This window comes from Homo sapiens, chromosome Y (genome assembly GCF_000001405.40).
Source record: "Homo sapiens chromosome Y, GRCh38.p14 Primary Assembly".
Classification (NCBI taxonomy): Eukaryota; Metazoa; Chordata; class Mammalia; order Primates; family Hominidae; genus Homo; species Homo sapiens.
The window spans coordinates 11,090,377-11,234,555 of NC_000024.10; the positions used below are offsets into that span (position 1 = coordinate 11,090,377).

The window sequence follows — 144,179 nt, forward strand, 5'->3', positions numbered from 1 at the left end:
GCCTGCAGGAGGACATCAGGCCCCAGGTGGACCCCAGGCCCAACGTGCATGCCTAGTCTCTTGGAATACATCATTTTCAAGGTGGACACCCAGATTCCTTGTAGACATCTGGTGCCAGGTGGATATCTGGCTGCAGGAAGACTTCAGGCCCCAGGTGGAGACTCAGTACACAAGTGTAAATCGGGCTCCAGTATTTCATCAGGCCCCAGTTAAACACTTGACTAAAGGTGTGCATCAAGACCCAGGTTGACACCCAGGCTTCAGTGCACACTAGGCCCAAAGTGTACACCTGTGCCAAGGTGGGCATCAGGCCCAAGGTGTACACCAGACTCCAAGTGGACATCAGGTTGCAGGTTGACACCAGTCTCTAAGTAGATCCTTAAGCCCCAATTGGTCATCAGGCCCAAGGTGGATAGCTTGACCCCAGGAGGTCTCCAGGTCCCAGGCAGGCCTCAGGTGGACACTAAGCCCTAGATTAACACAAGGTCTGAGATGGTTTCAGCCCCTGTGTGGACTTTAGTCATAAGGAGCTTACTTAAGCCCTAAGTGGACATCAGGCCCCAGGTTGACACAATGAACCATGTAGAAGTCAGGCTCTAAGTAGACACCCAGGCCCTAGGTAAATACTTTGGTCCCAAGCCAATATCAGGCCCTATGTGGGCACCCAGACTCCAGGCAGATGTCAGGCCCCAGGTGAACACTGAACTCAGGGTGGTCATCAGGCCCTAGGTTGACACATAGGCCACAGGTAGACAACAGGCGTAGGTGAACTTCAGGCTAAATATGAACGTCGGGCTCCAGGAAGAAGTCTGTGCCCCAGTTAAACACCGGGTCTTAGGTAGACATCAGACCTCAAATGGATGCCCAGGCCCCAGGTGGATATAAGGCCTCAGGCAAACACCAGATCCCAGGTAGACATTAGACACAAGATGGACACTCAGGCCACAAGTGAACATCTGTTCCCAGATGGACATCCATCCCAAGGTGGACATCAGGCCAGAGATGTACACCCAGGCCCCAGGAGAACCCCAGGCCCCAGGAGGACACTCAAGCGCCAGAAGGACACCCAGTCCCTAGGTAACTAAAAGGCCCCAAGTGGACATGATGTTCCAGATGGATATGAGGCCCTAAGTGGATACTAGGCCCAGGTGGACCCCAGGTCTCAGGGGCACACCAGGACCCAGGGGAACACCAGGCCCTGGGTAAGCCTGCAGTCCCAGGTGGACATCAGGTGCCAGGAGGACACCAGGACCTAGTTGGTCATCAAGCCACAGCTGAACACCAGTTCCCCATGAACACCAGTCCTCAGGTGGGCACCTAGTCCTCCCGTGTGCATCAGGTGCCAGGCTGACATAGGCACCAGCTGAACTCTGGGCCTCAGGTGAACATCAGATCCCAGGTTGTCACCCAGGCCCCAGGTGAACACCAGGTTTCAGGTGGACACGAGGTCCTAGGTGGATGTCTATGCTCCTAGTGAACCTCAGGCCCTAGTGGACACTCAGGCCCTTTATAGACATCTGGCTCCTTGTGCACTCCCAGCGCCCAGGTGGACATGAGACCCCAGAGGAAAACCAGTCCTTAGTCATCTAAGACTGAATTCCCCTAGGGCTGGAGACTGAGTATTCACCTTGGGCCTAGGAATCTACCTGGGGCCAGATGTTGATCTGGGGCCTGATGTCTACTCAGGTTCAGCTGTCCACTTAGGGTGGGGTGTTTTTCTGGGACCCAGAGTCTACCTGAAATCTTGGTATCAACCTGGGGCCCATGTGTCCACTTGGAGTCTGATGTGCACTTGAAACCTGAATTTTCACCTAGGATCTGATGAGCACTTGGGGCGCAAGTTTCCATCTGAAAATCAGGCTCTAGTTATACGTCTGGGCCCCAGGTATACCCTGGACACCGAAAGAACTCCAGCCCCTATCTTAACATGAGGTCCTAGGTGGATGCCCAGGTGTCATGTCTACATTAGGACTCAGGTAGACACAACTCCAGGCGGGCATCAGGCCTGATATTGGCTCTATGTCTCCACCCAAATCTCATGTTGAATCGTAATCCCCATGGGTTGAAGAAGGGGTGTGGTGAGAGGTGATTGAATCATGGGGGCAGTCTTCCCACTTGCTGTTCTCGTGATAGACTTCTTATGAGATCTGGTTATTTGAAAGTGTGTAGCACATCCCCCTTCTCTCTCCCTCCTCCTCCCCCATGGTAAAAAGGGCTTGCTTGCTCTTGGCTTTATATCATGATTGTAAGTGTCCCGGGCCCACCCAGTCATGCTCCCTATTAAGCCTGAAGAACTGTGGGTCAGTTAAACCTCTTTTCATCATAAGTTGCCCAATATCAGGTAGTTTTTTATAACAGTGTGAAAATGGACTAATACAAGACCTTAGGATAACAACCATGCTTCAGGCCATAGGTGGACATCTGGCTGCAACTGGACACTATTCCCCAGGTGGATACCTAGGCTCAAGGTTGACATTAGTCCCCAGCTGAATACCTATGCCCTAAGTAGACATCAGGCCTCAGGCTGACACTCAGTCTAAGCTCAACATTAGGCTCAGGTGGACACCCAGACTCCAGGTGGATACTAGACCCCAGGGGTACACCAGACTCCTGGTAAGCATAAGTCCCCAGGAGGACACTAGAATCCAGTTGTACATAAAGCCACTGGTTGACTCCAAGCCCTCAGATGAACACCAGGCCAACTAGTGGACATTAGGCACATGAGAATACTTGGGCACCAGGCAGGTATCAGGCCCCGGGTAAACATCAAACTTCAGGTGGACATCGTTCTCCATGTAAACTCTAGCCCCAGCTAAACATCAGGCTCCAGGTGGAAGCCCAGACCCCAGGTGCACTTCTGGCCACAGTTGGACATCTGTCCCCAGGTGAATATCAGACCATAGATGGATAGCAAGTCCCCAAGTGGACATCAGGTCAAAAGAGAATATAAGTCTCTAGGAAGACATCTGGCCCCAGGTGGATACTGAACTAGAGGCTTACATCAGACCCCAGATTGACATTCAATCCCCAGGTGGTCATGACACCTCAATTGGACACCAAGTCCTCAGGTTGATAACCAAGTCCCAGGTGGACACCACGTCAAATATGAACACAAGACCTAAGGTTGTCATTCAAGCCCCAAGTGGACACCAGGCCCTAGGTGAATAATATGACCCAGGGGATCATTGGGACCCAGCTGCATACCAGTCCCCAGGTTTACACGAGGCCCCCAGTAGGTTCCTAAGCTCTAGTTGGACATGAAGTCTCCAGTAGACACCCAGGACTAAGGTGGACATCAAGCATCAGATGGACGTCTGGCTGCGGATGAACATCAAGCCTCACATGGATACCTAGTCCGCAGGTAGGCATCAGGCCCCAGTTTGACATCAGTTTCTGGGTGGATCCTTAAGCCCCAGGTGGATATCCAGTCTCCAGCTGAACATCAGCCCCTCATGGACGCCCAGTCCCCAGGTGAATATCATCAGGTCTCAGGTGAACACAAGTCCCCAGGCAGACATCAGACACCAGGTGTACACTCAGACCCCAAGAGGACATCTGTCCCCAGGTTGACATCACTCTCAAGGTGTACATTAGGCCACAGATGTACACCCAGGTCCAAGGCAGACATGAGTCCCCAGTAAAACTCAAGGCCCCAGGAGGATACTCAAGCCCTAGGTGGATGCCCACACCCCAGGTAATTACAAGGCCCCAGGTGGATACCAGATTCCAGATGAACATTAGGCCCCAAGTGGATACCTAGGCACCAGGTAGACACCAGGCTCCAGGTACATCCCCTGGTCTCAGGTGCACACTAGGTCCCCAGTGAACACTGGCTCCAGGTAAGCACCCAGTCCAAGGTAGACACCATGACCCAGGTGGTCATTAGGCCACAGCTGAACACCAATCTTGAGTGAACACCATATCCCAGGTGGTACCTAGTCTCCAGGTGGATATTGGGCCCCACGTGGACACCCAGCCCCCAGGTGAACATCAACCTTCAGGTGGACATCATGCCTCAGGTGAACTCCGGGTCCCAGCCCAGCTGAACATCAGGCTGCAGGTGGATGCCTAGGTTCCAGGTGCACAACAGGTCACAGCTGGACATTCAGCCCCAGGTGAACAACAGACCATGGGTGGATAAACAGTCCACAGGTGGACATCAGGTCAAAGGTGAACATCAGTACTCAGGTGGACATCAGGCTCCAGGTTGACATTAAGCCCAAGGTGGACACTGAACTAGAGGTTTACACCAGGCCCCAGGTTGACACCCAGGCTCAGGTGGACATTGGGCCCCAGGTGGTTACCTAGGCCCCTAGTAAACCTCAGATTCTAGGTTGTCATTCAGGCCCCCAGTAGTCATTTGGCCCCATGTGGACACTCAGGCGCCAGGTTCACATGATGTCTTAACTGGACACCAAGGGGCCAGTTTGATACCCAAGTCCTGTGTGGGTGCCAGGTCCAGGGTTACACTCAAGCCCCAAGTGGACACCAGGCCCTAGGTGAATAACACAACCCATGTGGTCATTAGGCCCCAGAATGACACCAGTCCCCAGGTTAACAGGAAGCCCCCAGTGGGCACCTATGCCCCAGCTGGACATCAGGCCTAAAGTGGACACCCAGGATCAAGATGGACATCAGGACTCAGGTGGACATCTGGTGACAGGTGGACATCAAGCCTGATGTGTACCTTGTCCCCGGGTGGTCATCAGGCCCCAGTTCAACACCAGTCCCTGGGTGGATTCCTCGGCTCCAAGTGGACATCCGGTCTTCAGCTGAACATCAGACCCCAGGTGAACACCAGGACTTAGGTGGACATTAGGCCCCTGGTGGACATAAAGTACCAGTGGACATCCATGCTGCAGGTGGACAACAAGGGCCCAGATGGGCATCAGGCCCCATTTGGACATTGAGTCCCCAGGTGGATATCAGGCCTCAGGGTGAACCCAAGGTCCAACATAGACATCAGGCCTTAGGTTGACACTCAAGCACCAGATGGACTGCTGCACCTAAGCAGAAAATAAACCCCTATCTGGATATCTAAGATACATGTATACAACAAGCTCCAGACTGACATCCAGACCCCAGGTGGACACCATACCCCAGGTGAACAGCAGGCAACAGTTTGGCACCAAGTACCTAAGTGAAACAAAGCCTTAGGTGATTACCAGGCCATAGGTAGTCATTAGTCTCCAGCTGGACAATAGTCCCTAGGTGGATACCTAGGCCCCAGGTGGACACTAGACCCCAAATTAACACAAAAACCAAGTAAAAAATCAAGCCCCAAGTGGACAACCAGTCCCTAGGAAAATACACAAATCTCAAGCTGACACCAGGCCCTATTTGGACACCCAAGCCCTAGGTGGACTTCAGGCCACAGGTGAACACTGAACTCTAGAAGGTCTTCAGGCCCTGTGTTGACTACCTGGCCCCAGGGGGACACCAGGCATAGATGAACTTCAGCCACCAGCTGTACATCAGGTTCCAGGCAAATGTCCAGGCCCCAGGTGGATATCAAACCTCAGATGAACACCAGGCCCCAGGTAGACATCACAAACTAAGTGGACACTCAGGCCCCTATTGAATATCCATCCCCAGGTGGACATCCATCCCAAGGTGGACATGAGGCCACAGATGTACACTTAAGCCTAAGGCAGACCCCAGGCCCCAGGAAAACTCCAGGCTCCATGAGAGCACTCAGACCTCAGGTGGATGCATTGGTCCTAGGTAAATACAAGGCCCCAGATAGACATCAGGCCCCAGTGAACACCAGAGCCCAGGTGGGTACCTAGTCCCCAGGTGTGCAACAAGCAGAAGGTTGACCCAGTCCTCAGCTGAACTCTGGGACCCAGCTGAACATCATAACCCAGATGGTCACTCAGGCTCCAGGTGAACACACGGTCTTAGGTAGACATCAGGTCCCACATGAACACCCAAGCCCCAGGTAGATATCAGGCCTTAGGTGTACACCAGACCTCAGGTGGGCATCTGGCTCCAGATGGCCGTAGGTGGATAACTAAACCTCTCATGGATATCAGGCCCCAGGTAGACACCAGGCTCCAGGCGAACATCTAGCCCCAGGGGGACATCCAGCCCCTGGTGAACATCAGGGCTCACATGGATAAACAGTTTACAGATGGACACCTGCCACAGGTGCCTCACCTCTACTCCCTGAAACCTCACTTCCCCTCATGGGCCTTCTGTCCGACTTGGGGTACCCCTAGCCACCCTAGGCACACAGTGGACTCGAACCAGGGGTGCCAGCGTCCCTGGGGCTCAGCACAAGGGTTCATGGGAATACACTTTCGTCCGTGGGGGACCCAGTCCTCACTTCTCGGCGGCGCATTTTTTTTTTTCTCTGCCCCAGGTGCCTCACCTTCCCCTCATGGGCCTTCTGTCCACCTTGGGGTACCCCTAGCGGCCCGAGGCATACCCTGGGCTCGAACCAGGGATGCCAGGGTCCCCGGGGCGCAGCGCAAGGGCTGATGGGGAGACACTTTCTTCCGTGGGGGACCCAGGCCCCTCTTCTCTGAGGCGCTTTTTTTTTTTTCTCTGCCCCAGGTGCCTCACCTTCACCTCATGGGCCTTCTGCCCGCTTTGGGGTACCCCTAGCGGCTCGAGGCACAAGCTGGGCTCGAATAAGGGTCGCCAGGGTCCCCGGGGCCCAGCGCAAGGGTTGATGGGACGACACTTTCACCCATGGGGGACCCAGGCCCCGCTTCTCCGCAGCGCAGTTTTTTTTTTTATTTGCCCCAGGTGACTCACCTTCCCCTCATGGGCCTTCTGTCTGCTATGGGTTACCCCTAGCAGGCCAGAGGCGCACCCTGGATTCCAGCCAGGGATGCCAGGGTCCCCGGGGCCCAGTGCAGGGGCTGATGAGAAGGCACTTTCGTCCGTGGGGTACCCAGGCCCTGCTTCTCTGTGGCGCGGTTTTATTTTTTTCTTTTCTGCCTCAGGTGCCTTACCTCTCCTCCCTCAAACCTCAGCTTCCCCTCATAGGCTTTCTGCCCGCCATGGGGTACCCCAAGAGGCCCGAAGCGCACCCTTGTCTTGAACCAGGGGTGCCAGGGTCCCCTGGGCCCAGCTCAGGGGCTGATGGGAAGACACTTTCGTCCGTGGGGGAACCAGGCCCCGCTTCTCCGCGGCACAGTTTTTTTTTTTTTTCTGCCTCAGGTGCCTCACCTTCCCCTCATGGGCCTTCTGCCCGCTTTTGGGTAACCCTAGTGAGCCCAAGGCGCACCCTGGGCTCGAACGAGGGTCGCCAGGGTCGACGGGGCCCAGCGCAGGGGCTGATGGGAAGGCACTTTCATCCGTGGGGGACCCAGGCCCCGCTACTCCGTGGTTCGGTTTTTTTTTTTTCCTCTGCCCCAGGTGCCTCACCTTTCCTCCCTCAAACCTCACCTTCCACTCCTGGGCTTTCTGCCTGCGTTGGAGTACCCCTAGCGACCCGAGCGCACCCTGGGCTCGAACCAGGGATGCCAGGGTCCCTGGGGCCCAGTGCAGGGGCTGATGGGAAGACACTTTCGTCTGTGGGGGACCCAGGGCCCGCTTCTCGGCGGCGCGGTTTTTTTTCTCTGCCCCAGGTGCCTTACCTTCCCCTCAGGGGCCTTCTGCCTACGTTGGGATACCCTAGCAGTCCCGAGGTGCACCCTGGGTTCAAACCAGGGACGCCAGTGTCCCCAGGGCCCAGCGCAGGGGCTCATCGGAAGGCACTTTCTTCCGTGGGGTACCCAGGCCCCGCTTCTAGGCGGAGCGGTTTTTAATTTTTTTCTGTGCTCCAGGTGTCTCACCTTCCCCTCATGGGCCTTCTGCCCGCCTTGGGGTACCCCTAGCAGGCCGAGGCGCACCCTGGGCTCTAACCAGGGACACCAGGTTCCACAGGCCCAGCTCAGGGGCTTATGCGAAGACACTTTCGTCTGTGGGGGACCCAAGCTCTGCTCCTCTGCAGGGTTGTTTTTTTTTTTTTTTTTCTCTTCCCCAGGTGCCTCACCTTCCCTTCATGGGCTTTCTGCCCGCCTTTGGGTACCCCTAGCGGGCCCGAGGCTCACCCTGGTTTCGAGCCAGGGATGCTAGTGTCCCCGGGGCCCAGCGCAGTGCTGATGGGAAGGGACTTTTGTCCGTGGGGAACCCAGGGCCCACTTCTCCGAGGTGAGCTTTTTTTTTTTCTGCCGCAGGTGCCTCACCTCTCCTCCCTCAAACCTCACCTTCCCCTCATGAGCCCTCTGCCCGCCTAGAGGTACCGCTAGCGGCCCGAGGCACACCCTGTGGCTGAACCAGGGACGCCAGGGTCCCTGCGGCCCAGCACAGGCGCTGATGGGAAGACACTTTCGTTCGTGGAAGACCCAGGCCCCGTTTCTCAGTGGCGCGGTTTTTTTTCTCTGCCCGGGTGCCTCACCTTCCTCTAATGGGCCTTTTGCCCGCTTTGGGGTACCCCTAGCGGGCCCTATTCGCACCCTGCGCTCGAACCAGGGTCGCACCACGAGGTCCAGCGCAAGGCCTGATGGGAAGGCACTTTCGTCAGTGGGGGACCCAGGCCCCGCTTCACTGCGGCGCGTTTTTTTTTTTCTGCCACAGGTGCCTCACCTTCCCCTCATGGGCTTTCTGTCCACCTTGGGGTACCCCCAGAGGTCCGAGGCGCACCCTGGGCTCAAACCAGGGAAGCCAGGGTCCCTGGGGCCCAGCACAGCATCTGATGGGAAGGCACTTTCTTCCATGGGAAACCCAGGCCTCCCTTCTCCGTCGAGAGGTTTTTTTTTTTTCCTCCGCTCCAGGTGCCTCACCTTCCCTTCATGGGCTTCTGCCCACTTTGGGGTACTGCTAGCGGCCCGAGGCGCACACTGCGTTCGAACCAGGGTCACCAGGGTCCACGGGGCCAAGCGCAGGGGCTAATGGTAAGGCGCTTTTGTCTGTGGGGGTCCCAGGACCCCCCTCTCCGTGGCGCATTTTTTTTTTTTCTTTTTTCTGCCACAGGTGCCTCACCTCTCCTCCCTCAAACCTCACCTTCGCCTCATGGGCCTTCTGCCTGCCTTGGGGTACCCCTAGCGGCCCGAGGCGAACCCTGGGGTCGAACCAGGGACGCCAGGGTCCCTGGGGCCCAGTGCAAGGGCTGATGGGAAGATACTTTCTTCCATGGGAGCCCAGGCACCGCTTCTCCGCGGCGCATATTCTTTTTCTTTCGGCTGCCCCAGGTACCTCACCTTCCCCTCATGGGCCATCTGCCTGCTTTGGGGTACTCCTAGTGGAGCGAGGCGCACCCTGGGCTCGAACCAGAGTCATCAGGTTCCCTGACGCCCAGCGCAAGGGCTGATGGGAAGACACTTTCGTCTGTGGCGGACCCAGGCCGCGCTTCTCAGCGGCGCGGTTTTTTTTTTTCTTGCCACAGGTACCTCACCGCTCCTCCCTCAAACCTCAACCTCCCCTCATGGGCTTTCTACCTGCCTTGGGGTACCCCTAGCGGCCCAAGGCACACCCTGGGTTTGAGCCAAGGTCGCCAGGGTCCACGGGGCTCAGCACAGGGCCTGATGGGAAGGCACTTTCGTCTGTGGGGGCCCATGCCCTGCTTCTCCGTGGCTCGGTTTTTTTTTTCCTTCCTGCCACAGGTGCCTCACCTCTCCTCCCTCAAACCTCACCTTCCCCTCATGGCCCTTCTGTCTGCCTTGGGGTACACCTAGCAGCCCGAGGTGCACTGTGGGCTCGAACCAGGGACTCCAGGGTCCCTGGGGCCTAGCGCAAGGGCTGATGGGAAGACACTTTCGTCCGTGGGGGGGGGGGGTACCCAGTCCCCGCTTCTCCGTGGCGAGGTTTTTTTTCTTTTTCTCTGCCCCAGGTGCCTCACCTTCCCCTCATGTGCCTTCTGCACGCTTTGGGGTAACCCTAGCGGCCCAAGGCGCACCCTGGGATCGAACAATGGAAGCCAGGTTCCACGAGGCCAAGCGCAGTGGTTGATGGGAAGACACGTTCTTCCTCGGGGACCCAGGCTCTGCTTCTCTGCGGCGTTTTTTTTTTTTCTTTTCCCCAGGTGCCTCACTTTCCCGTCATGGGCTTTCTGCCCGCCTTGAGGTACCCCTAGCGGGCCCGAGGCGCACCCTGCTTTCGAGCCAGAGATGCTAGGGTCTCCGGGGCCCAGTGCAGGGCTGATGGGTAGGGACGTTCGTCCGTGGGGGACCCAGGCCCCACTTCTGGGCGGCGCAGTATTTTATTTTTTTCTCTGCCCCAGGTGTCTCACCTTTCCCTCATGGGCCTTCTGTCTTGGGGTACCCCTAGCAGGCCGAGGCGCACGCTGGGCTCCAGCCAGGGATACCAGGGTCCCCAGGGCGCAGTGCAAGCGCTGATGGGAAGACAGCTTCTTCTGTGGGGGACCCAGGCCCCACTTATCCGCGGCGCGGTTGTTTTTTGTTTTTTTCTCTGCCCCACGTGCATCACCTTCCCCTCATGGGCCTTCTGCCCGCTTTTGGGTACACCTAGCGGCCTGAAGCACACCCTGGTCTCGAACCAGCTACGCCAGGGTCCCCTGGGCCCAGCGCAAGGGCTGATGGGAAGACACTTTCGTCCGTTGGGGACCCAGGCTCCGCTTCTCCGTGGTGCAGTTTTTTTTTTTTTTTTCCTGCCACAGGTGCATCACCTCTCCTTCCTCAAACCTCAACTGCCCCTCAGGGATTTCTGCCCGCCTTGGGGTACCCCTAGCAGGCCCGAGGCGCACCCGGGGCTCGAACAGGGTCTCCAGTGTCCACAGGGCCCAGCGAAGGGACTGATGGGAAGGCATTTTCATCCGTGGGGGACCCAGGCCCAGCTTCTCCTAGGCGCGGCTTGTTTTTTTTTTTTTTTTTTCTGCCACAGGTTCCTCATCTCTCCTCCCTCAAACGTCAACTTCCCATCATGGGCTTTCTGCCCGACTTGGGGTACCCCTAGCAGCCAAAGGCGCTCCCTGGACTCGAACCATGGATGCCAGGGTCGCCTGGGCCCAGTGCAGGGGCTGATGGGAAGGTACCTTCATCCGTGGGTACCCAGGCCCCGCTTCTCAAAGCTGCGGTTTTTTTTCTCCACCCCAGGTGCCTCACCTTCCCCTCATTGGCCTTCTGCCTGCTTTGGGGTAACACGAGCGGGCCCGAGGCACTCCTGGGTCTCGAACCAGGGTCGCCAGGTTCTCGGGGCTAGCGCAGGAGCTGATAGGAAGGCACTTTCATCAGTGGGGACCCAGGCCCGGCTTCTCCAAGGCGCTGATATATATATATATATATATATTTTTTTTTTTTTTTTTTCTGCCACAGGTGACTCACCTCTCCTCCCTCAAATCTCACCTTCCCCTCATGGGCTTTCTGGCTTCCTTAGGGTACCCTAGCGTGCCGGAGTCTCTTCTGGTCCTTGAACTAGGGTCGCCAGGGTCCAGGAGGCCCAGCGCAGGGGCTGATGAGAAGGCACTTTCGTCTGTGGGAGACCCAGGCCCCACTTCTCCTCGGCACGTTTTTATTTTTCTGCCGCAGGTGCATCACCTCTCCTCCCTCAAACCTCACCTTCCCCTCATGGGCCTTCTGCCTGCTTTGGGGTACACCTAGCGGGCCCGAGGTGCACCCAGGCCTAGAACCAGGGTCGCCTGGGTCCACGGGGCCCAGCGCAGGGACGGATGGGAAGGCACTTTTTTTCCATGGGAGACCCAGGCCCCGCTTCTCCGTGGCGTGGTTTCTTTTTCTTTTCTGCCACAAGTGCCTCACCTCTCCTCCCTCACAGCTCACCTTCCTCTCATGGGCTTTCCACCGCTTTGGGGTACCCCAAGTGGCCCAAGGCTCTCCCTGAGCTCAAACCAGGGACCCCAGGTTCCCCGGTGCCCAGCGCAGGGGCTGATGGGAAGACACTTTCATCCGTGGGGGACCCAGGCCCCAGCTCTCCACTGCGCGGGTTTTTTTTTCTTTGTCTGTGACAGGTGCCTCACCTCTCCTGCCTCAAAACTCACCTTCCCCTCATGGGCTTTGTGCGCCCAAAGCCCCACTTGGGGTGCACTTAGCGGCTGAGGCACACCCTGAGCTCGAACCAGGGACACCAGGGTCCTCGGTCCCAGTGCAGGGACTGATGGGAAGACACTTTGTCCGTGGGGCGCCCAGGCCATGCTTCTCCGCAGCAAAGTTTTTTTTTTCTCTGCCCCAGGTGCCTCACCATCCCCTTAGGGGCTTTCTGCCCACCTTGGGGTACCCCTACTGGCCCGAGGTGGACCCTGGGGTCAAACCAGGGATGCCAGCGTCCCCAGGGCCCAGCGAAGGGGCTGATGGGATGGCACTTTCATCCGTGGGGGACCCAGGCACTGCTTCTTGGTGGCGCATTTTTTTTTCTCTGCCTCAGGTGCCTCACCTTCCCCTCATGGACCTTTTGTTCGCTTTGTGGTACCCCAAGCGGTCCCGAGGCGCACCCTGGGCTCGAACCAGGGTCGCCAGGGTACACCAGGCCCAGCATAGGGCCTGATGGGGAGGCACTTTCATCCGTGGTGGACCCAGGCCCCACTTCTCTGAGGTGCGGTCCTCTTTTTTTTTTTTTTTTTTTTCTGCCCCTGGTGCCTCACCTCTCCTCCCACAAACTTCAACTTCCACTCATGGGGCTTCTGTCCGAGTTGGGGTACCCCTAGTCGCCCGAGGCGCACCCTGGGCGCTAACCAGGGATGTCAGAGTCCCTGGGGCCCAGCGCAAGGGCTGATGGGAAAAAACTTTCGTCGGTGGATGACTCAGACACCGCTTCGCGGCGCATTTTTTTTTTTCTTTGCCCCAGGTGTCTCACCTTCCCCTCATGGACCTTCTGACTTTCTGCACCTGCTCCGGCGCTGTGGGCCCCCCTGCGCCTGCGCCGGCGCTGTGCACCTTTGCGAGGGCGGAGCTGCATTCTTCCCAGCACCCACACGGAGAGCATCGCCAGGGCGGAGCTGAGTTCTCCTCTGCACACACTTCGGAGATACAGCAAAGGCGGAGCAGTGTTCTCCTCAGCACAGACCTGGGCAGGCTGGGGTCTCCGTGAGGGCGGAGCTGCGTTCTGCTCAGCATAGACCCGGGGGACGCCGCGAAGGCAGAGTAGCGTTCTCCTCAGCACAGACCTTGGGGGCACTGACTCGCTTTGGGACAACTCGGGGCCGCATAGACGGTGAATAAAATCCTTCCTGTTTGCAGCCCTGAGTAATCAGGGTCGGCGACCAGTTAGAAGGGTTCAGTGTGGAAAACGGGAAACCAAAAGCCCCTCTGAATCCTGCCCACCGAGGTTCTCCCCAGCCAAGGCGAGGCAGCCGCAGTGCGAGATCCACACCGCAGCCTCAGAAGACAAATGCAGCATTCCTAATGCAGACATGACACCCAAAATATGACACCCCCATTGCTCATGTAACAAGCACCTGTAATGCTAATGCACTGCCTCAATACAAAAATATTAATATAAGATCCGCAATCCCCTTGCTGCCATGCAGTCCTAAGACAGAGATCATAATAATCAACATTGACATAGTCAATACAAACGTAGTAACGAACCTAGGGTTAAGGCTGGTGTTAGGGTTAAGGGTTAGGGGTTAAGTTTAGGGTTAGGAGTTGGAGATAGGGGTTGGGGTCAGAGTTAGGAGTTAAGAGTCAATGTTTAGAGTTAGGGGTTAAGAGAGGTTAGGGGTTAGGGATAAGGGGTTAGGGTTGGATTAGTGTGAGGGTGAGAGTTGTGGTTAGGGGTTAGGCTTAGGGGTTACAGTTAAGGGTTAAGGGTTAGGGTTAGGGGTTAGGGTTAGGGTCAGGGGTTAGGGGTCAGGGGTTAGGGGTCAGGGTCAGGGGTCAGGGTCTGGTTCAGGGGTTCCACTCTGTGAGTTGTCTATTTACTCTGCTGACTGTTCCCTTTGCCATGCAAAAGCTGTTTAGTTTAATTAAGTCCCAGCTATTTATCTTTGTTTTTATTGTATTTACATTTGGGTTCTTGGTCATGAAATCCTTGCGTATGTCAATGTCTAGAAGGTTTTATCGATTGTTACCTTCTAGAATTTTTATAGTTCAGGAATTAGATTTAAGTTCTTAATCCATCTTGAGTAGATTTTTGTATAAGATGAGAGATGAGAATCCAGTTTTATTCCCCTACATGTGGCTCACCAATTATCCCAACATCATGTATTGTAAAGGGGGTCCTTTCCCCACTTTATGTTTTTGTTTACTTTGTCGAAGATCAGTTGGCTGTAAGTATTTGGGTTAATTTCTGGGTTCTCTCTTCTGTTTCATTGGTCTATGTTCCTATTTTTAAACCAGTACTTTGGTGTTTTGGTAACTGTGGCCTTATTGTACAGTTTGAAATCAAGTAGTGTGATACCTCCAAGTTCTTTTTGCTTAGGCTTGGTTTGGCTACATGGCTCTCTTTTGGTTCCATATTAATTTTAGAATTGTTTTTGTAATTCTGTGAAGAATGATGGTGGCATTCAGATGGGGATTGCATTGAATTTGTAGATTGCCTTTAACATAATGGTAATTTTCACAGTATTGGTTCTACCCATCCATGAGCATGGGGATGCGTTTCCATTTGTTTTTGTCATCTATGACTTCTTTTCTTTCTTTTTTTTTTTTTTCCCCAGAGGGAGTTTCACTCTTGTGGCTGAAGTGGGAGTGCGATGGTGTGATCTCAGCTCACTACAACTTCTGCCTCCCGGGTTCAAGCGATTCTCGTGCCTCAGCTTCCCGAGTAGCTCAGATTATACGCATGTGCCACCGTTCTTGGCTCCATCTATGATTTCTTTCAGTAGTGTTTTGTAATTTTCATTGTAGAGGTCTTTTGATTCCTTTGCTAGGTATATTCCTAAGTTTTGTTTTTTTGTTGTTGTTGTTTTTTGCAGCTATTGTAAAAGGGGTTGAGTTCTTGATGTGATTCTCTGCTTGGTAGCTGTTGATGTATAGAAGAGCTACTGATTTGTGTCCATTAATCTTGTATCTGGAAACTTTGCTGAATTCTTTTATCAGTTCTAGGAGCTTTCTAGAGGAGTCCATAGGGTTTTCTAGGCAAAAGATCATATCATCAGCAACAAGTGACAGTTTGACTTCCTCTTTACCGATTTGGGTTTCCTCTATTTCCTTCTTTTGTCTGATTGCTCTGGCTAGGACTTCCAGTACTATGTTGAAGAGGAGTGGTGAGAGTAGGCTCCTCGTCTTGTTCCAGTTCTCAAAGGGAATGCTTTCACTGTTTCCCCATTCAGTATTATGTTGGCTGTGGGTTTGTCATAGATGGCTTTTATTACATTAAGTTATGTCCCTTGTTTGCCTATTTTGCTGAGAGCTTTAATCATAAAGCAATGCTAGATTTTGTCAAATGTTTTTTCTGCACCTGTTGATATAATCATGTTAGATTTTTTTAATTCTGTTTATTTGGTGTATCACATTTATTGACTTGCATATGTGAAACCACTCGTATATCATTGGTATGAAACCCACTTGATCATGGTGGATTATTTTTTGATATGTTGTCGGATTCAGTTAGATAGTATTTTGTTAAGGATTTTGGCATCTGCGTTCATCAAGGATATTGGTCTGTAGTTTTCTTTTTTGGTTATGTCCTTTCATGGTTTTGGTATTAGGGTGATGCTGGCTTCATAGAATGAATAAGGGAGGGTTTCTTCTTTCTCTGTCTTGTGGAATAGTATGAAAAGTTGGGTATCATTTCTTCTTTGAATGAAAGAAGACATTCTTTGAATGTCTGGTAGAATTCTGCTGTGAATCTGTCTGGCCCTCGGCTTTTTTTTGCTGGTAATTTTAAAATTAAAATTTCAGTCTTGCTGCTTGCTTTATTGGTCTGCTTGGGGTATCTAATTATTCCTGATTTAAGCTAGGAGAGTTGTATTTTTCCAGGAATTTATCCAACTCTTCTAGGTTTTGTAGTTTATGTGCCAAAAGGTGTTCATAGTACCCTTGAATAATCTTTATTATTTCAGTGGTGTCAGTTGTAATATCCCCTGTTTCATTTCTTAGTGAGGTTATTTGGATTTTCTCTCTTCTTTTCTTGGTTAATCTTGCTAATGGTCTATCAATTTTATTTATCTTTTCAAATAACCAACTTTTTGTTTTATTTATGTTTTGTATTTTTTGTTGTTGTGTCAATTTCATTTAGTTCTGCTCTGATCTTGGTTATTTCCTGTGTTTGCTGGGATTGGGTTTGGCTTGTTCCTGCTTCTCTAGTTCCCTGAGATGTGAACTTAGATTGTCTGTTTGTGCTCTTTCAGACTTTTTGACGTAGGTTTTTAGGACTACAAAGTTTGCTCTTAGCAGTGCCTATGCTGTATCCCAGAGGTCTTGATAGGTTGTGTCATCCAGTTCGAAGAAATTTTTTACATTTCCATCTTGATTTCATTTTTCACCCAATGCTCATTCTGTGAGGAACAACCAAATTGTTTTCTGCAGCAAGGGCATCATTTTCTATTCCTAGCAGCCAGTTCATGAGGGCTCCAACTTCTCCACCTCCTTAGCAACATTTATTTTCTGTGTCATTGTTATGAAAGCCTTACTTGTGGGTGCAGAGTGGCATGAATGAAGTCAATTAACATGTTTATTACCTCACAGAATAGTTACCTTTTTGTGTGCATGTGTGGGATAAGAAAACTTAACCCTATCCCCTGTGACTGAATAGTGGCCATTCCAGCTGCTCCAGGCTCCGGCAGAGGAAGACCAGGGTAGGTGGCTCCACCAGGGTGACCCTCAGGTCTGGCGCTCACGCATTCCAGAAGCCACCCAGACCATGCTCCCCTGCCTGGGCGCCCAAGCTGCAGTCGCCCTCTGTGTGCAGGCAGCAGCTGCCTGGCAACCCCCGAGCCCACTCGCGCTCCCACCATCGCAGAACCAGGGCCAGGTGTCCCAGTGGCTGCGGCCAAGCCAGGCATTCTGCCCTGCGGCAGCAGCTGCACAGGAGCGAGAACTGAGAACCCACCGCTCAACCCCACATGGGGTGACTGCCGAGTGCCCATACAAACGGCTCTGATCTCCCTCAGGTGGAGGAGTGGGCGGGAGGCACGGCCTGGGGGGCCCTCAGCCTGGGCGCGCTGGGTAGATCCCAAGGCCAACCAGGCCACGCACCTCCAGCTCGCCTGGGCACCCGAGCTGCAGCCGCCTTCTGCGTGCAGGCAGCAGCCTCCAGGCAACTCCCGAGCCAGCCCACACTCCCCACATCTCGGATGCAGGGCCAAATGTCCCTGTGGCTGTGGCCAAGCCAGGCGGTCTGTCCTGCAGCAGCTGCACAGGGGCGGTAACCGGCCCTCAGCCCCATCCCCGGTGGCTGCAGAGGGCCCCTGGATAGAGATCTGGAGCTATGGCAGAGGAGGAGACGGGTGGGGGCAGGGTCTGGCAGGCTCTCAGCCCAGGGGTACCCGCGATCCAGAGGCCGCCCAGGGTATGCTCCACCAACTGGGTGCCCAGCTACAGGCGCCGGGCAACTCTCAAGCTGGCTGGCGGTCCCAGCCTCGCAGAACCGGGGCTAGATGTCGCCGTGGCTGCGACCAAGCCAGGCGGTCTGCCCGGGGGCGGCTGCACCGGGGCAGGAACCGACCCTCAGCCCCATCCCCGGTGGCTGCAGACGGCCCCTGGGGTGGCCCCGATCTCTCTTCGGAGGAGAAGAGGGGCGGGAGTCACGGCCAGGCGGGCCCTCAGGCAGGAAGGGATGCGCGCCTGCGATTCCGGGACGTCCCGCGCCAGCCCAGGAGAACCCGCAAGCCAGCGGCGCCTGTTTCTCTGTGTGATTCTTTGAGGAACCACTAAACTGATTTCCACAGCAAGTGCATCATTTTCTATTCCTAGCAGCCAGTTCATGAGGGCTCCAGTTTCTCCACCTCCTTAGCAACATTGATTTTCTGTGTCGTTGTTACGAAAGCCTTACTAGTGGATGCAAAGTGGCATCTCATTTGGGTTTTGTCTTGCATTTTATTAATGAATAACGGTGTTTAGCATCTTTTCTTGTCCTTCTTAGACATTTGTGTATCTTCTTTGGTGAAATGTCTATTCAAGTCCTTTGCCTATTTTTTAATTGGGATCTTAGAAATTCTGTTGTTGAGTTGTGGGATATTAAGCTTTTATCAGATTCACACTTTGATTTTATCAGATACATATATTCTCACATATTATGGGTTGTCTTTTCACTCCCTTGATAGTATCCTTTGATGCATAAAGGGTTTTTATTTTGATTAAATCTAATTTTCGTGTATTTTCTTTTGTTATCTGTGCTTTTCTGTCATATTTCAAAATACACTTAAAACTGAAAGGTCATAAAGGTTTACCGTGTGCTTTCTTCTAAGAGTTACATATTTTTAGTCCTTACATTTAAGTCTTTTATTAATTTAGAATTAATTTTTGTATATACTGCAAGGTAGGGGTCTAACTTCTCTCTTGTGCACTGACATCCAGCTGTTGAAGAGACTGTTCTTTCCTCCCTTGACTAGATTTGGCCACCTTGTTGAACAGTCACCTTGTTGAACAGACTAACTTGTAGGATCTCAAATCTATTCTATTGTATTTGTCTGAAAGTCTATTGGTCTTATTCCAGTACCATACTCTCTTGATTACTGTAGATTTGTAGTAGGCTGTGAAACTGAAAAAATGTGAGTTTTCCAATGTTCTTTTTCAAGACTGTTTTGTCTGTGAGATCCTTTGAATTTTTGTATGATTTTAGAATGAGTTTCTTTGTTTCTGCAAAAATGCCTTTGGGAGTTTGATGGTATTGCATTGAATCTGTAGATTACTTTAGATGGTATTGTCATCTTAACAATATTGTCTTACAACCCGTGAACACAGAATGTCTTTCCACTTATTTCCACTCTCTTTAGTTTTTTTCAGCAAAGTTTTTGTATACCACCACGGTTAGATTTATGCCTGAATAACGTATTCTTTGATGTCATTATAAATGGAATTTTTAAAATGTTTTCATAGTTCTTTACAACTATATAGGAATATAGCTCATTTGCCTATGTTTGTTTGCATCCTGCCTCTTTTATTAGTTATAATCCATTTTGTGTTTTGTTTGGAGCTTTGTACCCATAAGATCATGTGTAGATATAATTTTACACCTATTTTTTATTTCCAATTTAGATGCCTTTTATTTCTTTGTCTTGCCTAATTGCTCTGGCTAGAACTGCCAGTGCTACGTTGAATACAAGTGGCAAATGCACTATCCTTTTCTTCTAGATGTTAGAAAAACAGCTTTCAGTGTTTCATCATTGATCATGATATTAACTGTTGGGTTTTTGTACATCCCATTGTCATGTTGCAGAAGATCCCTTCTATGCTTAGTTTATTGAGTATTTTTATTATAGAAGGGTGTTGTATTTCATCAATGTTTTCTCTGCATCAATTGAAATCATCACGTGCTTATTCATTTTACTTTTACAGCATATTACACTGATTGATTTTTTATATGTTGAACCACCCTTGCATTTTGGGGATAAATCTCAAAGGGTGATAGTTTACAATCCTTTGATTATACGGTATTGCTGCTAGTATTTTGCTAGTATTGCTAGTATTTTGCTGAGATTTTTGCTTATATATTCATAAGGGATATAGTGCTGTATTTCTCTTGTGCTCTCTTTGTCTTTGGTATGAGGATAATGCTGTTATCAAAAAATGAATTAACAAGTATTCCTTCTTCATATATTTTGTCAGAAGAGTTTGAGAAGAAATGGTATTAATTATTCTTTAAATGTTAGGTTGACTCACCACTTAATGCAGCTATTTGGTCACAAATGTTTCTTTGTTAATCGCTTTCGATTACTAATTCAATCTCCTAGGTTATAGGTCTGTTCAGATTTTCTCTTTCTTCTTGAGCCACTTTGGTAGTTTGTGTCTTTCTAGCGATTCATCCATTTCATCCAGGGCACTTAATTTGTTGCTAGACAGTTGTTCACAGTATACTCCTGTAATCCTTTTGTATTTCTGTAAAGTTGGTTGTAATGGCTCTGCTTTCATTTATTATTTTAATAATTAGTCTTCCATCTTTTGCTCAGTCAATATAGTGAAAGGCTTGATCTTTCAAAGAATCCACATTTTTTCATTCTACTGCTCTCCAATCTTCTATTTTATTGATTTATGCTCTAATTATGTTCTTTATTATTTCTTTCCTTCTGCTAGCTTTGGATTTAGTCTTCCACCTGAATTTATTTTGGGAGTGATATTGTTGTAACTTCATGGAAATAATACTAGATAGAAAGTTAGCAGATGGATTCTCTATCTGATGAGAGTTTTGGGCAAATCGAATACCAAGTTGCCAAGTTTTTTTTCTCTGACGCAAAAAACAATTTAGCAGCCGGTGAGAAACTCTCACAGCTCTGGATGTGAGTTTAGGACACTGCATTTCTACCATTCAATTTCTTACTAGTTTTTTGCACAGGGATCATGGCACAAGTTGCAGTTTCCACCCTGCCCATGGAAGATGAGGAGTCCATGGAAGATGAGGAGTCCATTGAAGATGAGGAGTCTGTTGAAGATGATTCCGTGGAAAGCAGGATGGTGGTGACATTGCTCATATCAGCTATCGAGTCCACGGTGAGACCTTCTGTTCTAACATGATATAATTGGGTAGAACTGCGTGGTAGATAAGGTTGATTTGTTTTTGTAGAACTTATAATTTTATGATTTGTAGTTCTAATGAGTAGATCTTTTTCTGGAATGGTAGTTATGGTCAAACACTTCTAACAAAATGTGCCATGTTGTCCAGCCTGGTCTCAAAATATGGGGCTCAAGAGACCTGCTCACCTTGGCCTCCCAAAATACTGGGATTACAGGTGTAAGACCCTGAATCTGGCCAGATATTTTTCTTTTTATGGCTGAATAATACTCTGTGTATGTATATGTTACATTTTCTTTATCTATTCACCTACTGATGGGCATTAGGTTTGGGCGACCTTTTGGCCACTGTGAATAATGCTGCTGTTAATCGGGTGTACAAACACCTGTTTGAGTCCCTGCTCTCAGTTCCTTTGGGTATATATGCTTAAAGGGTGTTGATGGATCATATAATTCTGTGCTTCATATTTTTAAGGAGCTGCTAAACCATTTTCCACAGTGGGCTGTACCATTTTACGTTCCAAAAAGCAATGCATACAGCTTCCAATTTCTCTATAGCATTGCTGACAGTTAATATTTTCTGTTTATGTATTGTATTTTTAGAGTGTTTGAAATTAATCTGAGGCTTTTTGCTGATACCAAAATATTAGGAAAGGTTATCCAAAAATAATACTGCTTATTATAAGGGATTTTACGTGTTACTTGATGCTCTGTGATCTGTTTTCTAAGTAAGAAGAGGAACTTCTTGGCTGGGCACAGCGGCTCATGCCTGTAATCCTAGCACTTTGGGAGGCTGAGGCAGGTCGATCACAAGGTCAGGAGTTCAAGACCAGCCTGGCCAACATAATGAAACCCAGTCTCCACTCAAAAAAAAAAAAAAAATTAGCTGGGTGTGGTGGTGGGGGGGTGCCTCTAATCCCAGTATTCGGAAGGCTGAGGCAGAGAATTGATTAAACCCATAAGGTAGAGGTTACAGTGACTGAGATTGCACCACTGCACCCCAGTCTGTGTGACAGAGCGAGAGTCCATCTCAAAAAAAAAAAGGAAAGAAAGAAAGAAGAGGAACTTCTCTCCACCCAGCCTCATTCCACTGCACCAACTCTTCTCTGTCGGGTTGTGCAGGGGAGAAAGGGAGCTTGGCACCTCTTTGCTGTGTTGAATTGTGGTAGCCCATCACTGGGTTGTAAAGTTCCTTGCCTCCTTTCCTCCCCCCCTTTTTTTGAGACAGAGTCTCACTGTGTCGTCCAGGCTCAGGTGAAGTGCTGTGATGTCTGCTCCCTGCAAGCTCAGCCTCCTGGTTTCAAGTGATTCTCCTGCCTCAGCCTCCCAAGAAGCTGGGACTACAGGCACATGCCACCACACCTGGCTAACATTTTTTTATTTTTAGTAGAGATAGGGTATCACCATGTTGGGAGGCTGGTCTTGAGCTCCTGACTTCAGGTGATCCACCCACCTTGGCCTCCCAAAGTGCTGGGGTTAAAGGCATGAGACACTGAGTTCATCCACCTCCTCTTTTACTTGGGAGAAATGCACAGATTCTGGGTGCATGTGCATTTGTTTTGGGAGTGATAATTGATCTAACTTATGGAAATAATACTAGATAGTTAGCGGATGGATTCTGTATCTGATGAGAGTTTTGGGCAAAACGAATTCCTAGTTTCTGAGTCTTATTTTTCCCCTGATTCAAGAAAACTGTGAATTATCCAGCTGGTAAAAAACTCTCACAGCTCTGGATGTGAGTTTAGGACACTGGATTTCTACCACTCATTTTCTTACTACTTTTCTTGTGCAAGGATCATGGCAGAAGTTGCAGTTTCCACCCTGCCCATTGAAGATGAGGAGTCTGTTGAAGATGAGGAGTCCTTGGAGAGCAGGATGGTGGTGACATTCCTGTCAGCTCTCGACTCCATGGTCAGACCTTCTGTTCTAACATTCTGTAGTTCGGTAGGACTGGGCGGTAGATAAGGTTGATTTGTTTTTGTAGAACTTACAATTTTGTGATTTTTAGTTCGAAAGAATAGACCTTTGTCATGAACACCTCTGACCAAATGTGTGTGTGGAATTTCTACACTGATTTTTGGACAATCTGGATCCCAACTGGGTATCCCACAATTCCATCCTGACACTCCCTGCAGTTAGTGCAGACCCCGCAGGATGGGGACTCAGTCCCAGGAATCTACCCTCACTCCACATGCCAATTGAAAGTCTTGGGTTGTTACATGTAGTTTTGACCAACCAGTTAGAAAACACGGTTTCTTGACCCCCATTGGTGGGTGGAATCATTTGCTCGGACAGCTTGCAGAAATTAGAAAAACAGATTGTTTTCTTTTTTTTTTTCTGAGATACAGAGTCTCAGTCTGTTGCCAGGCTGGAATGCAGTGGTGTGATCAAAGCATACTGTAGCATGGGACTCCTGGGCTCAAGTGATCCTCCCACCTCAGCCTCCCAAAGAGCTGAGATTATAGGCCTGTACCAGTGTATCTGGCTATGTTCTTTTACTTTTTGTAGAGATGGGGTCTTGTTATGTTGCCCAGGCTGGTCTCAAATTTCTGGGCTCACATGATCCTCCCACCTCAACTTCACAATATGCTGGGATTATAGGCATGAACCACTGCATCTCACCAATTTACTTTATTTTACTGGTTCATTTTAAAGGCTAAATCTCAGAAACAGCCAGTGAAAGAGATGTACATGCTGGGCACAATGGCTCATGCCTGTAATTTCAGCACATTGGGAGACTGAGGTGGGAGCATCGCTTAAGTGCTCAGGAGATTAAGACCAGCCTGGGTAACATGGTGAAAATCCATCTCTACAAAAAGATTTTTCTAAAAATTAGCCAGGCACAGTTATCTATAGTTCTAGCTACTCAGTGCCTATAATTCTGGCTACTCAGGAGGCTGAGGTGAGAGGATGAGAGGATGGGGCTTGAGCTAGGGAGGCATAGGTCACAGTGAGCCACGATTGTGCCATGGCACTCTAGGCTGGGAGACAGAGCCAGACACTGTCTCAAAAAAAACAAAAACAAAAACAAAAAACACACAGGGCAAGGTATGTTGAGAGGGGTACAGAACTTCCATGTCCTCTATTGTGCATGTTACCTTCCTGGTATCTCCCTTGTGTTCAGCAACCCAGACATTCTCCAACTCCAGTTGTTGAGGGCGCTTATGAACGCTTCATTATGCAGGCATGATTGATGAAGTCATTGACCATTGGTGATTAAGTCAGTCTTCGGCCACTATTTCTTCCTGGAGCCCAGTGGGTGAGGCTGACAGTTCCAAGCCTCTAATCACATGGTTTGTTCTTCTGACAACTACCAGCCCTTTTTCTGAAGCTGTCTAGGAGCTTTCAGTCACCCAGTCATCTCAGTAACATCACCAAATCCATTCTTACTATGGTGATCCCAAAGGTATTAAAGGCTCCTGTGTTAGAAACCTGCGACTAAGACCAAATATTGAAACAGAAGATGCCCCATCACCTTCATCACCAAGGCCTTTATAAGAACTTGAGAAGCTCTGTGCCAGGATGAGGGGCAGAAACCAAATGTGTATTTCTTTTCTTTTTCTTTTGAACACAGAGTCTCTGTTTCACCCAATCTGGAGTGCAATGATGGAGTTGTAGCTAACTGCAGCTTCAACCACCTGGGCTCAAGCAATTCTCCCACCTCAGCCTTCCAAGCATCTGGGACTACAGGTGCACACCATCCATGCCCAGCTAATTTTTGTATTTTTTTTTTGTAGAGATGGGAGCTTGTTATATTGCCGAGGCTGGTCTTGAACTCTGGGGCTAAAGCGATCCTTTCACCACAACCTCTCAAGTAGCTGAAACTACAGATGCATACTACCATGCCCAGCTAATTTTTTCTTATTTCTTTTTGTTGTTTAATTGAGGGGGTCTCACTGTGTTTCCCAGGCTGGTCCCGAAGTTTTGGCCTCAAGCATTTCTCCTGCTTTGACCTCCTAAACTGTTGGGATTATGGTTGTGAGCCACGGCCTCTGTGTCCAGCAATCACAAGAGGTCTTTATAAGTGAAAGAGGGAGGTAAGAGAGTCGGAATTGAAGGAGATTTGATGATGGAAGCACAGGTCACAGAGGGAGATTCGAATATGCTTTGCTTCTGGCTTTGAAGATGCAGTTAGGGGCCATGAGCCAAAGAATAGGGGTGGCTTTAGCAACTGGGAAAAGCAAGGGAACACATTCTCTCCAGAACCTCCAGAAGGGATGCAGTCCTGCTGACACCTTGACTTTAGCCTTAATAGACCTATTTTGGACTTCTGGCCCCCAGACCTGTTAGGTAGTAGATTTGTGGTGTATTAAGCCACTAAATGTAGGGTACTTTGCAACAGCAGCAAGAAGAAATGAACATGAAGCCAGGGGTGGTGGCCCACACCTATAATTCCAGCTATTTAGGAGGCTGAAGCAGGATGGTTGATTTGGCCCAGGGGTTCAAGATAAGCCTGGGCAACAAAGTGATACCCTGTCTACATGGAAAAGAATTAGTGGCTGTGGTGGTATGCACTTGTAGTCTTAGCTACTAGAGGCACTGAGGCAGGACGATTTCTTGACCTAGGAGCTCCAGGTCTCAGTGCATTGTGATCATGCCATTGCACCCCAGTCTGAGTGACACAGCGAGATTGTATCTTAAAAAAAAAAAAGAAAAAAGAAATGAGTGAGCATGGCAGGAATAGGAACAGATAGCAATATTAAATAGAGTGGTCAGGGTTGGCCTCCTAAGTGAAAATTGAGCAAAGACTTGAAGGAGGGGAAGGAGCTGGCCAAGGTACTGAGGGAAGGGCATTGTAGGCAGAAACAACAGAATAAAGATGCGAAGAGGGAACTCCGTGGTGTGTCTGAAGCTCAGGAAAGAGGCCTGTGGAGCAGAGAGAGGGAGAGAAGTAGGGAAGGAGGCCAGGGAGTTGTTGGGTGCAGATCAGTACAGATTGTGTAAGCCCTGGGAGGCTATTGCTGGGGCTTTGGCTTTTATTCTGTCTGAGATGGGAGATGCGGAAGGGTTCTGAGCAGAGAGGTGACACAAATTGTCTACTGATTTAAAACCATCCCATGGTGGCTGAGTTGAGAAAGATTGTGGGAAGATTTGGGTAGAAGCAGGGAGGCCAAGCTATGGCAACCTCCAGGTGGGAGATGATAGTGGTTTTGACCAGGGTCCTGGCAATGGTGAGAGATGGTTGATTCTTGCTGAAATACTAAGTAATTAAAAAAAAAAAACAACACTACGGCTTTTCCCAGTTATATGAATATGGGATGCTGATTAAAGAAATCTTAAGTCGGGCCAGGTGCAGTGGTTTATGCCTGTAGCATCAGCTCTTTGGGAGGCAGAGATGAGAGAATTGTTTGAGTCGAGGAGTTTGAGTCCACCCTGTGCAACATAGCAAGACCTCCTCTCTATGCAAATAAAAATTAATAAAATGTAATTATCCAAGCATAGTGGTATTTTCCTGTACAACCAGTTACTCAGGTTGTTGAAGTGGGCAGATCTCTTGAGAGAGGGAGTTTGAGGCCAGCTTGGGCAACATAGCAAGGCTCCTCTTTCTACAAAAAAATAAATAAATAAATAAATAAATAAATATTAGCTGGGTGTTTTGGTGATCATCTGTGGTCATAGCTATGGTGAGGCTGAGGCAGGAGGATCTCCGGAGCCCAGGAGGTCAAGGCTGCAGTTAGGTATGAGTGCACCCCTGCATTGCAGCCAGAGTGACAGAGTGAGACCCGGTCTCAGAATACAGATACAAGTAAAGAAATCTCAACTCAGAGCAGTCTGTTTGTCACTATGCAGCCTTTGCAACCCCATAGCTGCGCGATTGGATTTGTGTTGCTGGAGGTGAGGAGACCTGTGCCCAGGTGTTGTTGCCTGTCTAATCAGTTTATTTTAAAATATATTAATGAAATTTATTTCATCATACTTTATGGTCTCATACCTGAGTGGTTTTTTGAATTCTCCTTTGAATAGCTTGTAACTATTCAAACCTCTTATTGGTTCTATAATTAATTCTTTTTCTAATTAGCTTTTTAAAAATCAGAATTGATATTAGACTAATCAGTTGTTAATGAGGAGATGAAATTGAGTTGTTTGTACACTTTATCTAAGATAGTGTCATATTGGCTAACTCAAATCAATAGTTGAGTAAATGCAGAATTAGAGCTTCTTCAGCGTGGAATTCTCTTGTGGTTCTTGAAGATGCCATTTCTTTTTTCTTTTTTTTTTTTTGAGACGGCATCTTCCTCTGTCACCAGGCTCGAGTGCAGTGGCACAATCTCAATTCACAGCAACTTCTGCCTCCCGGGTTCAAGCATTTCTCTTGCCTCAGCCTCTGAAGTAGCTGGGACTACAGGCACATGTCACCATGCCCGGCTAAGCTTTGTATTTTCTGTAGATGTGGGGTTTCAGCATGTTGGCCAGGCTGGTCTTGAACTCCTGACCTTGTGATCCACTGGCCTTGGACTCCTAAAGTGCTGGGATTACAGGCGTGAGCCACCACGCCTGGACTCTTTTTTCAGTCTTTAATAAACTGCTGCCATCATTTCAGACCACTTGCTATTTTAGGCAGTTAGAAATTTTTCACTGGAATTCATGTAAAGAAAGACCATGGGTGTTTGTACTGGATTTAGGATTCATCATTCGACTGCATGACTCTCCCCTAGCCCCACAATTTTACTAATGAATTTTTCAGATACTACTCAGCTGGCCACTGAACCTAACCAGCAACCCACCCTCAAGCATTCAGTGGTCTTTTGTTCTCTGTTCCTCCTGAATGTTGATTACTCTCAGAAGGTGATAAAAACTTGGATTTCTTTTTTTTTTCTTTCTAGAGACAGGGTCTTATTCTGTCACCCAGGCTGCAGTACGGTGGCGTGATCATGGTTCACTGCAGCCTGAAACCCTGGACTCAAACAGTCCTCCCACCTCAGCCTCCCAAGTAGCAGGGACTACATACATTTGCCCCTATGCCCAGCTAACTTCTTTACTTTTTATTGTACAGACAGAAACTTGCTGTGTTGTTCAGGATGTTGTCAGACTCCTGGCCTCAAGTGATCATTCTGCCTCAGCTTTCCAAAGTGCTTGGATTATACGTAGGTGGGAGCCACCTGTGTTCAATGCCCATTTTCTTTTTCTTTCTTTCTTTTGGAGATGGACTCTCTCTCTGTCACGCAGGCTGGAATGCAGTGGCGTGATCTCGGCTGACTGCAACCTCCACCTCCCTGGTTCAAGCAACTCCCCTGCCTCAGCCTCCCAACTAACTGGAATTACAGGCACATGTCACCAGTCTCAGCTAATATTTTTGTATTTTTAGTAGAGACAGGGTTTCATTATGTTGGCCAGACTGATCTCGAACTCCTGAAATCAGGCAATCCACCCACCTTGGCCTCCCAGTGTGCTGAGATCAGAGGCGTGAGTCACCACGCCATGCCCAGCCATTTTTAAAATAATAACGTTATTGAAATATGATTAACGTATCATGCAATTCATTTATCAAAGTACACAATTCAGGCCAGGTGCAGTGGCTAGTTCCTATAACGCTAAGACTTTGGGCAGCTGAGGCAGGTGGATCGCTTGTGTTCAGGAGTTTGCGACTAGCCTGGGCAACATGGCAAAACAACATCTCTAGCAAAAATACAAAAATTAGCTGGGTGTGGTGGCTCATGCCTGTAGTCCCAGCTACTTGGGGACATGAGACTGGAAGATCACTTGAGACCAGAAGCCATAGGTTGCAGTGAGACCAGATGGCACCACTGCACTACAGCATGGGTGACAAAAGGATACCCTGTCTTTAAATAACTAAAGAAAAAAAGAAAGTATACAATTGAGTGGTTTTTAGAATATTCAAGGAGCTGTGCATCCATCACCACAGTCTTTCTTAGAAGTGATTACCCACTTATGAGTTACCCATTTATGAGTGAGAAACCCTCACCTCTTAGCCACTACCTCCTACATCCCCCATGTTCATAGGCAACCACTGATTTATTTTCTGTCATTGTAGTTTTGCCTAATCTGGACCTTTTATAGAAATAGAATTGTATAATGTGTGATCTTTTGTAGTTTCCTTTTTTTTTCTCTTAGCAGAATGTTTTCAAATTTCTTTCATGTTATAGTGTTATCAGGATTTCTTTCCTTTTACAGCTGAGTAATAGTTTATGTTTATCCATTCATTAGTTGATGGACATTTGTGTTGTTTTTGCGTATTCACCATCATGAGTCAGGCTGCTATGAACATTCGTATGTAAGTTTTAGTGGGAACATATATTTTTATTTCTCTTGGATTTACACTCAGGAGTGAAATTGTTGCATTATGTGATTATTATACATTTAGTCTTTGAGAAACTGCCACGTTGTTTTTCAAAGTGGTTACACTGGTCAGGCACAGTGGCTCACACCTTTAATCTCAGGTATTTGAGACGCTGAGTTTGGAGGATTTTCTTAGCTCGGGAGTTAAGGACAAGCCTGGGAAACATAGGGAAACAATGTCTTGATTTTTTAAAAAAATCAAATGCCAGGAGAACACCCAAATTGATTACACCATTTTATGTTCCCACCAGTAATATATGTGAGTTCCAATTATTCCAATTGTCACCAACTTTTTTTTTTTGAGACAAAATCTTGCTCTGTTGCCCAGGCTGGAGTGCAGTGACATGAACATGGCCAGTGCAGCTGTGACCTTCCAGGCACAAGTGATCCTCTCACCTCAGCCTCCTAAGTAGCTGGGACTTACAGGTGCATGCTATCATGTGCAGCTGATTTTTACAGTTTTTGGTAGAAATGGGGTTCTGTCATGTAGCCCAGGTTTGTGTCAAACCCCTGAGCTCAAGTGATCTGCCTGCTTCAGCTTCCAGAAGTGCTGAGATTACAGTTGTGTGCCACCACACACGACTCGTGTAACCACTTTGGAAAGGAGCCACTGAGCTTGGCCTTCACCAGTATGTCAATATTTGTTAATATCGTTTTATTGTTTACAATTTTTCCATTTTTAAAAACTTATTCTTTTACCTGTATTATTGATTATAATAAACAATGAATAATTTTGTAGTAGAGTTGAGTCCCCCCAAAAAGTATTTATTGTTTAACTGAAGTAGTTTTTTTTAAACCTGGATATATATTTTTTCATTTTCACTCTATTTTTAGTGTTTATTTTTAAAAATTATTTATATGTATTTTTATTTTAATAGGTGTTTGAGAAACAGGTGGTGTTTGCTTCCATGAATAAGTTCTTCAGTGTTGATTTCTGAAATGTAGTACCCCTCATTACTCATTAAATTATATATTAAGTCATTATAAAATCATTAATAAACCAAGGACTTTAGTAAAATGGGAATTTTATTTTAACTTGCAACCTGGGACGTAACTGTCAAAAAAATTAGAGAAATTACCACATTAAGGTTTTAAAATCTTGAACTGAAAAATGAAAACCTTGGTGCACCTAAGAACCACCAGCCCACTGGTTAAGGTGAACAAAACTAAATGAAAAAATAAAACCAAGAAAACCAAACTCAGGATTATTAGGTATTCTGTAATGCTATTTTATCTTTGGACTCACAGAAAATAGTTATTATTAATATTACTATTATTATTATTATTATTTTGATATGGAGCCTCACTCTGTCACCCAGGCTGGAGTGCAGTGGCACAATCTTGGCTCACTGCAACCTCTGCCTCTTGGGTTCAAGTGATTCTCCTGCCTCAGCCTTCAGAGTAGTTGGGATTACAGGCAGGTTCCACCATGCCTGGCTAACTTGTATTTTTGGTAGAGACAGGGTTTCACCATCTTGGCCAGGCTGGTCTGAAACTCCTGATCTCAAGCAATCTGCCGACCTCAGCCTCCCAAAGTGCTGGAATTACAGGCCTGAGCCACTGTGCTCAGCTGAAAATAGTTAATTTTATGTATATTCCATGTCAGAATACATCTTATTTTTGAATATTTGATGACTTTAGGATACTATATTAACTCTTAATTGAATTAATACAAGTTTAGGTGTAAAGATGATGTTTATGTTGACAAAAATTATTAATGTTTTACATATATGAAAGTAACAATATCATATATTTTTCATACTTGTAGAATACTTTGAAATCTATTATTAGCTAATATTTTATATTCATTTTGGGTTTTCACATTATTGTTAGATCCAGAGAAAAGTAACATTTTGTGAATACTCAAATCATAAACATTTTGCTGGATTCATTCATAGAGACTTTATTTAAAAAGTGCACTAATTGAAGTTTTACATCATTTTATGGTTCATCAAACACAGCAACTGAATACTGTCATATAGCAACATTACAGATGTTAGTCTAACATAAAACTCATAATACATTTTAAAAAGGGTAAAAGGAAGGGAAGGAAAAAGGATACAAGGCTGTAGAAAGATTTTAAAAACAAACGTCATATGAGCCTTTGCCTGGAGTTTCATATTTTGTGAAAAGCAGTTTGTAAGTAGAGGATTCGTAAGTGCACCTGGTACATGGCAGTGGCACAGACACAGCAGATAGTCAATAAAATGATCTTTAACTTCTGATCTAGGTTATTTTTGTTGTTGTTCATGTATTAACCTGTGAAACTCAGCCAATAGATGGAGTGGCATTGACCTGTACGACTTCCAAGATCCCATCCAAACTTAGTGTGCTCTGAAGTTCTCCATAATTTATTGTCTGTTCCAACCAACATTCAGCATAAGCTACAGCTTATATTGTTAATAATCCTTCTATGTTTATGTGCTGATTTGCAAATAAGTGGGCCTATATAGTCTTTATCTAGTGTTGGATTGGGGTCAAAAGTTTTATGAAATCATTGTTTTTAGTATACGTACAGATGGATAATTGTATAAATAAGTACAGATGTGTATAAATGTGTGAGTATACATACATACATTTTCTAGCTCCTCTAACAAAAGGGCCTAGAAACAACATCATCCCAGTAACAATGAGAGCACCATTCTCCAATTAAAGGAACCAAGGCTCCTTGGGGACATATTTGATATCAGGATTGGGCAGGGAAAATACAAGATTAGTTTGAAATATTTTGTCATGTTAGAAAGAAAGGAAACGCTCACAAAATGGGGAAAATGTGAAAAGGAAACAGAATCCACTTTGAATAAACTTCCATGGCCAAATTTGAGAAAATTGGGGCAATAAAATAAATAACAATAATAATATATTACAATCTACAGAAGAAAATTTTCAATTAATCCAGGCCGGGTGCGGTGGCTCATGCCTGTATTCCCAGCACTTTGGGAGGCCGAGGCGGGCAGATCACTTGAAGTCAGGAGTTCAAGACCAGCCTGACCAATGTGGTGAATCCCTGTCTCTACTAAAAATACAAAAATTAGCCAGGCATGGTGGCACATGCCTGTAGTCCCAGCTACTCGGGAGGCTGAGGCAGGAGAATGGCTTGAATCCTGGAAGGTGGAAGTGCAGTGAGCGGAAATCGCACCATTGCACACCAGCCTGGATGACAAAGCAAGACTCCATCTCAAAAAAAAAGTAATAATCCATATTGACATAAATAATAAACCAAAGGTTGAGAATGGGCAGTATTTTATTACAGTAAGATTTCATTAAATGTAGGAGACATAAAATACAAGAATCATCACTTTGCAAATATCATAGTAATAATTGTTGCAAGAAAGAACCTTGGAGTGATGCTAAGATTAGTGGTGAATATATGTTGGGAAAGAACATTTTTGCATAATATGAAAGTATCTTCCCACAAGATAATTATAGAATAGTAACTTCAAAGTGGAGATGTCAACTTAGCCAAGTGATCAAAGTTAACATTACTAATAATAAGATAAATGAACTTCATGCAACTTCTTATATGATGCACTGAGTAGGACAAAACATCAATTCTATGGTATTCTTAGACAAAATGTATAACTTTAGTCCTAATCGTGAGAAAACATCAGACTAACTGAAATTGAGGAGGGACAATTTACAAAATAACTGCCAGTATTCTTCAAAAGCATTTTAGAAAGACTGAGGAATTCGCCAGAGACATGGAGACATGTCAACTAAGTGCAATGGAGAACATGCGTTGTATCATGAACCAGAGATGGACAACAGTAGGATATATACAATAACACCCCAACATTTGAACATTAAACAAAATGCTTCAGAAAAACCCATTGGTCAAGAAAAGTTTCACACACAAAAAAAAGTTTAAACTGAAAGAAAATTTTTTAAAAACTTAATAAAATGTGGGATGCAGATAAATCCTTTCTTAAAGGTACATTTATAGATGTAATATATTGAAAATAAAAGGCTTCAATCAATGACCTTTAGGTTCTTTTTTAAGAGGCTAAAAAAATGAGCAAAGTATATCCAAATTAAGAAGAAGGAAGATGATAAAGATAAAAATGTAAACCAACAACATAGCAAATAACAAAAGGTGGAGCTAATTAATATACCCACAAATTGGTTCTTTGAAAAAAATTTTTTAATAAACAATGGCTAGCAAGATTTATCTTGAAAAAAATTAGAGAAGCTACATAATGTAGATAATGGGAATTAAATAGAGGATGTAACTACAGAACCTACAGACATCAATATAATTATGAAAACTTTAGGCCAATACATTTGACAATTAAAATAACTGGGAAATTATTTGTAAAACTAATTCTTAAAACTGATGCAAAATGAAATAGAAAAAGTAATAGCTTCTCTATGTATTGAAGAATTTTTTTAATTTAAAAAGATTTCTATAATTACAGTCTACATGGTTTCTTAGGTGAATTCTATCAAACATTTAAGAAAGTACAGAGAGTCCTCAACTTACGGTGGTTTGACTTGTGCTCTTCTGACTTGATAATGGTGCTTTCATCTGTGTACATTAATGATGAGCATCAATATGACCAGTTTTTCACTATCAGTATAGTTTTCAATAAATTTCATGAGATACTCAATATTTTAAAATGGGCCTTGTGGTACATGATTTTGCCCAATTGTAGGATAATGTAAATGTTCTGAGCAAGTTTAAGGTAGGCGAGGTTAAGTCATGATATTCAGTAGGTTAAATATATTAAATGCATTTTAGACTTACAATATTTTCAATTTAGGATGAGTTCATTAAGACATAAGACCATTGTAAGTTGAGGAGTATCTATAATATCAATCTTGAACAGACTCTTTTTAAGAAATAGAATTTAAGGGCTGGGCACAGTGGCTCACACCTGTAATCCCAGCACTTTGGGAGGCCAAGACGGGCAGATCACCTGGGGTCAGGAGTTTGAGACCAACCTGGCCAGCATGGAGAAACCCCCGTCTCTACTAAAAGTACAAAATTAGCAGGGCATGGTGGCGCTTGCCTGTAATCCCAGCTCCTCGGAAGCCAGAGGCAGGAGAATAGCTTGAATCTGGGAGGCAGAGGTTGTGGAGAGCCGAAATTGTGCCATTGCACTCCAGCCTGGGCAACAAGAGTGAATCTCCGTCTCAAAAAAAAAAAAAAAAAAAAAAAAAAGAATCTAAAGGGACACTTCCTATCTTATTTTATGAACCCAGTATTGCCCTGATTCCAAATCGAGACAAAGGCTTTATTCAACTTTGATGTTTATCCCTCATAAACATAGACTCAAAAGTCCTTAAAACATAATAACCAATTGAATGTAGCAGTACATAGAATGGATAATAAACTGAACAAATTAAATTTCTAGCAAGATTGCAAGTTTAATTTATTATTTGAAAGATCAGTTTAATCAATTTTATTCACCTGGATGGTTACATCTGGCAAAACTCAGCAAACTGTGCACTTTAAAATAGGAATATTTATTTTATGTAAATTATGTTTGAATACAATTGATTTTTTTAAAAAAATGTTTCCCAGAGTGATCAAAGTGGACGGCAGGGAACAGTAAACATCAGTGCTTATGTTATAGCTACTAGAAGCCTCCCAATTCCAACGACATGTTTTCAAGCAGGTCTGATCCTTCCCCTGGAGGATACCTCTGACCCAGGTGTGCTACAAATGCATTGCCCATAGTTGCTTCTGTCACCTTAGTGATGGAAGTGACAAGAGGGTACTGGAGAAAGAAAAGGTGTACAGGGTTCCAAATGTACTTTCTCTTTCCAAAGGACCTTTGTGAAGCCAGAGGAAAGAGAACAAACAAGCTGCTAAATAAGTCACAAGTGTGTACTCCTACAGTTTTGCGATTAACTAAATAGGACATTCAACAGATAAAGTTTGTTTTACATAGTTACTCCTCTGATAGGATGAACTTGTGGATTGTGAGATAGGGCTGATATAACCTGTTTTCTCTCTGCCTCTTTTTTTTCCCCCAAGTTTTGTGTGCAATACATTAGGAAAAATATAATTGGGCTATAAAGCTACAAAAATGTCTTCCTGGCAGTTCCATGCTTGTTTCCATGTGGTGCCTATGTTTGGCATTGTGTTCTCATTTGCACTTTCCTACTTGATTAGTTAATGTATGAAGGACAAGCCTGATCTCTACTGTGAATTTCTACCAAGATATTCTGGTAGAAAAATGAGTATGTAATGGTGCTGTGGAATGCTAAAGTGTGCAAAACATTAAGAATCTAAAAATATGCTCATTTCCAAGTTTTGTCCCAGAGCAACTGTGCACTCTATATCGCTACTGCTATTTAAAGTTATCCATTTGCATGTCTAAAAAATAGATTCATACTGATTGTCCCATTTGATCTCAAAAAACTCCTGAATGTGAGAGTCGTGATCAAGGGACGCTTCATGAAATGTTCCAAAGTTAAAGTGTGCAATGAAACCAGATTTATCATAGCTTTATTTAAAATAATTATTTCTAAAATTGTTGTTGTTTAATTATAAACTGTATCCTTTCAGGATACTTGGAAGATCCATAGCAGTGTTTTTATTTTCACAGAACAAGCATAAATTATTTATGAAATAATAACTCAGATACAGAGATTACTTCCTATTGGCCTTACATATGAATATAAATAAATACATATTATGAACATGCACATACTTATTTTATAATTATGTAAATGTGTGTGTAATGTTATATATAAGTTCAATAAAGTCATGCTTATACATGGTTTCAATTCATGCTTCTAAAAACCACTCAATGTAGTCATTATCATATGTTAATAAATAATCTCTGAAAATGTGCTTCTAGTAGTTGCACAATATCCCATCATAAAGATTGTCATGCTGTTTTTAAGTCATACTTTTGGGTATATAAGTTATATCTGATATTTTTCTGCTACATATATGCTATTATAAATCTATTAGTAGTTGATTTTCTGTGAACACATATGATTGTTTCCTCACAACAGTACAAGAGTTGGTTGTAACTTTATTTCCTTCCAACATTTATTTTAGGTTCAGCGGGTACATGTGCAGGTTTATTATATGGATAAAATGTGTGTCAATGGGATTTGGTGTACAGATTATGTAGTCATCCAGGTAGTGAGCGTAGTATCTAATAGGGAGTTTTTTTATCCTCACTCTCCCCCCACCCTCCACCCACAGTAGACCTTGTGTCTATTGTTCCCTTCTTTGTGTCCATGTGGACTCAATGTTTAGCCCCCACTTATAAGTGAGAACATGCAGTGTTTGTTTGGTTTTCTGTTCCTGCATTAATTCACTTAGAATAATGGTATCCAGCTCCATTCATGTTGCTGCAAAATACATTATTTCATCCTATTTTATAGGTGTGTAGTATTCCATGGTGTATGTACACTGCATTTTTTTAATCCAGTCTTCTGTTAACAGGCATCTAAGTTGATTCCGTGTCTTTGCTATCGTGAATAGTGTTATAATGAAAATATGCGTGCATATGTCTATGACAGAATGATTTATATTCCTTTGGGTATATACCCAGTGATGGGATTGCTGGGTTGAATGGTAGTTCTGTTTTAAGTTATTTCAGAAATCTCCAAACTGCTTTCCACAATGGCTGAACAAATTTACATTCCTGATGAAACTGGAGAGTTCCCTGACTCCCCTTGGCAGGATGTGCAACAGGGGTGTGGCTTGTCTGCCCACTATGTGTGCTGTCAAACCCCTTATTGGGCAGGGGAACATGCAAACAGGCAGGTGCAATAGGCAGGGCAAGTGGCCATGGTACTGTCTAGGGGTGGGTGCCTGCGACTCCCACAGCCCAAGTGGGCATGTGTTACAGTGCACTCTTTTAGCTTTGCCATCCACAGGCGGCTTAAATGTTAACCTGTTCAGTGCCCTCTTGGTACCCAGTTCCTTGTCCAGCATCCAGAAGGAATTAAGTTGCACACAGACTTGAGGATGGTGAATGTGGGGGTTTTATTGAGTGGTGGAGGTGGCACTCAATGGGATGGATGGGGAGCTGGAAAGGGGATGGAATAGAAGATGATCTTCCCTGGGAGCTTTGCCATCCGGAGGCTGATCTCTCCAACCACTGCCAGCCAAACTCCTCTTGGCATTCAGATGCTCCTTCTCTTCTTTCTGCCACATCATTCTGCAATTCTGCTCTTCTGTTCATCTCCTCATCTGCTTGTCTGCTTCTGGAGCCTGGGGTCTGGGACATATATGGGTACAGGACAGGGGGTGCATGCTGAGCTGAAAGACAACTTTTGGGTGCAAAAGCAGGAATGCCTGTTCCCATTTAGGGTGATGGGTTTCCAAGCTTGTGGGCAGGGCTTTGCCAGGGAACCACTCTCTTCTACCCAGTATTTCCCTGTCTCCTTTCTATATCACCACCAGCAGTGTATAAGCATTCCCTTTTTTTCCACAAACTCGGCACCGTCTGTTTTGTTTTGATTTTTTAATAATAGCCATTCTGACCGGTGTGATATGGTATCTCATGGTTCTGATTTTCTGATGATTAGTGATGTTGAATATTTTTTCATATGGTTGTTTGCCACACATACGTTGTCTTTTGAAAAAAGAATCCACAGACGGCTTAAGTGTTAACCTGTTCAGTGCCCTCTTGGTACCCAAGTTCTTGTCCAGCATCCAGAAAGAAGTTGCACATGGACTTGAGGATGGTGAATGTGGGGGTTCATGTTCTTTGCCTATTTGTAGTGGGTTTGCTTTTTGCTTATTGATTCTTTATACATGCTGAGTATTAGACATTTTTCAGATATGTAATTTGAAAATATTTTCTTCTGTTCTGTAGGGTGTTCTCTGTTGATAGTTTCTTTTGCTGTGCTGAAGCTCTTCAGTTTCATTAGGTCCCACTCGTCAATTCTTCTTGTTGCAATTGCTTTTGGAATCTTCATCATGAAATCTTTGCCAGCGTCTATGTCCAGAATGATATTTCCTAAGTTATCTTCTAGGGTTTATATAGTTTTGGGTCTTACATAAGTCCTTCATCCATCTTGAGTTGATTTTTGTATATGGTGAAAGGAAGGGAGTGTACATGCCCCTGTGATATTGTTCCTAATATCCAGGTTGGGAGAGGATATTATACTCAATATTGCAGGAGGTGTCGACCACCCTGAATATTACTTTTAATATCCGGGGAGAGAGGGTGATATTACTCTCAATATCATCCTCTCCCCCCACACCCTTCATAGTACAAACAATATCAAAGAGGGTCTGTGCAACACGTGCAATATTGGGAGTAATATCCTCCCCCAACATGGATATTAGAAACAGTATCACAAGGGGTTGTACACCACCTGCGATATTGGAGAGTACTATCATTTTCTTTCCCCATGGATATTTAGAACAATATCACAAAGGCGGTGTACAACCCCTGCTATATTGGGAATAATACTGTACTTTCCCCACCTAGATATTAGGAACAATATCACGGGGGGTTATACACCACTGCATCATTGGGAGTAATATCATCCTTTCCCTCCCTGGATATTAGGAACAATACCTCATGGGTGTTGTTCCATATTGGAACAACAATATGGAATCCCTGTTCCATATTGGGATTAATATTTTCTCCCTTGCTGGACATAAGGAACAATATAACGGGGGGTATACACTCCTTATGATATTGCCAGTAATATTATAGACTCTCCCCAGGGATATTAGAAACAGTATCAGAGAGGGGTGTACATCCCCTGTGATATTGGGAACATTCTTTCTTTCCCTGGATATTAGGAATAATATCACAAAGGTGTTGTATACCCCCCGTGACATTTTAATTAATATAATCTTCCCCACTGAATATTAGGAACAAATTCCCAGGGGGTTGTACACCACCTGCAATATGGACAGCTATATCATTGTCTCTCCCCTGAATATTAGGAACAGTATCACAAGGGGGTTGTACACCCCCTGTGATATTGGGAGTAACTTTATACCCTTTCCACATGGATATCAGGAACAATATCACAGGGTGGGTGTACACCCACTGCGATATTGGGAGTAATATCATCCTCTACCCCCTGGGTATTATGAACAATATCATGGGGAGGGGGTGTATACCCTCTGTGATACTGGGAGTAATATCATCCTGTCCCCTCTGGATATTGGGAATGATATTACAGCGGGGCTGTACCTTTTCTGCACTATTGGGAGTGGTATCACCCTCTCCCCCTATGGATATTAAGAACAATATCAAAAAGGGGGTGTACACATCCTGCGATATTGGGAGTAATATTGTCCACTCTTCCCCTGGATATTAGGAACAATATCACAGGTGGAGTGTACACCCCCTGCTATTTTACCTGTAATATTATTCTCTCCCAACCTGGATATTAGGAATAATATAACAGAAGGGGTGACAACCACCTGTGATATTGGGAGTAATATCATTCTCTCCCCCCATGGATATTGAGAACAATATCACAGGAGCAGTTTACACCTCCTGCGACATTTAGAGTAATATCATCCTTTTCCCCCATGGATATTAGGAACAATATCGCATGGGAAGTGTACACCCCCACCATATTGGGAGTAATATTTTCTCCCTTGCTGGACATTAGGAACAATATCACGGGAATACACACCCCCTGTGTTATTGCCAGTAATATAGTAGTCTCCTCCCAGGATATTAGGAACAATATCACAAGGGGGGTGTACATGCCCTGTGATATTGGAAGTAATATCATCGACTCCCCCCACGGATATTAGTAACAATATCAGAAGGGGTGTACAACCCTTGCGATATTTATAGTACTATCATCCTATACCCCCTGGATATTAGGAACAATACCACGGGGGGGTGTATACCCACTGTGATATTGGGAGTAATTTCATCCTCTACCCCTTGGATGTTAGGAGCAGTATCACAAGGGGGGTGTGCACCCTCTGCGATATTAAAAATAATACCATTCTCTCCTCCTCTGGATACTAGGAATAATATCACAGGGCTGGTGTGCACCCTTTGCATTATTTGGAGCAATATCACCCTCTCCCCAACTTGATATTAGAGACAATATCATGGGGGGTGGCGTGTAACACCCTGCACTGTTGGGAGTAATATGATCTAGTCTTCCCCTGGATATAAGAAACAGTATCACAGAAGGGGTCTACACCTCCAGAGATTTTGGGAGTAATATCATCCTCTCCAAATCTGGATATTAAGAACAGTATAATGGGGTGTGGGGAGTAATATGTTGGGAGTAATACAATCCTCCCCCCACTTGATATTAGGAACAATATCGCAAAACGTGTGTACAACCACTGTGATATTTGGAGTAATATCAACATTTCCCCACCTGGTATCACGGGGAGAGTGTACACTCCTTACGATATTGGAAGTATCATTGTCTCTCACTCTCGATATTAGGAAAAATAGCACAGGATGTGTGTACACTCCCTGTGATTTTGGGAAGAACATCATACCCTTCCATCTTTGATATTAGGAACAATATCACAGAGGGGGTGTACAACTTCTGCGATATTGTAGTATTCTTTCTTCCCATGGATATTAGGAATGATATCCCGGGGGGCATGTTGTACAACTCCTGTGATACGGACAGTAATATCATTGTCCTTCCCCCTACATATTAGGAAAAATATCACAAGGGGAGTGTACACCCCCTGGATATTAGAAACTATCACAGGGGAGCTGTACAACCTCTTTGATACTGTGAGTAATACCATTGTCTCCCCTCCTGGATATTAAGAACAATATCATAGGGTGGGTGTACACCCCCTGCAATATTGGGAATAACATCATCCTCTCTTCCCCGGGATATTAGGAACGGTATCACACGTGGGGTTTACACCCCCTGCAATTTTGTCAGTAATATTACTTCTGGATGTTATTGAATATATCACAGTGGGGGTGTACACCCCCTGTGATATGGGGAGTAATAGCATCCTCTTTCCCACTGGATACTACAAACAATATCGCAGGTTGTGTACAACCTCCTGTGATATTGTTCACAATATTTAGGTGAGGAGAGGATGATATTACTCCACATATTGCAGGGAGTGTTACATCCCCTGTAATATTGTTCATAATATTTAGAAGAGGACAGAATGATATTACTCCCAATATAGTAAGAAGTATACACTCCCCTGTGATACTGTTCATAATTTTTAGGGGATTAGAGGATGATATTACTTCCAATATCACAGGGAGTGTACACTGGTGATATTGTTTATAATTTTCAGTGGATTAGAAGATATTATTCTGAATATCACAGGGGTTGTACATCCCCATGTGATATTGTTAATATCCAGTGGGAAAGAGGATGATATTACTCCCCATATCACGGGGGATGTAAACCCATTTGTGGTATTGTCACTTACATCCAGGGGGGAGAGGATGATATTACTCCGCATATCATAGAGGGTGCACACGGCTGTAATGTTGTCCATAACTTCCACAGGGGAAGATAAAATTATTCCCATGTTTCAGAAGGTGTACACACCCCTGTGATAGTCTCTGTAACATTTAGGGAAGAAGGGGATGATACTACTCCAGATATTTCAGGGGGTGTACACCCCCCTGTGATACTGTTCGTAACGTTTAGGGGGAAGAGGATGATATTACTCCCCATATCGAAGGGATTGTACATCTCCTTATATATTGTCCATAACATCCAGGGCAGGAGAGGATATTACTACTCCCCATATCGCAGGGGTTGGACACCCCCCCTGTAAATATGTCTAACATCCAGGCAGGGACAGGAGGATATTATTCCCCATAACGCAGAGAAAGTAAACCTCCTGTGATATTGTCCATAACATCCAGTGGGGAGAGGATGATATCACTCCCCATATTGCAGGGGGTGCACACTCCACTCTGATATTGGCCATAATATCCGGGGGGGGGAGGTGAAGTATGAAGTCACTACACATATCGCAGGGATTATTAGTATCAGATTGTTTGAAGGGCTCACAGTAAGGGTAGTAGTAGGGCGAGTTCTAACTCAAATAGGGGAAATGTGATGGCTACTAGAAAGAATTTTATGGAGAAGAGAATGTGGGCAGAAGATAGAGGGTCAAATCTGCATTCATAAGGGCTAGATTTTTCTATATATATTTATTTTATACATATATATATATATTTTTTTCTCTCTCTATATATATATATTAAGTTGTGGGAGCCAAAATGTAATAATTATTAGTAACAGGGCTAATAGGGTGTTGATTACTAGGGTTAATGTTAGGTGAATTACTGTTTTTCGGATGCTATCGAAACTTTGGAAATCATGGTACTATTTATACTAAAAGAGTAAGATCCTCATCAATAAATAGAAACATACAAGAATAGTCATACTACATCTACAAAGTGTCGATATCAGGCAGCAGCTTCAAAGGCAAAGTGATGACTAGATGTAAAGTGGTATTTTAGTTGGCGGAGAAGGCAGACTGAGGAATGTTGATCCAATAATGACGTGAAGTCTGTGAAAGCCTGTAGCTATAAAAAATGTTGAGCCATAAATACCATCAGAAATAGCAAAGGGAGCTTTGAAGTATTCTGAGACTTGTAGGAGGGTGAAGTAGATACCTAATATAATTGTAATAAGTAGTGCTTGGATTGTATGTTTTTCATTATTTTTTGTTAGGCTGTGATGGGCTCAAGTAATTGAAACTCCTGATGCAAGTAATACAGATGGATTCAGGAGGGGTACTTCCAGGGTGTCAAGGGGAGAAATACCTGTCGGGGGTCAATGTCCTCCTAATTCTGGAGTAGGGGCTAGGCTAGAATGGTAGAATGCTCAAAAGAATCCAGCGAAGAGAAATATTTCTGAGATAATAAATAGGACTATCCCATATTGGAGGCCTTTTTGAACAGTCGTTGTATGGTGGCCCTGAAATGTACTTTCTCTGATACAGACCACCCTTGGTCAATTGAATACAGATCAATCACTTTAAGTAAGCTAAGTTCTTACTAAATTGATGAGACTTAAACCCACGAAAACTTAACAGCTAAACTCCCTAGTCAACTGGTTTGAATCTACTTCTCCAGCCGCTGGGGGATAAAAGGTGAGAGAAGCAGGATTGAAGCTGCTTCTTTGAATTTACAATTCAACGTGAAAATCACCTTGGGACTGGTAAAAACAGGCCTTGACCTCTGTTTTTAGATGTACAGTCTAATGCCCTACTTAGTCATTTTACCCTTTTTTCTCACTTCATTTATGTTGGCTGACAGTCGACTATTCTCAACCAACCATAAAGATATCGGGACATTATATTTATTATTTGTCACATAAGCAGGGATAGTCAGTACAGCTTTAAGACTTATTCGAGCTGAACTCCACTAGATGATCAAATTTATGTCATTGTTATAGCCTATGCATTTGTCATAATTTTCTTTATAGTAATACTATAATTGGAGGTCTTGGCAACTGATTAGTCCCCCTGATAATTGGCGCCCCGATATAGCATTTCTCTGCATAAATAATATGAGCTTCTGACTCCTCCCACCCTCCTTCCTATTATTACTTGCATCCACTATAGTAGAAGCCGGCACTGGAACCGGCTGAACAGTCTCTCCTCCCTTAGCAGGAAACCTAACACATTCAGGCGCCTCTGTAGATTTCACTATCTTTTCACTCCACTTGGCAGGTGTTTCTTCTACCTCAGGGGCTATTAACTTTATTACCACAATTGTTAATATAAAACCCCCAGCCATGTCCCAATATCACACACCCCTCTTCATCTAATTAGTCCTAATTACAGCAGTTCTTCTACTCCTTTGTCTCCGAGTCCTAGCCTCTGGCATCACTATATTGTTAACTGACCTCAATCATAATACTACTGTTTTCTACCTGGCTGGCGGAGGTGATCCTATCTTATGTCAGCATTTATTCAGATTCTTTGGTCACCCTGAAGTCTAAATCCTCATCCCACTGGGCTTTGGGATAATTTCCCACGCCATAACACACTATTCTGGGAAAAAAAAGAACCATTCAGGTTTATGGGTCTAGTGTGAGCTATAGGATCAGTTGGGTTCTTACGGTTTATTGTATGGGCCCACCATATATTTACGGTACGGATAGATGTGGACACATGAGCCTGCTTCACCTCTGCTACTATAATTATTGCTATTCCTACTAGCGTCAAAGTTTTTAGCTGACTAGCTAGCTACACTTCACGGCGGTAATATCAAGTGATCCCCCACAATGCTGTGAGCCCAGGGATTTATTTTCCTTTTTACAGTAGGAGGCCTAACCTGCATTGTATTGGCCAAGGCTTATATTATGGTTCATTCATATATTTAGAAACCTGAAAGTTTCTAAATAAATTGTAAAAAAGTTGTAAAAAAACCCAAGCTGAAATAACTACGAAAATGCCTTTAATATTCTGAAGACAAAATAGCTAAGATCCAAATTGGGAGAAGATACCCCGCTATGCTTAACCCTAAACTCGAATAGTTAGATCAACAAAACTGTTCGCCAGAACACTACAAGCAACAGCTTAAAACTCAAAGGACTTTGCGGTGCTTTACATCCCTCTAAAGGAGCCTGTTCTATAATCGATAAGCCCCAATTTACCTCACCACCTCTTGTCCAGACTATATACATCCATCTTCAGCAAACCCTGGAAAGGCCACAGAGTAAGCATAAGTATCTACATAAAAACGTTAGGTCAAGGTGTAGCCCATGAGGTGGTAAGAAATAGGTACGTTTTCTACATCCAGAAAAATCTCGCGACAACCGTTATGAAATCTAAGGGCTCAAGGAGGATTTAGCAATAAATTGAGAGCAGAGTGTTTAATTGAATAAGGCCATGAAGCACGCACACACCGCCCTTCACCCTCCTCAAATATATTCTAGAAACTCATTGTACACTCCGCTGTGATATTGTCCGTAATATCCAGGGAGGGAGAGAATGATTTTATTTTATTTTTTTTGAGACAGAGCCTCGCTCTGTCGCCCAGGCTGGAGTGCAGTGGCCTGATCTTGGCTCACTGCAAGCTCCGCCTCCCAGGTTCACACCATTCTCCTGCCTCAGCCTCCCTAGTAGCTGGGACTACAGGCGCCCGCCACCGCGCCCAGTTAATTTTTTGTATTTTTAGTAGAGACGGGGTTTCACCATGTTAGCCAGGATGGTCTCAATCTCCTGACCTCGTGATCCACCCACCTCAGCTTCCCAAAGTGCTGGGATTACAGGTGTGAGCCACCGCGCCTGGCCAGAGAGAATGATTTTACTCCCCATATCGCAGGGGATTTACATTCCTCTGCGTTATTTTTCGTAATATCCAGGGGGAAGATGAAGATATTACTCCCCATATAGCATGGGAGAACAATTCCCTGCGATATTGTTTATAATATCTCTGGGGGGAGAGAATGATATTTCTCCTTTTATTGCAGGAAGTGTACACCCCCCTTGCGATATTGCTTATAATATCTAGTGGGGGAGAGGACGATGTTATTCCCCATATTGCAGGGGGTGTACAACCCCCTAGAATATTGTTCATAATATCCACGTGGGGAGGAGATGATGTTACTACCCATATCGCCAGGGTGTACTGCCCCCTGCCATATTGTTTGTAATATCCAGGCTGGAAAAGGATGATATTACTCCCTGTATCACAGGAGATGTACACCTCCCTGCGATGTAGTATCCAGGGTGGGAGAGGAGTATATTACTCCCTATAAGGCAGAGTGTGTATACACCCCTCTGTGATATTGTTCATAATATCCACTGGGGGATATGATATTACTCCTAATATCGTAAACACCTCATGTGTACACCATCTGTGATATTGTTTGTAATATCCAGTAGGGGAGAGGATGATACTACTTTCCACATCCCAGGGGGTTTACACCCCTCTGTGATACAGTTTGTAATATCCAGAGGGGGAGAGGGTTATATTACTCCTCATATCGCAGGACATGTATACCCCCCTGTGATATTGTTTGTAATATTGTTCCCAATATCCTTTTCCACCATGGATATAGGAAGAGTATTGCATAGGACGTGTACACCCCCTGCCATATTGGGAGTAGTCGTGTTTTCTCCCTTGCTGGACATTAGGAACAATACCATGGGGGGGTGCACACCCCCTGTGATATTGACAGTGATATCATCCACTATCCCCTAAATATAGGAACAATATCACAAGGGGGATGTACACACTTGGCGATATTGAAAGTGATATGATCCTCTCCCCACCTGGATATTAGGAACAATATCACAGAAGGGGTGTACACCCCCTGTGATATTGACAGTAATATCTTCTCCCCCCCCCCGGATATTAGGAGCAATATCACAGAAGCGTTGTACACTCCCTGCGATATTGACAGTAATATCCTCTCCCCCCCAGATATTAGGAACAATATCACAGAAGAGGTGTACACCCACTGTGATATTGACAGTAATTTCCTCTCCCCCCCCCGGATATTAGGAACAATACCACGGGGGGGTGTACACCCCCTGCGATATTGACAGTAATATCATCCTCTCCCCCCCAGATATTAGTAACAATATCACCGAAGGGGTCTACACCCCCTGTGATATTGACAGTAATATCCTCTCCCCCCTCCAGATATTAAGAACAATACCACGGGAGGATGTACACCCTCTGTGACATTGACTGTAATATCAACCTGTCGCCCCCCTGGATATTAGGAAGAATATCATGGGGGGTGCACACCCTCTGTGATATTGGGAGTAATATCACCCACTATCCCCTAAATATTAGGAACAATATCACAAGGCAGGGAGAACACCGTCTGCGATATTGGGAGTAATGTCATCCTTTCCCTGCCCCTGCATACTAGGAATAATATCACAGGGGATGTACACCCCCATGTGCTATTGGGAGTAACATCACCCTTTCTTCCCATGGATATTAGGAACAATATCACAGAAGTGGTGTACACACGCTGCACTGTATAGAACAAAGCAGGCAGAGGAAGGTGGGATAACCTTGCTAGCTGAAGCTTCTGGCTCTCTTTTTTTCTTCTTCCCATGCAGGACACCTGATTCCCTTCTTCCTGCCCTCGGACATGAGACTCCAGGTTCTTATGCCTTTGGACTCTGGGACTTGCACCAGCGGCTTCCCCGAGGCTCTCAGGCCCTCGGCCTCAGACTGAAGACTGCACTGCGGGCTTTCCTGGTTTTGAGGCTTTTGGACTTGGACTGAGCCACTACTAGCTTCTCTCTTTCCCTACCTGGCAGACAGCCTATTGTGGGACTGCCTTCTAACCGTGTGAACCAATTCTCTCTGGTAAACTCCCTTATACATATACGTGTATCTTGTTGGATCTGTCCCTCTGGAGAACCCTAACTAATATATTTTGTTTATTTTTTCTCCACTGCCCTTTCCTCTGCTTCTAGGCTTACCTAGACCACCACCATTCTTTCCCCCTTTCTAAAGTAAAAGTTGTTTTTTTTCTCACTAAATGCATGGTATTCTGCCCGTTTTCCATGGCTTCCCTCAGCCTTGCTCTGTTTATTCTTGCTCTCTTAAGAGGAAATCCCTGCCTCTTCCGTGGCTTTTCCCACTTGGTCTACTTACTGGTTTCTGTTGTTCTCAGAGACACACTGAGACCTTTCACATCTCACTGTCACTTCTTGGAAGGGCTCTCTACCTCGTCTGCCTGCTGAGCAACCTCTTGGGGAGACACGGGCACTCCTGAGTCACTGAACTTGAGCTATTTGGTGTTGGTATGTTAATTTATCTTCTTAGACCACTTACCACTTCCTTAACTTCAAAAGAGAAGAATAAGTATTATTTTCCATGGTCAATATGAAGAGTAGAAATAACTTATACAAAATGCATTGCAGTTAAGTGATAATAAATGGCCGTGAATGCCCTTATTAATGTTATTCTATCAGTCTCAGCTCAGATACCATCTGCTCTGTGAGCTCTGCTCTGAATCATATCTGCTTCTTCTCTGGGTTTCTTGTGCTCTGTTCTTAACTACTTTAAAGCAGTAATTGTTCTGATTCTAATTAGTGATCCTTCCCAATAAAATTTTAATTTCATAGATCTCTTCCCCCCACCCCTGCCCCAGCCTAACCAGTGTTTTCTTACTTTATTGTGTACAGGCTACATCACTGGTCTTCTTTTATTTGTGGCTAAATAAATGTTGTGTTAGAAGAGTAAAGAGTTCCCAGTTACATGGGATCTATAGTTCTACAAAATGAATGTATACATAATCCATGTAAATATTTCATTTATTTTAAGACAATTTTTTAATTTTTAAATTAAATTTAATTTGTTCATGTGTGTGAGACCAGAGTGAGAACAGAGATGGTGGCGGTGAGGGGTGGTGGTCTCACCATGTTGCCCAGGCTGGTCTTGAACTCCCCTTCAAGTGCCCCCCTCCTCACCTGGCCCTCCTCACCTTGCCTCCTCCCCTCTCACTCCTATGCCAGCCCCTGCCATTCCCCACCCCCTCTGTAGACTGCAAGACTCAACAAGTGACTTGCTGAGCAAACTCTGCTGAGAAGAGGTCTGTTTAGGGACACAGGAGGCCAAGTACACAAAAAAGCAAAAGAACTAGCATGCCTTTTTCAATGGATGTCTATTTTACAGGGCTGGCTTCAGATTATTGTTATAGCTTTAAATAAAAGGACCGTTTTGTCATCTTGGCCCATGACCTACATTATTTCTTTACTGTCCATTGCCCTGGACACTTGACTAATTATTTAACAGCAGTTTTTTTTTTTTAATTTTAAATCATGATTCATTGCATTGCTGTAAGAGTAATTAGAGGTAAAGTAGGGCTTGAAACTGCCTGTAGTTGGTTACTTACTGAGATCTTAGCATAATTGTCAGGTGAGAGGTTGAAGTTTTAATCAGCGCTAAGTGGGATATAAATTCGATGCACTGAAACTGCAGTGTCCAATTCAGTAGGCGCTAGCCACCTGTAACTGTTGAGCACTTGGAATCCTGGCTAGTCCTAATTGAGATGTGTTGTGTTAAATACACTGGATTTTGTCATTGGAGTGGGAAGAACAGTGTAGAATATCTGCTTGATTTTTTTTTAATATTTATTACATGTTAAAATTATTACTATGATTACTATTTGGGACATACTGAGTTAAGTATATTTAAAATTAATTTCACCTTTTCTTTTAATGGGGCTTACCAGTACATTTAAAATTATGTACATGGCTCACATATTTATTGGACAGCACGGCTCTAGAAGTTTAGGAAGAAATAAGAAAAATATTGAGAATAGGTAGCGACAGTAGGAAGTTTTTCCTCCTGTAAGACTGAGTCCAATAAAACTAATAGGTGATAGTTTTAATTGGCTTTTCCTACTAGAAAAAGTAAGTGTACTTTACATGCCTCTTTGTTCTCCCTCTTTCCCCTTCAATTTAGTGGTTAGCATGTATTTACTACATCAGGCTTAATATTCACTAAGCAGTGTTAAGAAGACTTAGGTAAATGAAGATTGAGCCACTGTACTCCAGCCTGGAAGACAGAGCAAGACTCTGTCTCAAAAAAGAAAAAAAAAAACCATAATGCCACCTAATATCCAGTTTATACTTAAATTTCCCTAAGTGTCTGAATAATTTTTTTTTTTTTGAAACAGAGTCTCAACTTTGTCACCCAGGATGGAGTGCAGTGTTGCGATCTCGGCTCACTGCAACCTCTGCCTCCCGGGTTGAAGTGATTCTCCTTCTTCAGCCTCCTGAGTAGCTGGGACTACAGGCCCACCTGTCGCCATGCCTGGCTAATTTTTTGTATTTTAGTAAAGATTTGTTTTCTGCCTCTTAGGAGCTTAGGACCACCAGGGTGGTCTGGAACTCCTAAGCTCAGGCAATCTGCTCACCTTGGCCCCTCAAAGTGCTACCAAGAATATCTTTATAGCTGGTATTTGTTTGTTTAGAGACAGATTTCATTCAAGATTCATGCATTTGGTTGTGATGTTTCTTGGTATTTTTTCTGAGACTTCTTGATAGATACCTGTCATGCACTGATAGAGAGTTATATCCTAACCATGTTTTGGACAGTTTTATCTCTGAATAATAGCTTTTGTCATTGTTTGTTGCCTGCTCACGGGAACACTGTTAATAATAGTCTTCTTCTTCAAAAAGTTTTAAAAGAGTTATTCAAGAAATTCCTTTCACACTTTTCTTTATTCCTTTTTTAAGGGCCTAATATGCACCAGACATCATTTTTCTAGGTGATTGTGGATGAAATGGTGAAAAGGAAAGGCAAGAATGGAATTTCCTGCTAGTGGGAAGTAGAAGAGAGTATTAAAACTTTTTTCTTTCTAAGTCAAATCAGTGTCATATACATGAGAAAGCTAGGCAGTATGGCATTATCAGCTTGGCTTTCTCCTTAAATGAAATAGAAAGTGCCCTGTTTTACTCAGACAGTGTTTTTTTTTTTTTTCTAAAAAGCTAAAAGAAGTTAAATACTTTGAAAACAATTAATTTCTGTTCTAAATTATACAAATGTTATATTTGTAAAACTAGAGAAGTTTGTTCCATTGCTTCTACCAAGCATCCTAGCTTATGTAGTTGGGGCAGCTAGAAATCTAATGAACAGAATGTATATTTTAGGCTTATATAAAGTATTCTGCAACATAAGCTCAAAAATACCCCCTACCCCCTTTTTGATAAAAATAAAGTTTACTACTAATAATCAAATACAGCCAGAGGTGTGCTGGGAGTGGAGGGGGACTGAGTGAAAGAAAGTAGGAATGGGGTAAAGGCTGGGGCAAAGAGCAGGCTCTCTCCCTGCAGGGGAATATCAGGGGCCTGAAGCCAAGTTAAATGACAGCATGACTTCAGGAGGCCAGATTTGAGGGCTTTTATCTAAGATGCAGCATCGGAGTTTGGTTTAAGAGAGTAGGAAGTGATACGTCTGTTACCCAAAGGACACTTCTCTTTTTAAAATAAATTACCTACAGAGTTTAGGCCAAAGAGGTGGGCAAGGTAGATTTGGGAAACTGTTGCTTGCTAATATCACCAAACGCTTTCTTTTTATACCTGGTGGAGGCTTTAATTGGGGCAAGGACATTTTTATATAAAGATAGAGAAAACAATCGCCTATGGAATTTGATTCCTTGCTCCATGCCCTCGCTAGCACCTCTCAAGATGCTTGATGATATTTAAAATTTCTTCATAGGGAAAAAACTTTTCATCCCACAATTAGAATCAGGCTTAACTTGCTTTTTGAAAAGGTAGTATGTAATTTGTGTTAAGATATAAATTACCAAGATTTTTATATCTTGAAACAGATTTAGATGATAGAGTGTGGTAGGTGGTGGTGGTTGGTGGGAAGGGGTAGTTTTTTAGAGAGGGTATTAAGAGTTGGGATTTTCAATGTGAGAGAGGTGAAGGTTTGAAAATAAGTAAGAAAAGCACTAAAAGAGTGAAGTCAAGGGCCTCTGAGAGCCAGGATGATAGATTCTATTTCACAGTTTAACACAGGATCAGCATAGACCAAAGCAAGTTTGTAACTAAGGCAATGAAGATCATCTGTCTCCTCCCTTCCCCATTAATTGTGAACTTTAGTTTTATAAGCTCCTAAGAGGCAGAAAACAAATTGGAGCCTCATCTTCTATTTGGGAATGTATGGCATGTATTTATTGTCCTAGGTGCTGGGTTTATTTTTTTTCAGCTAATGACAGTTTTCCATGCTTTATGGTAAGTGACCATAAAGTAAGTGGTAAGTGACTTACCCTTCAGGCAGTTCAGCCCAGGACAGTCAGCAGAAGACTGTTTCCAGACCCCACCTGCTAGTTACAGATCATCCCTGATAGAGCAGAGAGGGGTGACCAGGTAGTAACTTTATAGTCACTGGAGGCAAAGCCCATTTTTGGACAGTTCATTGAGGGCTTACAGATAAAAGGTTCACAAATTATGCAGTGAGCTGGATGGAGTGTGAAGTGTATTTATGGGTCGTGCACATACATAATAGGTTTACTTTTTGAGACTTGAAAACATGTTTTAACCTTAACCTAGGATTCCCACCTGATTTAAACCTCTTATTTCTCTAATGTCAGCCAAAAATGTGAGTATGACATACAAAGAGAAATACATCAAGGACTTTTCATCCTCATAGTTTGCCAGTGATGGTGGAGAGTGTCAGAATTGGTGAGTAGCCTAATCAAACCTTCTTGCTCTGCATGCAGTGGCAGACAGTCCCTTTGCTGTTTCTTTGGGGCATGCAGACTAATAAAGTGACACCATCATTTTATCTCTCAGTGAGCAGTAGTTTTAATGCTACTGCAGTGGTGGGAGCACTGGGTGTTGTCGTCCTCACCTGAGGACAAGCAGCTTTGTTTTGGATCATGCATCTGTTATTGTGATGGAGCCATTTATTTTTCAGGGAATGATGCCAAATGATGTTTGTCCCTTTGCTTTACATTTTTATAGCTAGGTCTTTGAAGCTGAACTGGAGGAACTTCTTAGCCAATACTGTCTTCTCAAACCAAAAGTTGACAGTTGCAGAAGACACGTTTTTTAGTGTCATGGCAACCAAGCAACATATTGCCTTAAATTAAATTTAGAGGTTGAGCATCCCTAGTCTGAAAAATCTGAAATTTGAAATGCTTCAAAATCTGAAACTTTTTGAGCACTGACATGACACCACATGTGGATTTTGATGTACCAGTCAAAGTGCAGGTGAATAACACACAGTTTATTTGATGTTCTCTAGTGAAAAAAGACCCTCTCAGCCCCCTTCAGCTGCAGTATAACTTTTCTACACATGCTCAGATTTCCCCATGCAAGCACACACACAAAGGGTCACAGAATGGCACATGTGCAAGCTGGACACGCCAATGGCAGGATTCCCACAGATGGGACCTAAGTGCTTTACTCATTGTGTATTTTTGCTTATTCTCTGCTCTGTGGTGTTAACATACTGAAAATGTCAATAAGGCCTGTAGATATCCCTGCGAGCAGCAATGATAAGGAAAAGTAGAAACACTTAGAACACAGAAAGTCAAGCTGTTGCAGAAATTGAACTGTAGTGTAAAGGTATAGATGACATGGTGAAAATGTGTGATAGAGATATTGAAGATATTGAAGGACTAGAGCTACCTGCATTCATAACAGAACAAGAGGTCATGTCAGCTTATAAAATTAAAGAGAGACTTCCAAGACAAAAGCCCTTGATAATGAGGCAGATGACTCTGGAGAAACATTATAAAAAGCCATCTGGCAGAATGCCTCCTCAGCCTCAGAGGACTCACCTCCTAGTTGCTCAACTCCTGATATTTCTTCTCACCTAAAAAAAGAAAAAAATACAATGTACAGTAACCTTTTAATCAAAATGCAGCCTTGTAGGTGGAGCCTGAAAGCTTGCCATTGTTTATACAGCTGTTTAACAGCTGATGCAGGTATTCTGGTGATGCTACTGTGTTGCTTATTGTTTTTTACTGTATTAATGGCATGTCATATTTTTACTTATGTGTGAATAATTGTGTGAAAATGATTGCTCATCAGTAGCATATAAATTCAGAGTCAAAAATGATGGTCAGTGACGTCAGACAGCCACAAGTTTTCCACATGGAAGCTGAGATAGTGACACCTTTGCTTTCTGATGGTTCCATGTACACAAACTTTGTTTCATTCACAAAATTATTTGAAATATTATATAAAATTACCTTTGGGCTATGTGTATAAGATATATGAAACATAAGTGAATTTCACGTTTAGACTTGGGTCTCATCGCCAAGATATCTCACGTAGATGCAAATATTATAAAATCCAAAAAAAAATTCCGAAACCCTAAACACTTCTGGTTCCAAACATTTCAGATAAGGGATACTCAATCTGCATATATAAAATATTTATGTATCACATACATAGTATGTATATAATATGAATTTCCATTCCTCTACAGGTTACTATTCTGGTACATTCCCGTTATATTCTGTTTATCAGACTGCAACTAAAACTTTCATGGGTTCAGCTTTATGTTGAACAGAATTTGCAGAATTATGAGTTGAAGCAAACCCTAGTTTGATAATGCTATGATTCTCCTAAATCACCAAAGTGCATGAAATGATTTTAAAGCTCCAGAAATACTGAAGCAACTTTGTGACAGAAAATTATTAGTGGATGCACAAGGAGTCTATAATGTTTTGGTTTTGCTATTGCTTCCTAAGGTGCAGCACCAGTTTGAATTTGAATACCAGACCAAAGTGGATGGTGAAATAATCCTTCATCTTTATGACAAAGGAGGAATTGAGCAAACAATTTGTATGTTGGATGGTGTGTTTGCATTTGTTTTACTGGATTCTGCCAATAAGAAAGTGTCCCTGGACAGAGATACATAAGGAGTCAGACCTTTGTTTAAAGCAGTGACAGAAGATGGATTTTTGGCTGTGTGTTCAGAAGCTAAAGGTAATAGTAAATTTATGTATAGATTTTCATTATTGTCTTGGTCGTGTGTTTTCTTTTAAATTATATCTGAAAATCTCTTAGCAATCCAGAATTTTACAAGTGACTAATTAAGTTGTGAGTTCTTACCTTTTTAAAAAAACAGAGTAGTTTTACTCTCCTTTTCAGCACTTAAATTCTGTAATCCTTGAAGGATGGGTCTTTAGTGTAGTCATTTATTTTTGGTGTGCTAATATGCTCTGCATATAGCTTGATCGTAAGTGCAGTTTTAAGTTTTCCTGTGTCATACTGTAATGATAGGGTTGGCTCTGCAATTATTGCCCTGCGGTACTTTGCTGAAGTTATAGCACAGCAAATATTAGGATTTCTAAAACAGCTTTATTGGCAGTTCACATGCCATGTAATTCACCCACTCGAAGTATATAGTTCAGTGGTTTTTAGTATATTCACAGATGTTGGGAACCAACACTCCAATCAATTTTAGAATTGTTTTTCCACCTCAAAAAAAAATCCTATGCCCTTTAGGTTATTTTCTTTCTATTTATTTATTTATTTATTTTAAGAGATGGGGTCTTGCTCAGTCGACCAGCCCAGGCTGGAGTACAGTTGTGTAATCATAGCTTAGTGCAGCCTTGAACTCCTGGGCTCAAGATATCCTCCCATCTCAGCCTCCCTAGTAGCTAGGATTACAGGCATGGACCACAACACCCTGCCTCCTGTGCCGTTTAGCTTTCAATTCTGTCTCTCCACATACATCATCTGCACCCCCGCAGTTGTAGCACTGGCAATCACCAATCTTTCTGCCTCTGGATTCCCTATTGTGTGTTTCATATAAATGGGATTATCTATCATATGGGCTTTTGTTACTGGATTCTTTCACTTGGCATAATGCTTGCAAGGTTTGTCTATGCTGTGACATGTATCAGTACTTACTTTTTATGGCCACATGATACTCTGTTACATGGATACACTGGATTTTGTTTATGCACTTGTCATTTGATGGATATTTAGGACATTGTTTACCCCTTTTGGTTATTATGAATAATGCTGCTATAAACATTGGTGTATAAGTTTTTGTGTAGACATTTGTCTTCGGTGTTTATCTAGGAGCAGAATTGCTCAGATGCATATAACTGTCTAATTGAGGAACTGCCAAACTACTTTTTGAAATGGCTGCATTATTTTTTATTCCCTCCAGCAGTGTATTAAAATTTCAGTTTCTCCACATCTTCACAAACACTTACTGTGTGACTTTTTAATTGTAGCTATTATAATGTATGTGAAATTGTATCTCCTTGTGGTTTTGATTTGTATTTTCCTATTGAAGGTAATGTCCAGTGTCTTTTCTCATGCTTATTGGCCATGTGTATATCTTCTTTGGGGAAATATTTGTTGAGATCTTTTGTCATTTTTTTTTTCCTGTTAGGGATCATTTTATTTTAAAAACAATAGACTTTTTTTTAGCAGTTTTAGAAAAAATAGAGAGAAAAGTGCAGAGAGTCCACATATGCTCCCCTACAGTGCCCCCGCCCAGTTTTCCCAACTCTTAACACCTTGCGCTACTGTGCTAAATTGATTAGATTTGATGAACTGATACTTATATCTGAAATTCATAGTTTACTTCAGGGTTCACTCTGTGTTTTATAGATTTTTGGATTTGACAAATGTATAATGTCATGTACCTACCATTACAGTATTATGTAGAACAGTTTCATTGCCCTAAAAATCTCCTGTGCTCCACTGAGTCATTCCTCCCCCTCCTCTTCCTCCCAAACCCCCGGTCATTACTAATCTTTTTACTCTCTAATTTTGCCTCTCCCAGAATGTCATATAATAGGATCATGTAGTATGTATCCTTTTCAGACTGGCTTCTTTCACCCAGCAGTATACATTTAGGGTTCTTCTGTGCTTTTTCATGGCTTGATAGCTCATTTTTTAAATTGCAGAATAATATTCCATTTGTTTGCATGTATTGAAGTTTGTTTATCCATTCTTGAATTATCTATCTCTAATTGGGTTGTTTTGTCTTTTTATTACAGAATTGTAATTGTTCCTTATGTACGCCAGACACAAATCCCTTGTGTTCATCAGGGTTGCAGGATACAAGGTCAATATACAAAAATCAATAGTATTTGACACACTTTAACTGAGTACTACATACTCACAATGAGCAATCAGAAAATGAAATTAAGAAAGCAACTTCATTTATCATAGCATCAACAAGAATAAAATACTGATACATTTAAGAAGTGTAAAACTTGTACTCTGAAAACTATAGAAGATTGTTGAAAGAAATGAAAGAAGATCTAAATAAACGTAAAAGTATCCCATGATCATGGACCTAAGGCTTAACATTGTTAAGAAGGCAATACTCCCTAAACTCATCTACAGATTTAACTTCATCCCTGTCAGAATCCCAGATGAGTTCTCTGTAAAATGGACAAGCTGACTCTGAAATTCATATGGAATTGCAAAGGACTAAGAATAGCCAAAATAATCTTTTGAAAATGAGAACAAAGTAGGAGAACTCATACTTACTGACTTTAAAACTTACTACAAGTCAGTGGTAATCAGGACAATATAATACTGGCAGAAGGATAGATGTATAGACCAGTGGGATAGAATTGAGAGTCAGATATGAACCCATACATATATAACCACTGCTTTTGACAAGGGTGCCAAGATTATTCAGTGGGGAAAGAAGTTTGAGAACTGGCACAAGGACAACTAGATATGTAAACATATGCAAAACCTGCAGTAGGACCTTTACCCAACACCATATACAAAAACTATGGATGCAAAAAAAAAAAAAAAAATGGATCAAATGGATCCATTTTGAGCTAATCCACGTAAATGTAAGGACTAAAACTATAAAATCCTGAGAAGCAAACATAGGAGTAAATTGTCATGACCTTGAATTTGACAAAGTTTTCTTAAATATGAGACCAGCAACAAGAATAAAAATTGATGAACTGGACTTCATCAAAATTAAACATTTTTGCACTTCAAAGGACACCATCAAGAAAGTGAAAAGACAACTCACAAGATGGAAGAAAATACTTGTAAATCATGTGTAGCACTTTTTGATGATAAACTTGAGGAAGACTTTTATTTTTTATTTTTATTATACTTTAAGTTCTAGGGTACATGTGCACAATGTGCAGGTTTGTTACATATGTATACATTTGCCATGTTGGTGTGCCGCACCCACTATCTCATCATTTACATTAGGTATATCTCCTAATGCTATCCCTCCTCCCTCCCCCCACCCCACGACAGGCCCCTGTGTGTGATGTTCCCCATCCTGTGTCCGAGTGTTCCCACTGTTCAATTTCCACCTACGAGTGAGAACATGTGGTGTTTGGTTTTCTGTCCTTGCGATAGTTTGCTCAGAATGATGGTTTCCATATATGTATATATGTCAGTTGCCAGGACTGCTGGGCAAGCCTGGGAAAGAGAGTACCTGGGGAAAGCAGCCTCCTGCTCCCCCGTGCCTTCTTTGAGCCTGATGTTCATTTGATGTGGTACTATATAATTACATCCAGTTTACCCTTTGAAATTCCTTGATTGTTCTTTTCTATATCCTTGACACTGTCCTTTTACAGACCACATAATCTTATCTGGAATACTACAACAGTTTTCTTTTCTCAGTGCTTTTAGGATAACCTGTCAAAAACTCATCTGGCTATAGTAGTACCTGCTTGCAACCTTTTAATTACTCCCCATTCCCTACCAGGCTGTGTAGCTCACTTGAGCTCTGCTAGGTGGTGAGGGAATCTGGGTCCTTTTTCTGGTATTTGAATTCAGTGCTACGTAGGTTACTGGCTGGGTTGACAATCTGAAATTGTAAATCATGAGTATTCTATGTAGATAGTCTGTCATGATTTAAAATAAAACATTGATATGTCAAAGATCATGGTGATGTGAGGTTGGGTATTGTCTGTGAGAATTAATTGAGGAAATTTAAATTATATGGTTTTATTTACATAGAGTGTATAACAACTAGTTAAGGGATAGATGTCTTCTTATCTGACTTTCAAGTATCTAAGAGTGGATTATTGTGCTTGTTAAAGTTCTGGGAACCATGGCTATTTTCTGAAAATACCTCAGTGATGACAAATGAATGACTACCAGCCTCTTGTAACATTAGGACTCCAGTTCATCCCTTTGCTTCATAAGTGTGTCTTTTCCTTTTGTATATATTTGCTTTAGTGTAGAAAATAGGTTTTCTTGATTAGAAATCTAAGAAGAATAAATTGAAAACTGGAGATTTTTCTATTGCTTTGGATTACCAAAATTAATGTAATTTGGTAATTACATTATTGTCATTATTGTCTCTCTGGTAGGTAGATGGTAGGGTTTTGGGTGATTAAATATTTTTCCCCTATTTTGCTTATTTAATGGGCATATGTTTGTATTAAAAGGGAAAATAAATAGGAATGTAGAAGATGTTAACTAATCGTGAAAGTTATTGGGAAGGGTTACCTAATTTAAAAGTTGGCCAGCCATGGCAGCTCTGCCTGTAGTCCCAGCTGTGGGGGAGGCTGAGGCAAGAGGATGGCTTGAGTTCAGGGGATGGAGGTTACAGTGAGCTATGATTGTGCCACTGCATTTCAGCCTGAGGGACAGCGCCAGACCCTGTCTCAGAAAAACCTAGAACAGCAACAAACAGAGAGAGGAGCCTGGACGGATTGAGCAATATTAGTGTCCGGGAGCTGCTGTAGTGATGGCTTACGACATCAGGAATTTATTCTCTCACAGTTCTGGAGGCCACAAGTCCAAAATCAAGGTGTGGGCAGAAATGCGCTCCCTCTGCAGTCTCTTGGGGAGGATGCTTGTTTCTTCCAGCTTTGCGACTGTGGTGCCTGCCGCCATTGGAACCAGCTCTGCACGGCTCAGACCTGGGTGATGAGGACACAGCTTTGCAGGTGGGCAGCCACATCCCCAGGGGGAGACTGTGAGCCTGTGGCAGGGTAGGGGCCACCAGGGCAGGGGCTCCACATTGTTGCCCCTGAGCTCCTGGGGCTTGTGGAGAAAGACAGGTGGATGCACACATACTGCAGCTCCTTGGATCTGAGCCTTGGTTTCCCTACCTGTGAAATGGGCACCCATGGCAGCTTAGAAGTGTCTGGGAGCATCCCCTGTGGGGGAATGTGTGGGGGCTGCTGGGGCACAGTCATGGGAAACCCCAGTCCCCCTCTCCATGTGCTTCCCTCAATGATCCCTGATGACAGCAGTCCTGCCCCCGAACAGAAAGGGGCATTCCTGTGAGTTCCTTGTGTGGGGGACTGGTCACAGAGACTCCCCAAGTGCAGGGCAGGGTGGAGGGAGGCTGAGGGGTGGTTGAATGGACAGGAGAAGAGCTCTCTCCAGTTCCTCGGATCTGGTTGGCCTGGGGAGCATCCATCTGGGCAGGCAGCTGGCAGGGCTGGTGGCTGAGCCACTGTGGCTTGGGGACCCCAGGCCAGGACAGAGTAGGGTGGGCAGGGAAAGCAGAGTGTGAGCATATGGGGCAGGACAGGTGTCTCCTGGACAGAAAGAGCCCTGGTCACTCATGGCTGCAGCATAGCCATGGCGACAGGAAAGTGCTGCTGTACATTGTGCTCCTGGGGCTGGCTCCCAATGGACAGCCAACAGCATCTCCCCCATTGTACTGTGGGATGCTGGCAGTGGTGCTGGGCACTGAGGTAAGAGCCTTGGCAAGCCCTTCGCTCTCTGGGTGTGATACCTTGGGCTCCTGGATGCCTGGGTTTCCGTGTCCTATTTTTCCCATGGAAGATGTTTGGGGTGCTCCCAGGAAATGGGGAGGGCCCTGGGGGGTCAGGATTGTATTATTAAAGCCAGAAAGTCTGGGGTTCCATTTTTAGCACAAGGCAGGCAGCCCATGAGCCCCAGCCCAGTGGCCAGCCTGTGTGGGAGGGGAGTGGGGGTCTGAAGGAGTGAGGCTTCTGTTACTGCAGGCTCCACTGCAGCCCTCCAGGGTGGCCCGTGTTGGCTGGAGAGCGGGCACTGCACCAGGGGCTCTGGCGCTGACCTTGAGCCATGCATCTAATGCCTGTGAGAGTGATCTCTAGGAACCACTGCACAAGGGGGCAGATGAGGGAACCCTGACATGGGACAGCCGAGGGCGACCCCAACACGGAGGGGGCAGCTGTGTCCAGGCTCCACTGGATTCCGCAGAGTACAGAACACAGCTCTGACTCCAGGGTGTGGGCTCACTGAAGGACAGGACAGGCTGGGGTTGGGAGAGGGCCAAGCTGCAGCTGGGCCAGATCCCACCTGCACCCCTCAGATGGCAGGGCCTGGACGTCTCCATCCCCACCCTGACCCGGTCAGTAACAGCCATGGGCTAGCAGCCCCCAGCAACCCCTCCCTCTGTGAACTGCCAAGGACAGGAGGTACCACAGTCTCTTCCAGGCAAGAGCTGCTGGAGCCTTCTTTATTCTTGTGCTAGAAGCCCAGGGTGGGGAGAGGAGCCTGAGAAGAGCCCAGTGTGGGCATCCACCTTCCTGCCCACTTTGGAGGTCTGAATCACCTCCGGCCACTCTCCCAATCCCCAGGAGCCCAGAGGCTTCCTGGAGCAAGCCACACCTGATCTCCACCATGGGTAGGAGTTCAAGGCCAAGACAACAGGGACTCCAAAGAGGGGCCTGTGGGTTAGCAGCAGCTGCCAGTGTCCAGATGGCCTCAGGGGTGGGGGTTGGACAATCTGGAGGTCAGCAGGGAATTCAGCATGAGGAGACAGCCCTTAGGGTTCTGGCCCAGCAGCCCCAGGTGCTGGCTCTGCACTGAGTCATGAAGTTTGTGGGCCAGGGGAGGTGGCCTCTCTCTAGCTGAGAGTGATTTCCATCACTGCTGTCATTAGCCTCCCCTGCATCAACCTGTCCCTGGGGTGCGAGCACAGTGGGCACAGGGACCCTCAGGCCTTAGTTTTCCCTGCTGTAAAATGCATGTGATAGGCTGTCATGAGGTCTGAAGGAGTTAAAACCTGCCATGTGCTCAGGATGACACCTAGCTCGGTTCCTCCTAGCCTGGTGCCACCATCCGGCATCAGAGATTAAATACTTCTCCCAGGCCCCCTCCTCTGGCACCCCCCACACTCAGCTCTCCATCAGCCACCCCCTCCAGGGTGGGACAAGGAGGTCCTGAGCCTGCTGGGGACCTGACAGGGCTGGGCAGCGCCACCTGGGCCTGGGCGATAATGGGAGCCTGAGTGTGGGGCCTGCATGGAGGGAGCCATTGTTTCTTGGGCCTCTTAGTGGCTACTTCCCTAGAGTCTGGGAGAAGTGCTGCTGTTCAAGAGGGGACAGTGCCAGCAGCTCCTTCTGAGGCTGGGGTGGGCACAGCGTGGAGGGGCCTCACCTCCACCCACCTCCCATGGAGGTTCCTGGCTCTCCTGGAGGACTCCTTGCTACTGGGCTGAGGCTGGCACCAGGGCTGACCAGGCCCAGGATGGTGTTGGACAACCTGCATCCCCCTGCAGCAGGCAGGGAGGGCACTGCAGCCACCACCCACCCACACATGACCCCTCCCTGGCCATCGTGTCTAGGGTGGCAGGGAGTGAAGCTCCCACCCAACAACCTCCCCCAGCTCAGGGGCCTTTGAGTTCACCACCATCTGCCTCACTGCAGGTTTCCCCTGTGCTGGGGGTGATTGCAAGGAGATGGTTCTTTGGCGTTCCCTGGACAGGTCATTGCCTCAGCCCCTGCCTGGTGTCCTGGAGCAGCTTTGAGGAGCTACATGGACAGGACACCAACTGTCTGCAGCCCCCAGGTGAGGCTTGGCTGCTGTGTCCCACTGCCTCTGCTCCTGGCTGTCAAAGCCCCATGGTAACAGCATCCAGGGTGAATTTAAATGGCACCCCAAAGAACAAGAGTGGGCCTGGGTGTCACTGTAGTGGCTGGTGGCTTGTGACAAGTAGTGTGGCTTCCGTGGTGATGAGAAGTGACAGTTCCCCCTGAATCTGCACTGGAGAGAAGGTCCTGGAAGCTTTCAGGCCCACCCTCCAGGGTCTGGGTCTGCATCTCTGAGAGTGGCTGGGTGAGCAGAAGAATCCTCACTGCCTGGCAGTTGGGTTTGGAGCTGGGGAGGGCGGGGCCTGGTTAGCAATGAGACTATCGCAGTGAACCAGAGCTCAAGATAAAGCGAGAGGCCTAGCCCAGACACCTCCTTCCCTGGTCCCAGCCCCTGTGCCTTGGCCTGTGCAGTGGAAGCCAGGCTCCCTCCTCCAGGAAGCCTTCCCTGCACTTCCTGCTCACACACAGCCTCTCCCAGATTTCTCCCCATCCAGGCTGAGTAGGATTCCCAAGAAGGCTCCTCCCTGAGCCAACTGCCTGCAGTCAACATTATCACCAGTAGTGTTTTTCATCTTCAGCAGTGGCCTCTGGAGGGGTCCTAGCAGGTCGGGGAGAGAGGTCTGAGTTAGCCCCACGTGAAAGGCAGCCCATGCCTCTCCTCCCAGCAACCCCTAGCAGCAAATTCCACCTGGCTGACCCCACCCAGCTCACAGAGCTGCCCAGCTGGGTGTCCTTGTGGTTGACTGGGGGGAAGGGGCTGTTACCTCCCGGTCCCCTTCAGGCTGAGACAAGAGCCCTGTGGGCCTGGATCTTGCAGATGGGACCCCCACCCACATGCTCTCCAGGTGGATGCTCACCCTGGGCTGTTCTCAGGCCCCTCTCCCCACACTGGGCCCACACCCTGGAGGGAACTCCATGTACCCCTGCCCATCTGCCCATCTGAGCCTCAGGGGTCCTGGGCACTGAGAGCTGGGCTGGGCTGAGCTCAGGTACACACTGTCATTGGGGATGGAGAGGGGATGCTGAAGTGGGTGCTTCTGCATGGGGCCTGCCTGGAGGATCGCCACAGCAGGTGCACCCAGCAGCCAGACCAGCTTCTAGCAGAATAAGTGCACTGTCACAGGGGTATGTGAGCTGAGGCTGGGGGCCTGGAGGTGCAGGGGGAGGAGTTGGGGAGATGCAGAGGCCCCAAAGATGTCCCAAGGCCCTAAGACACTGGTGAGGGAATGGAGGAGCCAGCACTGGTGGGGAAGTGGGGAGGGGGAGATGGATGGCCTGGGTCTGAGCTGGACACACGGTCTGTGCCCACACTTGAGCTGTGCTGTGGAGGCCCAGTCCCCACCTGGGCATGTCCTGTCCTCTGAGGCACAGGGATTCCTCACCCTCAGCTCTGACCCCTCATCTCCAACTGCTGGGATGACGAGTCCATAGGCAGAGCCAGCCTCACAGGGGACCCAAAGGCCAGTTCAGATGGACAGCAACTGGAGGTCCCACCAGGCACACACACATACTGTGCAGAAAGCTAATGCACTGTTTATTTGGGGGATTGGGGGGAAGCACCGTGCCGCTGCTCACTGGTAGCCAGCCAGCTGCAGGATGGTGGGGTAGCAAGTATGATGGGCCATGCAATTCTGGCGGTCGAGGAAGAGACTGTTGGTCATGGCAGTGACGTCCTTCTCCAGGCTCATGTGGATGTCCTCGAGGTTGTGCAGGGACTGCTCCGCTTGTAGAAGCTTCTCCCACAGCGCTGTGATGGACTTGTACAGCTCCTCCAACTCACTCACCAGCTTGGGGGTGTTGGGGGGTGTGAGCTGGGGCTGGGGAGGGAAGAAGTATGCACCTACCGGGGTGGAGGGGACCCAAAACTCCCAATGGGAGCTGGCAGGAGGTCCTGGGAAGACGCCATGAAAGGATCCCACCAGGAAAGTGGCTCTAGGGCAGAGCATAAATTACTAGGGTCCTCCCAGGGAGCGCGGGCCTGAGTGGGAATGAGTGACCCGCGTGCAATCTCGACCCTGGCAGGACAGGACTGGCCTCAGCCGACCAGGCTCAGTTCTTTCCGTTCCTGATATTTGACGGAAGGAGGCACCCAGTTCCTTGAAGGAACTGAGGGGCAGGGAAGGAAGAAAGGTACTTAGGCTCAGAAGGGGCCACTAGGCATCCATTAACAAGGGAAACAAAAGGATGGCCCATCTATGCCTGTAGCCCAGGCGTAGGTCATACTTTCCACCAGAGGTGGGGACAGCACCCTCAGGGCAGCAGGGAATGGCCCTCCCTGGCCTCTCTGGCCCCGTGGCCTCCAGGAGCTCACCTTGTCTGAAGGAGCTTCCTCCTGGGAAGATGAGGTAGCAGAGGGTGGGGTGAGACCACGTGGGCACAGGTCCCTGGCACTGGGAGGCCCCCGACCCATGACCTGCCCAGTGTCATGTCTATATCTGTGTGTTTAAGGCGTGCTTGCGTGTTGCGTGTGGCCGCAAAGTCTCCTTCCCATCTCAGCACCTGTGGGGGATGTGTGTGTGGAGATTGGAGTGTTTATTGGAGAAGGTCGCAGCGAGGAGGTGGACGAGGGCACCTGGGACTGCCTCAGAGGCCCAGGCAGTACCTGAATTGGGCTGCATCGCGGCACAGCTCCATGTTGGGCCGGTGTGAGAGCAGGTACAGCCGGGTCTGGGCTATGTGCAGAGGTGCCTCCTTGTCCTTGATGGCCTCCTTCAGTGCCACCATGTTGTGTTCCTGATCTGTGATTTCCCGCAGCATCTGCCGACAGGACAGTGCCCCTTGGGCCTGTGCCCCCATGCCCGGGCATATGGAATGCAGAGACCAGTCTGGTCCTACCCAGGTCCTGGGGCTGTGTCCAGAGGGTGGTCCTGACCAGTGGCCCTGGGGAGGCGTGGATGAGGGGAACAATGTGCACGGGGCCCCCAGTGGGCTCTGGAGAGTCAGGCAGCCTGTTGTCTCTTAGCTCTGGTCCAAGAACCCCCATCCTTGGTGGTCACCAGGACCCAAATCCTGCTCAAGGACTGGGGACTCAGAGGTGGTAAAGGCCATGCTGAGGCCCTAGAGTCAGAGCCCTGCCTGTCACGCCAGGACTCTTGGGGACCTCCCAGGCAGTCAATGCTCCCCAGACCAGCTCCTGCCTCCATCCTCCCCACAGCTCCTCCTGCTCAGTCATGGGGGTTGCAACGCACTGCGATCATACCCAGTGTCACCTGGTTTTACATAGGTTTATGGAGAGGTGACACTTGCTTCTGGGGTCCCTCGGGTTAAGTGGGACAGAGGAGAAAGGTGTTGAGGGCCCAGACCAGGTGATGAGAGGGGGCAGAGTGGTGGGCAGGCGCCGGAGCCATCTTTGGGGTTCAGGGTGCCCCACCTTTTGCAGGTGGTGCTGCAGCTTGTGCCGCGCGTCCTCCAGTTCCTCACAGCGGCGCCCAAAGGCCAGGTTCACTGCGTCACACTGGAGTCCCAGGTCCTCGGAGGTGTCGCGAAGGATGCAGTCCACCAGCACCCACAGGTTGGCTGAGTCCAGGCGCTCGCGCTGGGCGCGGCACAGATTGTCCTGTGTGAACTTGGTCCGGGTCTCTGGGGTGGAGGCGCTGCGGGGCTGGGGACAGCCAGGAGAAGGTCGGGGAGGCTCTGCCAATGGCTGGGGGCCCTGCCGCGCCCCCATTCCCTGTCTGCACCCCATGCTCCTGGAGGAACTGCATGGACTCCAATGCATCCCGTGCAGACCCACGAAGCCCAGTCCCCCAAGCTCCCTGCCTCCGAGTTCCCCCCGCCCACAACTCCCCTGAGTCCACCCACACCCTACCCACCCCGGGCACTTAGTCCCCTCCTGCCCCCGTGACCCCGCTCCCAGCACCGCTGCCCCAGAGGCCCCCTCTGCAGCACCTCCGTCCCCCGCAACCCCCCTTCCCTAGTACCCAGCGCCCGCGTCCGCTTCTCGCACCCAGGAGTTTGCCATGCTCAAGTGGGCGGTGGTCGTGCTCCCTCTGCTGGCCTTGGGTGGAAATGCAATCCTGCCGGCGCCTGGGGCTGACCGCACCCCACCCTGTCCTGTCTAAGGGCAACCAGGCTGTGCACGCGCTGGGCACTTGAGGAGGTCTTGCATGCTTTCTCATGCCAGGGGCAGACAGTTGCCCAAGTGTCTTCGGGGGCGAGGGCCTCTGGGCCAGGCTGGGGGAAGCAGCGCCGCTGGGGACCCCAGGCAGAGGGAGGCAAGACCACAGCCAGGGCAAGCACGGGGGCAGAGCTGGGGCCCCCCTCTCTTGGAAGGTGGTGGAGTGCCGGATGAGCCTGCACCTCGGTGCTCTGGCTGCGGTGGCGCCCGCAAGTCTCGTCGAGGTTGTAAGCCTCCACCTTGTCCGACCAGTCCATCTCGCAGATCTCCATGTGCTCTCGGTTCAGTCTGGGGCGGGGTGGGGCAGGGTCTTGGTGTGTGGCCAGGGAGGGCCCCGCTGGGGACCCTCCATGCTGCAGGCTAGGCCTTTATGCCCGCTTCAGGAGGGAGCTCTGGGCCGGCTGTCCTCGTGCTCAGCAGTGACCAAGAGCTGCCGCCCATGCTGGGAGGCTGCAGATCAGTTGTGGCACTGGGCTTTGGCCACTCAAACTCAGGCTGGGCCGGAAACTCCCCCACCCAGCCCTGTGCTCCCACTGTGACCTGGGACAGCCCCTGCCGGCTCTGAGCTTCAGGGCCCTGTCGTTCAATGGCTTGCCCCAGGACCAGCCGTGGGTGGGGTCAGGAGTCATCCCTTGGGCAGCCCTCGACCCACCGGATCTGGCTCACTGCTTGCACGATGACTCTCTTCAGCAGCTCCTGAATGTTCCGGATGAGCTCAGCTTCCTGAGGGAGGAGACGCCCTGAGCACCAGAGCCGGCCCTTGGTGAGGATCCCAGGAGGCCCAGCTGCTGCAGGCCTTGGTCAACACCTGAGCAACCAGAAATAGTTGAATGCCGGGCCTGAGCTCTGACTGTGCAAGTTCTGCTCTCTCACTGGGTTTATCCTGGGCTTTTGGGCATTCTCCTTGGTGTGTTGTAAGTGGGGTGTTTTCCTCCAGGGCCTTCTATGGGCTGCTGGGAAGGTCCCTCAGCGGCAGTTCCCACGCCCCAGGCCTCAAGAGTCATCACTGCTGCTCACTCAGTGCACCCAGGAACGTTGGCCTGCCCCTGGCCTCTGGACAGCCCCTGAGGACCCAAACTCTGGGGGCCCAGATGCCCACCTAGGCTGCCCCTCAGGGCTCTGTGTTGGGAAAGACCATCCTCACACCAAGAACAGGAGGAAGACCATGTGTTTCTTCTTACTGCCTGGCCAGTTTAATTTTCTGTGTGTAGGAACAAGCCTTTTTCCCCTGTGACTGGGGTCTTTGCCTGGACCACCAGCTACCTCCTTGTGTGCCAGGGCCCGAGTCCTGCACCCCTCTGTCCCTGGGTTTGCCTCTTCCTGCACTGTCAGTGTCTCCATCACTTCGCAGACACCCTTGTTGCTGGCAGAGGGTTTGCGGGAACTGCAGCAGTTCTTGAGGCACTGAGAGGGTGCAGGGGGATAGGCCTGCAGAAGGGGAAGGGAGGGAGGAGGGAAGGCATGAGGGGAGGGAGGGACTCAAGGGTTCTTGCCTGAGTTTGGGGGTATGGCAGGAGACCAGCTGCCTCCACCCCACATCTTTCACAAATGTCTACAGGCCTGTAGTGGTTCTCATGGAGGCCCCAGGCTCTGAGAGCTCAGGGAATTCTCCAGAGCCAGCATCAGGGCCAGGACTGAGTTACTCTCTCACCCTATGGGGTTGACCCATAGACAAGCTGGGTTGGATTGGGAAGTTACAGGTGACATGGAGAAGGGGACCTGTGGGTGCAGATCTTCGTGTTCCCGGCTCTGTATAGGATGAATAGGAGCAGTGGCTCCCAGCCTATCCCACCCTACCTGTCCACACCCGCAGTGCTGGCCCAGACCTGGGTTTCCACCTCGGGAGCAACTGTCCCAACCAGGGAAGGTCTCTGGGGAGCACAGGGTCAGGATGACTGTGCCAGGACTCAAAGGTATTGGAGGAGGAGAGGAGAAACAGCTGCTTGGAAGTCAGGGGACTTCTGGGGCAAAACTGCCTCCTGTCACTAAGGGGACAGATTTCGGGACTCAGGGGTCTCACGCACAGAGGGCTGGTCTCCCGTGTGCTTGTAGCAGCCACCTGGCTTCTCCACATGAACTGCCAGGGGCTCCTCCTCTCTGTGCCCACAAGTCCTGGCCACCCAAGGCTGCTGGCACCTTCAGCAGCTCCGTCTCCACATGGTCACGCACAAGGTTGGCGTGCTGGTGGCGCTGGTTGCACTGCATGTTGTCAGTGGCGATGGAGAAGGGCACCTCCATGGCATCCAGGGCGTGCTCCAGCCGTTGCTTCTGGGCCAGCAGCAGGTCAGTCTCCGCAGCCAGCGCCTCTACCTCGCCCTGCAGCTCCGAATTCCAGCTGTGCATGTCCTGCAGTCGCTCGCCCACCCTGCACTTGGAGTCTTGCTGTGTCGGCTGTGCCAGCGCCTGGATCTCTGCAGCCAGCTGCTGGCTCTTGTGCCCCTGCAGCTCCCGCTCCGACTGGTTGCAGTCGGCGAAGGCCTGGTGGTAGCGAGCATAGCAGTTCTGGAACCACACCACCAGCTGGCGGTGGCCAGGCCGGAGGACGTGTAGGCGCCCGTGTTGCGGACCACGTCATACTCTTTGCAGGGCAGCTCGCAGGGCGGCACTGTCTGCGGGGCCGGCTCTGGTAGGAGCATATCCGTCTGCACCATGGTGTCTGCCACCCACCAGGGCCAGGGGAGTGAGGAGTGTGTGTGGTCAGCTTGTTGCGGTCAGCCCAGTGCAGTCATCGGTCGGCTCCAACGGCTCTGTCGCAGAGCAGGACGTGGCTCCCAGTTGCTTGGGTGACACAGTAAACCAAGAGCTTCCTGTTGCCAAGAAACGGGATCTCTTCTCCAGTGGCTAGGGGAGGGGGCATTCAGGGCGGCGGGCAGAATTGCCCTCTTAAAGGGCCAGGCAGCCCCAGCCCCACCATCCCTGTCCCCACCTCGGGGCAATCAACAGTGGCCAAGGGTTCCTGTCACTTAGAGGATCCCAGGGCCAGCCCGTCTCCAGCCTCTGTGTCCCACCCTTAGGGTTCAGGGTGTGGGTGGGGACCTACTGCCCTGGTCCCTTCGTTGATTCATCCATTTGTTCCTGGTTTGCTCTCTGATCCTGTCCTGTGCGGAGCTCCACGCTCAGGGTGAACAAGACAGAGGAGGCTCTGCCCACCTGCCCCCTCAGGGCAGAGGGCTGTGGCTGTTGTGTGAATGTTGGGTGTGCTGAGTGATAGTGTTACTTGATGCCGTACAGGTGGCTGCTCTCCCTGCCCTCCTGGCCCCAACAGCAGCCTGGTAGCACAGGGAGGGTCCCAGGCCAGGCCCCCTCAGGGGCAGTCTGAAGCAGTTCCTGCAGGGACTCTGCTCCATTTTCTCCTGGACCTAGTGCCTGAGAGCCAGGCCCTGGCCTCTGGCCTTCTCCTCCCAAGTCCCAGCTAGGGTCCCCTCAGGCTGGGCACAGTGGGGAGGGAGGGAGTCTGAGTGTGTTTTTTCCTGGGGAGTTGAATTCAGCCTCTGGATAAGTGTCCAGAGTCATATGCCCAAATCTGCCCCACAGGGCGGAGGAAGGTCCTGTGCTGCGGAGGCTGCCCTGAAAGCCACCCAGGGCCATGCTGCCTGGCGGAGGCTGGATGGGCAGTAAGCGCCCCAGGACACATCGGCATCCCCCAAACCTGGGGCCAGGGGAGCTCCAGCCTAGGGGAGATTCCCCACGCAGCCAGCGGAGGGCGGCTTTGGCCTGGCTGTGAGAAGCCTGCGGCTCCTGGCTCGGCCTCCCCTCCGCCTGCCTGGCGCATGCACTCCTGGGGACCCCAGCCCCTCCGGCATCCTCTTCCCTGAGAATCCCGCACCAGAAAGTCCTCGCTAGGAAGTCCATGCCCTTCCTACAGCACAGGCCCCTGGGCCCCTGTTCCTTCCACCTTCACCTCCTCTCCCACCACAGCCCACACCCTCACTCCAGGCACAGGAGCCGGGGCTCCTCCTGGGCCATTCCCACCACCCCACCCAGGTCTCTCCAGCACAACCACGTGCCGGCCAGTGCCCACCTCCTGGACCTGACCTCCCCCGGTCCTGACCTCCCCGTGGCCAGAACCCTCAGTCCATGCTGCTGTCACCACTGTGCACTGGCCTGACACAGCCTCCTAAAGGGGCTTTGAGGACAGCAGCCGGGAGACTTACCCCAACCCAGGCCGAGCCAGATCCTATTGCAGGTGGCCTGGGAACCTCTTCTCACTCTCCATCAAGATTGAGAGGTCAGCGGACCTCTGAGAAACATCCTTGAGCCTCGCCATGACTCAGTTTCCCCAGATGGCAGCAGGCTGGAGCCCATGCAGGGCAGGATGCCAGGCTCCACCTTTTGTCTGGAACCTGCATTCACTGGGCACCTCTCTGTAGGCATAGCAGAGCAGAGCTGCCTGTTTCTGTCCCTGATCTGCAGCCCCAGGAGCCCGAGAGATGACCTAAGCCAAGGAGAAGGCCTCTGGGCCAGAGCCCAGCTCTGCGAAGTGGGAGACCTCTCAGCCTCCACTTCCAGGTGCCCTGAAGTCATTGGCAGGGGGTGCTGCCTACTTGGGGCTCCCAGACTAAGGGAACACATTCACCTGGTGACCACAATAGGCCCTGCAGGCTGAGGCACAGGATTTGACCAAGGACGCATCAGAGTTAGGGGACTGGGCCCTGACTCCTGCCAGCTGCAAAATCCCAAAGCCCCCAGCCCTCTCATGGGGTGAAGACACCCTGAAGGACACTCCAGTGTGCTCCCACCTCTGGGTTCTGCCAGCCAGAGAGTGGGACTCTCAGGCCACATGTGTCTTGCTGGATCTCAGCTTCAGGGACCCAGGGTGCTGGCAGCTCTCTGAGACCTGGGTCAGGGGGTATCCATTAGAGCACCTTGGTCAGGACCCAGAGATAGGGAGGGCAGGGCTAAGAGCACCCCAGGCAGTTGGCATCTCCAGAAAGCAGGAGGTAGGGCATGGCTCTGTGACAGATGTCCCGTGACAGGGAGGATTGGAGGGACAGAGGGACGTGCTCAGGGGCTGAGGGGCAGATGAGGCCACCAAAGGGCACCTTGGACACTGGATGGCCCCAGGAAGGCCCCTGAACCCCATCCTGATTGATCCAGGGACAGTGACCTTGGCCCAGACTGCACGCCTGGAGACTCAGGTTCCTTTAGTTTCTTAAGAAACTACTATGCTCCTTTTTGGCATAACTATGATTTTACATTCCCACCAGTCATGTGTGAAAGCTCCAGTTTTTACTCATACTCCCCAGCGTTTGATGTTTTATTTTTATTTTAGCTATTCTGATATATATGTGTTAGTCAATGTGGTCTTAATTTGCAAATTTCTAATGACTAATGATATTTAACATCTTTTCCTGTTCATAATTAAATACCATCTGTATTCCTTTTCACATATCATTAGCACAAATGTGAAATATCAGAACAAAATTTTTCACACAACTTCAAAATTTTTAGAACAATACTCAAGGGAAAAGGTGTTTATTTAGAACAATGAAAACAATGAGACATTAACTTCCAGCTTAAATAAAGTTGATTGTGTGCATAAAAATGGTGAAAATATTGGACTTTCTTGGCAAAAGAAGAAAGGGGAAGACTTTATATTTTCTGACATAATATTCATCATTTGTCTTTGGTTTGTGTATTATGTGTATGATTTTGAAAAAATGCACCAAAGATATAACTTTCTGGTGTTTGCTTTGATATTATCTTTGCAAACAGAAAAGTTGGCACATGTTTCTGTATAAAACTGGTCAAAGTTGGCCTAGGAATGATCTTACATTGTACTTTCACTTTACATCATACTGTAAGAGTTTAATAATAGCTAAGGCATCAGCATTGATGTGGGCTTATTATACCTATTCAAGAGATGGTGTGAGGTTTAGGAGAGTTATGTGCCCTTTATCATAAAACAAATCTATGAAGCATTTATATAAAAACCCAGTATTTCTGGTTTCAAATTCAGTACTGTGCCGTCTGCTTGATAGATTTGTTCGCAGGTTAGAGACATTTTATTGCGTAACTTCCATGAAATATCACAGTTGTACTCTTGAATATGTTTGAATCACAAAAAGACTTTAATCTGCACTCAGTTCTTGTAACTAAAATCTTCAGTCTGAATATGAATTTCACTTAAAGAACATCCCTAGAAATTTCAGAGAGAAAAAGACTTTACTTGCAGAATACAATCTGCATTTGCTTTGACAACTAGTTAGTTCACATATGTAAAATAAGTCTACCTGTCTGTATGCATAATTAATATGTAACAGTAGTGTGGCAATGACTTGTTAAAGCAATTAGAATGGCAGTGGATCATGGCACAATTTACCTTAAAAGCCATGAGCAGAATACATCACAAGCTATGATACAATGAATAGTCATTAGGTTTAAAGTAGTATCCACATATAAAAACACAAAGCATATTTTAGCTCTTTAAATGAAAGCTTCATTCAGTCAATATTGGTCTTCCTGTAGATGCATTTATGAAACAAAAACCACAAAACATACAGCTTACCCGCTTCTCAAAACTCATTGCACAATAGGTTGAGGGACTTCTCTACACCAGGACCTATTATTAAAACCAGTAAGTCCTCAGTGAAAATCATTTATTTGCCCGGAGTGTCATCTGATGTGTCTGTTGTAGGCAGCTGTGGCAGTGGTGGGAGGTTTAGTGACACGTACCCTGCCCACGTCTGTCCGTCCATCAGTGGGCTAGTGTCTCTCTGGCTGCACCTGAGAAGGGTCTATAGGAGTTAACGGCATTAGCATGGGAGTCAAAAGAAATCATCTTGGATTCAAACTTCCATTTCAGTATTCATTTCCAGCTAAGTTTGTGTAGCATGCTTAATGTTTCTGAAGCTCAATTTTAGTAATGGTAAAGTATATCTGCCTAAAAGACAGGGACACATCCCAGTTTTGTGTTTTTTTATTTTTATTTTACCGTATTTTTCTTGAGACAGAGTTTTGCTCTTGCTGTCCAGGCTGGAGTGCAATGGTGCAATCTCGGCTCACCACAACCTCCGCCTCCTGGGTTCAAGGGACTCTCCTGCTTCAGCATTCTGAGTAAATGGAATTACAGGTGCCCGCCACCATGCCCAGCTAATTTTTTGTATTTTTAATAGAGACGGGTTTCACCATGTTGGCCAGGCTGGTCTTGAACCCCTGACCTCAGATGATCCACCCACCTCAGATGATAATCCCGCCAAGTGCTGGGATTACAGGTGTGAGCCACCATGCCCGGCCTTATCCTCAAAAAAGAATTTATCAAAATTGTATGTGTGTGTGTGTGTGTGTGTATGTTTTAACTAGAGTAATAATATATTAAAATGCCACTCTGTATGTTCTAACAAAAAACCTCAATTTAACAAATGTATATGGGGAGAGGGAGAGAGAGAGGGAGAGAGAGAGAAGGAGGGAGGCAGAGAGAGAGAGAGAGATATGTATCTCTGGTGTCTCTTCCTTTTTGGATGATGACCCCAGTCCTAACAGATTAGGGCCTTACCCTTTTGCCCCTATTTAACCTTTACCTTCTTAAAAGCTCCTTCTCCAAATACAGTCACACTGGGAGATAGGGCTTCAGGTTAGGAATTCTGGGGGGACATAATTCTCTCCAGAACAGACACTAATATCATGAGTGCTCAGATTGCTAGTGAATATGTTCTTGTTACAATTATTTTCACTTTGCAGTTTTAAATAATGAATACTTGGATAAAAAATACCCACTGTATTCTAATTTTTTCAACACTTCTTACTTGCATGGATTCTAAACAGAAGTCCAATGTAATTCTTATGTCTGTTTCTCTGTAGACAATGTGTTTCTTCCTCTGCCTTATTTTAATATTTTATCTTTGTTACAGGTTTTCTACAGTTTGAATATGATATTCCTAGGTATATTTTTAAAATATTCATCCTGCTTGGTGTTCTCTGAGCTTTTTGGATTTGTAATTTGGTGTCTGTCATTAATTTGTGTTTTTTTCCTAGTTAAAAAAATGAACTTTATAGATTTTACATTCTCAACTTTCACTTATTTTCAAAATGAGAGACAAGACACCTAAACTCCAAGATTTCAGTCCTGAATGCAATAGTACCAGATTTTCAAGTTACATAAGTGAACTGCATAAACACCACTAGTTTCAAGTGTACCCTATAAGAAACACATGGACATACTTTCATTGTTTAACCACACGGTGTCATATCAATAAACATCAAAGTATCTGACATATATTTGTCCATTAAAAGTAAACACAACTCTGAGTATCAAATTAAATTAATCATTTGCCTTTTATAATCTAAATCAGAAATTGAAAAACAGGAACATTGTAGAGGTAAGTGGCTGAAAATGCTCTGCTTACTGCACACAAGCACATCATGACAAAGAATGCTAGAAGTAGCTTTCCTCAGAAGTAATAATTGAACATTTAAAATATTATTTTCTCAGAAAAGTTAAAGCTTTTAGTGTAAAAAGCATGGTAAATGACATTTTAACTTAATAGTTAACTATATAGCAAAATATAGATTTCAAGCAATTAGTTACCCACATTTCACCAGAACCTTCAGTGAAAGTGTCTACTCTCAACATTGACCAGAACCTTCCTGTTCTGAAGTGTCTACTCTTTAGAGTTGCTTCAGCTTTACATATCTGTAAAACCTAAGATTACTCAATGAGAAGTTACACCTTATTCTGTACTAGATACACATAATATATATAGATTTAGAACAAATGGATGCTTTTCAACCTCAAAAAAAGTATTTTAATTTACACAATGTTAGATTGTTTTTCACCCATGTGTATACATAACAGTGTTTCCCAAATTCACAGGGTCCATTTCCATAATTCTAAAGCAAAAATAGAGGCACACAAATGGATAATAATTCATAGTTTTATGCCTTTTTTTAACCTATCTTTAAAGAAATTCAGTTGCCATTTAGACAAAGATGTGATGAACCTGTAACAAATTTCTATGACTTGGAAAATTAAAGGTCTAAAAATCCTAAATGTAGTAGCTCTGGGCAGTTTGCAATTTGTGCATGGGTTCACTCACCCTATGGTCCGTGAACTCCCTTATCCTGCAAGCTGTAGGTACTTTCGGCAAATATGAGACTCAATAAGACTAAGGAAGGGCTTGTTTAAATTAGTTCCCCTCACAGTTGATTCTAATCTTGCAATGAACAGATTTAATGTACTAGTGAGTTAAATTTTAAAGTAATTATAAAGCCATTTACTCTATCATAAATGAATGAAATGTAAGAATCACACTTAAAACAAGTCTTTCATTTTAATGAATGGTATCTTTCATTTATATACAAAGGAATTCACTTGCCAGCAGCATTTAAATATAGGAATAGTCTCATCTTTTCTCTAGTGCCTTTTATAAAGCAGTGCCATTTCTAACTAGGTGTATTTGTTTCCCAGCTATTCAGTAACTACATTATAGGTATCTAATTGATTCAAGAAAAGATTGGAAAATTGAGAAGATTTAGCATTTTAAACATTTGAAAAATGTTGCTACAAAGCATAGATTATGAATGCATTAGTAAAATAAATTGACACCTTATGTGAGAATCATTAAGTTGGTTTAATTATATCACAGATGTATGGGCTCACTAATATTTATACCAATTTATGCTAATTAAACCAGAAAGTTTCTGTACATAATTCAGCTCTGAGCACCATTTAATAGGGTTATGCCAAATAGAACCAATGGTTATATAATACGCAGAATATAAACCTCAGCAAATTCAAACTTTTGGAATGGCAACACAAGTGAGAATGAGAGGCAATATTTCATTTCAAAGTACCATAGGCTGCTAAGAGTGTTCTTTTCTTTTAAAAATTTGTGTGGTTGTTAGTAATGTACCTTAACACTGGTCCTCCTTGACAGCGGTGTTAGAGATGGTTAGGTAGAACCTATATTACGGAAGTCAGCGTTGCCCATTTCTTTAGTTCAGTGATTAAAATTGAAATTACTTTTACAAAACAATTGAACTGCTGCTTACAATATAAATAGAATACCAACAGGATTCCTGTTGTATTCACATTATTCTCTAATTAGTATTTTTACATTTCCACTCTGACCTGACCTTCAGTAGTTCCTTTATTTTTATTTTCAAGCAATTTTGTGAGTATATAATAAGCATATATAGTTATGGGGTGCATGAGATGTTTTGATACAGCCATGCAGCATGAACTAATCACATCATGGAGAGTGGGTATCCATCCCTTTAAGCATGTTTCCTTTGTGTTACAATCCAATTAGATTCTTTTAGTTATTTTTAAATGTACAATTATTGACTAGAGTCCCCCTGTTGTGCTATCAAATAGTATGTCTTATTCATTCCTTCTGCCTATTTTTGTACCCATTACCCGTGCCCTGTCTCCCCCCCCCAGCCCCCTAGTACTTACTGTGTCCATGAGTTCAATTGTTTTGATTTTTAGATCCCACAAATAAGTGAGAACATGCAATGTCTGCCTTTCCGTGCTTGGCTTATTTCCCTTAACATAATGATACCCAGTTCCTTCCATGTTGTTGCAAATGACTGAATCCCATTCTTTTTTAGGGCTGAATAATACTCCACTGTGTGTATCTACCACATTTTCTTTAATACATTAATCTGTTGATGGACACTTAGGTTGCTTCCAAATCTTAGCTATTGTCAACAGTGGTGCAACCAACATGGGAGTGCAGATAATTTCTTCGATATACTCATTTCTTATTTCTGGGGTATATATCCAACAGTGGGATTGCTGGATCATTTGGCACCTCTATTTTCAGTGTTTAGAGGAACCTCCAAACTGTTCTCCACCATGGCTGTACCAGTAGTACCTTAAAATGCAAATGCAATTGGTAAAAGAACAAGGCAGCATGTAGTGCTTGCACTTACAAATACTACCAGTTTTGTAACAATTTGCATTTTTTTGTCCTTGAAAGAGTAACCACTTACTTAATAAAACGGATATTTAAAAGTGCAATATTCCTTCCTTTGCATGGCATGCAGGAATGGTGAAAGCAAAGAAACAGTCATCCCTTCTCTTCCCCCCACTTCTGGTCTCCCGAAATAGGAATGCCAGGTCAGACAGGTGGAGGAGGGAAATGGGGCACAGGTCAAGGTATGATGAATCTCTTAAAAAGAAATCCGGCCAGGTGCAGTGGCTCACGTCTGTAATCCCAGCACTTTGGGAGGCAGAGGCGGGCGGATCACGAGGTCAGGAATCGAGACCATCCTGGAGAACACGGTGAAACCCCGTCTTTACTAAAAATACAAAAAAATTAGCCGTGTGTGGTGGCGGACGCCTGTAGTCCCAGCTACTGGGAGGCTGGGGCTCGAGAATGGCATAAACCCGAGGGGCGGAGCTTGCAGTGAGCGGAGATGGCGCCACTGCATTCCAGCCTGGGCGACAGAGCGAGACTCCTTCCCCCCACCGACAAAAAAAAAAAAAAAAAAAAAAAATACCGCTTTCCCCAGAATGCTAGCCTGATAGGAACTCCACCCCATCCATTCCAACCTAGTAAGGATAGTTTAGTTAGTCTTTTCTGGTCTCACTTCCTTACATCTAGTGTTCTTTTTTTGTTTCTGTTATTAAATTTCGAAGACAAACCTTAGCATTTTCTAAAAGAAATTATTTTTTACCTAAATACATTGGACTTTGGTCTTAATTTGAAGGAATAGGATAAGTGGACTTTAAGAGAGCGTTCCTACTCCTTCTCTTCCAGTGGCTGCTCTGGGTCCCTGAAAGAGGGTGTGATGTGAACCATCTGGGTTGTGAAGTGGATTTTGTTGAGCCTGTTTTTTAAGTCCATTAGTCCTGCCCGAGGTTGTGCGCCCTGGAATCCTTGGCTTCACGTCTGGACCACCTTCAGCCAAGTGGTGATGGTGGAGAGGGTCCCCCCATCTTCCAGGACGTGTGAGAGTTTGTAGGTGGTGAGATGGAGGGGGCAGCTTTTAAGTCTTCCAGTACCCACCCCCGCTGCTGGCGGTGCTCTCCCCATCGTCCTTGTCCAGGACTCCCATCAGGGTCTCAATCTCTTCTGTGATGCTCTGACTCACATGCTGGGAGGCCCTTTTCCCAATGTAGTCCCTGATGTCCACATCGGCGTCCCATGTCCCCACTAGCAGCTTCACCATCTCCAAGGTACATGGCTGCCAAGTGCAGGGTGGTGTAGCTCTGGCCTTGCTGTTCCCAGGCAGCAGAGGCTCATTGGGGAAGTTGACCAGCATGGCCAGAAGCTCCAGCCTGCAGTGCTAGGTGCCTGCGCAGGCAGGTGAGGCTGTGATGAAGCCCAGAGTGGCCAGCAGGCCGGCTGGCACGGGGGCAACCCCCTAAGCTGTCCATTCCCCATTGGAGGCCGAGAGCAGCCAGCCGTGCTCCCTGGTCCAGCTCACCCAGCCCCACAGCTCTCCTCCGCGGATGGGAAAGCCAGCGCTGCACCGCCAGAGTCACTCTTCTCTGCGGTGTCCTCGGAGGAGGAGCTCCCAGGCTGCTGCCTCCAGGACACAGGTTCTTCTTCAAGGGCAGGGCACTGCACCTTCCCAAGTCGCTCAAGTTCTGGCGGAATGGCCTCGGGGCGGTAGCCCCCCAGGAGCTGCCCCTGTCCGCCTCCTGGCAACCGTGGGGCGGGGGCTCCAGGTCATCGCTGGTCTGAGGCCCCGCATCTGGGGTAGGGGCTGGTGGAGCCGGCGAGGTCTTCCTGCGTCCCCGCCGCTCAGGGCGGCCCGTGCAGGGGCTGGGCTCCCCCTTGCCCAGCTCGGCCCTGCCTGTGGAGCACATTGGGGACCGCTGTTTCAGGGAGGGGATGGTGAATGCTCCGCTCCGCTTTCACGTGGACACGGGACAGGTCCCAGGGGCGTGGCCTCAGGCGGAGGCCCCGCCAGAACCTCTTCCTGAGACGCAGGTACTGGGCGCCAACGGCGGGGTCCGTGCAGTGGCCACAGAGTTCACCCGGGGATACATTTAAACAGTTTTATTCTCCTGTTTTTTATTTTTTCATTCCAGAAACCATTACTACTATGCAACAAAGTAAAAATATCTAGTTTAAATAATAATTTGATACGGTCAGGTGGGGATGAGTGCACACGTGTGTGTACACACACACGCAGGCTCTAAATGGGATATTTTGGCGGAGCAGAGGGATAAGGCTTTTATTTCGTTGGTGTGTTGAGTTAGAATCGCCCTTGTCACAATTAATTAATTTAAATCAGGAGTTTTATTAAAGCTAATTTGTACAACTAGGCAACATCTTTTCTCCATATATTTATACACATATACACATCTCTAATGTTTGCATTTATTACTTCATCTAAAAGAGCTTGGAAAAAGGGTCCTAAGTCTTGGCTAGTTAAGGTAAAAATCTATATTTTAAGGTAATAAAAACGTTTGCTACGGACAGAGACATGCAGACACTGTGGGTGAAGCTGATTCATGTTCCACTGAAGGAAATGACATGGGGTTTTCTAAGGGAAAGCCCAGCATGCTGCAAGGAGAGGGGAGGTCCCAGGAGGGAATTGGAGTCAGCATTAGGATCTAAGTGTCACAGGGTAGTGTGTTCCCAAAAAAGACTGACTGTTTCTGTGTCCATCCTGAACTGGTTACCATGATTGTGTGTGTGAGTGTGTGTGTGTGTGTGTGTGTGAATTAAAAGAGGAGTTACATGCTGGGGCATTTCTGGTATCTCAACTGGCATCTCAGCTGCTGGTGATGATGGCTATACATTTTCCTCAGTATTCAATGTGCGTATTTTGAGTTAACAGTCCACCCATTGGCTGAGGCAGGTGGATCACCTGAGGTGAAGAGTTCGAGACCAGCCTGGCCAATATGTGAAACTCTGTCTCTACTAAAAATACAAAAATTAGCCAGGCATGGTTGCAGCACCTGTAATCCCAGCTACTCGGGAGGCCAAGACAGGAGAATTGCTTGAATCCAGGAGACAGAATTTGCAGTGAGCTGAGATGGACCACTGCACTCCAGCTTGGGCAGCAGAGTGAGACTTGGTCTAAAAAAAAAAAAAAGTTATTGTGACATGCTGTACACATTCACAAATTCAGTGTCTCCCAGAAGTCTGAGATTCTTTTTTTCTTTCTTTCTTTCTTTTTTTTTTTTGAGAAGTAATTTCACTCTTGTTGCCCAGGCTGGAGTGCAATGGTGTGATCTCGGTTAACTACAAACCTTCCTGGGTTCAAGCGATTCTTCTGCCTCAGCCCAAGTAGCTCCTGTCTCCCAAGTAGCTGGGATTACAGGCATGTGCCACCATGCACAGCTAATTTTTTATTTTTAGCAGAGTTGGGGTTTCTCCACGTTGATCAGGCTGGCCTTGAACTCCTGACCTCAGGTGATCCACCTGCCTTGGCCTCTCGAAGTGCTGGGATTACAGCCATGAGCCACCATGCCCAGCCAGAAAGTTTTAAGGCTATGATTATTAGACCATCATACACACAAAAAATACTTAAAAAGTCTCAGGAATGCAGTCCCTCATTGGCCTGGTATGACAAAGATAAAAAGTTGGTCGTGAAAATTTCTGAATGTGGTTTAGGACAAGGAACCCCAGTAAGATTCAGAGACAACCTAGAAAATTGAAAGACAATTTTACTACCCAAATCACCCTTCTATAAAAAATAATAGAAGATGTCAAATATGAAAATAAAACTGTCCTCTGGGCCCTCAATTTTCTGTGTTATTGGGAAGGCAGACAGCTACTCAGCAGTTATATCCCATAACAATGGATAACACTAAAACAACTGACAGCATCAAGTATTGGTTAAAAAGTGGAACTGATTCTCTCAAACATTTTCATTGTAGTTTAAGATGGCACAACCACTTAGGAAAATGTCTCCCTATTTCATACAATGCCAAATATATACTTATTTTATAACCCAGAAAATCCACTCTTATGTACGTAAACTCAAGAATAGTGAAAATATTATTACAGAAAAATGTGTATATCTGATTTTTTCGTAGCAGGTTTATTCATGATAGCCTCAAATCAGAAACTGCTTTTGTGTCTATCAATAGTGGAGTGGATTATAAACAAAACAAGCAAAGGCCTCAAACCTGTGGTATAGTCATAAAATTGAGTATTACAAAATAAAATTAATGAATAATCAATAGGAGCAAAATGATGTCACAAGCATGTTTAGTGAATGAACATAAAAATTATATAATTTATAGTTTCACTTATGTAAATGGTGAAAACAGAAAAAACTATCCTTTTGTGGAAAGAATCAAAACCATGGAAGCCTCTGTGGTCAAATACTGAATGGAAATGGGCATGAGAAAACGTGTTTCTGCCAGATCTTCTATATGCCTGATGTACATTCACTCGATGTATTTTGCATATACTATTTTTGCAAATAAAACTGAGATAGACGCAAAATAACTCAAGAGAAAATAGCTAGAAATAGGTAGAATTGTGATAGAAGCCTTGGAAGCTCCCCCCTACCTTGCTCACCTGGCACAGGCCGAGGAAGCCCTGGGACAATGCTGTGAGCGATCTGAGGGCCTTCCAGGGGAGCCCCGCCAGCCCATGCTGGTGCCCGAGCTTCCCGCCGCCATCTGAATATGTTGCAAAGACAGTGCTGGCCTGGCAACCGGTGACGCTCCATGCCCCACCCTGACCCCCACTTCTACCCAAGTAGCGGCAACCCCAGAGACAGATGCCTGGGCAGCAGCGGCTAAGTCTGGTAGTTGGCCATGCGGCCAAAGGACGGGAACTGGCCGTTCACCCCATCCCAGTTTCCACGGAGAACTCAACCACCATGGCCCCTGAACGGACCCTCAGGCCTGGGCTGTGCTCTGTGCCTGCAAACCTGACTCCATCCAGGGGAGCTCCGCCTTCCCACGCCAGCGCCTCAGCTGCTGCAGAAAACTGCAAAACTGCAAGTTGCACACAGGCAGAGATGACGGAGCAACCCCTGACCCTCCGTGCCACTCACCCTACCCGCACACACACCTGCCACGCGGACCCTGAGGCCAGTGCCTGGGCGCCCAAGTCAGGCAGTCCGCACAGCAGTGGCACCAGGGTGAAAACCTGCTGCTCAATACCATCCTGGTTACCACGAAGAGCCAGCCCTGGTGGCCCCTGAGTTCTTGGAGGAGGCCAAATCACAGCAACCCCTCAAGTGGGAGGGCGATGCACTTGACCCTGAGGACATCAGGTACCAGGCCCGCCAGCTGACGCCGGCATCGGAGCCGCAGCTGCAGTCTAGACGTGGTGCACTGGCAGTAAGTGACTGGACACCCCAGACCAGGCCCGCCCCCCAGTAGCGTGGATCCTGAGGCCAGACCCCCAGGCAGCAAAATCAGGCGATGGGTCCCGCCAGCAGCCGTTCAGTTTCATCCATGTGGATACAGAGTGCCCAGCGCCCGGGCCCAGGATCCAGAGAGATGTCCAAGAAGAGCGGAACTTGAGGCCAGGTGGGCTGTGTGCTCTGCGACCCTGAGGCCATCCAAGGGAAGCTCCGCCGTCCCATGCCAGTGCCAGATCTGCAGCTGCAAACTGCGCGTGGGGCACTGGCAGCAGTGAGGGCTGCTGGGGGAAGGAGCAGCCCCTTACTCTGCCTCCATGCCTCTCCAGCTACCTGACACTAGCCACACAGACTCCAGGACCAGAGCCTCAGCGTGAAGCCGGGCCATGTGCGAAGCCACCCAGGTGGCCGCGGAGTGCCCTTGCTAGCACCCTATCTCCGTTCTGAGGAGGAGCGGGGCGGGCTGCAAGGCCAGACAGGCCCTCCTTCTCAGGCCGGGCTGGCGGCGCTCCTGTGATCCTGGGGACGCCCGGGCGATCCCAAGAGGACCTGCGAGCCCATCGGCGCCCGCCCAGAGCTGCAGCCCCACCTGCCGGCGCGCGCCACCAGGGAAGGGCTTCAGGGAGCCGGGCAGCAACCGCAGTGCAGGCGGGCGCCCAACGGCTTTGCGAGGCTCACTTGGTCTGAGAGGTCGGAGGCTGCGAGTGTCGCTGCTGAAAGCTGTGGTGGACCGGGCTGGATCGCGGACTGTGGAGTAGATCACAGATTTGGGATCGCGGATTGGGGGTTGATCGCGGATTTGGGGTTGGATCAGGGATTTGGGGTTGGATAGGGGATTTGGGGCTGGGTCGGCCGGGGTCGGGGGAGGGGGTGGGTGAAAAGGTGACAGGGAGGTCGGCCGGGGTTGGGGGAGGGGGGTGGTGAAAAGGTGACAGGGAGCTGCCCCCGCTCAAGAGCCAGAGGTTGGGGGTCTGAGAAGTCACCACTATGAAGTTATTCGGCTTCGGGAGCTGCAGGGGCCAGAGGGCCCACGGCTCCATAGAACATGTCTACATGGGTTCCGGATACCGAATCCGGGACTCCGAACTGCAGAAGATCCACAGGGCAGCTGTCAAGGGCGACGCCGCGGGGGTGGAGCGCTGCCTGGCGCGCAGGAGCGGAGGCCTGGATGCCCTGGACAAGCAGCACAGGTAGCGGGGACTCAGCCCGGGGTGGGAGGGGGTCCCCAGGCCCGGCTTCCCCACTGCCCCTGGGATGGGGCCTTTCAGCGCTCTGGGCACCCTCAGAGCGGCGGAGCCAAACGGACTCTCAGCTGTTTTCCATCCCTCATAATTCCATGGCTGGAGCAGTTGGAGAATTTGAGTTATTTAACTCACAAAGTTCAGCATACACAGTGTTGTTATTTTTAACGTACACGTTGAAAACATGGTTTATATACATTATAGGAGGTACCTAATGAGAGAACTCATTCCCCTATCAAAAATACCGTGAGTTATTTCAGTAGGCAAAAAGTTCTCAGATAAGAGAGCTTACCTGAAAAATATTTACTATATTATATATATATATGTATGTAATATATATATATATATATATATATATATATATATATATATATATATATATGTATGTATATTTTCAGATGAAAAGTATGTTTTCATTTTATAGGGAATTCATTATATTCTTTTTTTTTTTTTTTGAGTCGGAGTCTCGCTTCTTTGCCCAGGCTGGTGTCCAATGGCACAATCTGGGCTCACTGCAACCTCTGCCTGCTCGGTTCAAGCAATTCTCCTACCTCAGCTTCCCAAGTAGCTTGGATTACAGGCAGGTGCCAGCGTGCCTGGCTAATTTTTGTATATTTAGTAGAGAGGGGGTTTCACCACGTTGGCCAGGCTGATCTCGAACTCCTGACCTCAAGTGATCTGCCCGCCTCCACCTCCCAAAATGCTGGGATTACAGGTGTGAGCCACCGCGCCCGGCCTATGTTGTTTATTATATATCATAAGTTTTATATATATATATATTACTGATACGTATACATATATACCAGATATAATCTGTCATATATATCAGTTATATACACACATTAGATGAAAAGTACATTTTCATTTGACAGGGAATTCTTTCAAATCAAATCATCAAACACTCTAAAATTGGGCAAAGTACACTTTTCCAGATCTGCAAGTTACTTGTGTACATAAGAAAAAGTCCTTCGCATTTCTGGTATAAGAATTTAAATAAAAGAGGAATGAAACAGTTTTCTATCCACAATATTTGTGAGGATGTTTTATACTCCTGGTTAAAGTTTAAGTTGCTGATTACTTTTCAAATAGATAATTTGGTGGTAAATACTACAATTAAAAAATACGTATGCCCTTTACCCATCAATTCCATTACACTAAAGCACCCTTAGGAAATAAAGATACATGCACTTTATTTTTCACCTCACTTATTTTAAAAAGAACCCAAAGAATGGATCCTATAAATAAACTTCAGTTGCATCCACAGGATGGAATAATATGTGACCATTGAAGGTGGCAATAGATACAGAAGTATATTGATGTGCAAAGATGTATTTTGTTATAGCTAGTGAGAAAAAGATCAATTAAATTGTACATACAAACATACTATGGTCTTGTTTTATCAAAAAATATGTACAAAATATAAAATTTGTAATTTCTGAGCATTTGTATTTTAAGTAAAGTTCTTTTCCTTTTTCTTATCTGTGATTGCTGCAGTGAGCATGTACAAAACTTCTAGTAAAGTTTATTAATAAAGGAATAATCCTTGGGAAGACAGGAATATGAATCTTACAATATTAAAAATAATTTCTCACTTTCTATTTTTTATCATTGAGTGTATTGTTATCTTCTTTGAACTTTTAGCCTCTTCAGAAGTAAAAAGGGAATATTTTTATCTGTTTCCAGATTTTATTATCTATATATTTTATTACGTACATATGTTTTTCTTATGTATTCATTCAATTTATGCAAACAATGATAGATTAATCATTTCATTTTAATTGTATTCTTAAAAATAACATTTAAATACTACTATTGCAAAAATATTGCTTTATAGGAGTTTATTTAAAAATATTGAACTCCCCAACTGTATTTATCCATTCTTTCATTCCATTTATTCATCAAACATAACCTGAGTACCTGTTATGTAGCAGACATATTCTGCTATCTCTCAGGCCCCTTCTATCCTTAAAAACTTCATGTTTACCTGCCCTGCCTGCACAAGCTGAGAGATTTAAAATAGGAATATTGGGACTGAATCTCCTTGAAACTTTGTCACCCAGCTTTCAAACAAAAGCATTTCTGAAGTTAGAAAATAGTAGAAGATAAGCTTTAACTGCCCACTCAAAAGTTTATCAGTCTTAAATACTAATATTAATCATGGGAATGTCTTATTTGCATATATTCTGTAAGCATAAATATTGAATAAAATGAGCCATATGTATTCATTTGAATCATGAGTTTCCTTTGTCTTCAATTTGTTTGAAAATCAAGGAATTAATTTGTTTGAAAAATGCATTATTATTATTTCAGTGTTCTATCCCCATAGTACCTTTAAGCAGGCAGACAAGCCAGCAACCTCACCCACTCAAGGAAGCCCAGATGGCCAGGTTCCAACAGCATGAGTAGCTGCCACCTGATGGCTGATGGAGCAAAGTCCTGAGGAAAAGCAGATGGCACTGGGGCCCTAAATCTAGGGCAGAAGAACTGATGTACTGTGACTGGCAGCATGTGAGGTTGGTGATTGGCCCACCTGTTCCTGGCACACCCTTGCAGAGGTGGCTGGTTGCTCTTTGAGCCAGCTTGGCCTTGCCTGGCATGCACAAGCCTCGGTGCAACAACCGTGCTACAAATGGAGCCATATATAGGAAAGGAGCAGGAGGCTCAGGAGCAGGGTGTGCACTGCCTTTGGGGCTCCAGTGCATGCCTCAGGGCTCCTATGGCACTGCAGGCTTCTTTGTTGCCAAGAGGCAGACCACAGGCCATCTTGAGGAAGACTTTATGTACAAGTGCAGAAAGCAGCCAGGATTACCACCTTACCACCCAGGGGACTCGGTCTTCTGTGGTCCTGGCCTGACAGAATTTGTCCCAAGGCAGGACAAGGTCACTCCGAGCAGTGTGTCAGTAGGTGGGGCCTCTGCATGCGAGGCAAGGCCAAGCTGGCTCAAAGAGCAAGTAGCCACCTCTGCAAGGGTGTGCCTGGAGCAGGTAGACCAGCCACCAACCTCACCCACTGAAAGAAGCCAGGATGGCCAGGTTTCCACAGCCTGAATGGCTGCCTCCTGATGGCTGATGGAGCAGAGGCCTGAGGAAAAGCAGATGGCATATTTAACTCTTTAATCCATCTTAAGATAATTTTTGTATAAAGCAGATGGCACCAGTCCATGCCTCAGGGCTCATATGGCACTGTAAGCCACAGAAGGGTGAGTCCCCAGGGTGGTAATCCTGCCTGCTTTCTGCATTGAACATAAAGTCCTCCTCAAGATGGCCTGTGGTCTGCCTCTTGGCCCCACCTTTAGGGTAGAAGAACTGTTGTACCACGTCTGGCAGTGAGTGAGGTTGGCGGCTGGTCCATCTGCTCCTGGCACACCCTTGCAGAGGTGGCTGCTTGCTCTTTGAGCCAGCTTGGCCTTGCTGGGCAAGCACAAGCCTCGCTGCAACAAGTGTGCTACAAATGGAGCCATATTGAGGAAATGATCAGCAGGCTCAGGAACGGGGCGTGCACTGCCTTTGTGGCTCCAGTCCATGCCTCAGGGCTCATATGGCACTGTAGGTTTCTTGGTCGCCAACAGGCAGACCACAGGCTTTCTTGAGGAGGACTTTATGTTCAAGTGCAGAAAGCAGCCAAGATTAGCACCCAGGGGACTGGGCCTTCTGTGGCCCTGGCCAGACTTAGAATTTGACCCAAGGCAGGACAAGCTGACTCGGAGCAGAGTGTCAGTACCTGGGGCCTATGCATGCCAGGCAAGGCCAAGCTGGCTCAGAGCAACTAGCCACATCTGCAAGGCTGCACCTGTAGCAGGCAGACAAGCCAGCAACCTCAGCTACTCAAGGAAGGAGGGATGACCAGGTTCCCACAGCCTAAGTGGTTGCCACCTGATGACTGATAGAGCAGAGGCCTGAGGAAAAGCATATGGCACTGGGGCCCTACCTCTAGGGTAGAAGAACTGATGTAAGCTGACCGGCAGCAAGTGAGGTTGGTGGCCGGTCCACCGGCTCCTGGCACAACCTTGCAGAGGTGGCCGGTTGCTTTTTGAGCCAGCTTGGCCTTGCCCGGCATGCATAATTCTGTGCAACAACTGTGACACAAATGGAGCCACACAGAGAAAATGAGCAGCAGGCTCAGGAACAGGGTGTGTGCTTCCTCAGGGGCTCCAGTCCATGCCTAAGGGTTCATATGGCACTGTGGGCTTCTTGGTTGCAAAGAGGTAGACCACAGGCCATCTTCAGGAGGTCTTTATGTGGAAGTGCAGAAAGCAGCCAGGATTACCACCCGTGGGACTCGGCCTTTTGTGGCCCTGGCCTGACAGAATTTGGCCCAAGGCAGGACAAGCTCACTCGGAGCAACATGTCAGAACCTGGGGCCGTGCATGTCAGGCAAGGCCAAGTTGGCTTAAAGAGCACCCAGAGCATCCATTCTGGTGGATGAGCCAACCAATGGCCAGCTTCTGGGTGTGGGCACAGTGCCACATCTTCCATCGCTTTCTGACGTATCCCACCAACACTGAAGCGACAGCCTGGAGAGAGTGCAAGAGGAAGGCTGAGAAGGATGAGATAGTGAGTGCGGGCTTCTTTCCAACCCTCAGCACACCCCCAGGTGGTGACCATCAACCTTTAGGGGTGGGAGAGCAAGACTGATGGCTTCAAATGCTTCCCCAAGAAGATGGACACAGGCCACTCAGCTCATCCTTACAGCCAATGTGTTGACAAGCAAGCAGATGACAGTGACAGGCTTTTGGAAAGAGCATCAGAAGGTGGCCAGTTTTTCTTCAGCCTCAGCCAGGCCTTGGAACTTGACTAGGCCATCCACTTCACCAGAGATGCCTTCAAGAACATCAGTAAGCTCTTTGCCAATGAGTCCAGGAAGGACCTGGACCCAGCCATGGACTTGTTATTGCTGTCTCAGGGACACCAGACCAACATCCTGGACATCATCCTCATACACAAGGAAGCTCTTACCAAAGTCACGGAGAACAGGCAACAGGTGGCAGAAGGGAAGACAGAGGTGCAGAGGCTGATGGCATCATCATCACAGGAATGGGATTTCTTTGGCCACTTTGGCTGAAATTCACCACTTCCATCCAATTCACTCAAGTGAGAGACTTGAAATCACAGATGGACCATTTCTTGCAACAAGAGATACTATTTTTTCAAAAAGTCACCTAAAATTTGATAGTGTTGAATGACTAGCTATTTTATTGTGGACTTTTTCCAGTTCACAGGTACTTTCTACAGCAGAATGATAACAGTATCAAAGAGCTAGTGCCAGCTATCGGTGGTAGTACAAGGATGACTTTGTGCTCAACTGAAACCCAGCTGAATATAGAACTGTGTAGGAAAGTGTTAATATGGTGATAGAATAGAAACAGTAGCAAATGAACTAAATCATACTATGAATGCCTACACTACCATTATAACTTTTTGAAGAATGATAATACCACTTACTTTATTGCCTTTTGAAGTAGGAATATTTTAGTGGATGTGCTATAGACCTGAAACCCTATAAAGAATCCCAAAGAAGCTGGCTGGATAAAGCCTGCTATGGATGTCTTTATACTCAAAGACTGATGAGGCAATTCGAATATGTGTCTCCACCAAATCTCATGTTGAGTTATGCTTCCTAATGTTGGAGGTGGATCCTGGTATAAGGTGATTGAATCATGAAGACAAATTTCTCATGAGTGGTTCAGCACTATCCCCTTGGTACTCTCCTCACAATCATGAGTGAATTCTCGTGAGATCTGGCCACTGAAAACTCTATATCACTCCCTAATCTCCATGATTTCCTCTTGCCATATGAGACAATTCACTCTTTCATTACCTTGCACAATGATTGAAAGATTTCTGAGGCCCCCCAGAAGCAGAAGCACTAAGCTTCCTGTCCACTCTGCAGAACCGTGAGCCAATTAAACCTCTTTTTCAAAATAAATCTTACCAAAAATGACAAATGAGGACTGGAGCATTGCTATAAAGATACCTGAAAATGTGGAAGCAACTTCGGAACTGGGTAATGGGTAGAGGTTGGAAGAGTTTGGAGGGCTCCAAAGAAGACAGACAGATGAGAACATTTTTGGACCATCTTAGAGACTGGTTAAATGGCTGTGACAAGAATGCTGACAAAAACATGGACAGTGAAGGCCAGGCTGAGGGGCCTCAGATAAAAATAAGAAGGTTTCTGGAAAATGTCTCCCTTTTGCATATGGAAAGCTTACACAATGCCTGTACCATCATTGTACCTTAGACGCAGTGAACTTGCTTTTTATTTCAGAGACTCGTAGGCAAAAGAGAATGTAGCCTTGACCCAGATGAGACTTTGGACTTTGTAACTTTGAGTTAATGCTGAAATGAGTTAAGACTTTGGGAGACTGCTGGCAAGGCATGACTGTATTTTGCAATGTGAGAAGGACATGAGATCTGTGGGGTCAGGGACAGAATAATACAGTTTTTCTCTATGCCCTTTCCAAAGCTCATGTGAAAGCACACTCCCTAATGTTAGAGTCGGGGCCTAGGTGGAAAAAGCTTTAATCATAAAGGGGTGGGAGTGGATCCTTCACAAATGGCAAAGCACCAAGCCCTTAATGCCATCCTCCTGATAGTGAGTGAGTTCTCATGAGATCTAGTAGTTTAAAAGGCTGTGGAACCTCTTTTCTCTCTCTGTCTTTTTCCAACTTTTGCCATATGAAACATGTCATTGCCGCTTGGATTTCCGGTGTGGTTAGGAGGGGCCTGATCAGGGTGGGCCTGGTCAGTGGGCCTAGGTCAGTGAGGACTATTTAGTGGGATCGTGGTCAGCAGGGGTCTGCTTAGAGAGGGTCTCATTAGTGGCGTCTAGTAGTGGGGGTTTTGGTGAGTGGGGACCTATTGGCTGCCAGTTGTTTGGTGTCTGCTCAGTGCAAACCTGGGCTGTGGGGCTTGATCAGTGGAGACCTGGTCAGCTGGGGCTTAGGGCTGGCCTGGTCAGCATGGGCTGGGGCACTGGTGACCAGGTCAAGAGGTGCTATTCAGTGGAGGACTGGGCACATGGGACCTAGTCAGCAGACCCTGGTGGGCGTGTCCTCATCAGTGAGGCCCTTGTCAGTGGGGCCCTGGTCAGGGCAGCCTTGTCAGCGGGACCTAATCTGTAGTGTCCTGGTCAGAGAGGACTCGGTCAGTGGTGACTTTTGTAGCACTGGTCTACAGGGTGACCTGGTCAGCGGGGATCTCAGCATTTGGTGCCAGTTCACTGGGGTCTACTCACTAGGGTCCCAGTCAGGGGCATCTGGTGACCTTAGGCCTGGTTTTTAGGGGCCTGATCAGTGGCAACCTGTTCCCTGGAGGCCTGGTCAGTGGGGCCTCATCTTTGGGGCCAGGGAATGAGGTCATGATCAGTGGAACCTGATCAGTGAGGCCTTGTCAATAATGACCTAGTCAGTGAGGACTTGTCAGTAAGGACTTGGTCCGTGAGGCCTTGTCAGTAAGGTCCTGGTCGGTGGAGTCCTTGTCATTGTGTGCCTGGCAGTGGGGGCTTTGTTAGTGGGGCCTGGTCATGAGGGTCTAATCAGTGAAGGTGTCATCAGGGAGGACCTGATGTGTGGGGTCTGGTCAGCAGGGACCTGGTCAATGTGGGCTGCGGAGCACTGCTTGGATAAGCCAGGTGCAATGTGCATTATTGAAGACCCTGTGGACAGCTGGGATAGCCTAGTGATGCCCAAGGGCCTAGTCAAAAGTGGACAAAGCACGTGTTTGGATGGACCTGGGAGATCCTGCTCAGAGATTCTGACAGGACAAAGGTAAAGGAAGGGCCAGAGTGGCTGCAGAGATAGTCACAGTCTATGGGCTGCACAGGATGAAGTAGGCCAGGGAACAGGCAGGGTGGGCGGTTGGGGTTCAGGGAGAGGCAGGTACCTGCTGGGAGGTCAGACCCTGTGAGGGCTTTGGGGGCGTCATGTTGGGTAGGCTCCAGGCACTCTCACTCACATAGGATTCCAGAACACTGCTACAAGGCTCTGAGTGTTTGTCCCTCACATAGGATTCCAGAACACTGCTGCCATTGTCTGAATGTTTGTCCCCCACATAGGATTCCAGAAGCCTGCTGCTGGAGTCTGAATGTTTGTCCCCCATCTAGGATTCCAGAACACTGCTGCGAGGGTCAGAATGTCTGTCCCTCACACATGATTCTAGAACATTGATGCTAGGGTCTGTATGTTTGCCCCTAACATATGATTTCAAAACACTGCTCCTGGATTCTGAATGTTGTCCTTCACATAGGAATACAGAACACTGCTGCTGGAGTCTGGAAGTTTGTCACTCACATAGAATTCCAGAACACTGCTGTGAAGATCTGAATGTTTGACCCTCACATGGGATTCCAGAACACTGCTGTGAGGGTCTAAATGTCTGTCCCTCACATAGGTTTCCCTAACAATGTTACGAGGTTCTGAATGTTTGTCCCTAACATAGGATTCCAGAACACTCCTGCTGTGCTCTGAATGCTTCTCCCTCACATAGGATTCCAGAACACTGCTACGAGGGTCTGAATGCTTATCCCTCACATAGGATTCCAGAACACTCCTGCTGTGGTCCGAATGTTTGTTCCTCACATAGGATTCCAGAATACTCCTGCCGTGGTCTGAATGTTTGTCCCTCACATAGGATTCCAGAACATTCATGCTGGGGTCTCAATGTTTCCCTTAACATAGGATTTCAGAACACTGCTCTTGGGGTCTGAATGTTTGTCACTCACATAGGATTACAGAACACTGCTGCTGTGGTCTGAATGTTTGTCCCTCACATAGAATTCTGGAACACTGCTACAAGGGTCTGAATGTTTGTCCTTCACATACCATTCCAGAACACTGTTGCCGTGGTCTGAATGTGTGTCCCTCACATAGGATTCCAGAACACTGCTACTAGGTTCTGAATGTTTTTCCCACACCTAGGATTCCAGAACACTTCTACTGGTGTCTGAATGGTTGTTCCTCACATATGATTCCAGGACACTGCTACGAGAGTCTTAATGTTTGTCCTTCACATAGGATTCTAGAACACTGCTCCCATGGTCTGAATGTTTGTCCTTCACATAGCATTCCAGAACACTGCTGCTGGGGTCTGAATGTCTGCCCCTCAAATCAGATTCCAGAACACTGCTGCTGGGTTTTGAATGTCTTTCCCTCACATAGAGTTCCAGAACATGGCTGGGAGGGTCTGAATGTTTGTCCCTCACATGGGATACCAGAACACTGCTGCGAGGGTCTAAATGTCTCTCCCTCACATAAGATTTCACGACACTGCTACGAGGTTCTGAATGTTTGTACCTCACATAGGATTCCAGAGCACTCCTGCTGTGGTCTGAATATTTGTCCCTCACATAGGATTCCAGAACACTGCCACGTGGGTCTGAATGTTTGCCCTCACATAGGATTCCAGAACACTATTGCTGTGGTCTGAAAGTTTGTCCCTCACATAGGATTCCAGAACACTCCTGCTGTGGTCTGAAAGTTTGTTCATCACATAGGACTCCAGAACACTGCTAAGAGGGTCTGAATGTCCCTCACATTGTATTCCAGAACACTCCTTCTGTGGTCTGAATGTTTGTTCCTCACATAGGATTCGAGAACACTCCTGCTGTGGTCTGAATGTTTGTCCCTTACCTAGGATTCGAGAACATTCACACTGGGATATAAATGCTTGCCCTTAACATAGGATTTCAGAACACTGCTCCTGGGGTCTGAAAGTTTGTCCCTCACATAGGATTCCAGAACTCTCCTGCTGTGGTCTGAAAGTTTGTACCGCACATAGGATTCCAGAACACTGCTGCTGTGGTTGGAAAGTTTTTCTGTCACATAGGATTCCAGAACACTGCAGCTGGGTTCTGAATGTTTGTCCCTCACATAGGATTTCAGAACACTGCTACGAGTGTCTGATTGTTGGTCCCTCACATAGGATTCCTGAACACTGCTGCTGGGCTCTGAATGTTTGTCTCTCACATTGGATTGCAGAACACTACTGCTATGGTCTGAACGTTTGTCCATCACATAGGATTCCAGAACGCTCCTGCTGTGGTCTGAATGTTTGTCTGTCACATAGGATTCCAGAACACTGCCGCTGGGGTCTGAATGTCCCTGACATAGGATTCCAGAACATTGTTATGAGAGTCTGAATGGTTGTCTTTCACATAGCATTCCAGAACACTGCTACGAGGATCTGAATGTTGGTCCCTCACACAGGATTCCAGAACCCTCCTGCTGGGGTCTGAATGTTTGTCCCTCACAAAGGATTCCAGAACACTGCTATGAGGGTCTGAATATTTGTCCCTCACATAGGATTCCAGAACACTCCTGCTGTGGTCTGAATGGTTGTCCCTCACAAAGGATTCCAGAACACTCCTGCTGTGATCTGAATGGTTGTCCCTCACATAAGATTCTGGAACACTTCTGCCGTGGTACGAATGTTTGTGTCTTACGTAGGATTCCAGAACACTGTTACGAGGGTCTCAATGTTTGTCCCTCACATAAGATTCCAGAACACTGCTGCTGGGGTCTTGAATGCTTGTCCCTCACATACGATTACAGAACACTGTTGCTGGGGTGTGAATGTTTGTCCCTCACATGGGATTCCAGACCACAGCTGCTGGGGTCTCATTGTCTGTCCCTCAAAAAAGGATTCCAGAACACTGTTATGAGGGTCTGAATTTTTGTTCCTCACTTAAGACTGCAGAACACTGCTTCGAGGGTCTAAATGTCTGTCCTTCACATAGGATTCCAGAACACTGCTACGAGGGTCTGAATGTTTGTCCTTCACATAGCATTTCAGAACTGCCATGGTCTGAATGGTTGTCCCTCACATAGTATTCCAGAACACTGCTATGAGGGTCTGAATGTTTGTACCTCACATAAGATTCCAGAACACTGCTATGAGTGTCTGAAAGTTTGTCCCTCACATAGGATTCCAGAAGACTGCTGCTGGGGTCTGAATGTCTGTCCTTCACATCAGATTCCAGAACACTGCTGCTGGGGTTTGAATGTCTGTCCCTCACATAGAATTCCAGAAGACTGCTGGGAGGGTCTGAATGTTTGTCCCTCACATAGGATTCCAGAACACTGCTACGAGGGTCTGAATGTTTGTCCTTTACATAGGATTCCAGAACACTCCTTCTGGGGTCTGAATGTTTGTCCCTCACATAGGATTCCAGAACACTGCTACGAGGGTCTGAATGTTTTTTAATCACATAGGATTCCAGAACACTTCTACAAGGGTCTGAATGTTTGTCCCTCACATAGGATTCCAGAATACTCCTGCTATGGTCTTAATGCTTGTCCCTCACATAGGATTCCAGAACATTCATGTTGGGGTCTGAATGTTTGCCCTTATCATAGGATTTCAGAACAGTGCTCCTGGGGTCTGAATGTTTGTCCTTCATATAGGATTTAAGAACACTCCTGCTTTGGTCTGAAAGTTTGTCCCTCACATAGGATTCCAGAACTCTACTGCTGTGGTCTGAAAGTTTGTCCTTCACGTGGGATTCCAGAACACTGCTGTTGTGGTTTGAATGTTTGTCCCTCACATAAGATTCCAGAACACTGCTACGAGGGTCTGAATGTTTGTCCTTCACATAGGATTCCTGAGCATTGTTGCTGTGGTCTGAATGTTTGTCACTAACATAGGATTCCAGAACAGTGCTACGAGGGTCTGAATGTTTGTCCCTCACATAGGATTCCAGAACACTTCTGCTGGTGTCTGAATGTTTATACCTCACATAGGACTCGAGAACACTGCTGTTAGGGTCTGAACGTCTGTCCCTCACATAGGATTCTAGAACACTGCTGCGAGTGTCTGAATGTTTGTCTCGCAGATGGGATTCTAGAACACTGCTGCGAGGGTCTAAATGTCTGTCTCTGACATAACATTCCAGCACACTGCTACAAGGTTTTGAAATGTTTGTCCCTCACATAGGATTACAGAGCACTCCTGCTGTGGTCTGAATGTTTGTCCCTCACATAGGATTCCAGAACACTCCTGCTGTGGTCTGAATGTTTGCCCCTCACATAGGATTCCAGAACATTCCTGCTGTGGTCTGATTGTTCCTCACATAGGATTCCAGAACACTGCTACGAGGTTCTGAATTTTTGCCCCTCACATAGGATTGCAGAACACTGCTACAAGGGTTTGAAAGTTTTCCCCTCACATAGGATTCCACAACACTACTGCTGGGGTCTGAATGTTTGTCCCCTCACATAGGATTCCTGAGCACTCCTGCTGTGGTCTGAATGTTTTTCCCTCACATAGGATTCCTGAAGACTGCTGCTGTCACTATAGTCGTTGGGAGTGTCTGAATGTTTGACCTTCACCAAACACTAAATATCCTGCCCCTTCAGTCTTGGACTTTCCAGCCTCCAGATCTGTGAGCAATAATCTCTGTTGTTTATGAATTACTCAGTCTAAAGTATTTTGTTATAGTAGTGTAAAGAGACTAAGAGAGCATCACCTGCCCTGTCACCTCATCACAGCATTACTAAAGCTATACTAACAGCAGTCACCTTTAGTGGGTGCTTCATGCATGAGAATAAAGGGAAAAAATTGCAAGGCATACTAAAATCCAAAAAAAGAAAAAAATACAATTTGTGTCAACAGAGCAAGCTTCAGAAGCAGACAAAGATAAGATTTTGGAATTTTTTTTAAACCTCTGGAGAATATGCTAAGGGTCTAATGAATGAAGTAGACAGCATTCAAGTGTAGATGGGTAATGTAATCAGAAAGACAGACATCGTAAGAAACTTCAACATAATGTAGTGGTAAAAAATGTGGTAAATAACTGAAGAATACCTCTGATGGCTTATTAGTAGACTGGACTCAGCTGAGTAAAGAATCTCTGAGCTTGAGGATTTATCATCAGAAACTTCGAAAACTAAAGAAAAGAAACACTGAAAATAACAGAAGATGATATCCAAGACTGTGGGACAACTATAAAAGGTGAAACAGAGTAATGAGAATACCAGGAGGAGAAGAAATAGAAGAAAGTTCTGCAACAACCATGTCTGAGAACTTCCAGTATTAATGTCAGACACCAAACCAAAGATCCAGGAAGCTCAGAGAACACCAGGCAGTATAAATGCCAGCAACCTACACTTGGACATATAATTTTCAAACTATATGAAATAAAAGATAAAGGAAAACTCTGAAAGAAACCAGAGGTGGGGCAGAAAACACCTTACCTACAGAGACACAAAGATAAGAACTGCATTCAACATTGCAGAAACTGTGAAAGCAAGAAGACAATTAAATGAAAAATTCAAAATGTTGACAGAAAAAACCCACCAACCTAAGTTTCTGTACCCACTGAAACCACCTTCAAAAGTGAAGGAGAATTAAGGCCTTCCTCAGAAAAATAAAAATTCAAGAAACTTGTTGCCAGGAGACCTGTCTTGCAAGAAATGTTAAATGAAATTCTTTAGAGGGAAACAAAAGATATATAACTGAAACCTGGATCAACATTTTTTAAAAAAGACCATTAAAGAATTGTGGTACAATAAAAACCTATGTATTTATTCTTAATTGATCTGACCAAGAAGTTCATAGACAATAACAAATACACACAGATAGATTATGTATGCTTATACACAAGTTAAATGAGTAACACTAATACAAGGAATGGAATGGAAGGATGGGAGGGAGGAATTGTGGTACAATAAAAACATGTATTTATTCATAATTGATCTGACCAATAAGTTTGTAGATAATAATAAATACACACAGATAGATTATGTATGCTTATACACAAGTGCAATAAGGAACAATAATACAAGGAATGGAATGGAAGGATGGGAGGGAGGAATCAGGTGTTTTCTTTGTTAAGCAGGTAGTCACCCGTGAAGTGGGATAGTGTTATCTGAAAGTGGACTTGAATTGGTTGTAAATGTATATTGAGGAATTAGGTGTGTTCTTTGTTAAGCAGGTAGTCTTATTTGTTGGATAGTGGGGTAGTTTTATTTGAAAATGGACTTGAATTTGTTGTAAATGTTACTGAGGAATTAGGTGTTTTGTTTGTTAAGCAGGTAGTCTTATTTGTGGGATAGTGGGATAGTGTTATTTGAAAGTGGACTTGAATTGGTTGTAAATGTATATTGCAAATTCTGTGGCAACTAGTTAAAAAAAGTTTTAAAAAGAGAAGTACATGCTAAGAAAGACAGGGAAAATGTAGTCATCTAAAATCATCAATGAAAACTGCAAAAGGCAGAAAAAGAGTGGTAGACAAAAGAATGGAGACTGAGGAGAATGAATAGAAAACAGTGACAAATATAGTAGATATTAATCCAATGATATCAATAATCACTTTGAATGCTAATGGTATGAATGTACCAATTCAAAGATAGAGATTGTCAGAGTCTATCAAAAGACAGACACATCTTGTTTCACTGCGCTTTGCTTTATTGTGTTTTGTGACCATGCATTTTACATATTGAAGGTTTGTGGCCACCCTGCAATAAGCAGGTCTCACTGGCACCATTGTTCCTACAGCACGTGCTCACTTCATGTCTCTGTGTCACATTTCGGTCATTCTTACAGTATATTAAGCTTTTTATTATTGAATCTGTTATAGTGATCTGTAATCAGTGATCTTTAATGCTACTGTTGTCATTGTTTTGGGAACCACAAATCACACCAGGATAAGACAGCAAACAATTGACAAATGTGTTTGTTCTGACTGCCCCACCAATGGGCCATTTCTCTTTCTCTCTCTTTCTCTCAGGCTTCTTTTTATTAATATTAAAATGTGGCCAATTAATAACCCTACAATAGCCTCTATATGTTCAAGTGAAAGAAGAGTTGCATGTCTGTCACTTTAAACCAAAAGGAAGAAAAAATTAAGCTTAGTGATGAAGGCATGCTGTAAGCAAGACAGGCCAGTAGCTAGACCTCATGCAACACTTAGCCAAGTTGTGAATGCAAAGGAAGTGTTCTGGAAAGAAATTTAAAGTACTACTCCAGTGAATACATGAATGATAAAAAGCTAAACAATCTTGCTGCTGTTATGATGGAAGTTTAATTGGTCTAGATAGAAGATTAAAAAAAAACAAAAAAATTCCATTAAGCCTAAGCCTAACTCTCTTTTTACTTTTTTTCTTTGTTTTTGAGACAGAGTTTCATTCTTCTTGCCCAAGCTGGAGTACAATGGCGTGAACTTGGCTCATCACAACCTCTGCCTCCCAAGTTCAAGCCATTCTCCTGCCTCAGCATCCCGAGTAGCTGGGATTACAGGCATGCGCCACCACGCCTGGCTATTTTTTTGTATTTTTAGTAGAGACGGGGTTTCTCCACGTTGGTCAGACTGGTGTCAAACTCCCTACCTCAGGTGATCTGCCCGCCTCGGCCTCCCAAAGTGCTAGGATTACAGGTGTGACAGCCACCGCACCCGGCCTCCCTTCAATTCTATGAAGACTTAGAGAGGTGAGGCAGCTGCAGAAGAAAAGTCTGAAGCTAGAAGAGCTTGTTTCTTGAGGTTTAAGGAAAAAAGTCATCTCCATAACATAAAAGCGCAAGATAAAGCAGCAAGTACTGATGGAAAAGCTGCAGAAAGCTATCTAGAAGATAATTGATTAAGATGGCTACACTAAACAGATTTGCAATGGAGACAAAACTGCCTTCTACTAGAAGGAGATGCCATCCAGGATGTTCCCAGCTAGAGAGGAGTTGATGCCTGGCTTTAAGGCTTCAAAGGACATGCTGACTCTTTTGTTAAGGCCTAATGCAATTGGTGATGTTAACTTGAAACCAATGATGATTTACTATTCTGAAAATCCAAGGGCCCTGAAGAATTATGATAAAACACAGCTCTGCCTGTACTCTACAAATGGGAACAAAGCCTGGATGTCAGACTATCGGTTTACAAATATGGTTTACTGAATATCTTAAGCCCACTGTCGACAACTACTGCTCAAGAAATAAGATTCCTTTCAAAGTATTACCACTCACTGACAATGCCGCTGGTATTCAAGGGTTTTTACAGAGATGTATAAAGAGCTGAATATTGTTTTCATGCCTACTAAGCTAACATTCATTCTGGTGCTCTTGGATCAAAGAATAATTTCAACTTTCAAGTCTTATCACTTAAAAAATATATTTCATAAAGCTATAGCTTCTCTAGAAAGTGATTCCTTTGATGGATCTGGGCAAAATGATTGAAAACCTACTGGAAAGGATTCACCATTCTAGATGCCATTGAGAACATTCATGATTTAAAAAAGAAGATCAAAATAACAACATTAGGAGAAGTTGGGGCCAGGCTTGGTGGCTCACGCCCGTAATCCCAGCACTTTGGGAGGCCAAGGCATGTGGATCATGAGGTCAGGAATTTGAGACCAGCCTGGCCAACATAGTGAAATCCTGTCTGTACTAAAAACACAAAAAAAATTAGCTGGGCCTGGTCGGGGGTGACTGTAATCCCAAACACTTGGGAGGCTGAGGCAGGAAAATTGCTTGAACACGGGAGGTGGAGGTTGCAGTGAGCTGAGATCGCATCACTGCACTCCAGCCCAGGCAAGACTTCATCTCAAAAAAAAAAAAAAAAAAGAGAGAGAGAGAGAGAAGTTGGGAAGATTATTCCAACCCTCACAAATGACACAGGGGTTCACGACTTCTGTGGAGGAAGTAACTGCAGATATGGTGGAAGTAACAAGAGCACTAGAAAGAGCCTGAAGATCTGGTGAGACTGCAGCAGCCTCTGGAGAAAACGTGAGAGGATGAGTTGCTCCCACGGATGAGCAAAGAAAGTGGTTTCTTGAGATGAAATCTACTCGTGGTGAAGACAGTGTAAACAATATTGAGATGACAACAGATTTAGAATAAACTTGGTACAGCAGAAGGAAGGCTTGACAAGATTGAACCCAGTGATTTACAATAATACATAAACTTAGTTGGTACAGCAGTACGAAGGTTTGACAGCATTGAATCCAATTTTGAAAGTTCTACTGTGGGTAAAAAGCTATCATCGTATGCTACAGTTAATTCTTTTGTGAAAGGGAGAGTCAATTGACACAGCAACCTTCAACGTTGTCTTATTTTAAGAAATTGCCACAGCCACCCCAACGCTCAGCAACCACCACCTTACATTAACATAAGACCCTCCATCAGCAAGAAGACTGAAACTTGGCCAGGTGCAGTGGCTCACACCTGTCATCCCAACACCTTGGGAGGCCAAGGTGGGTGGATTGCTTGAGCCCAGGACGTCAAGGCAACATGGCAAAACCCCATATCTACAAAAAAAAAAAAATACAAAAATTAGCTGGACACGGTGGCATGCACCTGTAGTCCCAGCTAGTCAGGAGTCTGAGGTGGGGGTTTGATTGAGCATGAGGTTGAGGCTGCAATTACTCCAGCCTGAGCCACAGAGTAAAACCCTGTCACACACACACAAAAAGATTGCAGCTTTCTGAAGGCTCAGATGACTGTTAGCACTTGTTAAAAATAAAGTATTTGTAAATTAAAGTGTGCATACTTTGTAGACATATGCTATTGCACACTTTATACAGCACAGTATAAACATACTTTTACATGCACTGGGAAACCACAAGAAATTGTATAACACTTTATTGCAGTGGTCTGGAACCAAACCCACATATATCTCTGATGCATGGCCGTCCTGTATTGTACACTTACAAAAATACTTAAGAGGGTATATTTTAGGTGAAATGGTCATCTCATTTTTTTTTTTTTGAGATGGAGTCACAGTCTGTTGCCCAGGCTGGAGTGCAGTGGCACGATCTCGGCTCACTGCAAGCTCTGCCTCCCGAGTTCACACCATTATCCTGCCTCAGTCTCCCGAGTAGCTGGGACTACAGCTACTCGGGATGGCGTGCCCACCATCACGCCCAGCTAATTTTCTGTATTTTTAGTAGAAACGGGGTTTCACTGTGTTAGCCAGGATGGTCTTGATCTCCTGACCTCATGATCCACCTGCCTTGGCCTCCCAAAGTGCTGGGATTACAGGCGTGAGCCACCACTCCCGGTCTCATTTTTTAAAAAGGGTGAGAATGAGAAATATATGGGGGGTGATGGTCAAGTTTACGGTATTATTTGTTGTGATGAGTCCTGGGGCGAATATTTATCTCTATACTCATTAAGATGTATATATTCGGTGTCACACGCCTGTAATCCCAGCACTTTGGGAGGCCGAGGCAGGTGGATCATCTGAGGTCAGGCGTTCGAGACCAGCCTGGCCAACATGGTGAAAACCTGTCTCTACTAAAAAAATACAAAAATTAGCCGGGCGTGGGGGCGCACACCTGTGATCCCAGCTACTCAGGAGGCTGAGGCAGGAGAATTGCTTGAACCTGGGAGGCGGAGGTTGCAGTTAGCTGAGATCGTGTCGCTGCACTCCAGCCTGGGCAACAAGAGTAAAACCTCCATAACACATACACACACACACACACACACACACACACACACACACACACACAAGGTATATATTAAATATGTGTAATTTTTGTATGTCAACCACACCTTAGTTTTATTTTATTTTATTTTTTTGAGACAGAGTCTCACTCTGTCACCCAGACTGGAGTCCAGTGGTGCAATCTTGGCTCACTGCAAGCTCCACCTCCCAGGTTCAAACCATTCTCCTGCCTCAACCTGTGGAGTAGCTGGAACTACAGGCACCCGCCACCATGCCCGGCTAATTTTTTGTATTTTTAGTAGAGATGGCGTTTCACAGTGTTAGCCCGGATGGTCTCGATCTCCTGACGTGATCTGCCTGCCTCAGCTTCCCAAAGTGCTGCGATTACAGGTGTGAGCCACCGTGCCCAGACAATTTTTATTTTTTTGAGACAGAGCCTCACTCTGACACCCAGGCTGGAGTGCAGTGGCACTATCTTGGCTCACTGCAACCTCTGCCTCCCATGTTCAAGCAATTCTCCTGCGTCAGTCTCCCGAGTAGCAGGGACTACAGATGCATGCTATCACGCCTGGCTAATTTTTTGATTTTTAATAGAGATAAGGTTTCACCATGTTGGCCAGGCTGGTCTCAAATTCCTGACCTCATGTGATCTGCCCACCTCAGCCCCCCAAAGTGCTGGGATTACAGGTGTAAGCCACTGCACCCGGCAATTTTTAAATATATATAATTAAAAATTAATAAAAAACAGGTATTTGCAAGTTTCCGTTTTGTTATATGCTTATTATTCTTTATCTTTATGTCAGGTAGCTGTGTCAATACACTTAGGAGATCATAGTTTCTAAATTGAAATACAAATAAATATGTCTGAAATTTTTTCTTTTTTCTTTTTTTTTGAGACGGACTCTCATTCTGTCACCCAGGCTGGAGTGCAGTGGTGCAATCTCAGCTCACTGCAACCTCCGCCTCCCAGATTCAAGTGATTCTCCTGCCCCAGCCTCCAGAGTAGCTGGGATTACAGGCACCCGCCATGACACCCAGCTAACTTTTATATATATTTTTTTTCTATTTTTAGTAAAGACAGGGTTTCACCATGTTGGCCAGGGTAGTCTCCAACTCCTGACCTCAGATGATCCTCCCGCCTCGGCCTCCTCAAGTGCTGGGATTACAGATGTGAGCCACTGTGTCTGGCCTGGAATTTTTTTCTAAAATTTACATTTCTGAGTTAAGAATGCTTAAAATATTATAAAAACAGAAGCACAATTCATTATGTGTTTCATTAATTACCTTTATTAAAAACAACACAATTATATTACAATAGGACAAAAAATGTTTAAACAAATGAAAACGAAACCATGACACACCCAAACTCAGGAGGAGGCAACAAAGACAGTGCTAAAGGGAAGCTTACAGCTGCAGATGCTTAAATTAAAAAGAAGAAAGATCTCAAACCCATGCTAAAGGGAAGCTTACAGCTGTAGATGCTTAAATTAAAAAGAAGAAAGATCTCAAACCCTTGCTAAAGGGAAGCTTATAGCTGCAGGTGCTTAAATTAAAAAGAAGAAAGATCTCAAATCAATAACCTAACATTACACCTGAAGGGGGGAGAAAAAAACTAATGACAAACCAAGCAAAAGGAAGAAAATAACAGATTAGAGCAGAGATAAGCAGAATAAGGTCAGAAAAAAAAAGGAAAAAAAACCCACTGAGTTTGTTTTTTTAAAGATCAATAAAAGTTTTAAAACTCACAGCTATATTAAGAAAAAAAGAGAAATCTCAAATACTAAAATCATAAATAAAAGAGGTGACAGTACAACAGATGCCACAGAAATGAAAAATATTACAAGAGACTAATGTGAGCAGCCATATGCCACAAAACTGGACAACCTAGAATAAACTTATAAATTCCTAGAAACACAAACCACCATACTGCATCACGGAGAAATAAAAAATCCAAAGAGACCTGTAACTAGTAAGAAGATTCAACCAGTAATCAAAAACACCACCAAAAAGAAAATTCCAGGTCCGGATAACTTCACTGGAAAATTTTACCAAACATTTCAAGAAGAATTAATGCCAGTCCTCTGCAAAATATTCCAAAAATGTTCAAAAACCAGAAGGGGACATTCCAATCCATTCTATCAGGTCAACATTTATCTGGTTCCAGAGCCAGATGAACACCTTTTGTAATAAAAACACTCAAAGAATTAGTAATATATGGAAACTCCTCAGTAAATAAAGATTATACGTGAAAAGCTCACAGCTAACATCATACTCAATGGTGAAAGACTAAAATCTTTTCCTCTAGGATCAGGAATAAGATAGCAACATCTCTTCCTGCCACTTCTATTCATCACAGTACTGGAATTTCTACTCAGAATAGTTAGTCAAAAGAAAGTAATAAAAAGGATGCAAATTGGGAAGGAAAAAGTACAAAATTTTGTTCACAGACAACAGGATGTAATGGGTAAAAATCCTGAAATTCCCAAAATACTGGTAAAATAATGAAATTCAACAAAATTTCAGGATACAGTAACACACACAAGTCAGTTGCATTTCCATAAACTAACAATGAACAATCTGCAAATAAAATTTTAAAAAGAGAGGCCAGGTGCAGTGGCTCACACTTATAATCCCAGCACTTTGGGAGGCCAAGGCGGGTAGACCACCTGAGGTCAGGAGTTCGTGACCAGCTGGGCCAAACCCATCTCTAAAATAAATAGTAAAACTCTGTCTCTATTAAAAATACAAAAATTAGCTGGGCGTAGCGGCAGACACCTGTAGTCCCAGCTACTTGGGAGGCTGAGGCAGGAGAATTGCTTGAACTTGGAAGGTGGAGGTTGCAGTCAGCTGAGATTGTGCCACTGCGCTCCAGCTTAGGAAACTGAGTGAGACGCCATCTCAAAGAAAAGAAAGAAAGGAAAGAGAGAGAGAGAAAGAAAAGAAAAGAAAGATAAAACAAAAGAAAAGAAATTTTTAAAAAGAATGACATTTGGCCAGGTGCAGTGGTTCACGCCTTCAATCCCAGCAGTTTGGGAGGCCGAGGCGGGCAGATCACCTGAGGTCACAAGTTCAAGACTTGCCTGGTCAACATGGAGAAACCCTGTCTCTACTAAAAATACCAAAAAATTAGCTGGGCTTGCTGGTGCGCACCTGTGATCCCAGGTACTTGAGAGGCTGAGGTTGGAGAATCGCTTGAATAAAGATGGCGCAGGTTGCAGTGAGCTGAGATAGTGCCACTGCACTCCAGCCTGGGAGACAGAGCAAGACTCCATCTCAAAAAAAAAAAAAAAAAAAAGTATTACATTTACAACAGCATTATAAAAATTAAAAATAAGCTTAACCAAAAGGGCAAAAGATTTGAACACAGAAAACTACAAAACACTGTTGAAAGAAATTAAACACAAATAAATGAAAAGAAAAGCTGGGTTTGCAGATTAGATGATTTCATCTTGGAATGATGTCAACACTACTCGAAGTGACCTAGATTCAATACAATCCTTATAAAGATTCCAATGACATTTTTGATAAACAGAAAAACCTATCCTAAAATTCATATGGAATCGCCAGGGCCCATGAATAGGCAAATCAATCTTGAAGCAGAACAAAATTAAAGGTCTCAAAACAATTACATAACTGCAATAAGCCAAAAAAAATGTGGTCATGGCATAAGACATACTTGACACACTTATGGACCAACACAACAGAGACCTCAGAAACCAACCCTGGCATATATGGTCTGATGATCTTCCACAAGGATGCCAAGACCACTTAATGGCGAAGGACAGTTTCTTCAACAAATGGTGTTGGGAAAATTGTATATCTACATGCAAAACAATGAAGTTGGACTCTTACCTTACACCACGTTAAAATTAATTCAAAGTGAATTATAAACCTAAATGTAAAACTAGAACTATCAAACTCCTAGGGAAAACAAATTTGGAAAATGCTTTATGACGATGAATTTGTCAATAATTTTTAGGATATGACATTAAAAGCTCAGGCAGTAAAAGCAAAAATATATCAAACCTAAAAACTTCTGTACCACAAAGGTCACAACCAACAGGGTAAAAGGCAAACTGTAGAATAAAAGAAAATACCAGTTGAGTGTCCCTTATTTGAAATGCTTGGGATGTATTTCAGATTTTGTAATATTTGCATTATTCTTACTGGTTGAGCATCTCGAATTCAAACACCTGAGTCTGCGATGCTCCAATAAGCATTTCCTTTGAGTGTCATGTTGGCACTCAAAAAGTTTCAGACTTTGGAGCATTTCGGATTTCAGATTTTTGGATCAGAGACATTCAACCTATAGTTGCACATCATGTATCTCATAAGTGAACATTCAGAATACGTAAAGTACTCCTACAGAGAGACTACCAGAAGCAGAGAGGAGCAAACACATTTTCACACTAGGGCACCTCCTATCTCTCCTGGATTCCAATTAGGGCAGAGTAAGTGCTAGTTCTCTGCCAACCCAGGATTAGGCCCTGGAGCTGCAGTGAAAATAATCACAGACGAAAACTAAGAAATAAAAAATGGAGAAAGTGAGACATCAAACTAAAATTACTAGAAACCCTCAGGAAGAAGGAAAAAGAAACCAAGAAAACAGAAAAACAATTAAACCAGTTAATTAAACCTTGGCATGACCAGAAGATCAGAGTTTCCTAAAGGAGTGGAAATTTATTGATTTGAAGAGGATTTATTGATTACTGATATGAAGAGGAAGAAAAACCATGAATGGTCTAAAGCAAAAGCCTAGTGTCTGAAGAAGTCAATAGGGTGAAAACAAGAGCTGGCCAGAATATCCACAGATGGTGATAAGTTGGCAAAGCCTTTACTAGACTACTCGTGAGGCTAACTAGAGGCCAAGGAGCCAACACTGCCCCTGTCCTTACAGAGAGACCCTACACAGGATTCCCAGATATACATGGAAGGACAACATCTTATCAGGTCCTCTCTGTGCAGATGTGGTTATCATTCCAAATAATGAGCTCCAGCCCCAAGACTGTTCCATCCTCAATTGCTTTGAGTGGGCAATATAGGCTCTCCACACACGAGCTACATGTAGGTTCCTTGGGTACCCAGATGGGAGCCATGAAACACAAACCCTCCATGGTCAGGTCTGTATTTGTTTCCTGCCTTTTTCCCAGCAATCCCCAGGCACCAGCAGCGGTGGTCTACCTCTGCTGATTCTCAGTCAGAATCTAAACTTAGAAACAATTATAACCTAGACCCCAATTCTACCTGAAAGTAACAGAATAACATAATCTATACCCTGCAGCATGACTGTTTGCCCAACGTAATGAGGATGAACTGAGAGATAATGAATCATCATGACCCTGGCCCAAGTAATGAGAATGAACTGTGAGATAAATGAATGATCATGACAAAAAACCCCGCTACAACCCAACAACAAAATAAAGTGATTAAAAAATGGACAAACAACATTTATCCAAAGATGCAAAGATGATATACAATAGCCAAAAGATACATGAGATATATGAGAAGATGTGTAACATCACTAGTCATTAGAGAAATGCAAAAAGAAACCACAATGGGACATCACTTCAAACCCAACAGAAAGTAACAAGCGCAGGTGAAACTGAAACCCTTGAATACTGTTGGTGGAAATATGAACTGGCTCCTCAAAAAAAATAAAATAAAATGACCATATGATCCAGCCATCCAACTACTACAGAGACAGAATAACTAGTAGCAGGACCTCAAACAGATATGTGCACACCTAAGTTCACAGCAGCATTACACAGCCACAAGGTGGAAAAAACCAAAACGTCCATCCAGGAATAGGTGGATAAACAAAAGCATATATATATATGATATATATTATATATATATAATATATATAATGTATGTATATAATATATATGTAATATATATATAATATATATATGAAGAAATATTATTCAGCCATAGAAAGGAAGAAAATCGTGACACATCTGACACATAACATGGAACCTACTTACAAAACAACAAATATTATATAACCCTAGGTATATAAGCCAAATTTTTAGAAACACAAAGTAGAATAGTACTTGCCAGGAGGTGGAAGGAGGGGGAAATTAATAGTTGTTGAATGGGTATAGAGTTTTCCAAGATAAAAAAAAATCTAGAAATCTGCTACACAACACCGTAAATATTCTTAACTCTACAAAACTGTATACTTACAACTGGTTATGACGGTAAATTTTAAGGTATGTGTTTGTTACCAAAATCCTAAATAATAAATTATTTCTAAAAAATGATCTTTTTTGACACAGGGTCTTACTCTGTTGCCCTGGCAGGAGTGCAATGGCATGATCACAGCTCATTGCAGCCTCAACCTCCCAGGCTCAAGCAACCCTCCCACCTCAGCCTCCCGAATAGTTGGGACTACAGGGGCACACCAAGATGTCAGGCTAAATTTTGATTTGGTTTTTTTGTAGAGAGGGTTTTGCCATGATGCCCAGACTGGTCTCAAACTCCTGGGCTCAAGCAGTCCACCTCCCTTGGCCTCCCACAGAGCTGAGATTATGAGCATAAGCCACCATGCCCAGCCTATAAAAAATTATTTCAAAAAGCCAAAATATTAATCAAACTGGAATATTTAGAAATATTTAACCCAAAAGAAGTTAGGAAAAAATATATAGAAGATCAAAACACAGACGAAGGCCAGACATGGTGGCTCATGCCTGTAATCCGAACACTTTGGGAGGCCAAGGTGGGTAGATTGCTTGAGCTCAGGAGTTCAAGACCAGCCTGTGCAACATGGCAAAACCCTATCTCTACAAAAAATATAAAAATTAGTCAGGTGTGTTTCTATGCGCCTGTAGTCCCAGCTACTCAGTGGGCTCAAGTGAGGATTGGTTGGGCCTGGGAGGCAGAGGTTGCAGTGAGCCAACATTGCACCATTGCACTACAGTCTCGGTGACAGAGCAAGACCCTGTCTTAAAAAAAAAAAAAACAAACAAATAGAAAATAAGTAGAAAAATGGCAGACCTAAATCCAACCTTAGCAATGATTAGTTACAATGTAACTTGACAAATACTCTACTTAAGAAAGAGACTGCCAGACCTGAGAGGAAAGCAAGACCCAACAATATGGCTTCCACAGAGACACAATTTAAATACAAAGACACAAAGTATGAGAAAAAATATGCTATGCAGACACTAATAATAAAAATATGCTATCCAGACACTAATCATAAAAAGCTTCAAAGGAGACGTTAACACTAGATGAAAGAGGCTCCAGAACAAAATATATCACCAGAAATAAACAAAGTAATTTCATAAAAATAAAAGAATCAGAGAGGATGATGTTACAATTATAAATTGTGCCTCAAAGTGCACACAAAGTACACACACACACAGAGTCTCAAATTATGTGAATCAAAAACACAGAACAAAAGCAGGAAATTGACAATCCAAAATTATAGCTGGTGAATTTATACTGCTCTCTCAGTAACTGATGGAACAACCAGTTAAAGATATAGGAAAAATACGGATCTAAATGACACAATCCGGACCCAAAGGGTACTTGGCAGTACCAAGATAGACTGTATGTCGATCAATTGAGAAAATGTTCAAGCATGAAATAGTATACAAAGTATGTTGCCTGAACACCTGAAATTAAATTAGAAACCAACAACAAATTGATATCCAGAAAAGCCTCAAATGTCTGAAAACCAAGTAATAAACTTTGAAATACCCTGTGAGTCAAAAAAGTATTCACAAGGGGAACTGGAATGTATTTGGAACAAACTTGTTATAAAAATCATATTTCTGGTAGACTAAAGGTGACAACTTCTTTCCTGCTCCTCTCTCTGTGAGAACCAATTCCCCTTAAACCTTGTCCAGACTACTGACTTGCTTGGCCAACAAAAGGTGACAAAGGTGGTATTTGGGGACTTCAGAAGCCAGGCTGAGAAAACAGAACACTTATCCAGGAGAAAGCCAGTCACCAAGCAGGAAATCCCACTCCCCTGAGACCCCATGATGGAAACCACACGGGCAGTCCATGACTAGCTACACGCATTGACATCCCCCACTGACCCTCCAGCAACACCGACTCCCAACCACTAGTGAGCCTTCAGCAACATCCACTCCCTACCACTAGTGAGCCACCCTGCACACCACCCCACTGTGCTTTCACACAATCCAGCTTGGCTGCAACTGTGTGTGAGATGAGCTGGCCACCAAGACTCTCTAAGCCAAAAAACAAGTAATAGTGAGTTGTTTTAAGCTGCCAAGTTTTGGGGATGGTTTCTTCAGAATAGATAACTGGAACAGAATATGGTAGCTGGAAATGAGCCGCTGTGGTAATCAGAAGTTACAATATGTGCCACGACTGTGAGGCTGACCTGTAACTGGGCCTCAAGGAGACCATTCATGCAACCTGGAAGGGCATCAAGACTCTTGGTCAGGGCCTGAAGGACGGTGAGAAAATGTCATTGGAAACTGGGGAAAAGGCCTGAGAGTTATGTGCTGAGGGACTGTGAGAAAACTATGGCCACAACATGGAAACTGAAAGGGCACTGCACCATCTCAGGGGTCTGCCTAAGGAGACATCTGGGAAGAACATGGAAAGTGCTACCAGCCTCCCCTAACTGTCACTGAATAAATATGACAGGAGAGGGACATGATCTAAAGAAGGAAGTTCAGTTTTCAAACAAAATTTAGAGAAAATAAAAAGAAATAATTTCTTGTCTCAAAAGGCCAAAGGAAAAAAAAAAAGAAAAGGAAAAAAAACTAAAAAGAAGCCATTGAATACCCTATTGACCATAAGAAAAAGGCAGAGAAAGTTGGTCAACGGCAACCCAGGCACTGAAGGAAAAAGAACATGGAGAATGACAAAAGCCGAGAGGGAGGAGTAAAAGGACACAAACGCCGTTCTCAGGGACAAGGACTAGGCGCCGTTCTCAGGGACCTGGACTGGGCACTAATCACAGAACTGTAACAGGCGCCCCATGGGAATGACCAACTGTTAGATGGGGCCTGCAGGGCAGCACCTCCCTCCTGCCTCCCACCAACAGCTTCTAAACGGAAATGCTGACTGTTTTCACACCAGTCCCCTCACTGTGGCTGAGTGTGTGGGCACAGATGATAGGTCACAAAAACCTGATTCAGTCCTCACTGTGGCTGAATGTGTCAGGGGCAGACGACAGGCCACCACAACCTGATTCAGTCCTCACTGTGGCTGTGTGTGTGGGGGCAGATGACAGGCCACCACAACTTGATTCAGTCCTCACTGCGGCTGAGTGTGTGTGGGTGCAGGTGACAGGCCACCACAACCTGATTCAGGATTCAGTTGGGCTACCAGCCAGTGCCATAAGGAAAACCATTCTGGGACTCTTGAGAGGGGCAAAGAATAATTTGCATGTGGGAGAAGCGTTAATAGTTTGTGGCCAGAGGACAAGCTGTGGCTTATTAAAGACTGCTGCAGGTTCCTACTATGCTTCTCATCAAGAGGTGGAATCTAATCACCTTTCCCCCTTGAATCATGGCTGGTCTCAGTGATGAGTACGACTGGACAGTGTGGCAGCAGAGATGCTCTGGGACTTCTGAGGGATGATCATGAGAGACCTTACAGCTTCTGCCTGGGCCTCGTGGACACACACCCTGGGAGAAGTCAGACAAACCTGACTACCTGACACTGCCAGACTGGGAGGAAGTCCGTGCTGGCCACAAAGAGAGGGCTCGGTGCCTGCTCCATGTCCCCAGCCACTAGAGTCCTTCTGGGTGCCTGCTTCAAGTCCCCCACCATTAGAGTCCTTCCAGATGAGACCAGGGACATCATGAAGCAGCTAACCCACACTGCCCTGTCCAGTGTCTTGACCCAGAAAATTGTGACATGTAAAAAGAATAAATTCCTGGTTTAAGCCAGTAAGGTTACTGGTACATTGTTACATCTCAGATAATTAAAACCCTGAAAAACTCATGAGAGATCCCAAGTAAAACCTTGATCTGAAACATGGCATGTGGCGATTTATATTGAGTATTAGGTTAAAAATACAAGAATGGAGCATAGTTAATATTTTACGTTAAAGCTAAAACTATAATTGCCCACTTAAAATTTTTCAGTTAATTAGGTTTTCACTTTTTGTTCTTAACCAAGAAATCAACTAGTTTTAGTACATAAACAGTTGGAACTGATGCACACATCCGTTTTTCCTTACTAATTTTAAGCAGCTATCTGAAATAGGAAGGGTAATATAATCTTTAAAGAATCTGAAAACATGACAGAAATGTTTAAACTATAAACATATATTGTAAATGTTAGCATATTATATACATTGCATATTAACATAAGCTAAAATCATTGACATAAATTTATATACAAAAAAGGTAGAAAATATGACAATGTTCTTCTTGTTTTTTTGTCTTTGCATATTTCTTTATTGGCCCTTGTCAAACGTGATCCACTAACTCCTGAATGCTTTCTCTCTCCCCTTGGATTCCTAAGGATGTCACCACAGTGCTGGCCAGATGCACAGGTCACAGGTGACTGAACCTCATAATCCCACAAACACACACTTCAGGTTTTGCCAAGAATGACACTGTAAATATAACAAAGCTTCTGTGCTTGTTAGTGAACACGAACTCAGCTTCTCTCCTGTATTCGGAAATCAGGATGAGATGAAAACAACAAGCAGGCCAGGCACGGTGGCTCACACCTGTAATCCCAGCACTTTGGGAGGCCGAGGCGGGTGGATCACCTGAGGTCGGGAGTTTGAGACCACCCTGATCAAAACAGAGAAACCCCATCTCTACTAAAAATACAAAATTAGCCGGGCATGGTGGCACATGCCTGTAATACCAGCTACTCAGGAGCTGAGGCAGGAGAATTGCTTGAACCCAGGAGGTGGAGGCTGCAGTGAGCTGAGATCACACCACTGCGCTCTAGCCTGGGCAACAAGAGTGAAACTCTGTCTCAAAAGGAAAAAAAATAAAAATAAAGGAACAAGGAAACAAAAGTAACAAGGCTTGACACCAGATGAGCCTGAATATAAGCAAGAAAAGCCCAGAAGAAATCCCATTTTGGGTCACTGGCTGCATGGTTGTAATGCCATACACATAAAGGAAGAGAAGAGGATGTGGCTTTCACTTCGAATTTTTTGAGCTTAAGGTAAATTTGGATAGCTACAAAGAAGCATTCAACAGAGAGTTAAACCTATGATGGAAAGACTGAAGAGGTCCAAGCTGTAGAGAAACAGGACTGCAAACCACAAAGGGCTGAATCAGTCAAGGAGAACTGCAGGGCAAGATGAACAGGGACCAATGGAACATTTGGATAAGCTGTTGAGAAGAAAGGAGAATTCAGAGAAAAAGAACTGTCAGTGAGGTCATAATAGGAACTGTTACAGTGAACTAAATATGGCCTGGGAAGGACTCTGTACTTCTAGATTTGAGTCCCTGTGGACAAACTGCAACCTAACTTAATAGGTAGAAAGACTGAAAACCTAACTTAGGAGTATGTACCTAAAACAGTAGCTGAGTCCTGGCCAATCCCAACAGCCAAACTTCTGCCACTCACACACTGCTGAATGTTCAGCTGTGTTCAAATAAGGCAAATGCTGAGCACTGTAACCTGTCCAGTTGTTTCTGGACCTCAATGCTGAGAACTGTAATGGACCCAGTTGCTTCTAGACCTCACTCCTCACTTCAGATTTTTGTACATCATGTTCCCTTTATTGTCTATAAATCTTCCACCATGTGTCTGTGCTGGAGTCTTACTGAATCTGCTGTGATTCTGGGGGCTGCCTGATTCGTGAATCATTCATTGCTCAATTAAGTTCCTTTAAATTTAATTCAGCTGAAGATTTTCTTTTAATAGATGGTGTCAGAGGTGGGATCTGTGGGAGCAGGACTGCTAGGGCCTCTGGAGCTATACTGTGGTGGGCAGTGTTGCTAAGGCTTCTAATGACCCCCAGAGTGCTGAGGTACAAGGAAGGAACCTGAAAGGACCCGTTTGTGATGGCAGCAGTGGCCCACGTGGAGCAGTTGCTATGGAGACACTGGCTGCAGTGGGGAGGAGTGGCTGGGGCTGTGCGCTCCTCAAAGCTGGTGGGAGCCAGGAATGGATGGGAGACCTGCCCCTTCTAAATTATCAGGCAGGAGCCCCACCCTCCCAGGCACAGCTGCAGCCATCCAGCCATGACTGCAAACCTGGGCATCTCTGCACTCTCAGAGGCCCAGCAAGCTCCCCTGACCGGCAGGCTCAGTTGTACCTGGTCCTGCCACCTGGCGTCTCTCTGCTTCCAGAGCCCACTCCAAATTCGGATCCAAGTTGAGGCCAAACCCGGGCACAGTCACAACCCGGCCCAGTTTGTGCAAGCTCAGGGCAGTGCTGACATGCCAGTCCCCTGCCACCTCGGCCCCCTCCAGACTTTGGGCACTGGCAAGCACAGGAGGGAGGCTGAGGTGGGGCTAAGAGTGGCTCAGCAGTGGCAGAAAGGCCCTCCTCAGCTTGAACGCCTGGGCACTATGGGCACAGCTACCCACAGTGCGTCTCCTCTCAGCTGCTGAGAGCTGAACAGACGTTGGGATGACCTGCCTGCAGAAAGGAGCTACCCACTGCAGGTCTCCTCTGAGCTGCACTGTGGCTCAATAAAGCACCTCTTCACCTTGCTCACCTTCTACTTGTCCACACACCTCATTTTTCCTGGACTCAGGACAAGAACTCGGGACCTGCCAACTAGCAGGGCTGAAAGAGGTGTAACATAAACAGGGCTGAAACGCACTCCTTGCTTGCCAAATTGCAGGCAAGAAGAAGAGAAGAGAGAAGGAGAGAAGAGCTGTGTCCCTTCAGGGAACACAGACCTAGGAGCTCCCCCAGCCAGGGCTGTGACACCTTCTTTGGGGCTCTGCAGGTCCTGCATCTCCAAGCTTCTGGGTGCCACTGCATTCCCTGATACCCACAGTGGAAGCTGTTTGCAGTTGGCCTGGTCCAGCTGCAGCCTCACAGGGAGATGGCACCTGTGCCTGGAGCTGCCCACCCCACTGCAGCTGGCATGCTTGGCTGAGTGAAGTGGCCAGATCCCATGCTCGCTTGCTCACACACCCCTCACTGCTCTGTACCCAGCTCGCCCTTGGCAGGTGTGGGATCCAGACCACTAGCATGGGCTGAGTGGACAGAACTAACCCAGTGGGCCCGAACAAAGCACAGGTAAAGGCTCCACCAGCCAGAGGTTTCAGGCAGAAAAGTGACACCTCAGGATTCTCTAACACTTGTGTCCTTTGATCTCTTGCAGCAGCTAGGGATCATGGTAAATTTTCTCTCGGATTTCAGAGCTCCATGGATTTGTGTTTTGAGCTCTGAGTTTCTTTGAGCAAATTTCTGTTCCAAACTGCTATCCAGCCATGACTGGCTGGATGTTTTAGACGTTATGGCAGAAAAGAGACCGGGTCCAGGATCAGATTTGATCCAGTAGTTAACTGGCTTGAATCCAGTTCGAGTTAGAGGCCTCCTACATCTGACTGGGTCAGAAGGAAAGTGGTAGTAAATGATAATATTGGAAGGTTGTAACATTTGGCTTTTGAAAATTCACAGGGATTTTTGTGTTCTACCCCTTTGTTTCATTTTCTCACACGCTTAGGCAAGAAAAAAAAATCATTGGCTAAGTTAATGAAGGGAACCGGGGAGTAAAGCCAATATTTTAGGTAACAATAGGATCCTTAATTTCTGGAAAACTAAGCTCCTTCTGGCTAATATATTAGGCCTGGGAAGCAGCAAAGTCTTACAGAAATGGCAAAATCTTATTAAGATAACTTACAGTGGAACATTCCAAATGAATAATGCCCTGAAGTGCATTTAAAAATGAGGGCTCCCAAATTAGTCTTATCTAGGGATGCCTATTAATATGCAGAAGCTTCTAAAAAGATTTAGAGATGGCTCGGCCCATCTGGGAGCAAGTTTGAGTCTTACCAGTTTGATACTGGGTGCTGAGCAAAGTGGCACGTGTCTATGTTTTGTCACATGTATTTTGCTCTGGGCAGAATGAAAAATGTTAATTTGGTTACTCCAAGCAACCCCTTGGGCAGCATCTTGCAAAGCTGAGTGGATTCTTCCTGTGATTCCATGATTTTCCATTGTGATGCAGCTTGGCCCCAGAGCTATAATGTGGTGAGGAGAGTGACAGAGCAAGACACAATCTTTAAAAAAAAAAAAAATGGCCAGGTGCAGTGGCTCGTGCCTGTAATCCCAACACTTGGGGAGGCTGAGGCAGGTGGATCACCTGAGGTCAGGAGTTCAGGGCCAGCCTGACAAACAAGGAAAAACCCCGTCTCTTCTAAAAACACAAAATTAGCTGGGCACGGTGGCACATGCCTCTAATCCCAGCTACTCAGGAGGCTGGGGCAGGAGAATTGCTTGAACCCGGGAGGCAGGGGGTTGCAGTGAACCGAGATCACACCATTGCACTCCAGCCTGGGCAACAAGAGGGAAAATCCATCTCAAAAAAAAAAAAAAAAAAAGAAAGAATAATAGATTTGTCTATAAGGTTTTATGAAAAAGTGGGTGACATTTGGCTTTCTCTCTTTAAAGAAGATGTTCAGGTAATATTAAAAAATAATGAAAAATTTGTTTGCCTTTTAAATAAACTACCAAACAAAAAAAAAAAGGAAAAACAAGAGGCAGATCGTTTGTGAAGATAAGTCTTCCCTCTATCAATGAGTAAAGATTTTTGCCCTTTAAAACTTTTTTTAAGTCATGATTTTAAGTAAATGAATGACTTACGGTGACCTGGAATTCTATTTCATAACATCAAGTGTTTAAACTTTTAATATATTTAATAGGCTTCCCAAAATCAAATTTCAACTTCAAAATTGTCTTTTCCGACCTCTAACTTTGGGATACTACAGAGGCCCTTGAAGCACACAAAAGAGAGGTAAACAAGACTATTTAACATGTTAAGTCACATGGGTAGCACTGTCAAAATAAAACATAATGTTGAACCTTCTTCAGGTTATATTTAGTTTATGTCATCAACCCGTTCTAAAATTGTATAGGATTTCTAAAATTCTTTTTTTTTTTTCCCCCGAGACGGAGTCTTGCTCTGTCACCCAGGCTGGAGTACAGTGGCACAATCTCGGCTCACTGCAACCTCCGCCTCCTGGGTTCATGCCATTCTCCTGCTTCAGCCTCCCGAGTAGCTGGGACTACAGGCATCCACCACCATGCCAAGCTAATTTTTGTATTTTTAGTAGAGACGGGGTTTCACCGTGTTAGCCAGGATGTTCTCATCTCCTGACCTCGTGATCCTTCCACCTCGGCCTCCCAAAGTGCTGGGATTACAGGCCTGAGCCACTGCACCCGGCCAGGATTCTAAAATTCTAATATGCCTATATGCTATCTATCATAATTACCTGTTTTGTTTGCTTTGAGACAGAGTTTCACTCTTGTCACCTAGGCTGGAGTGCAATGGTGTGATCTAGGCTCACTGAAGCCTCCACCTCCTGGGTTCAAGCATTTCTCCTGCCTCAGCCTCCCAAGTAGCTGGGATTACAGACAACTGCCACCACATCCAGCTAATTTTTTTATTTTTAGTAGAGACAGGGATTTACCATGTTGGCCAGGCTGGTCTCAAACTCCTGACCTCAGGTGATCCACCTAACTTGGCCTCTCAAAGAGCTGGGATTACAATAATGAGCCACCACATCCACCCTAATTATGGTTATTAAGTTATTGTAGACCACAGAAATAACCAAATTTCCTTATCAATTGTCTTTAACTATAACTATTTAAAGTCATTCCCACAGTTAATTGCTTAAAGGTGATGCAGTTTCTAAAAACTTCACAAGCATGCAAAATTCTAGAATAGAAGATTCATGAAAGAATGAAAAGGACCATGAAAAACACTCGGGAACACAGGTTTCTAATAACTTTAATATCATGGGTAAAAATTCCCCATAAGTTCCCCGATCCCCCAATAATTGGACTGGTTAAGAATTCACAAAAGTTAGGCTGGGTGCAGTGGCTCATGTTGGCAATCCCAGCACTTTGGGAGGCTGAGGCCGGTGGATCACTTGAGGTCAGGAGTTTGAGACCAGCCTGGCCAATGGTGAAACCCCGCCTCTACTAAAACTACAAAAATTAGCCGGGTGTGGTGATATGCATCTGTAATCCCAGCTACTCGGGAGGCTGAGGCAGGAGAATCACTTGAACCCAGGAGGCGGAGGTTGCGGTGAGCCAAGATTGTGCCACTGCACTCCAACCTAGGTAACAGAGTGAGACTCTGTCTCAAAAAAAAAAAAAAAAAAAAAAAAAATCCTAAAGTTTAATAAGAAGACCAACTGGTTTATAAAACTGCTAACCCAAGTAAAACAAAAATTGAATATCAAGGAAATATTTTGCCAGATTTGCATGCTAAATCACCAATATTGAAATTGTTTAGATATATAATTTAAATAAACTCCATGGTCTAAGCCAAATTACCTATAACTCATCAGTTACCAGTGCCATGCACCTAATTTGAAGAAACAGCTGGTATTCAAGAGGATGTAAGTCTAATGTTAATTAAGCATGGACTTATGAAGGACCAGGATGGCCACCTTGTCCATCTTAAGTCCTTAAAACTTTTGTTATTAAAAGTTCTGCATTCCATAACTCATCATGGAAAGAGAAAATGATCCAAATTAAATATATTGCTGTGGTGATCTCTAAATTGCTAGAATAGTTTATAATCAATGTTTGGTTTGTCGAACCTATATTCCTAGGAAAACAATCAAAACTTCAGGTACATTTGGTTACCTGATGGGCCATTTAAACATTTTATAAAGGGATTTCATTCAGTTGTAATTTTCAGTGCATGTTTTCTGATTGTATAAAAGCTCTTCCATGCAAGAGGGTTGATGTTAAAACAGTAGATTATTATGCTGAATTGTATTTTCACCAGCTAAAGAAAGCCTTTTATGGTTCACAGAGGACAGCCAACCCCTTCACAATCTAGAATCTGATGACTGGATTTTCTGAGAACATCAGAGGACTGCCCTTGCCATCCACGTGACAGCAAAACTTCAAAACCTTAAACTTTGGGTTCATAGTCTTACAACTCAGAAGGGTCCCTCCACACTCGGAACCATACACCCTCTGGAACCCTTAAGGTAAAGCTAACAAGGACAGTTCCCCCCCAGAAGAAGATGGCATCCTTAATGTGAACAGCTTTTCCCAAGATCACAGATCAAGACTTCTCTACTCTCATGAGACTCTTATCTTAAGTATCTGTGCAGCTGCTAACATGGCATATGGAGAAAACATTGGGTATTATAAAGATTTTGTTGTAAGGAATTAACAAAAAATCCCACTTAGTTAAGCAAGTAAACTCTTTATCTAATTCATTCTTTAATCTATTTGATTTTAGATGGTTTGATTTATGGGGACCCTGAGTAAGGAGCATACACCAAATTCTTGGTGTTATCCAAATAGTCATAAGAGTCTCCCTGGTGCACTGTACTTACTCAAATGTTTTAAGAGTTTGCATGCAGCCATCTCTAAAATGTCAATTGGTATCTCTTCAACTGGAATGACAACAGATTAAAAAAAATGTGCAACCATAAGGACACCATAACCTATGAGTGACATGCTAAACTGGAAACCCAAAACAATGGGAGTGACATGCTAAACCAGAAACCCAAAACAATGGGACTGATGTACTAAAACCGGAACCCAAAGCAATGGGAGTGATGTACTAAAACCAGAACCCAAAACAATGGGAGTGACGTGCTAAACCAGAAACCCAAAACAATGGGAGTAACATGCTAAAACCAGAACCCAAACAATGGGAGTGATGTGCTAAACTGGAAACGCAAAACAATGGTAACTAAGAGTGAGGCTAAGGCCCTACATTTTGGTCACACTCTCAACTAAGTGACAACTTGACTAAAAAGGAGGATTTTTTTTTTTTTTTTCTGAGACAGAGTCTTGCTCTGTCCCCCAGAGTGGAGTGCAGTGGCATGATCTCGGCTCACTGCAAGCTCTGCCTCCTGGGTTCAGGCCATTCTCCTGCCTCAGCCTCCTGAGTAGCTGGGACTACAGGCACCCGCCAGCATGCTTGGCTATTTTTTTGTGTATTTAGTAGAGATGAGGTTTCACCGTATTAGCAAGGATGGTCTCAATCTCCTGATCTCGTGATCTGCCCACCTCAGCCTCCCAAAGTGCTGGGATTACAGGCATGAGCCACCGCGCCCAGCCAAAAGGAGGAATTTTTAAGCAAAATTATGGGAGGCCATTGTTTTGAACTAAGCTCATGCAATAGGTCCCAACAGAACAAACCAAACCAAAATGGAGTCACTCATGCTAAATGGAACATAATCAAATTAAGACTTTAAGGAAACACATAAATCCTAGAACAAACCAGGTTTTGTTTTTCTCCTGTAAACAGGATGTTCCAGCATAAGAAGACACCTTCTACTCAAGTCCTTGTTCCACCTTTTCAAATCTCACTGTTCTATTTCCCAGTGGGCTTCTAAACCAAATAAGTACATTTGCAATGGTAATAGTGACACCAGTGACTGAAGTTTTGGCCAATCTCTCAAAATTGAGAAAATAACCAAAGGGAAGGCATTGTTAAAGTGAACTAAGTATGTCCTGAGAAGGACTCCATAATTATATATATGAGTCCTTGTGGATGACCTGCAACCTACCTTGATAGGTAAACAAGAATGAAAACCTAACTTGAGTGTATGCACCTCAAACAACAGCTACATCTTGGCCAATCCCAATGGCCAAACTTCAACCACTCAGGCACTGCCAAATGTTCAAACTGTGCTCAAACAAGGCAAATGCTGAGTTGTTTCTGTACTTCACTTCCGATTTCGGTATGCCACTTCCCTTTTGTCTATAAATCTTCTTCCACCACATGACTATGCTGGAGTCTCTGTGAATCTGCTGTGATTCTGGGGACTTTCCGATTCGTGAATTGTTTATTGCTCAATTAAACTCCTTTAAAGTTTTTCTTTTAACAGAACTAACACGGAAGAATTTCCAGATCATGAACAGACGTTTTGTAATACCCAACGTTGTATTAACATGAATAGGCTCTTCCTTAGATAGCTAACCTTGTTTTTAAGATGAATAGACTCTCCCTTAGCTGAGAAAACCAGACAAACTCCATTTGGCTCCTTCATTTACAAGATATCAAGGGCTCCTTACCCACCCCCTTTCCTCAAGGACTTTAACTTGTGCAAGCTGATTTTCAACATATCAAAGAGTGCAATTAACTGATAAAGTGCTGAGGCAAGTGATATCCGCAGTTCCCAGCAAATTACTCAGAGATAATATCATAAAGCCCCCACATTTGTCTGGCAGATAATGTCCAGAGCCCCCTCACACATCACTTTGTGGTGAATTTAAAGCCTCTGCACCTGGAACAGTTTGTTTTCCTGTAACCATCTGTCTTTTTAAGTTTTTTGTCTGTTTTTTCTTCTGTAAGTTTATTGCAGCTGGAATCCCCCCTCCCCTCTCTAAACCAATGTATAAAAGAAAATCTAGCCCATTCTTTAGGGCCGAGAGTATTTCCTGTGTTAGCCATCTCTCAGTCACCAGCTAATAACGGACTCCTGAATTCGTCTCAAAGTGTGGCATTTCTCTCTAACTCGCTTGGGTACGACAGTTTCAACTATGGTAGAAGACTCGAGTAAGACAAATACAGCTCCCCTAAATTTGACTATTATTTGGGTTAATGGTGAGTTTAGAAGAAATAAGTTAAGACTACACAGAGTGGGCTAAATTGCAAATAAACACTGAAAATATTTCCCAGAAAATATGACTTTGAACAGGCTGCTGCACACCCTGCATGTAGAGATAAACTAAGAAAAATGTGTGGAGAGTTATTTAAGGACCTGTGGTTAACTCAGTCCTCAAGACATTCCAGGTTTCATCCATGAGTCAAGGAGGACCTCCCAAAAGCTGTTTGGGACCACACTCTTTGAGTAAGGAGCATACCTTATGATGGAAGCTGTGCTTTAGCAGTAGATGACCATTTCCACTGCACAACACGCCGTGCTTTAGCAGACAATGACCATTTCCACTGTACAACACGCTGTGCTTTAGCGTCAGATGACCATTTCCACTGCACAACATGACATGCCTTAGCGGAAGATGACTGTTTCCACTGCACAACACTACAAGTGCTTACTGCCAGACCAGTGTGAAATATGTTCCAGCACATAATCTATGTCACCAGTGAAGGTGGTGGTTAAGCCTTGGTGCACACAAGCTTTCCTGTCCCACAAGAACACAGCATGCTCTCTTTTCGGGTTCCATTCCAATCACGTAACAAACATGACTGCCTTTTTTGTTTTGGCATCAGAAAGATCAGAGGAAACTTTGCACTCAACTTAGACAACTCTAAGCTTTTATAACCTGTCTATATCTACAGGTCAGCTTTATCTTATTTATGTATATTTCCTTCAACCTGAGTTTTACTTATTTCCACTTTTGCTTTTTAATTCACAGACACCCATAAACTCAGAAAATACAGTGTAAAACAAAGTGAAGAACAAATAAACAACTCACCAGAGATTTATTCGTTTCTTGTTGCTCTTGGAAACACCCAGAGGACACTGGAAACATAGCTGGAAGAGAAGGCAAATGACATCGATTAAGGAGAGAACTGGTGAGGTGTGGTCCCAGATTCTTCTGCCCAACACTCTAGACACATTACCTGGAAAAGCCCTCCTCCCTCCGGAAAAAGAAAAACTTCCCCATGGGAGAAGAGTCCTTCACACCTCATTAGGGGCAGCAAAGACTCAAGTTAAGATAAGATACATCTACAAGTACATTAATTGGTAGGCATTAGATGTACAATTTATTTTTGAATAAAAATATGTATTACCTACTAATTTAGTAACAATATTACCTAAAGATATAATCTAATAATTTAATACAAAGAAACATTATAAGTTCACTAAAATAAATGTTATAGAAATATACTGGGCTGTATTAACTATTTTCCTATTAATATGTGGATTCCACAAATAACTTCATATGAGTATTCCCATGACAGTACATCTTGCTTTTCTATACCTCAACATCATGGAAAGTACATCTTGCAACCCAGCAATTTTGGCCTACGTTTTTTAAAATGTACATAATATGTATTTCCGGCAGTACACCATTCTACACATGTTTCCCAATAACACCTTTCCCTGTATCCAAGCCCTCATATTATGCTCTGACAATAAATTGGGCTTTTCCATCTGACTTGTCCAGAGAATGGACAATGGAAAATGTGATGCAAATATCCATTGGTTCTTGCCTTTTTGGACACAGTCATATTGTGAAGAGGTCTGGAGCTACCCTGTTGGAGACACATTGCCTAGCCAAGAGTCACCACAAACCGCCAGATTGTGAAGGAAACTATCTTAAACCAACCAGGCTCAGTCAAGGCACCAGGCGACTAAGGCCTGTTTTGTGATCCAGGCAACACAAATATATCAACTACCCAGCTGAACCCACCACACCAAAATGCAGATCCACAGAACTTCAAACAAATAAAATGGTGGTTGTTTTTTATAAGCCAGTAAGGTTTAATTAGTTCCTTGAACAGCAAATATTAACTGTTACACCTAAGTGAATAGAATTCAATATGTTTTTAACGAAATTATGTAGGGGGAGAAAGTCTTAAATTACAAATGAAATGCAATCAATAGAACTTCACAATCTATGCTAAATTTGGTGATGGACTAGGTTTAATATATCTCAGACACTGGAAACAACAAGCTAAGGTTGAAGGAAAGGGACTGTATTTGGAGAGTATTTCAATCTTTTCAAGTATGACAGGTCACTCCTGCACCCCAGACCACACTTTCAGGCCCCTTCAAATAAGGAATATTTCCTAGCTCCTTGCCTGTTCTTCTCAGCTGAATTCACCTCAACCTTCTGAAAGTTCTTCCAAACCTTCCACTATCACCTAGTCTTTGCAAATCTTGTGCATTCTAGGGAGTAGAATTAATATTTCCTGAGCGAGGAAAACTGGGATCTTCACCTGTGACCTTTTATCCTCCTCTGAAGCACTAGTGAGAGGTTAGACCAGAGGGCTGTTCTTTCAAGTGTGCTTCTTATTCATAGGGAACCCTCCCTTTCGAACTTTATAACACACAGTTAAGACTGAAGTACCCTTAAGGCTGAAGACCATCATCCAGTACCCCATCTCCCTCGCGGAATCAGTGAGTTCCTCCATGGAAACTAGGTCTCGTATAAACTTCCATAAATGCAATCCAGGAGGACTAGGCAGGTCACACAGTGAAGGAGGGAACCAGAAGCTTCACTTGCCAAATAGACACCAGGAAACCCAACTAATACAAACGCCCAGCTTAAGACTAGAGGCACACGCATTTCGCACTACTCCTCTGGGAATGGGGAACGTCTCCCGAGAACTGTGTGTTAGCACCGGGACAGATGGGCAAACTGAGCTACATGAGGGTTGGTAACCGGGTCTCTCAGCGGCAGGACAGGAGCGCGGCCTGCAGACTCCGGGCCCAGGGCCACCACCCTCGCCTACCCACTCCTGCGCCTCTGGAACCCGCTTCACTGCTGGGACCCCACGCCTGTCCTCCCAGCCCCCGCCAGGGTCCACGGCCCGCAAATGCACGTCAGGCCCCTCCTGCCCGCGATGCGCTCACGCGTCTGCCCCCACAAATGGGGAACACTGGTCTGGCCCCCCAGGATCCCCCGAGGCCCACAGGTTCCTCTTCGCCCTCACACCTACCCACAGGGACATAGAACCAAGCCCCAGGCCTGCTCAGCTACAGGACGGCCGCTGGGATCCGCACTTCCGGAGGAAAATGGCGAAGTGGGCGGGGCGGCGCATGCGCAGAGAGAAAAGCTGGTTCCCAAGGTCCTTCATGGTAACATCATTGGAAGGTGACACTACATTTCCTATGAGGCTCTGTGGTCCCCCGTTAGGAACGCACGCCGGACATTCTGTTTTGCCCAGCAGTGAGTCCAGTTACCCGGAGACCCGGACTTGATGGATCAGGACTGGTCCCTACCCACGTGACACAGATGTGGCATTCTGGTTCGTTATTAAATCCTGGTTTCACAGCCTGGGACATTGTGAAAATAATGGAGAAATTCCAATAGAAACCAATTGGTCTATGCTGTTAATGAGTAACTTTTTTTCTTTTGAGATGGAGTCTCGCTCTGTCACCCAGGCTGGAGTGCAATGGTGCGATCTTGGCTCACTGCAAACTCTGCCTCCCAGGTTCAAGAGATTCTCCTGCCCCAGCCTCCTGAGTATCTGGGATTACAGGCGGGCGCCACCACACTCGCCTAATTTTTGTATTTTTAGTAGAAACGGGGTTTCACCATGTTGATCAGGCTGGTCTCTAACTCCTAACCTCGTGATCCGCCCTCCTAGGCCTCCCAAAGTGCTGGGATTACAGGCGTGAGCCACCGCTCCCAGCCCTCAAGTCTATTTTTTATAGATGCATTCGAAAGCATGAAAAAAATCATGTCTCTATTTTACTTTAAATTTTTAAAAACACAACTAATGAATATGGTAATTCTCTTCCAATCTGCTATCTTTTCTCTCACTAAACTAATATGTGAGCTTTCAATTTACACAGTTAGAAAAAAATGCTCTAGTGTATATACTAGGATAAAATAACAGGGTCATAAGACAAGTGCACTCCATAATCTTTGTGACAACTTACACTTCCAGTGTCCGATGAACATTTACCCATAAACTCCCAGGTTTCCTCCATCCATCCATCAATCAAATCTACCTATCTTTATTTATTTATTGTGCAAAATACCTGAACTTTGCCTTTCCTTCCCTGATTTCTGCCACAAACTAGGCAAGGAGTTCTGCCTAGGGGTTTTTCAGAGCTCCGGCTACCACCGAGGTTCCTAACAGGGAAATTGCCAGCTTGAATGTTTGGAGTTGATGTGGGAGTGCGTGTGAAATGGGTGTGGGGTGAAAGGGCAGTGAACTTTGTAGGTGGGTAGATGGGGGTGTGAAGGGCTTTCAGGTAAGAGGCACAGAGGAAACTGGGAGAGGCAGCGAAAGCACTTCACACCTCAGATCACCAGAAGATGTTCCCACCAGTGCTGTGACAGTTTGCCAGTGCCATGGCAGCACAGGAAGTCCCCACCCCTTGCCATGGAAACAGCTGGAAGTTACTGCCCATTTCTAGCTATTTCTGAGTAACCCGCCCCTTAATTAGCATGTCATTAAAAGTGAATTATAAAAATGACTACAAGCCACCCCTAGGCTGCTACTCTGGGAGCACAACCCACGGAGGGCTCCCTGCCCTGCAGGAGCGGACGCAGGGCTGTAACACCGCCAATGCCTCCATAGAGCTGCTTTATTCCACCACAGGCTTGCTTTTGGATTCCTTCCTGAGCGACGCCAAGAACCTGCCCTTCCTCAGTGTGACTCTTGCCTAAAACCTATCCCTGGTTTTCTCTTTTCCTAAGCATGCCCTGAGTTGTTCTTTCATCTCCTCTGAACTTTCAATTGCTCCTCAGTGACTCTATTCTGCAGATCCAGAAAACTCAACCTTAATCTTCCCAGAGCACTGTTGTCTCCAATATTGGAATCTCTAGCCTTGTTTTCTCAGACACCTAGATTACAGGCCTCTCTCTTGAACACCTATTGGTAAGGTATCTGGAGATCCTTTAAATACACGATGATTGGCAGGGGTTACATAGGGGAAATCAGTGCCTGACAATTCGCCTTCCAGGATATGGATTTTCATTCCCTCTCTTTGTGGGCCCCAGTCTCCTATACATAAAAGTAGAGATTGTAATACTCATTTGACTTGCAGATACCTCACCCCGAACCCACCTAATATAATGTAAAAGCCAAGAATGTAAACCCTTTCCTCACCCCGTGAAGGTAAAATCCTCAGAGCCCAGGAGAGAAGGCTCAGGGATGGTACCTGGGTGTTTCCAACACTAACCATGCATTGTAGTTTTTAGTGTTCAAGTTTAAGCTTCTTATGTTAAAGTTACCCCAGCTTTAATTCTATTATAACAAGATTTATTTTTGTAATTCCATTTTTGGATTCTTGATTTCTTGGTAAAGAAATACAGTTATTTTTGTATACCAATCTTATATAGTGTTACATTCCTAAATTTGTTCATGAGTCCTAACACTTTTTAGTAAATTTCTTATGATTTTCTAAATGCAAGATCATGTCATCTGTACATAAAGATAACTGTACTTCTTCCTTTCCAATCTAGATGCCGTTTATTTATTTACATTGCCAAGTTGTGCCAGCTACCACTGTTATGAAGTAAAAGGGTCTCGCTGCCCAAAGCACTAGAAGCCAGTAACATGACACTGAGTTTTTGAGAAGAGAAAAACTTTAAAGCCAAACCAAAACCTATGGGATACAGGCCAGGCGCAGTGGCTCATGCCTGTAATCCCAGCACTTTGGGAGGCCGAGTCAGGTGGATCACGAGGTCAGGAGATCGAGACCATCCTGGCTAACATGGTGAAACCCCGTCTCTACTAAAAATACAAAAAACAAAAATTAGCTGGATATGGTGGTGGGCACCTGTAGTCCCAGCTACTCAGCTGAGGTGGGAGAATGGCATGAACCCAGAAGGCAGAGCTTGTAGTAAGCCAAGATTGCACCACTGCACTCCAGCCTGGGCAACAGAGAGAGACTCCATCTCCAAAAATAAAAACAAAAAAACAAAAAAAACAAACCTATGGGATACAGTAAAAACAGTACTAAGGAGTAAGTTTATAGCAAAAAGCACCTACATCAAAAAAAGTAGAAAAACTTCAAATAAACAACCTAATAATGCATCTTAAATAGTTAGAAAAGCAAGAGCAAACCAAAACCAAAATTAGTAGAAGGAAACATAACAAAGATCAGAGCAGAAATAAATGAAATTGAAACTTAAAAATATAAAATATCAATGAAATGAAAAGTTAATATTTTTTAAAAGATCAACAAAATCAACAAACATTTAGCCAGACTAAGAGAAAAGAGAGAAGACTCAAATACATAAAACCAGAGATTAAAAAGGAGACACTGCAAATGATACTGCAGAAATTCAAGTAATCATTGGAAACTATTATGACCAACTATATTCCAATAAATTGAAAAACCTGCAAGTAATGGCCAGGCACCGTGGCTCATGCCTGTAATCCCAACACTTTGGGAAGCCAAGGCAGGTGATCACCTGAGATCAGGAGTTCAAGACCAGAATGGCCAACATCGTGAAACCCCATCTCTACTAAAAATACAAAAATTAGCCAGGCATGGTGGCGTGCACCTGTACTCCCAGCTACTCCAGAGGCTGAGGCAGGAGAATCGCTTGAACCTGGGAGGCAGAAGTTGCAGTGAGCTGAGATTGTACCAAGCTCCATCCTGGGTGACAGAGCAAGACTCCATCTCAAAAAAAAGAAAAAGAAAAAAAAAAAAACACAACCAAACCACAAACCTAGAAGAACTGGATAAATGAGATTGAACCCATAATAAAACATCTCCTAGCAAAGAAACGTCTGGATCCAATGGCTTCACTGATTAATTTTACCAAACATTGAAGGAAGAATTACTATCAATCCTACTCAAACTATTCCAAAAAACAGAGAAGTCTGTAATATTTCCAAAATCATTCTATGAAAAAGACCATTCATCATGTCTAAGTGGGATTCATCCCAAGGATGCCAACATGGTTCAACATATGCAAATCAATCAATGTGACACATCATATCAACAGAATGAAGGACAAAAACCATATGGTAATTTCAATTCATGCTGAAAAGCATTTAATAAAATCCAACATCCCTGTGATAAAAAGAAACCCCCCAAAAAACTAGATTTAGAAGGAACATACCACAACACAATAAAAACCATATGCAACAGACCCTCAGCCAGTATCATCCTGAACAGAGATAACCTGAAATCCTTTCTTCTAAGATCTGGAACAAGGCAAGAATGTCCACTTCCAACAATGTTACTCAAGATAGTACTGGAAGTCCTAGCTAGAGCAATCAAGAAAATTGAAAAACAGTTAAGGGCATCCAAATTGAAAGAAGTAAAATTATTATTGTTTTCTTGTTTGCAGGTGATTTAATCTTATATTTGGAAAAACCTAAGAACTCCACCAAAAAACTATCCGAACTGATCAACAAATTCAGAGTCACACGATACAAAATCAAAATACAAAAATCAGTAACATTTCTAAATGCCAAAACTGAAGAATCTAAAGAAGAAAATCAAGAACGTAATCCCATTTACAATAGCTACAAATAAAATAAAATATCTAGGAATAAATGTAACAAAAGAAGTGAAAGATCTCTACGATGAAAACTATAGAACACCAATGCAAAAAAATTAAATAAGACACCAAAAAAAATGGAAAGATAGTCCATGTTCATTGATTGGAAGAGTAAATATTGTTAAAATACACATACTTCACAAAGCAATCTACAGATCCAACGCAATCCCTATTGAAATACGAATAACATTCTTCACAGAAAAACAGAAAAAAAATCCTAAAATTTATATGAAATCATAAAAGACCCAGAATACCCAAAGCCATCCGTAGCAAAAAGAACAAAACTGGAAGAATCACATCACCTGACGTTAAATTATACTACAGAGCAATTGTAAGCTAAACAGCATGGTACTGGCATAAAACAGACACATAGACCAATGGAACAGAATAGAGAACCCAGAAATAAATCCTTACATTTACAACTAACTCATTTTCAATGAAGGTGCCAAGAATATACATGGGGGAGAGGACAGTCTCTTCACCAAATTGTGCTGGGAAAACTAGATATTCATTGGCAGAATTTTTTTTTTTTGAGATGGAGTCTAGCTCTGTTGCTCAGGCTGCAGTGCAGTGGTGCGATCTGGGCTCACTGCAAGCTCCACCTCCCGGGTTCACACCATTCTCCTCCTCAGCCTCCCAAGTAGCTGGGAGTACAAGTGCCCCCACCACGCCCAGCTATTTTTTTTTTTTGTATTTTTATTAGAGACGGAGTTTCACCGTGTTAGCCAGGGTATTCTTGATATCCTGCCTTCATGATCTGCCCACCTCAGCCTCCCAAAGTCATTGGCAGAATAATTAAACTAGAACCCTCTCTTGTGCTATATACAAAAATCAAATCCAAATGGATTAAAGACTTAAATCAAGGACAAGAAACTACTGAAAGAAAACATTAGGGAAACTCTCCAGGAAATTGGTCTGGGCACAGATTTCTTGAGTAATACTCCAAAAGCTCAGGCAACCAAAGCAAAAATGAACAAATGGTATCACATGAAGTTCAAAAGTTTCTGCATAGTAAAGAAAACAATGGACAAAGTGAAAAGGCAATCCACAGAATGGAAGAAAATATTTGCAAACTATATATCTGACAAGGGATTAATAACCAGAATATATAAGGAGTTCAAACAACTCTATAAGAAAAAAACTAATAATCCAATTATTTAAATGGGCAAAAAATCTGAACAGACATTTCTCAAAAGAAGGCACGCAGATCAGGCCCAGTGGCTCACACCTGTAATTCCAGCATTTTGGGGAGCCAAGACAGTTGGACCACTTGAGCCCAGGAGTTCAAGACCAACCTGAAAAACATAGCAAATAATTTTAAAACCTACCTGGGCATGGTGATGCATGCCTGTGGTACCAGCTACTCAGGAGGCTGAGGTGGGAGGATTGCTTGAACCCTGGTAGTCATAACTACAGTAAGCCATCATTATACCACTGCACTCCAGCCTGGGTGACAGAGTGAGACACTGTCTCAAAAAATGAACAAAAACAAAAAAGAAGATATATAAATGTCAAATAGGTATTTGAAAAGATGCTCAATATCACTGATCATCAGAGAAATTCAAATCAAAACTACAATAAGATATCATCTTACCCCCATTAAAATGGCTTTTATGCAAAAGACAGGCAATAACAAATGCTTGCAAGAATGTAGGGAAAAGAGAACCCTCTTACTCTGTTGGTGGGAATGTAAATTATTACATTCACTATGGAGAAAAATATGGAGGTCCCTCAAAAAATTAAAAATAGAACTATCATATGACACAGCAACCTCACTGCTGGGTATATACCCAAGGGAGGGAAAATTAGTATATCAAAGAGATATCTGCATTCCCATATTTATTTCAGCACTATTCATAATAGCCAAGATTTGGAAGCAACCTAAGTGTGCATCAACAGATAAAGGGATAAAGAAAATGTAGTACATGTACACAATGGAGTACTCTTTGGCCATGAAAAAGAATAAGATTCTGTCACTTGCAACAACGTGGATGGAACTAGGGAACATTATGTTAAGTACAATGAGCCAGACACAGAAAGACTTTGCATGTTCTCACACATTTGTGGGAGCTAAAAATTAAAACAATTGAACTCATCAAGATGGAGAGTAGACTGAGAGTTTCCAGAGGCTGGGAAGAGTAGCGGTGTTATGGGATCTTTGGAGTGTCACTTTTCTGGACAGAAACCTCTATGGCTGGTGGCACCTTTACCTGAGTTTTGCTTGGGCCCCGCCCACTCAGCCTGGCAGGCTGTGCTCAGCTCATGCTACCAGGTTGGATCCCATGTTTGCCAAGGGAGACTGCGTGGAGTGGCAAGGGGTGTGTGAGCAAGCATGGGGTCTGGCCACTGTGCCGTCAGACTTCCTGGCTGCTGCAGTGGGGCAGGTAGCTCCAGGTGCCAACATGGGTGCCAGCTCTCCACAAGTCTGTGGCTGGACCACGGGCACCGCAAGCAGCTTCCGCAGCTGGCACACTGGGAACACAGTGGCACCCGGAAGCTTGGAGATACCAGGAACCACGGGGCCCCAAAGAGGGAATCACAGCCCTGGCTCGGGGAGCTCCCAGGTCTGGGCTTCCCAAAGGGTCACAGCTCTTGTTTCCTTCTCTTTGCCCACAATGTGGCAAGTAAGGGGCATGACTCAGCCCTGTTTGTGTTACAGCTCTTTCAGCCTCTTCCCTAGGATTTGTCATAATTAATTCTCATATTGTCTTATTTTTTTACATTTGTTTCAACTTCAGAAGATGCATGGATCTAAACACAACATAATGTGTTAGCTAGCTGCCATATGAATTTCTCCGTGTTTCACCACTATGCAGCCTAAAGTTATTCCGTCATCCATGACTATCCTGGCTAAAGAGTCTAAAGATCTTTGTTTGGTAGCTATGGCTTCAGCTAGTTCATTCGCTAATTTACCTAGAGTGGTTGACAGATTTCTAATTATACGTTCATGAGAGGTTACTCCCCACCATTGCAAGTGACTTCTGCCAAACATTGGCCAAAATTCACCTCCTTGGTTTGCAGGTATGGTTTGTCTAATCCTGGAAAGTAATTTCGATGAACTACTTCAGTGTTCAGAAACATTGGAGTTATAAATAGAAAGAGGAAGAGTCACATAACCTAATAGACAATTACTTCTCATATGCCAGTGGTCAACACATTCATAAGCCCATGGGTGGTTGATCCAGGGACCACACAGGGTCCCTGACAGACTCTGAAAGTTAAGGCTTTAGTTTACTGGTAACAGAGACAAGTTAAAGTACATGTCTTCAGTCTTGAGGAGAGTGTAATCAGTCTCATTTTTTTTTTTTAATGAGACAAACATCAGGTAAAGACCTTGACAAGAAGGAAGAGAAATCCCGAGATTCTATAATCATAATAATCGAATTGTAATTGCTAGTTTAAGTAGTCCTTCAAAAATACATCTCATTCCTGACAGGATAAAACAAGTTTTTAAAAATATATTATATTCAGATTCACTAGGGAACACTTGGAGCCAGGAAATAATTCAGAATTCAGCCCAAATTATAGGCAAATAATAAAAACTCTAAAACAATGATCAGGGTTGGAATCTAATAGCATATGTCATAGTTTTCTTTTGGAACATAAATTTTCTCTCTAATCCATCATTTTATCAAAGACAAATCATAGTAGGACCAATTTTGTATACAAAATAAGTTTTAGTCTTATCATACCGGGTCTGATTATTTCCATAAAGAGCAGCAAGAATATTTATTGGCCATATAGGCTCCTTAAAATTGGCTTTGTTGGAAATTTTTAATAAGGAATCTTAGACTTTTAGGAGCCTTGAAGCTAGCCAAGTCAAAGATTTGCATCAGGCTGTGTCTGTAATACTTTTTTAACCTACTTTTTAAAATTATACTTTAAGTTCTGGGGTACATGTGCAGAACGTGCAGATTTGTTACATAGGTATATATATTCTGGGGTGGTTTGCTGCACCCATCAACCCATCACCTATATTAGGCATTTCTCCTAATGCTATCCCTCTCCCTGCCCCCACCACCCAACATGCCCCAGTGTGTGATGTTCCCCTCCCTGTGTCCATGTGTTCTCATTGTTCAACTCCCACTTATGAGTGAGAACATGTGGTGTTTGATTTTCTGTTCTTGTGTTAGTTTGCTGAGAATGATGGTTTCCAGCTTCTTCCATGTCCCTGCAAAGGACATGAACTCATCGTTTTTTATGGCTACATAGTATTCCATGGTGTATATGTGCCACATTTTCTTTATTCAATCTATCATTGATGGGCATTTGGGTTGGTTCCAAGTCTTTGTTATTGTGAACAGTCCTGCAATAAACATACATGTGCATGTGTCTTTATAGTAGAATGATTTATAATCCTTTGGGTATATACCCAGTAATGGGATTGCTGGGCCAAACGGTATTTCTAGTTCTAGATCCTTGAGGAATAGCCACACTGTCTTCCACAATGGTTGAACTAATTTACACTCCCACCAACAGTGTAAAAGCCTTCCTATTTCTCCACACTCTCTCCAGTATTTGTTGTTTCCTGACTCTTTAATTTTCGCCATTCTAACTGGCATGAGATGGTATCTCACTGTGGTTTTGATTTGCATTTCTCTAATGACTAGTGATGATGAGCTTTTTTTATAAGTTTGTTGGTTGCATAATTGTCCTCTTTTGAGAAGTGTCTGTTCACATCCTTTGCCCACTTTTCATTGGGGTTGTTTTATCTTGCAAATTTGTTTAAGTTCTTTGTAGATTCTGGATATTAGCCCTTTGTCAGATGGATAGATTGCAAAAATTTTCTCGCATTTTGTAGGTTGCCCGTTCACTCTGATAGTTTCTTTTGCTGTCCAGAAACTCTTTAGTTTAATTAGGTCCCATTTGTCAATTTTGGCTTTTGTTGCCTTTGTTTTTGGTGTTTTGGTCATGAAGTCTTTGCCCATGTCTATGTCCTGAATGGTATTGCCTAGGTTTTCCTCTATGGTTTTTATGGCTTTAGGTCTTATGTTTAAGTCTTTAACCCATCTTGAGTTAATTTTTGTATAAGGTGTAAGGAAAGGATCCAGTTTCAGCTTTCTGCCTATGGCTAGCCAGTTTTCCCAACACCATTTATTAAATAGGGAATCCTTTCCCCAGTGCTCGTTTTTCTCAGGTTTGTCAAAGATCAGATGGTTGTAGATGTGTGGTGTTATTTCTGAGGCCTCTGTTCTGTTCCTTTGATCTATATATCTGTTTTCGTACCAGTACCATGCTGTTTTGGTTACCGTAGCTTGTAGTATAGTTTGAAGTCAGGTGGCATGATGCTTCCAGCTTTGTTCTTTTTGGTTAGGATTGTCTTGGCTATTCGGGCTCTTTTTTGATTCCATATGAAATTTAAAGTATATTTTTCCAATTCGTGGAGAAAGTCAATGGCAGTTTAATGGGGATAGCAGTGAATCTATAAATTACTTTGGGCAGTTGGTCACTTTCACGATACTGATTCTTCTTATCTATGAGCATGGAATGATTTTCCATTTGTTTGTGTCCTCTCTTATTTCCTTGAGGAGTGGTTTGTAGTTCTCCTTGAAGACATCTTTCACATCCTTGTAAGTTGTATTCCTAGTTATTTCATTCTTTTTATAGCAATGGTGAATGGGAGTTCACTCACAGTTTGGCTCTCTGTTTGTCTGTTATTGGTGTATAGGAATGCTTGTGATTTTTGCACATTGATTTTGTATCCTGAAACTTTGCCGAAGTTGCTTATCAGCTTAAGGAGATTTTGGGCTGAGATGATGGGGTTTTCTAAATATACAATCATGTCATCTGCAAACAGAGACCATTTGACTTCCTCTTTTCCTAATTGAATACCCTTTATTTCTTTCTCTTGCCTGATTGCCCTGGCCAGAACTTCCAATACTATGTTGAATAGGAGTAGTGAGAGAGGGTATCCTTGTCTTGTGCTGATTTTCAAAGGGAATGCTTCCAGTTTTTGCACATTCAGTATGTTACTGGCTGTGGGTTTGTCATAAATAGCACTTACTATTTTGAGATACGTTCCATCAATACCAGTTTATTGAGAGTTTTTAGCATGAAAGGTTGTTGAATTTTGTCAAAGGCCCTTTCTGCATCTATTGAGATAATCATGAAGTTTTTGTCATTGGTTCCCTTTATGTGATGGATTACATTTATTGATTTGCATATGTTGAACCACTCTTGCATCCCAGGGGTGAAGCCGACTTGATCATGGTGGACAAGCTTTTTGATGTGCTGCTGGATTCAGTTTTCCAGTATTTTATTGAGGATTTCTGCATCAATGTTCATCAGGGATATTGGTCCAAAATTTTCTCTTTTTGTTGTGTCCCTGCGAGGTTTTGGTGTCAAGGTGATGCTGACCTCATAAAATGAGTTAGGGAGGATTCTCTCTTTTTCTATTGTTTGGAATAGTTTCAGAAGGAATGGTACCAGCTCCTCTTTGTACCTCTCGTAGAATTCGGCTGTGAATCCATCTGGTCTTGGAATTTTTTTGTTGGTAGGCTATAATTAATGCCTCAATTTCAGAACTTGTTATTGGTCTATTCAGGAATTTCACTTCTTCCTGGTTCAGTCTTGGTAGTATTCTCTGATGATAATTTGTATTTCTGTGGGATCAGTGGTGATATCCCCTTAATCATGTTTTATTGCATCTATTTGATTCTTCTCTCTTTTCTTCTTTATTAGTCTGGCTAGTGGTCTGATTTGTTGATCTTTTCAAAAAAACAGTTCCTGGATTCATTGATTTTTTGAAGGGTTTTTCGTGTCTCTATCTCCTTCAGTTCTGCTCTGATCTTATTTGTGTCTTGTCTTCTGCTAGCTTTTGAATTTGTTTGTTATTGCTTCTCTAGTTCTTTTAATTTTGATGTTAAGGTGTCAATTTTAGATCTTTCCTGCTTTCCCTTGTGGACATTTAGTGCTATAAATTTCCCTCTACACACTGCTTTAAATGTGTTCCAGAGATTCTGGGACGTTGTGTCTTTGTTCTCATTGGTTTCGAAGAACATTTTTATTTCTGCCTTCAATTCTTTATTTACCCAGTAGTCACTCAGGAGTAGGTTACCCAGTTTCCATGTAGTTGTGAGGTTTTGAGTGAGTTTCTTAATCCTGCATACTAATTTGAATGCATTGCGGTCTGAGAGACTGTTTGTTATGATTTCCATTCTTTTGCATTTGCAGAGGAATGTTTTACTTCCAATTATGTGGTCAATTTTAGAATAAGTGCAATGTGGTGCTGAGAAGAAGGTATATTCTGTTGATTTGGGGTGGAGAGTTCTGTAGATATCTTTTAGGTCCACTTGGTCCAGAACTGAGTTCAAGTCCTGGATATTCTTGTTAATTTTCTGTCTCATTGATCTAATATTGACAATGGAGTGTTAAAGTCTCCCACTATTATTGTGTGGGAGTCTAAGTCTCTTTGTAGGTCTCTAAGAACTTGCTTTATGAATCTGAGTGCTCCTGTATTGGGTGCATATATGTCTAGGATAGTTAGCTCTTCTTGTTGCATTGATCCCTTTACCATTATGTAATGCCCTTCTTTGTCTCTTTTGATCTCTGTTGGCTTAAGATTTGTTTTATCAGAAACTAGGATTGCAACCTCTGCTTTTTGTTGCTTTCCGCTTGCTTGGTAAATGTTCCTCCATCCCTTTATTTTGAGCCTATGTGTATGAGATGGGTCTCCTGAGTACAGCACATTGATGTGTCTTGACTCTTTATCCAATTTGCCAGTCTGTGTCTTTCAATTGGGGGCATTTAGCTCATTTACATTTAAGGTTAATATTGTTATGTATGAATTTGATCCTGTCATTATGATACTAGCTGGTTATTTTGCTCATTAGTTGATGCAGTTTTTTCATAGTGTCAATGGTCTTTATAATTTGGTATGTTTTTGCAGTGGCTGTTACCAGTTGTTCCTTTCCATGTTTAGTGCTTCCTTCAGGAGCTCTTGTAAGTCAGGCCTGGTGGTGAAAATATCTCTCAGCATTTGCTTGTAAAGGATTTTATTTCTACTTCAATTATGAAGCTTAGTTTGGCTGGATATGAAATTCTGGCTTGAAAATTCTTTTCTTTAGGAATGTTGTATATTGACCCCCACTCTCTTCTGGCTTGTAGGCTTTCTGCCAAGAGATCCACTGTTAGTCTGATGGGCTTCCGTTTGTGGGTAACTCAACCTTTCTCTCTGGCTGTCCTTTATATTTTTTCCTTCATTTCAACCTTGGTGAATCTGATGATTTTGTGTCTTGGGGTTGCTCTTCTTGAGGAGTATCTTAGTGGTGTTCTCTGTATTTCCTGAATTTGAATGTTGGCCTGTCTTGCTAGGTTGGGGAAGTTCTCCTGGATAATATCCTTGAGAGTGTTTTCCAACTTGGTTCCATTCTCTCTCTCACTTTCAGGTACACGAATCAAACATAGATTCAGTGTTTTAACATATTCCTCTATTTCTTGGAGGCTTTGTTCATTTCTTTCACTCTTTTTTCTCTAATCTTGTCTTCTTGCTTTATTTCATTGAGATGATCTTCAATCTCTGATATTCTTTCTCCTGCTTGATTGATTCAGCTATTGATACTTGTGTATGCTTCATGAAGTTCTTGTGCTGGGTTTTTCAGCTCCATCAGGTCATTTATATTCTTCTCTAAACTGGTTATTCTAGTTAACAATTCGTCCTACCTTTTTTTTTCAGGCTCTTAGCTTCCTTGCATTGGGTTAAAACACGCTCCTTTAGCTTGGAGGAGTTTGTTATTACCCTCCTTCTGAAGCCTACTTCTGTCAATCCATCAAACTCATTGTCTGTCCAGTTTTGTTCCCTTGCTGGTGGGGAGTTGTGGTCTTCTGGAGGAGAAGAGGCATTCTGGCTTTTGGAGTTTTCAGCCTTTTTGCACTGGTTTCTCCCCATCTTTGTGGATTTATCTACCTTTGGTCTTTGATGTTGGTGATGTTGATACTATTCCTTTATGTTTGTTAGCTTTCCTTCTACCAGTCAGGTCCCTCTGCTGCAGGTTTGCTCGAGTTTGCTGGAGGTCCACTCCAGACCCTGTTTGCCTGGGTATCACCAGTGGAGGCTCAGTTGGAAATGCATGAACCACCTGCCTTCTGTGTTGATCTCACTGGGTGCTGCAGACCGGAGCTGTTCCTATTCAGACATCTTGCCAACTCTCCTGTAATACTTTTATGAATGGGTGTAGTCCTATCTTCTCAAGGTCCCCAAATAACTTGAGGTTCCTGGGCCCGTCAGAAAGTGACATTCTTTACTTCTTACCACAAAGACAGCAACTTTGTAAAGGACCCTTGTAGACAAGACACCAAGCCAGTCATTCTAAGGGGCTTTGCATTGGTGCTATAAAGTCAACCTCAATTCCTTAAAGTGGTCTGGTTGTATCTGCCGTTCGAGTTAAAGCCTTTATAAAATAAACAGTGTCTCCAATTGAATCCTGTTACCAAAAACAGATTCTTATTGAAATTATGCAAGTAATTATATTGCCATAATTTAGGAATGCTCACGAATGGCTTCTGAATTCTGGAGAAATCAGTTAGAGAGACAGATAAATGGCTAAATTTTTGTTCAAAATGTAGTTTTTCTAACGTAGGGTAAGTTAAAAATAGCTGAAAAGAAAAAAATTCTTGACTTTGGAAAACAAAACATAAAGAGAATCAACAATGTTTCCAATGGAAGGGCCATGAATAAAATCTTTTCCTTCTTTTATAAGTTCAGTCCAATGTAACTAAATCTTGTTCTGCTTGATTTCAAATAGCAATTCTCATTCAGTTTTTTGTGTTTTGCTTGATTTCAATTGGAAATTCTCATTCAGCTTTTTAGAGTCCTGGAAGATTTTCCTAGTCCAATGGTATGATCCCCAAAGTTATCTGAAACCATATTTAAGAGAACTTGTCAGAGTCCTTTCCATTAAAAGTAATTTAGATGATAGCTGATTGTAAAGGCTTTTTTTTTTTTTTGAGACATGGCCTGGTTCTATCACTCAGGATGGAGTGCAGTGGCATGATCTTGGCTCACCACAATCTCTCCCTCCCAAACTCAAGCCATCCTCCTACCTCAGCCTCCGAAGTAGTTGGGACCATAGACATGCACCATCATGCTGGCTAATTTTTGTATTTTTGTAGAGACAGGGTTTTACCATGTTGCCCAGGATGCTTTCAAACTTCTGAGTTCAATCAATTCACCCACCTCGGCCTTGTAAAGTGCTGGGATTTTTACACGTGTGAGCCACCATGCCCTGCACCACGCCCAGCACCGTGCCCTGCACAGCCTCCAGCAGCACGCCCGGCCTATAAAGCGTTTTAGAGAAGAACTTTAAACTATCACCGTGGATGACAAAAACTTAGAATATCCTTTGGTTAAAATCCAGTAGAAGTTCTCGACCTGCGAGAAAATTTAGTTATTTCTATTATATGTAGCATTTTAAGATAACAGCCAGAATCATGACTGACGGCAACACATCAGATCCATCAGACTTCCACAAATTTTATATAATCTTTAGAATATTTATATTAATAATATATCTATACATATACAACTTTAGAGAATATTTAACATCATCAAAATTATGACTGATACCATATTAGATTTTTATAATTTATATAACATTTAAAATATTTATATTAATAATATACCTATAAATGTAACCAAAAGAAGATTTAGGCCAGGCACAGTGGCTCATGTCTGTAATCCCAACACTTTGGGAGGCCAAGTTGGACAGATCCATGAGCCTGGCCAACATGGAGAAATCTTGTCTCTACTAAAAATACAAAATTAGCCGGGCGTGGTGGCATGTATCTGTAGTCTCAGCTACTTGGGAGGTTGAGGCAGGAGAATCGCTTGAACCTTGGGGCAGAGGTTGCAATGGACCTAGATCACGCCACTGCACTCCAGCCTGGGTGACTAAGCAAGATTCTGTCTCAGAGAAAAAAAAAAGATTTAGTGTTACTTATCTTTTGGCAATGCTTCCCATACAATGTTATCAACTAAGATTTAGCAAAGATGTCAAAAAATTGAAAACATTTGACCGAAACTGAATGACAGTTTATTGTTTTTTATTTTATTATTTTTTTGAGACAGGGTCTCACCCTGTTGCCCAGGCTGGAGTGCAGTGGTGAAATCATGGCTCACTGCAGCCTCAACCTCCCAGGCTCAGGTGATCCTCCACCTTAGTCTCCCAAGTAGCCAGGACTATGAGCACTTGTTACGACACATAGCTAGCTTTTGTATTTTTAGTAGAGATGCGGTTTTGCCATTTTGCCCAGGCTGGACTTGAACTCCTGGGCTCAAGTGATTCACCCACCTTGGCCTCCCAAAGGGCTGGAATTACAGACATGAGCCGCTGCACACAGCCACATGTCATTTTTAAATAACAGTCATTCATTTAATTAGCATGACAACCAAAAGACATCAAAAGCAATGTAGAAGGTTACATGGATGTGATAACTGAAAACCCTCAGTTTTCCCAAGGAATTAAAAAAAAAAAAGGCAACACATGGATTATCTTGATAAAACCTAAAATTTTTATTACAGGCCAGTCATTTAAAGGGTAAAACTCCTGTGGCATAACTGTGTCTTCTTGCGGGAAGCTAATTTAAATCACTTGGAAGTCAATTCCGATGACAAGCAGACTTGAATTTAATTAGACATAGAAAGAGTGTGTCCAGGGTCATGAGTGAGCATAATATTACAAAGGAATGTCAACAGGAAAACCAGAGCATAGAGCAGTGGGGAACCATAACTCACAATGATAGCAAGAAAGTTTCCTGGTTACATGAAGTAATTAAGACATATTTAAAAGCCAAGAATATAAAATTAGACCTGATGAAAAAGCTGAAGGAGTTATCATCCCAGCCAAGCAGGAAACCCAAGCCTTTTATTCCTTCTCAAGAAGGAATAGGAGACAGTGATGTGATCTGTGAGTCATGTGTAACATGAAAGTACAGGAAAAGTTGAACTTCTGATATACAAATCTGAAAAGTTTTTATAGTAACAGATTTCAGGATTAAAAGTCAATATTTATTACCTCTTATTATGAGCAAATAAGTACATTAAGAAAACCTTGTTGTTTTAACCAAAATTTTTAGTTTTTTATCACTATGTTTTTAATATTATAACTAATTTAAATAAACTTTATAAACAATCTATCTGATCTCAATCAGTTTTGACCTAGATGTAAGATTTACATAAACTTTTAATAACCTTGTATAATTTTTTCATCTTTCCCAACTTTTTATACACATTCACTTTTATCTATCTTTTTTATGCCTTCAATTTAAAATAATCCTTAAAAATCTCTAAGCGAATTTACTTTCTCTGAAACAAAAACCGGTATACATTTTGCATACAGAATTGTTTCTCTTGTATCTAGTAGTCTTAATCACACATATCTAGCAAGATATTAACACTTAGTAACCCTTATTTTAAGAAAAAACCTAGGAAGCAAGAAATCTTGAATTGTCATATAGCAATATCTTACATATGAGAATAATTTCATAATTTTGAATTATGTGTTCCTAAAACATATTTTTTAAGATGGATTTTGGCTCTTGTTGCCCAGGCTGGAGTGCAATGGTGTGATCTCACCTCACTGCAATCTCCGCCCCCCAGGTTCAAGTAATTCTCCTGCCTCAGCCTCCCGAGTAGCTGGGATTTCAGGAACCCACCACCACACCTGGCTAATTTTTTGTATTTTTTAGTAGAGATGGGGTTTCACCATGTTGATCAGGCTGGTCTTGAGCTCCTGATCTCGGGTGAGCCACCCACCTTGGCCTCCCAAAGTGCAGGGATTACAGGCATGAGCCACAGTGCCTGGGCTAAAACATAAGTTTTAAATTGTAAATAACCCAGATATTTAATGAGTATCTATTATTTAATTTAACATAACTAAAATTTCAAAAATAGGCTGGGCATGGTGGCTCACACCTGTAATCCCAACACTTTAGGAGGACAAGGCAGGAGTATCATGAAACCAGCCTGAGCAAAATAGTGAGATGCTGACTCTACAAAAAAAATAAAAGTTAGCTGACCATGGTGGTGTATGCCTGTAATTAACAGCTACATGGGAGGCTGAGGTGGGAGGATACCTTGAGCACAGGAGGTCAAGGTTGCAGTGAGCTGTGATCATGCCACTGCACTTCAGCCTGGGTGACAGACAGAGACATTGTCTCAAAAAAATTTCAAAAATACATTAAGATGTCTTGTATAGACATTTATCCATTTACATTTACTTATTTTTGACAGTTTATCTAGAGTATTTGTGAGAACTGAGGTATTGGACAAAGGTATTCATCATTTCTAGGTTATTTTCTTGTTAACCACGTTATAGCCTGTGAATATCAGCTGTTCATGTAAGTGAGGACTTCAAAGTTAAATACATGGGTATTTTACCAATATTTCAGAAAATTCCATTATTTTTGTTCAACAAACCATATTAAATTGGTCTTATGTATTTAAAAAATCACATAAACAAATATTCTTTTTTTCCTGTGTTTATAGCTTTATAACCTTCATGCCAAACCCTAGCACCTTAAAATATCTAGCAAATATAAATATAAAACACAGTCAAAAATGTATGCTGACAAGTCTGAAGAGATTTCTATTTTTATTTTATCAATACTTTTTAAATTATTTGTATTTATAAAAGAACTCTTTTGTCTGGGCACAGTGGCTCATGCCTGTATCCCAGCACTTTGAGAGGCTGAGGCAAGAGGATCACTTGAGCTCAGGAGTTTGAGACCAGCCTGGGCAACATAGTGAGACCCAATCTCTACTAAGAATAAGATAAAAAATTGCCAGGCATGGTGGTGCATGCCTTTTGTCCCAGTTACTAGAGAGGATGAGGCAGGAGGATTGCTTGAGCCTGGGAGGATGAGATAACAGTGAGCTATGATCCCACTACTGCACTCCAGTCTGGGGAACAGAGTGAGACCTTAGAGTGAGACTTTGTCTCAAAAAGAGAAAAAAATAAAGAATTGTTTCATTCTTTTGTTTTTCTTCAGCCAAGTAACCTTGAATTAGTAACACCACAGACAGTAAGTCTTATCTCAACACCAGTAGACAGATCAGCAGATTCAAAGTAGGCAGGGAAAAAAAAATAGATAGGCAAAAGAACTGAGACTTTTTCACTTTAGGGTTTTTTAAAATAGTAACTATTTGAGTTCTGAATTTTCTTTCATGTAATTTGGCCATCAGGTTTAAAGTGTGCACTAGAGGTCAGGTGCAGTGGCTCATGTGTGTAATCCAAACACTATCGGAGGCTGAGGCAGGTGGATCACTTGAGGCCAGGAGTTTGAGACCAGCCTGGCCAACGTGACAAAACCCCATCTCTACTGAAAATACAAAAGTTAACTGGGTGTGGTAGTGTGCACCTGTAGTCCCAGCTATTCAGGAGGCTGAGGCAGGATAATTACTCAAACCTGGGAGGCGGAGGTTGCAGTGAGCCACGATTGTACCACCATACTCCATCCTGGGCAACAGAGCAAGACTCTGTGTCAAAAAGAAAAAGGAAAAAAAAAGTATATATATATATATATGTATAGGCTGGACACAGTGGCTCATGCCTGTAATCCCAGCAGTTTGGGAGGCCAAGACGGGTGGATCAATTGAGATCAGGAGTTTGAGACCAGCCTGGCCAACATGGTGAAACTTCATCTCTACTAAAACTACAAAAATTAGCCGGGTATGGTGGCGCACACCTGTAATCGCAGCTACTCAGGAGGCTGAGACAGGAGAATTGCTCGAACCTGGGAAGTGGAGGTTGCAGTGAGCCAAGATCACACCACTGCACTCCAGCATGGGCAACAGAGCAAGATTCTGTCTCAAAAAAATGTGTGTGTGTGTGTGTGTGTGTGTGTATGTGTGTGGCTAGAATGGTCCATAATATATAGCCAGCTCGAGTCCCAGAAAACCTAGCAAGCTTAAGGTTAGAGCTTCTCATTTTGGCCTTTTCAAGATTAAATCTCCTTTAGTAGGCCCTTCCCCTCTAGGGAGGTACTTGCCAGAGCGCTGCCTGAAGTTGGTTTTCTGATGCCCTGTTGTTTCTGTTCTGAATGGTTTATTTCTCATTATAAGAGCTCAGCAAAGCAGGCAGAGTTAA

The 144,179-nt window shown here is 44.6% G+C and overlaps 1 long non-coding RNA gene and 9 pseudogenes across 1 annotated transcript; 4 read left to right on the forward strand and 6 right to left on the reverse strand.

Annotated features, from left to right (window-relative positions):
* LOC100419952 (uncharacterized) lies at nucleotides 4,592-5,111 on the reverse strand (annotated as a pseudogene).
* On the forward strand, nucleotides 16,653-17,759 carry LOC107987335 (uncharacterized; annotated as a pseudogene).
* MTCO3P37 (MT-CO3 pseudogene 37) lies at nucleotides 42,078-42,688 on the reverse strand (annotated as a pseudogene).
* MTCO1P37 (MT-CO1 pseudogene 37) lies at nucleotides 42,982-44,039 on the forward strand (annotated as a pseudogene).
* On the reverse strand, nucleotides 63,425-68,822 carry TEKT4P1 (tektin 4 pseudogene 1; annotated as a pseudogene).
* On the reverse strand, nucleotides 77,616-78,784 carry SOWAHCP1 (SOWAHC pseudogene 1; annotated as a pseudogene).
* LINC00268-2P (long intergenic non-protein coding RNA 268-2, pseudogene) lies at nucleotides 80,355-81,729 on the reverse strand (annotated as a pseudogene).
* Nucleotides 82,948-83,444, forward strand: ANKRD20A6P (ankyrin repeat domain 20 family member A6, pseudogene; annotated as a pseudogene).
* On the forward strand, nucleotides 88,217-88,863 carry SNX18P1Y (sorting nexin 18 pseudogene 1, Y-linked; annotated as a pseudogene).
* LOC105379273 (uncharacterized) lies at nucleotides 116,264-124,621 on the reverse strand. Its single transcript, XR_002958840.2, has 3 exons — nucleotides 124,562-124,621; nucleotides 122,368-122,426; nucleotides 116,264-116,305 (listed from the first exon to the last, which is right to left on the reverse strand). It is a non-coding gene; the product is annotated as an uncharacterized LOC105379273 (long non-coding RNA).
* Between the last annotated feature and the right edge of the window lie 19,558 nt (nucleotides 124,622-144,179).